The sequence below is a fragment of the Doryrhamphus excisus genome, chromosome 23, assembly GCF_030265055.1.
Source record: "Doryrhamphus excisus isolate RoL2022-K1 chromosome 23, RoL_Dexc_1.0, whole genome shotgun sequence".
Classification (NCBI taxonomy): Eukaryota; Metazoa; Chordata; class Actinopteri; order Syngnathiformes; family Syngnathidae; genus Doryrhamphus; species Doryrhamphus excisus.
This window is the reverse complement of record NC_080488.1, coordinates 11,961,007-12,101,609: the sequence shown is the minus strand read 5'-3', so window position 1 is coordinate 12,101,609 and position 140,603 is coordinate 11,961,007. Positions and strand designations below refer to the sequence as shown.

Genomic DNA, 140,603 nt, shown 5'->3' with positions numbered 1-140,603 from the left:
TTTTGGAATGTGGGAGGAAACCGGAGTACCCGGAGAAAACCCACGCATGCACGGGGAGAACATGCAAACTCCACACAGAGATGGCCGAGGGTGGAATCGAACTCGGGTCTCCTAGCTGTAAGGACTGTGTGCTAACCACTCAACCACCGTGCAGCTTCATTATTTTTTTCATTTAAAAATATAATTTTTTACAAGTCATTAAAAGTCATTTAGAAGTCAAAAACTGACCTATAAATTGAAGCAGCGATTGATTGGTCATAACCAATTCATCAATTATTATACCTGTGTTATAAAAACTGATGATTGAACAGCAAAAGTCAAGATCAAAAATATTTAATATAATATACAATATAAATTGGCAAAATAATCAAGAAAAATGTACTGGTTTCTAGTCAAATTTTCTTGTTCTGTTGGGAGTTTATTTTTATTTTTAAGATATTTTAGTAAACATTACAAGCTAATTGGACTTCTTAGTCAAATACCATAATTTCCGAAATGTAATCTTGCTTTGATACTGTATATTTTTGAAAATGTATTGGTAACAATCAAAACTAGAAAAATTGGTCTGTAAATAAAAACTGTAAAACTGCAAATAGTATTGCAAGTAATGGCTGAGCAGAGCTGACATCAACTGTAATGAATTCAGTAACGAACATATGGATCTCTGCAGGGTGCCATCTTTATCATAAACACGCTGATTATTATAGAAGTCCGACCTTGTGGGGCTCGCTGATTCAGCTTTGGGTTGCTTGGGGAGTCATCAGAGGCACATCCTATGGGACAGATCTTCGTACTCTGACACCCCCCCCCCCATATCTGTCTAGTATATTTGACTCACACCCTGATAGGCAAAGGGGGGGCCAATGATAAAAGTTTGGAGAATTCGGGAGAGGAGCCTCGGCTCTGCTGTGCCTGCCCCAAACAAAAGGCGGAGGAGGTCTTTGACCCTCACATGGAGACCCTGTGATGACCTAGCACAGACAGGAAACAGGAAGTGTGACCCCTGACCTGTTTTGCAGGGGGGAGGGATCCTGTTTCACAGGAACATGTGACCGTGCCCAGTGACAACAAGCCCAGGATGTCAGGAACTGCAGCAGGAAGACTCAGCTGTCCATAAGCCGGTGCGCTGGTGCGCCTCCTGGTCAACTCGTAAAAAGTAAGAAAAGAACAAATAATATCGGACTGACAGCCAAAAGCCAGAAATAAAAACACTGCGGTGACGCTTGAGCAACGGGACGTTTATAACCTCGCCGTGTCATAATTACACCCAGTGCAGTGGGGGGGCTGTGGTGTGAGAGCGGGCACCGAGAGGCGACCCTGACATGAGCCTCCAGGCTTTGGGGGGGGGTGGCGAAGGTAAAAGGAGGAATGGGTGGCAGTGCAAGAAGGGATGGTTGGGCCTCATTAGCAGGCAGACTAATTGGGGGGAAAAGAGCCCTCACATGCTCCGTCTGACCCCCCAGCCAGCAGGGGAGAGGCTGCAGTGGGAGTGTGGATGTGGGGATGTCTGAGTAAGGGGGGGGGGGGGTTATCTGCTCGTTAGATTCCTTAAGTTAAAGAACCATAACTCTGATCTTAAACCTAGCATGAAGCCCCAAGCCGCCCACCTGAAAGGATAACGTGCGTGTGGCGCCCTGACGAGGAAGGCAACTTCGCCCCCCCATCACACACAAACCCCCACGGCTCCTCAGAGGTTTACACCAGGTGTCACACTTCATTTAAAGAACCCTCATGGCTTAGCCCCCCCCCTCACAAATATAGCAGAATAACAAGCCTCCTTCCTCCTCCGATGCAGTTCACCCACATAAAATCCAGGAGGGCAAGAGGATGAAGGCCCTGAGGGGATGTATTAAATAACGCTTGAAAAGCCTCGCTAAATAACATCAAACAAGTCTGCCTCTTTGACTGGAGGGGCTGGAATGGTTTGGTTAGCAAGTTTACTAAACAGCAGGCCCCGTCTCACACCCACGGTGTCCATTAGTCTGATTGGAGCACCCAGTAGGAAAAGGCCTCCGCATGATTACTTCTGGTTGATATCAGCAACGTGCACATTTTTTACATTTTTAAAGGGTATTTCAGGCCCCCGCTTTATGTTGGGGAGGGCGGATCGATGCAAATATGGATGGAGTATAGATCAATATTGGTGTTATCGATGTTTTTCAGTTCTTTTCTGTGTTTACTTACACGTATATCTGTGTTTTTTGTTGTGTGGTATTAGTATATTCCTATATTGTTTAGAAACTTCACTTTTTTTTAAGCTAATTTGCAATATTTACTTATAGCAATCAATATTTGAGATAAAATATTGAAAAAATATGAAATATTTTTCCACTTTGCACTCCCATTTTGCATATTCATGAATAAACCATTGCAATTTTGTGGTTGAATATGTCATATTATTAATTACAATCAGCAAATTCATTCATTTTCTACTGCCTATCCTCACGAGGGTCACGGGGGGTGCTGGAGCCTATCCCAGCTGTCTTCAGGCGAGAGGCGGGGTACACCCTGGACTGGTGGCCAGCCAATCACAGGGCACATATAGACAAACAACCATTCACACTCACATTCATACCTCGCCAATTAACCTAGCATGTTTTTGGAACCGTTTTTGGAACCGGAGTACCTGGAGAAAACCCATGCATGCACGGGGAGAACATGCAAACTCCACACAGAGATGGCCGAGGGTGGAATCGAACTCAGGTCTCCTAGCTGTGTGGCCTGCACGCTAACCACTCAACTATATATCAGCAAATGTTACATATTTGTTGCTTATATTAAACATTTTCAAGCAACAAATGTCTATATGACGTAACACACAAATAAAAGGCATTCGGAAGAGGCATTCAAAGACGCTGGGATATGTAGTATTCAACACTGATTGCTTGGTGAGACGCAGGAATGTGCAGAATGTACAGAAACCGGACATAATAAAATAATAACAAGGAACTGGCAGCAGACGTCTGGACGTGTTTTTACTTGGGATCAGATTGATACCCAAATCGTCAGCATTGGCCACGCCCACTTTATGTTAAAGCCATCGGTATAGAAATCACTAGCAAATCTAATCTGCTGGAATTTCGTGTGTGTATTGATATGAGCTTCCATAAGGTGTCATGCACACGCTGGCCAGGCTCTGGTGCCTCTTGAGGAAGTGAGACTGTGTGATGGAATTTTTGGCACTCGGGATCTGGTTTATTTTCCACCCCTGGATTCCTGTTCTACCTGCAGGATTTTCCCAGGTTCTGGCTTCAATTAGGCTGGGAAGCTGGAAGCAGAGGAGGAGATCTAGAGGGCTTTAGAGGGAAGGACGAGGCGGCGGGGGTGAAGGAGGGAAGGAGCTGGAGTCCGTCACACACAAGTCAGCCCAGCTGGAGCCGTGGAAAGACGACCAAGAAGATAAAACGTGTACAGTACACACAATTTCAAGATGGCTTCTAACGAAGCAATTTGAAGAAAAAGCTAACAGAGACGTCTTTCATACGCGTTGTGTCGTTCGTGTATCTCTCCGGAGGGTCGCATTGCCAAGGTGAGCTTGTCAGATCAAGTCCCAGGAGGTCTGACCCCCTAAATTGCAAATTCATCCGACAAATGAGTAAGGAACGCTCCGTAATCAAAGACCAATCACATAATTGCTCCATTTCGCTACTAGCTCAACCATCTCCTGTGAGATTAGCTGTTGAGAGCAGAAACATGATACTCTGGGAAGTTGAACAGATGTGGAGCAAAACAAGCTCATCTCCACCGAACATGAACACATCATCAAAATAACATGTTCTCATTGAAGTCCCTGAATTCCACACAGGAGCTGTCTGGGCCACGTCTCACCATGGAAACGTCAAAGTGCAGAGAAGCAGGAAGCTATGTACCGGCATCGGCGCAGTCGAGATGTGCTGCGTTCATGGACACTTGACTGTGTCAACGCTGATATAGTCCAAACGGCACAGATAAGACCTCACACGGCGCCGCGGAGGAAGCGTCCACAAAAGTGTCTTTTGTCTTCATCCATTTATAGTCAACAGATTGTGTTAAACTTGGATGGGACTCAGTCGTCATATCAGCTGTGTTCGGCGTGAGAAAACGGATACAATGTTTTTTTTTTCTGTCATGTGTTTTCTTTTGGGCCCCCCCCTCCCAGACAGCCTCTTACGACTGTTGATACTTGAATCAACGCTGACAATGTGAGAAATGGCACATTTCCGTTGTGTCGCTGCATTTGGCAGGGCTTTCGTCATAGAGCACTTTGGGAGGCGCAGAGAAAAGAAGATTCACACTGGAAGAAAGTATAAAGTACGATAGATCTCTTTTTTGATGAAGAAAAAGTGGGAAATATGTGTATTTTTGCTGCTATGTTTAGGCCGGGGGTCGGCAACCTTTAGCATCATCTGGGCCATTTCCACCAAATTAAAACCAACAAAACCTGAAATCTGAGTTCTAAATTGAAGATGACGATAATATATTGAAGCAAATTAGAAAGTATTTTCTCTTTAATTAAAGCAGTTTATTTAGTTCTAATGGCTGTAGAGGGAGCATGAGCCCCCTCCAGTGGACACAGGCTGTCATTGCAACTGAACGAGCTGCTTTGATGGTAAGCAATGCTGAAGAAGTTAATATTGTTTTTTTTTTTTTATTTTATTTCATTCTACACTGATATTGGTACTTGTCTTGTATATTTCCTATCTACCCTTTGTATATTAAGTTGCTGTGTGATGATTTTAGCTTTCTTTTGTAGATGGCACTGAGAGTCGGACTGTTACATTGCGTAATGACCTCCTACGATTTGCAACGGGTCGATAAGTTTGTCATGTCATCAAATGATGGCATTTGCAACTTTAAATTTAGGGGAAAAAAATTGTCAAATTTGTTCCAAAAAGTTTCACCATTTGAACAGTGAAGTTGCAAGGGATGACTTAGAGGCAGGTATAATAAATACTACTATGTGTATATCCATGTGCAAGCATTTATTTAGTCCGTGGGCTAAAGTTGCGCTGTGTGAGCCACATGTGTTACTTGTTGTGTTATTTTTGCTCGCACTTGGAGTGCGGTAGGCGTTTGGGTTGATGACATCCTGTTGGTTTGTGATGTGTGAGTAAGGGACGGACTGCAATTACAGAGCACCTCCTCAAGCAAGTTGAAATTCGCCCGTGACTATGTCACGTGCAACTTTGCCACACTGGTCTGCCTTTAGTACTTACAGTAAGTACTACGCTGGCATTGAGTAATTCATCCCTAAATATTTATAAATGATCACCAAGCTCGGGTAAATGACATGGCTTTTCTAGCAATTAAAGGCCTACTTATGGAGACTCAACAACAATCTAAAAAATGATGTTTCGGGAGTCTAATAGCTTTCAAAGTCTAAAATGTGTCCCGAAGCTGAAAAGGGTGGTCTGTGTTTTAAGTGTTCCACTGCGCACAACCAAAACAAAAACGGCGCACCACAAGGCTGTTGTAATGTTTGTTCTTATAACACATCCACAGCAAAGTATACACGGCCTGCAACTCTTGCAATTATTTACATACGTCAAACCCAAAAGACACACAAAGCAGGTCAAGCGGTTGCAGTGCATGCGTGTCGTGTTCTACACATGTAGTGTTCTACACGTGTAGTGTTCTACACGTGTAGTGCCATCGTCAACTCACGGCTTGGCCAGAAGTGGTTTTTGCATGCCACAAAATGGACACAGTGAAGTCACAAGGTGTGTTCATATTTGAAGTCCAGTACATTTTTAAAAGACACTTGATGATGCATATCTGCCAATATTTACATTTGAAAATGCACGATTAGTCTCGCAGATTGTTGTGGTTCAGGCATTGATCATCACTCTATCGCACTTCTTAAAAAAATAATGAATGATTTGTGGTAGTCACTAGTAGTCACAGTTCTCCCATGCCGTGTGGAAGTGGTACATTTTTCACTTGTTAGAATGTCATAAACAGGTTTTCTATACTACAAAAATATTTGACTATCACGCTATTGCAGTTCTTAAAAAAATGTCTGACATGACATAGTGGAAAACAGTTCTCCCTTGCCGTGTGGAAGTGGTACGTTTTTTGCTGTTCAGGAAGGTCATAAACAGGTTTTCTATCGCAGTTTTAAAAAATGTATTAATGAATAAATAATCCCGGTTTTGTGGGTGATTATGGCCTATTATTTGTCCAAAAAAAATTGAAATACAAGTTATGTGTGGTAGTCACTTGGTGTGAGTAATGTTACATCGATGAGACACTGCCTTTCTTTACATTACCTTAACTTGGAACCACAGATGCAGACTCTGACATGATATAGTGGAAAACACTTCTCCCATGCCATGTGGAAGTGGTAAGTTTTTTCTGTTTAGAATATCATAAACAGGTTTTCTATGCTCTAACCACAAAAATATTCCAGTTATTAATATTGAATATTGAATCCTACTTTGCAGAAATTCATTCTGAGGATTAAATTTTAAATATGGGAAATTTACTGGAAGAAAAATAGAGGAGATTCCCAGGGTCAACTTAATTGTGTCTACTGTAAACATATTGATTGTCTCTTATCGGGTGGCTACTGGAAAGGCTTGACTGATTGGCTGTCTTGTTTTCTCCAATTACATTAGAAAAAAGATGAATAAAAAGATGAATACGAATATGAAGCAAACGTGCCGAAGCATGGTCATGTGGAGTCAGGATGGCGTTCCTCTGGTCCGCTTCCAGGGACGTTTACACATGCTATCTGTGCTGTTGGCAGCTCCTCATACACACGGCATAATCGGGGGCAGATGAAAGTAATTATGTGCGAGTTGTGGCCTCCCTCCCCTGGATCACGGTCTTATTTAGTCCATTTGCTGTGAGCCCGGCATCCAACACCAATTGGCATGGAGGCGGAGACCTTGTAAAAAGTCTTTTAACTAAACAAGGCCACTTTCTCCAGGATGTTTACAACAAGCTGCCTCAGATCACAACTATTCCGTGTACTCAATAAACATTTTGTAGCATTATAAAGCATCCTTTGTTGATCATATTCCTTATTATAATTGAATGTCTGTTGCTGTGGTATAATCCCCTTTATTTCTTCTGGATTATGATACATATCGTATTGAGGAATTATACTTACAAAACAGTAGTTTGGACATGAAGAAGTTATTCCTTGCTGGACTGATGGGTTGGGTTGGATGACTGTGCAAGGCGTTCCTGTTATTTTGTGCAACCCCAGTACTGCGATCATTTGTTGTATAAATATTTGTCCTGACAGCTGGGATGTGAATCTCAATATCACATCCATAGCAAGTTCACGCATCAAATAAATCACGTAGTACTACTATGTGGGTAGGAAGCAACAACTAAGAGCTATACATGATACAGAACTTTAAACTGTTGTTTCCAAATGCCCGCAAGGCATGCTGGGTAGTCCTGCGGCAACAACAATATTCATTCATTTTCTACCGCTTATCCTCACAAGGGTTGCAGTGGTGCTGGAGCCTATCCCAGCTGTCTTAGGGCGAGAGACTGGTGGCCAGCCAATCCCAGGGCACATATAGACAAACAACCATTCACACTCACATTCATACCTATGGACAATTTGGAGTGGCCAATTAACCTAGCATGTTTTTGGAATGTGGGAGGAAACCGGAGTACCCGGAGAAAACCCACACATGCAAACTCCACACAGAGATGGCAGAGGGTGGAATTGAACTTGGGTCTCCTAGCTGTGAGGCCTGCACATTAACCACGCGTCCACTGTGCAGCCCAGCAACAACAATATGAACGATGAATATTAAAACATTGGATACGAAGAGTATTTGGACCTTAACATGTGTTGCAATCAACCACAAGCTACCCAGCATGCCTTGAGGCGGGACTATATGGGCGTTTTGCCTACTTTGTTTACTTAAAGTTGCAGTTTTATAACACAATACAGCATAGCCTGTTTTTTTTTAGCTTACTAAACGACATAAGATAGAATACAGATATATTTTGATATATGACATTTTGAGGAAAAAAAAACTGCTACAATAATAAACTCACTTCCAAAGTGAAGTCATTCATCTCGAGAGGTTAGGGTTGAAGAAAATGTTTTTATAATGATTAAAAAATGACCAAAATGTCACCAACTAAGTCCTACGTTAAAACTAAAGCAACATTGCCCTTTGGACTCTGCATGAAATAGAAAAACAAATCCAGTATGAAGTCAGTCGTGTGTGGGAGTAAGGGAGGAAGACAACGTACGATCCTGATGTTTAAAGTCCAACTCTACTGCAGGACTAAATATGAGGTAACGCAGCAAAAAAAAAGAAAGAAAATTACAGTTGAAAACCACAAGTTTCAGTACTTTTTCTTGGGAGCCGAGAACGGAGGAGTCAGAGGAGGCGAGAAGGTCGGCAGCTGCTGCTTGAATATTTCAGGTTGTTTCAAGCAGAGAGAAGCAGTCATCCACAAGTCAGGCCCACAAACAGTGAAGCAAATGTGTCTGTGTTTGTGGGATGGGGGTGGGGGTGGGGGTGGGGGGTCAACATGCTGACAAGTACAAGTTCTACCACCAGGAACCAGGAATCCTGGCCAGATGGGTTGACTGATACATCTGCCTACGGACTTCAAGCCTACGTGCAAGCATTTTCTGGTTCCTGCCAGGCGCGCTCCAAAAGGTGTTTCCATGGCGATGACAGTTTGAAAAATAGGTCTCCGGCCGTGAAAGCAGCTGGGGCTTATGGTGGATGTTGCAAATAATTTCAGAATGTCAAAACAATCTCCATCACCCCCGCCAGTGTCCAACGCTGGCCATGTTGTTTTGTCTCACAAGAGTGCAGATGAGACCCAAATGTTTTTTTGCAGGTTCTTGCCAACATTTCATACCTTCTCTCGTCCTCCGCTGACCCCTGTGGATGTCTATCTGACGTCTCCACAGCGTAAATACACGACACCAACGCCCACAGAGAATCTCCCACAGCTCACCTGGTTGATATGCTTGAGTTTGTCGATCATCTGACTGATGACGGGCTCCAGAGGCTTGTTGCTTCGGGATTCAGAACCTGAGTGTGACCGCTTCAGGCTGGGCCCGGAGAACCTGACAGGACAAGGAGAGCAATGCTTTATGCAGATGGACAGAAAGGAATGATGGGGCTGATATCATACAGGAGGGTCAACATCCACATCAAGCTCTCAGGAGGGTTTGGAGTTTAAAAAAAATGAAATTTTATGAACGGATCCATTATTTTATGGGGTTATGGGTGGAAAAAGTTACAACAATCCAGACTATGAGTTGACAACAATAAAACACAATTGAATAATTAAAACAAATCAGCTACACAAAATTGGACAAAATCAGTTAATGAAATAAAAACACACAATAGTCACTGAAATCACTTGAAATTTACAAAAGTAATAATAAATAAAAAAAATATTGAAAATTAAACAATCAAAATCAGCTACCACTTTTGAATGGTTGATTTACATAATTGTTAAAAAGAAAATAAACAAATGAAACATATTTGACTAACGGCCCAAATGAACGGACCTGTTATTCCAAAATCAGGTCTTTGGCCCCATCTAGTGGTGATTAACCAGATGACAACCAAGTCAACATAAACTCCAGCTATACACCGTAAGTTCCACACGTGTTTTAATCTTATTAGATATGTTTACAATAATTACAGTAATTAACCTACCGTAGCTTCCGAATGGTCAAATGTCTTATCACAATCTTGTCTCCATTATTATTATGAGAAATGATCATAGTCATGAAAAGATGACCTCGTAAATGACGTCGCCATTTCCATTAATCAGACCAAATGACATTTTCACTAATTATTTATTCTTCTTATTAACTATGATCTCCAGCTGCTAATTATCACATGAATAATGGAAAGGGAAGTGGGATCAATTTAGGACAGGATCAGAGGAAATGGGAGCAAAGGAAAAGAGGAATAGAGGCACTGCTCTACGCCTTTTTAACATGACGTCATCATCAGTGGTTACTACATGACTTGTTGCTTCTCATCACATATTTCATCACATATGGCCGCCAGGTGGGAACTGAGCGCACGAGAACACACTGTGAGGTATAACAATGGAAATCTCTGTCCTGGCTGGTCAGTATAACATGGCGACAGTGTTGATAGTGTTGATAGTTGACTGATTAAATGCACCACCTAGTATTTGACTTTGACTGAACTAAAGCACTGCTATCTCGCTTTCCGCAGCCCGTATATTAAACGTATGACGCATCGCCACATCTGCTACACTGGTTATCAGCGTGACGTTGTTTGATGCACTGAAAAAAAAAAAAAAAGCTTGCTCTTCTGATCTTAGCTCCAACCTGAGATGGTAAACACGTCTGACAAAAAGCACCATATTTACTCCTGAAGTCTTGCAAACATTCCGAGCTTATCCCCTCCTCGGAATTTAACTGCATGAACGATGCAGGAAAAAAAGATGTTATCAGGGATGGTCATGGAAGAAAATCCAGAACAAATCCGGGAGTCTAAACGTTCTTTTGCAGGCACGTGCCCTATGAGGTGACACTGAGACTGGTTTGCCGGAGGTATTGTAATCTCTCCATCATTCCGGCTCCTCTGCAGCCTCCCAACACGCTCCTATCACAACGTTCGGCCCCAACTTGTAATCGGCCCCTGAGGACGGCCCTGCCCCTCACCGGCACCGTGTCACGTCCTCAAATTGTGTCTCTATCTTGGAGCTGCCTTCATGAACCACAGTTAAATATCAACCTGGAGCCAACGTGCCTGTTGAAAGAGTGAACACTACAAATAATTCAAAAAGGCCGGAAAGAAGAAGGTGTATCTATAAAAGCATATGAGATAACTGGAAAATGAGTTATTTATATGTGGGGTCAAAGGTCAGTGGAGCATCCTGATGTATTGGATGAAGGCGAAAATGCTGAAAGCTGCAATTAACTGAGCGAGAAGAAGATGACAACATGCCTCATATTAATAACCTCCATGGAGCGAAGACTTCCTCTCACCCAGCCGGGGAGGAGGTCAGTGGCTCATGTGGAGCTCATCAGCTCAGAGCAAACATCTCCTTCAGCTCACCTCGACAAAGGGACACCAGAGTATTCAAATCCTCCATTAATCAAAGTCTGATTATACTTTCTATTTTATCCGATGGGTGCGTTTACACTTCACTTTAAACGTGATACTTGCTGCTTACTTTAGTCTCATTAGTGTTCACACTCGTTTGTGAGCAAACAAAACAAAGCTTGCTGTTAATCATGTACCTCAAGTCTGACAATGGCCCCCAAAACAACGTCTTTCAGCTCGTATCACTGAGATTAATTGAGTTTTTCAGTTTGGAAAAAGGTTATAAACCCATTTCTAAAGCTTTGGGACCCCAGCAAACCACAGCGAGAGCCATTATCCACAAATGGCAAAAACATGGAAAAGTGGTGAACCTTCCCAGGAGTGGCCGCCGACTAAAATGACCCCAAGAGCACATTGACGACTCACCCGAGAGGTCACAAAAGACCCCACAACAACATTCAAAGAAGTCAGTGATACAATCCACAATTGTAGTTCCAGTTCATTCATTCATTTTCTACCGCTTATTCTCACAAGTGTCACAGTGGGTGCTGGAGCCTATCCCAGCTGTTTTCAAGCGAGAGGCGGGGTCCACCCTGGAATGGTGGCCAGCCAATCACAGGGCACATATAGACAAACAACCATTCACACTCACATTCATACCTATGGACAATTTGGAGTGGCCGAGTGACCGAGCATGTTTTTGGAATGTGGGAGGAAACCGGAGTACCCGGAAAAACATGCAAACATGCAAACTCCACACAGAGATTGCCGAGGGTGGAATTGAACTTGGGTCTCCTTGCTGTGTGGCCTGCGCACTAACCACTCGTTCACCGTGCAGCCCTATATCAGCAAATGTTACATATTTTTGTCTTCATTTTCAAGCAACAAATTGCTATATGAAGTAACACACCAATAAGATAATAAGAGGCATTCAAAGACGCTGGGATATGTAGTATTCAACACTGGTTGTTTGGTGAGACGCAGGAATGTACAGAAACCGGACATAATGAAATAATAACAAGGAATTGGCACCAGACGCGTCTCCTAGCTGTGAGGTCTGCGCGCTAACCACTCGACCAACGTGCAGCCCTAGTTCCAGCTGCACTGTTCAATTTTAGTGCAACCGGTTGAACTCCAGCAACAATCTGGATGTGGCTTAAGTCGCCACTGTTTCGCTACTCCAACACAGAAAGTTCAATAGCTGCAGTAGCTAGGGACGTTGATGCTTACTGCCCCTAGTGTTTTAGCAGAGAACTACAAGTCACACTCTCTTAGAGGACCAATACGGCGCCCTAAGGTCCTTTTGTCCGGACGCAGAGTAAGACCCCGCCCCTGCCATACCTGTCTGTCATTTCCTGCCCGTTCCAGCAGAGGGAGTGGTTTGACGGTGCAGGTTCCCGGCTGCACAGAGCCTCCCCCAGGCCGCTGTAGAAGAGGCTGAATTTCTTCAGACTGGAAACAAACTCCCTGAAAAAGGTAAAACGAGAAAATGTTAATGAAGTAAACGGAAACAGAAAGTAAGTGGATGGAATGTTTCCCTGCGGGAGAGAAGTTAGGAGTGTCTCTTCTCCTAATTGGCGTTAATTTAGGTGCTGTGCTGCCGAGGCCAGTGGGCCTGCTGGGTGTTGTTACATCGCTCATTCAGACCAGTTATTCTATTACTTCATTCATTCATTCATTTTCGACCGCTTTTCCTCACGAGGGTCGCGGGGGTGCTGGAGCCTATCCCAGCTGTCTTCGGGCGAGAGGCAGGGTACACCCTGGACTGGTGGCCAGCCAATCACAGGGCACATATAGACAAACAACCATTCACACTCACATTCATACCTAAGTCGCCAATTAACCTAGCATGTTTTTGGAATGTGGGAGGAAACCGGAGTACCCGGAGAAAACCCACGCAGAGATGCCCGAGGGTGGGATTGAACCCTGGTCTCCTAGCTGTGAGGTCTGCGCGCTAACCCCTAGACCACCGTGCCGCCCTATTCCATTACTTATGTGGAGGAAATAAACTCAAGTGATTTTACATAAAGCAAAATAGAAACCGACCTGCGGAGGCCCCCGAGGGTCTCATCGGGGTCTGATGTTGAGGGATGAGTGTTGCGGGCGGCGGAGGCAGGAGGATGCTGGAGCGAAGGCGATGCAACGGAGCGGGCGGAGCGCTGTGGAGAGTGTCCACACATTCCACTCACCTGCAGAAGAGAGGGTGAAATGGGCGAGCGTCAGCGTGCGTTTCCACCTCCGACATGTTTTTTTTTCCAGCGCCAAAGGAAGCCGTCGGCAGCCGATGTGCTGAGCTCCTGTGCAAATTGTCATCTGTTTGGGTTTGTTTATTTTTAGACGGGAAGAAAGTGAGGATTTGCATGACAAACAAGTGATTGTGTTCAACGCCAGCCGTTCGGGCCTCTTCCCCATTTGTCATCACAACACTCCAAAATGTGAGCAAATCAACTAAATCCTCTGGTTTGCTACACTCCCTAAATAAACGCCATTGTGTTCTCACATGGGATGTACGTAACCATAATAAATAAGGAGTCCCTCTCTGCGTCCCAGAGATAATGGACTTGGTGCTCTCCTTGCAGGTGCTATAAAAATGCAAATTGTTGTTAATGTTTAGCTTGGTTTAAGGATTTGCGGTGGTTTAATTTCCCCTGGGGATAACTGGCACAGGCTTCATTTTGCCATCTAATGTTAACAGCTAATTGTGTCTCACTCCCTTTAAAATACAGACGGCGGTGCTACAGCGGCGTGTTGCTAGCGGAAGCTGACAGATAAGCACCGGACATCTATATTATAACAATATGGCGGCCACCAAGTCACAGGAGCACAATCAGATCTCCCCCGTGTGGATACAAATGGAAATAAAAATGTCCTACATGTGCACATACACATACCCGACCAGAGAACAATATGAGGAAGACACAAACAAACATATTGATGCAGTGGCGGTCCCCTTGGTCCCCTCGGACCTAACAAAATGTAGAATACCTGACATACACAAACACTGTACACACGTACAAACACACACTTAGTCTCCCGAAAAGGAAGAGAATATTCACATTGGTCGATGCGAATTCACCTCATAATTCATAAACACGTGATAATAAATGTAAAAAGTGCAACTTGCATGTACCACAAGCCCATAGTTGTTACATGTTGACAGTTTGTCATTGAGATGAGGGATGCATATTAGGGATGATATCAGCATAAAAATCTGATATCGGTTGATATCGGTATCTGATTTTTTCCCGATCATGAAAACCTGACATATGTCATGTTACATATATTGGTATTGGCTGGTATCAGTATCGTAAATTGAGAATTGGACAATATCGGCATATCGGTTGTTAGTAAAACAGCCAATATCGGACATTCCTAATACTTATATATTGATTTTTTTCGTCAAAATTTCTTTAACATAAAAAAGCACATTGTTCCGTGTTGTTCTAATGGTCAGCATTTCATCTCTTTTGCCTTCTTATGAGTTGAATGTTTAGCATCAATGGTCCTACATTATGCAAATTCTAACAAATTTAATTTCACTACACGTCAAAAATAATGCCAACTTGCCTTGGAGCTATAATAACTTTCATCTGTGTAATGTTAATATTGCAGCTTCATTCATTCACTTATCCTCACAAGGGTCACGGAGGTGCTGGAGCCTATCCCAGCTGTCTTCAAGCAAGAGGCGGGGTCCACCCTGGACTGGTGGCCAGCCAGCACATATAGACAAACAACCATTCACACTCACATTCATACCTATGGACAATTTGCAGTGGCCAATTGTGGGAGGAAACCGGAGTACCCGGAGAAAACCCAAGGTGAGAGCATGCAAACTCCACACAGAGATGCCTGACGGTGGAATCGAACTCGGGTCTCTTAGCTGTATGGCCTGCGCACTAACCACTCTACCGCCATGCAGCCATATACAGCATCATCTACTGTATATATCATCATCTAATGTAGTATATGTATACATATCTAGCACCGCCCCTGCCCTACCTTTCCTGGAATACGTAACCTAAATAATCCCACCAGGGTAGTGATCTCCGTAAGCCACATTCCGAATAAATCATACTAAAGATACACATTTATGCACTTACCATCCTTAAATAAACGGATGTCAAGTTCCCAGAAACCAAATTAGGGCCCTCCAACAATAGGAATTGGGAACATAAATAGCACACCCGGTGCTTCCTCCTCCACGATCTTCTTGTCACGTAATTGTCCCCGCTGTGCTGGGCCTGCAGCGGGTGCCGGCGCTCCCGCAGGCCATGATTAATGTGATTGGAACCTTCCTCTGTTTTGTTGGCGCTTTCCTTCAGAAGCCGCGGGGGGGAACTCGGCTGCACCAGGGAGGGCCTATTCAGCACATACGCCCTTCCATCCACCCATGCCGATTGTTTCTGAAGTCTTAAGAAAAGGGGGTTGGGGGGTATTAATATCACATCGGGATGGACTCACACAACCAACAGGGTAGGCTGCTGATAAGGCCTGCCTCAGCGTGAGTGCTCAGAAATACCTGCACAGTTTTATCTTCACCGAGCAGCCTGCTTCACACGGTGGGACGGGGGCCTGTCCACCAGTAATAAAACACACAAACACATCTTATGGGCTGCGTGAGGGCATACTTGCAAACCTTAGGTCCTCGGTGTCTGGCAGAAGGTAGCATGAGGTAAGGCTCCAATTCTATTCAGACTCGGACTTTTAATCAGAATGAAGATGAAGTTGGTGGAAGGCAGTCTCAGGAGGAGATGGTTGTTCCAGCAAGCATGGGACTTGAGTCATTTATATAGTAAATATATAATATATTTATATAGTACAGTATGTGGAAAATTGAATGGAGGCTTGCAAACTTATTATCTTTAAATGGGCCAATTTCCCTTGAGTCAATTCCACAAAGTAAAATATATTAATGCACAATAAAATTAGCTTTTTTAAATTAAGTATAGTCTCCCACATTAATCTATAAATTAAAATGATTAATTCAAATTATCTTGATCATATAAAGAAAAGTTAATATTTTTTAATCATAATTTCTTTACTCTGAAATGTTTGATTTTTGTTCCTCCTTATGCCAACTATAATTGTGGGTTTATTTTATTGCTTTTTCCAGATTTGCTTATATGGGCATGCCCAGATGCACTGCAGCCCCCCCCCCCCCCCCCCCCCCCCCCCCGCTGAGGACTGGGCCTGCCTGGAGGCGGGGGCGTGGGTGGAATAAATAAAAAAAAAATTTAAAATACCTTTTTGGAAATCCACGGAAATACAGCTGCAATAGGTGCAGATTCTGGAAGATCTAGAAAACTTTCAGTGCGGGTTATTGTGTGTAGCTGCTCTACCGGAACCAAAAAAGTAACTCTGTTTTGCTATTTCTTTGGCTTTTAAAGACACCGAAACATGCAGAGAGGCGCGTTTAAGCTAAATTAACTTCTTGCCAAAGTTCAGTTCAACTCCAAATGGATTACTTCTGAAAAGCAGACCATGTATTTGCCACTTGTACACTTAAACAGTGTGAGCTTCTGCAAAGCACACAAGTCAATGAATGCAAAGAGAAAGGAAACGATGTCACATAAATAAATAACACACAGTACAAGTAAAATCAACAGTAGCAAATAACCGGCAAACTAAAATACCCTGAGGCAAATGTTGCCCATGTGCTACATTATTAGCCTCATTATCTTTATTAGGATTTAGCCGTCAGTCTGACGGCAGCAAGGAAGAACGTGGCGTAAAGAACTTTACATCAGAACACGCTTGGAAACTTTGGCCTCACATAACAAGCCAGAAAAGGTTGAAAGATAATTAATCTGCACTGAAATTAACTTCTAAAGACTCAAAAAATAGATGAGTCGATGATCCAGTTCACAGCTGAGCGGTTCCCAGCTCCATGGCAAGGTTACGAGCGTCCCTGGAAGAAAAATTAATTGCCGTTTTCACCCACAGATTTGTCATTTTGGAACTATTCAGTGTTGCTAAAAGCGTCACTTCCATTTTACAGACACCGCACTACGGCAGATGAAATGGCTAAATTATTAAAAAATGTTGATCACATCCCAATAAGGATGAAATTATGAGGCGATTATGCGCATAAAAAACATTTATGAGTGTGCCTCTGTTTCTGTGGAAGTCATGTGTAATTGAGCTTTGCAACCCGTTTATGGGCCACTCCACAAAACATCAGTGCTTTACGCTTGTTGTTCAAAATAAACTGAAATGGCGTTTTTACACACATTGAACCGACTTGACTTGAGTCATAAAAAAAGTGGCAAAGATGCTTTGGGATGAGAAGGTTAAGAGGACACAGGGGTTTTTTCTCCTGAAAAATGTTCTGATGTCCACAGTGGCCTTTATGTTTGAACACCAATAAATGGTAAAAACGCAGCAAACCAAGCCGTTTCTCAGTGGTAGAAGAATCTGGAGAAGATTGGATGTGTCTGGATAGAAAAGCTCATCACAGACAGAAGAATGTCACTGACGCAGAAAGATGACATTATCCCGATGTGGCTGCTGCTCCAAGTGTAAAACAACACAACACACCATCTCCAACAGTCCCGGCCAGATCCATCATCTTCCTGTCACCGCCGATTTCCTGTCTTCATTTCAGCCGAGGGGCGGCTGGGTGATGAATGTCTCCTCTGCGCTCTTCTGTCCTTGGTCCTCCTGGGTTCAGCCACCTCCCTCACCATTCTTCTATTCTGTCCCCGTCTTTGTCGCTCCTTCTCTCCTCTCTTTCTCCTGAGTAACTGGTAAAAATAGAGCTTCATAAATCATGCATCTTCTCTCACAGCAGAGCATATGAGTAGGAGAAAAAGAGGAATAAAAGAGTGGAACGTTGGAAGTGAGATGTTCAGATCGAGGCGGATGACATCAAACTCCGGGAGAAAGGGTGGGAAGTTGACAGAGGGATAGATTGGAGCTGCGGGGCTCTTGGCCGCCCTCTCCTTTCGCTTTGAGTCATGCTGGAGTCGTGCCCAAAGGATGAAACGAACATTAAAATGGCGGGGAGAAGGCTGGCAGACTTCGGAGTGGTCACCATGTCAGCAGAGTCCGTGTTTAAAGTGTTGAGAGAGGAGATGCATCTCTTCCAGTGTGCTCTGTCAATATGTCTATCACTGTGGGTAACCGCTCTAAGAGCATCCCTGGGGGGGGGGTTAAGTGGCCGGACTACTTGAAATCACATGAAACCACGGCTACAGGCTATAAAGTGAGGATCCATTTGAAAAAGTGTACTTAAAGATGGTTCTTTTTGCATTTCAAGATGACAAGATAACACGTTTTGCTGGACGATAATTTCCCCCAAAATGACTGCGGGTGAAGGATATTATAGTCATTATTTTGAGAACATTTTCCATTCAATTCAAAAGCCATCCGTCATGTTACCGGCTATTTTTCATAATTTTTCAGGGCACATGAAATTGTATGATATCCCCATCAGCAGTGTAGTGCATCAACTGTGACTTACTCCCCACTCGGTCCTTAGGATACACACATTTTGGAGTTTTTAGTTGAGCTAAGATGGGAGGGTTACTAGGTTATTTTTACTTTGTCTTTTTCCCCTTAAGTTAGAAAGTCGTATTTATTTTAGCGTAGTGGTTTTCAAAGTTTCAGAGTCTCCCTTTGGAGGCACCAGAGGACTTCAGGGGAGGCTGCAACTTAAGAAAAAAAAAAAGCAAAACTTCTTGTTTCATTTTTTTTGTCCTTTGTTAAGGACAAAATTAATACATTTTTCACAGCCAAGATTGAGCAGAAACCCAAATAGGATCCTGAGGGAAGGCTCACTGTGCCAAACTTTGAAAACTTTAGAAACTCCTGCTTTATTAACTTCAAGTAAAAGTAAGCAACAGATATATATTTGCTGAAGAAGCCAAGCCAGGAAGTATGTGTTCAACACTACTGGACTACTACATCAGACATATAAGTGTCTGGCAGGGGCTTGCAAGTCTAGACAGAGGTGGAAGGATTTCCTATCCACAGGAGTTCCGTGTGGGCAACGTACGGGTTATGAATGGAGACGTTGGCAAAGCCGTTGGTCACCATGCCACGCCTCTGGTCATTTATGCAGCAGTGAACCGTAGTACTGTATATCCTGGTGGTCGTGGTAACCTTTGCCAGGACATCCATCATCACGACACCGTGTGTGGGTCTCCGAATGACCTTGGTTAGAGGTGAGCGACCATGCTTCCGTGGCTTCGAATGGGTTTTAGTGTCTGGATGGAGCCATGGAGACGACTGCTTTTGACTGAGACATGGCCAAAAGAGTTCAGGGGTCTTGAGAGAAGGTTCTCCAGTTGAATCTAATTGCTCTCTGGTTCTACCATATCTTACTTATTGTGTGGAAATATGGGTTCATAACTATAAAAGCAATCTTCACTCGCTAAATGCACTGCAAAAAAGGTCAGTAAGGATAATTCATAATGCCGCCTACAGAGATAGCCATAGCATGTCAGTATGTGGAATCAAACTATGGAATGGATTGAGTAAGGAAATCAAACAATGCACAATGATGAGCCAATTCAAGAAACAATACAAGCAGTTGATGTTTGCTAAATACAAGGATGAAGAGTCTTGAACCAGTCATGATGTGCTATATATATCTATATAGCTAGATATAGCTATATAGATATATAGCTATATTGACACGCACTATGGTACCCATTATGTGTACCTGACAAAAATAAAATTACAAAAAAAAACTTAAACTATATTAGGAAAGCAGGAAGTGAACAAATGTAACAGTTACTGATTGTAAAAGTACCAGATGGAGGGGTAGAATTAAATAAGCTGTGCTTCTTCCTACTCCTTTTGGACATATGGAACTGGGAACTGATTATGGGATGCACTCAATTGGAATCTGATGCATGTTCAAATGAAATTAAACCATTACCATTACCAATCATTTTATTGAAAATGGTGATCTGAAATTGGACGAGAGTCTAGCTGCAATTACTCACAGATTTTCCACATTGACTCCCGTACTGTAATAATAGTCCCATTTGGAGATGATGGCTGCAGTATGACCCTACTTAAATAGCTAGTAAGTATGTTGTAATCCCCATTTATTTGAGCCAAATGTTTATTGGGGTGAAGACATCAAACTTTATCATTTTTTTCCAGGGCCATTTTGGGTAGTCAAAATTAGCACGAGTAACAGAAACAATTATTTTCCTCAGTGACAACTCTGAGCACGAGGGGGGGGGGGGTGCACAGCAATATTACATAGCAACACTAACCCACCCAGACACACACACACACACACGACCTTGTCACAAAGCTGAGCAAAACACTGACATGGCGGCTCTAATCCTATACAGTGGAACCAGTCCACGGCGTAAACACGGCGTCAAGTGTAAATCTGCGGTGACGGCAACGGCGATGCTATTTAATTTTAAATAAGGATCTTGCACTGAGAGGCTCAGTGATTCGTGGAAGCGGAGTAAGCGAGGTCAACCTGCAAGTTAATAAATGATGGCTTCTGAGTGGAAACCCGGTCACTGTGGGGATTCGGGGTGTGAGAGTGAAAAGTTCACCGGCTGTACAAGCGCAAACACACATCCGCCGATGTAACTGTGGCGGAATTATGCCTTCATATTTCATGAGCGCTTCTCCCTGACTTCACTCGTGGGCCTTGAACAAACCTGACGCTTTTATTGCGGTGGAGACCACACATAACGGGTCAGCGCTGGCGGGGCAACTTTTACCGCTGCAATGAAAGAAAACGCTTGTTAAAATAATCTTGTCAGACACTTTCCTGTTCAGCGTCTTTATGACTGGGAAAAGATTCCTTTAACCAGAGCAGTCATAACATACTGTAAAATACTGTAAAATACGCCACCGTGATGTCACGAGATGAGATACATATATTCATGTTGCTGTGGTTGGGAATTGAAACTATAAATACTCGTTAACTGAGCAAAGGCTGAATTTTTGATGACCAATTCTTGTAACTTGCTGGGTGTTAAGTAGAACTTGACAAATGTAAGAATTGTGTGTCTAAACGGTTTTTTTTCTGTGGAGCTCGAGACCACAATTATGGTCACTTCATGAACATCTGTTTTGTGTACAAAGCGGGCATGACTCTAACACAGAGGTGGGCAAACTACGGCCCGGGGGCCACATGCGGCCCGCCAAGTGTTTGAATACGGCCCAAAGTATTTCATTGAAACTTAACATACAACCTGGCATCATGGTACAACCTTGGTACACCATGGTACAAGTACATATAGCTGATTGCACTACATTTTTACAGATACAATAATTCCAGGTAGACTGTTACGTGTAGAATATATAGTATGCCCCCCCCCCCCGTCAATTTTGTTAAGTCAATGCGGCCCGCGAGTCAAAAAGTTTGCCCACCTCTGCTCTAACGGCACTGAGCGGTGGTGAAAGGTGGGGATGGGTGGCGGGTCTCAACCCTTGACCAATCGTAACAGAGTAGGCGTGGTCGGGGTAAAGAGGCGGCCGAATCTGAGAATATCAGAACGCAGATTTTCCCTGTACACAACCTGAGATTTATATGAAGTTATATACTAGTACCGCAGGGTTTATAGTGTAGCTGCTACTTCATTGCACTACTGTACATATTACTGTTATTATACGTATCTTGTCACATTCATACTGTTTATAATCTGTATAATCTGCAATAGCCATACTATAGTCATTTATATCCTTGTATATATCCACACTGTATCAAAGTCACTTCATTGCACTACTTAATTGCACTACTGTACATATTACTGTTATTATATCTTGTCACATTCATATTATTCATAATGTTCATAATCTGTATAATCTGCAATAGCCATACTATAGTGATTGATATCCCTGTATATATCCACACTGTATCAAAGTCATAGCCTGTTATAGTTTGTACATATATCTGTCCATTTACAGTTCTATTCTATTTCTTCATTTATTGACTAATAAGCTATTTATAAATTTGCACTTCTGGTTGGATGCTAACTGCATTGTTGCCCTGTACCAGTGACATGAGCAATAAAGTTGAATCTAATCTAATCTAATCTAATCTAATCTAATCTAATCTAATCTAATCTAATCTAATCTAATCTAATCTAATCATAGTCCGGATATTACAGTACTCGAGTGCCAAACTCCAGGTATCGAGTGTGTACTTGAATTCCTTGTTTTATCTCCCAATCACTGAGACAGTAAAAGCAGCGTCTCAGTCGTTAAATTCAAAGTTATTAATTCCAGCTTCATTGAACTCAAAGCTGCTATGGTCAGTGTGTTTTCTGGGCTGTTAATGAGTGTGTGTGTGTGTGTGTGTGTGTGTGTATGTGTGTGTGCGTGTGTGTGTGTAGTACTCACCACGCCGCTGAGACGGTTGCGTGCATTCACAGCATGTTTGAGAGATAGTCTGATGATGGCCGGCAGTCTGAGGACAACAGCCTCCATGTCCTGCTCCCCGCTCATGGCCGCCGCCAACTTGGCCAAGCCGTCCACGTAGGTCTTCCAATGAGGCTGAACCTCGGCGGCTCCGCCCAGGCAGCCGTGCATCACAGCTTGACAAAACCCTTTGCAGGCCGGAGGCCCAAGCAAGCCCTGGCAGTGCGGACAGTACCACAGCCTCATAAGGGCTCGCCCACAGTCCCGACTGGGTCGCAGGTGGTCCGTGGTATTGACAACTTCGATGCCCAGATTCAACGCCTGAAGGAAGACACGAGTTGCTAAGAGCGAGCGGGATAGACGGGTCATCATGAGTTTGGGATAAGGCCCAAAAGCTCCCGAGTCCTTCCAGGCTTCTTTAGCGCACTCCTCCGATACAGACCCGCTACCCCCAAGCAGGCGGCGGTATGTCAGGTGAAAGAGGCGGCCATAGAGCACTGCTACCATGTGGTCCACAGCCGAGTCTGAGCCCAAGATGTAGAGGGACATGTCCAGGAAGAGCTGCCCGACCGAGCTTTGGGCGCCACCTCCCAGAGCGGGGAACTCGGACTTCAGCACGGCCAACGTGGAGTTACGGCCGTGACGCAGCACCAAGTCAAACGCCTCTGCAAGAAAACAACAGACAGGAAGTAAACACTGGGGTTCCTGTAGAAGGCATGTACAAGGTACGGGGTACAATACTGTACCTTGGGAAATACTCTGCACTAAAATGCTAAAATGACCCCTTTCAAAGTATTCACCTGGTGTGATTGTTATTTTATACGTATTTACCCTTTTATTATATTTTACCCTTGTTATTATATATGTATTTACCCTTTTATTATATTTTACCCTTGTTATTATATATGTATTTACCCTTTTATTATATTTTACCCTTGTTATTATATACGTATTTACCCTTTTATTATATTTTACCCTTGTTATTATATACGTATTTACCCTTTTATTATATTTTACCCTTGTTATTATATACGTATTTACCCTTTTATTATATTTTACCCTTGTTATTATATACGTATTTACCCTTTTATTATATTTTACCCTTGTTATTATATACGTATTTACCCTTTTATTATATTTTACCCTTGTTATTATATACGTATTTACCCTTTCATTATATTTTACCCTTGTTATTATATACGTATTTACCCTTTTATTATATTTTACCCTTATTATATACGTATTTACCCTTTTATTATATTTTACCCTTGTTATTATATACGTATTTACCCTTTTATTATATTTTACCCTTGTTATTATATACGTATTTACCCTTTTATTATATTTTACCCTTGTTATTATATACGTATTTACCCTTTTATTATATTATACCCTTGTTATTATACACGTATTTACCCTTTTATTATATTTTACCCTTGTTATTATATACGTATTTACCCTTTTATTATATTTTACCCTTGTTATTATATACATATTTACCCTTTGAATCTGCCTTGTTAACATCCAATAAGGTTTAAGAACAAACAACGAAGGTGTGCATTGTGTCAGACTTAGGGCTCTAATTTTGTGGCGCATCCCGCACAGTGGTCATTTGGTCCAGCGCACCACGATGCGCAGCCAATTTGGTCATTTGGTCAACTGGGCGCCGTGAAAATTTTGAGACTAATCAGCATGCAAAATGTGCGCTGAAAGATCGCCAGCTCCGACCTGGTTGATTCTTGGCGCAGGTGAAGCGCACTCTGCGCTCTTGCTCCGAAAGCAAAAAGAGTGACCACGAGGGTGCGTGCAGGTTGGAAAGTAAGGAGCGATTTCAAGCTAAAGTGAGAATAGAAAACAATCAGCAGGATTTTCAGGCTGAAGAAGTCCCCATCTTATCTTACCGAGGTGGCACAGGAGGTGCGGGTTCTATTACTGCAGCCAGCAGCCAAAGTATGAGCCCACAATAACATTGTGGATTATTATTAGAGTATTATCACTGAACTGAGCAGGGGACCTGACAGTCGGTGCAATGAGGCTTTACCCAAGACAGGAGGCAAGTAATGCTTTATAGCCTCGCGAGTGCACTCCATCCCAACACGGAATGATAACAGTCTGAACAAGGAAAACCTCCGTATGGGGGATATTGAGTAGGGCACTTCTATCTTTTGCTCTTTATTCCCCATCAAATGGGCTTCTAACCAGCACTATGAGAAATGTACACAGTGAAATGATATATGTCAAGTACAAAATATGTCTACTGTGTACAATTTCAGCCAGTAAGGACATGATATGAGACAGTACACGTATAATACATGCATACATGTCCACTTTTGTAGTGCACTTCTGCCACCTTGTGGCCATTTTTATGGCTTAAAACTGACTCAACTGATGAACAGTGACCTCTTTTAGTGTGTAGTTACATCATCACCTCTTTTGCCTCGTGCGTTAATTTAATACGGCTGGGGTTTGTCGTCTTTGGTGTTGAATGAGTTAATGAAAGGGATCAATGGATACTATTACCTTCAGTTAATTCTATAGTTTTCATCTTCTTTATCAAAATGCAACTTTCTTTGGCTCCATTTTGGGTTTTTGAGGTGAAAGAATGAATGACGCAAAACAAGGAGTTTGTGTCATTGTAAATTCTCTTCATGATTTCTGGACCTGCCTGGACACTGCCTGCATGAATGTCAGAAAAGTATGTTTAATCTGTGATAAAATGAAACTCTTAAAAAATAAAAAAAATGTTTAAAAAAAATACATTTAAATCAAAAAAATTTAAAATTTAAAAATAAAAAAAATACAATTAAAACATTTTAAAATAATAATTCTAATAAATAACCTTCTTCTAATTGATCGGGGTGGCTGCATTATTACAAAAAGAAGACTCATATCAATGGGGTCACAGGAAGCCGTGGGCAAGTGGTAAAATTGAGGACGTGACCCTGAGTTCAATTCCCTTGACCAATAAAGGTTAGCATACTCCCCCAGGACTGAGGTGGTTTTATGAGTTTTACTGCCTTGTATGATCAGTTAGCTCCTTACCGCCCTTGGATTCTATCAAGCTGGGCCCCGTCTTGAATCTATTTAGTATTTTGTCAGAAGTAACCTAAGAAGTATTTGGTCGCTGCCGCACAGAACGACTCAGTCTTTCATGTGTTTTTCCTCAAACGGACTCTATGAGTATGATTTGGGCAAATTACAACAGGCTTTGCTGGACTGATGCTGTAAGATATGATGTGATATGAGCATTAATTGCTTTTTATTGAGCGGTTAGGTAATGGAGAAATTCAATAGGCTTTCATCCCGCGTGATAATATAATAATACCTCGGGAGAAAAAGTGAGGCGTGCACGGCGTAATCCCTTTCATGTTCAACAAAACAGATTGATTAAGAGGTTTTGGAGCGTTTGGCAAGAGGCTTTTGTGGGCTTCAGCTCCACCCGTGTAACACCTTCCACTCGGCTGAAAGGCTCTCATCCACCTCAAATGTGTCCGCTTCTACTTCATCAGTATCTCTCGCTCCACTCCAAGAGGAGAAGCGCTTGGTAAAGGTTAAGAGAAAGACTAGAGGCCTGCTGATGAATGCGATTCAATGGCTGGAAGCATCATGGGGTCACGGCAGGAAGCACCGCCAGCCCATTTCCTGCGTGTGCTGCTGTCTTTCTTTCATCTGTGAAAGGATCAGGTGTCCTCTAATGGAGGGAGCGGGTCTGGATGTCAGAGACCTGTGACATTCTGGATGCAACCGTCGGCGGGTAAAGAACACACATTAGCCGGAGCAGGAGCCGGCAGATGGATGGAACAGGAACACGGTTCCAATTAGGAGTACATTTACTTTGTCAGTGTCACGAATGGAGGCAGGCTGGCGGACGCTGAGAAGACAGAACTCTTCTGAAGTAACATTGAAATATCGCTGCTTTACAATTTCACAATATTCAGTATTTTACTCAGTATTTTTGACAGAGGCTCAATCAGAGGCAAGTTTACCGGAACACAGAGGACACGATGGGGCGGGAAGGACACAGGCTAGACAGTAGGATGTATCCTAGAGTCCTGATTGGAGCGTATCCGTTCTTTAGTGCATTACAATCCACATATCAAGTCCCTCGATGTCCTGGAGAGGGCACCGACTGTCACCCAGTGTTATATTTCAGACTATTATCATATCAGGGCGCAGATCTTCTTTCCCAGCTTGTCATGATTGAGTAGCGCACATTTCTGATGATCTATTACGGAGACATTTGTTCATTTTGACATCCAAAAGCTCCAAGTGACACGAAACAGGTTTTTCATATAACATCCCTGTCATTGGACATATTCAATGTTCATGAAGCCGTCAGTCTGCTCGTCATATATCAGCTGCGGGGCTCACAGCGGACCGGACTGACCGACCGCCGACTGCGTTGTTGTCTGCAAAGGCAGACACGCTCATCAATCAGTTGGTCGTACTCCCATTATCCCCGTGTGAGGAAAACATCAATAAATTACCACAGCAATGAGACTAATCCATTTGGCGGTGCTGGTGTCACCTCTAGCCGCCACTGAGACAGATGTAGAGGTTGTAAACATCTGGTCCTGGTGACAAAACAGTACCTGCGGAAACTTTGTAGACATGCCATCACAGTGTGACGTCATGAGAAGACCCGGATTGGACGCTTGGATGCAGTGGAACCTCTAAAGTTCCACACCCCGGCAGTCGTAGAATTGAGAGTTTGAACCAAAAAGGTGAAGATAATGTTGACCAAAAGGAGACATTACATAACAAAAGTAGTCCCGGTTATTGACTGTAAACAATATGCCGTTTAACCAGACACACTTGTCTTCGCTGCCCCTGAACAACCCGGTAATCTGAGAGCTGACCACCTGACAAGCTGCTCTCCTGGGATGGATGCTAGAGTCCACGGCTTGATGGCAAAGCCGCGTGGGTTGGGCTGATTCCAGGAACCATGCAGACGGGATGCTGGTAAGACCCAGATAGCATCACCAGTAGACCGTGAGCACCAGCGGGATGGAAATGAGATTTGTATTAGGTTACTCCATCTGTCCTTCACGGGAGATATACACAAACAAAAACACATACGCACTCGAAAGTACACAATGCATCCCCGCGGAGCACAACGGTAGCCAGGTGGCGACGGTGTGGGCCAATATTTGGCCACAGTAAAAGGACCAGGTGTGACTCAGGTGGAAGGGTGGGAGACAGTCACCCACCAACACATCCCTTTCATTCACAAACGTGTGGGGAAAGTTGTACTGAGGAGCCAGGACAGAAGGGGATGGATTTGTCCCACATCAGTAAGTTTCGTTTCCGTATTCAAATCAGACTGCAAATTACTACTTTTGTATTTTAAAAAATGACATTGAACTACAACGTTTTGATAAATATTGAGAAACACGATGACAAAACAGGAAGATGATGTCCATATGCTGTCTTCACTGTCCTTTTGCATCTTTAGGAACGGTCACATCTTCAATGGAGGTAAAGTAACCTTAAAGGGGATCTATTATGCTCATTTTCTGGCCCTTTTTATTGACTTGTGGACTCCTACAGAGCAGCTACACACAATAACCAGCAAAGAAACTTCCTAGATCATCCAGAATCTGCACCTATCACCTATAAATAATAAATAAATAATAAAAACAAAATTATTTATATTAATTTATAATATGTAATGTAACAGTTAGTGATTGTAAAAAGTTAGTGAAAAGTACCAGATGGAGGGGTAGGATTTAATAAGCTTTGCTTCTTCCTACTCCTTTTGGACATGTGGAACTGGGAACTGATTATGGGATGCACTCAATTGGAATCTGATGCATGTTCAAATGAAATAAAACCATTACCATTACCATTACCATTACCAAAATGTCCCCTTTTAACAACAAAACATTGGTTGGAGTCCGAAACCGATCCGGAAGTAGAGACTGGACAGTTTCTCAAGAAAAGAGGTTAATTCTCTGAATGGTAAGTAGCGTTAGCATTTTCTTCAGCATCGCTAATATTACATGTTTTATGCAGGACTACCAGTATTTCACATACGCATTGTGGATGATAAAGGTTCCTTTAAGAACCTTCAAGAACATTGACTTCACACAGTACATCCTGTGTACTGGTTACGTGTTTTCTACTCTAAAAATGTAATTGATTGATTTGAAAGTGATCATAGGTCCAATAAAGCAAACCCCCCACGCCAACAGCCATCAACAACTGACACAGAATATACCAGGCTGCTTTCTCCGCTTCGATATTTCTGACTTTCACTATCGACTCCGTGGCTCTGTGGCGCTGCGGTGATCGCTCGGGTCAGAAAGGCCGACAAGCCGACTCCAGGAGAAGACAGGCTGCCGCAGCGTAGAGGACACAGCGGGGTGGGAATGATGCAAGGACATGAGCAAACCCAGCAGAGGACCAGAGGGTAGAAGAAGGACAATTTCAGATGCTGGTGCCAGAAGGGAAACCTTGAGCGAGACTTTGAAGCGGAATTGAAAGACAGCAAGAGTCAAGCAGTGCCAATGCCGCAAGACACACCAGCACCTCTTGGCAAAAGTCAGGCGCAGCTGACACCCAGCAGACTCTCAGGAACCCTACCAGTCTGGAAAGTGATCCTTAAGTGAAAAACTGATCCAATAATGGAATCATATGAGTGCAGACTGACTGCACACACAAACAACCTCACATAGATGGAGTTGCACTCCAGTTTAAAGACGCCTTTATATTCGCAAAGACACAGTTTTTGCATCGACATCCAACCCACCAACGCAAGAACAATTCTCCGTCCGGTTGGTGGAAGACTGGTTGAATTATTTCCCATATTTACAAATGCAAATATTGACAGTCATTTGCATATGTAGCACATAAAGGAGAGACAATATGAGCGTGAGGAAGGAGGTAACAAAATGAAATGCTACTGCAGTTCTTCAGACAGGTGGGGGCACAGTGTGATACTTCAACAACGACAAACAAGGAGTGTGAAAGATGGAGAGAAACAGCAGGAGTGTTGCAGAAGAGGCTGCTTCCCTTGTAACATCTGCCACGGAGGTTATGTTCTCATCGCTGGTTTGCTCTGACAGTAAGATATCACGTAAAGTACTGCGGCGTTGTACTCCAATTAGAACAACACGGACATATTTCAAGTTATTTGAACAAACTTGGTTTCTTATTTTGAATTTCATCCAAATTATAAGCCGAAATGAAAAACGTGTCTCTCTCGCTGTCATTAATTGCATATCCATTATCGAGATGAGAGAAAAAAAGAAGAAATCACAAGTGAGCAAGTTCTACAACGCTTTTTAATTAATACAAGCAGAATTCAATAAAAGATGAGGTCATTTCCTTGCAGCTTTAATGATTAATGGCGAGCTACATGAGCTATTCTGGCCTCTTATATTCTCAGTACAAGTTGGTGTCATCAGATTAAATGAGAGGGTGCTCATGTTAGTCCAAGGGTGCAAGTCCCGTTGCATGCCAGTCGGATTCAGACATCCAAGATAAACGAGCGAGCTGAGCTAAACCAACCAAAAACTAAAACTAAAGCATCTCCACTTAACTGTTGCACAAAAACCCAAACCAGGATAAGTAGACACGGATTAATCAAGACAGGTGAAACCAATCCCGGATCAGAGACTTCCTTAAATAGACCCTGTTATCCATCACAGAATCACCGATTCACCATGGCAACGAGGAGCAGAAATCCTCATGGCGGCTTATGAAGTGGAAAAAGAGCAAATAAAAAGAAAGGCGATCCCACCACAGTCATAAAGCAAAGGAAAAGTACTTTGTGTATAAGTACTGCACTAGTACTCACTAGTACTAGTACTCAAGTCTATGCTGAAACCATCGTCATTAAAATCCAAACAGTTCATTCATGGGGCTTCTTTAAGAACTCATCGTTAGATGTCATCACTAATTTTATTGGACCAAATCGTCACAAAATGACGATTTGAGTGGTTAGCACACAGGCCTCACAGCTAGGAGACCCGAGTTCAATTCCACCCTCCTCCCCGTGCATGCGTGGCTTTTCTCCGGGTACTCCGGTTTCCTCCCACATTCCAAAAACATGCTAGGTTAATTAGCGACTCCAAATTGTCCATAGGTATGAATGTGAGTGTGAATGGTTGTTTGACTATATGTGCCCTGGGATTGGCTGGCCACCAGTCCAAGGTGTACAGCTGGGGTAGGCTCCAGCATGCCAGGATAAGCGGTAGGAATGTTTGGCGTGTTTCCCTGTTTGCATGTTCACCATTCGGAATACATTTTCATTTAGGAATGCACACATTTGGGATGGGAAAGCCGATTCCTTTTACAATTTTCAAATCTCTAAATACTACAGTTTCTCGATCATATTTCAAATGGGGGGGACACACAATAATTGGGCACCATTGAGTTATTGTAAAGATTATATAATTAGTGCGCCGTTACCTGGTTAATTATTTTTTAATTTCACAGTAGCGGTGGTGAGTAAGTGAACAAACTACCAGATGCAAATGAACATGAGTCCCAACTCAGTAAAAAACGGAATGTCTAGTGGATTCTCTTCCAGCCACGCCCGAGCATAGTCAGGAGAGCTCACACTACAAAAATAAAATAAAATCCCGACTTGAGATGTCAAGTGTACTTGAATAGATCCAGATTGCGGCGTGTGATTGCTCACTAAAACAAGTGGAGAACGGCTCTTGAGCAGCAATCTACAAAGCGCATCTCCAGTCATCAGCACGGCTGCTAGTCGGGCGGGGCCGTTCCAGCAATGTCAGGGGAGGAGGGAAATCATCGTCAGGAGACAACTGGCGAGGAGAAGCTCCACAAGACTATGATGATTGTTTAAAACGAAGTCAAAGTGTCAAAGTTATCAGAGTAAAGCTCCAGCGCGAAGATGTAAGCAGTTTACCAAAGGCGAGGAGGCAGCTGTCTCAGTCACATCCTGTCAAATGGAAACAAGCCAGGCAGTCGGCTCAAAGCGCAGCAACTTCACAGGACGACAAAGGCGGCGTGCAGCACTGAAAGAGTGTTTTAAGTGGAGACTGAAAGAATTCCTGATGCGACTGTCAAGCTCACAGCATGCTGAGAAGAAAAGAACAGACCTAGGCAAAGAAATATTTCACGTTTTCTGAATGAGCTTTGACTGTATCCATACAGAGGTGATCAACGTGGAGACAAAATCAGGTTACACATGAACTGCTCTGTTTGGCGTTTTCACATACGTTTCTATATTTATTTAGCGCTTTTCCAGTCAAACGTTGGTTTTAAAAGGACCCGGTATTCGTATGATTCGGTTTTCGACTACATTTTGTATTCAATGTTATTGTAAATTATTGCAAAGAACAAATCTGTTTTCCCTGTACTGTATCATTCCACTGAATGGAGTTTATTTTTTAATTAGCACAACTGCTAAATAAAACCCGCCTTTCTTGATAAGGAAGACATTTTTTTCATAAGCTGGTAAGTGGTATAAAAAACGATGGATAGCACCCTTTCTGAGGCCAACTTATACCGTATTTTCCGGAATATAAGTCACACTTTTTTTCATAGGTTGGCTGTTCCTGCAACTTATACTCCAGAGCGACTTATAAATGAAAAAACTGTTTGTTACATAAACAGCGGACATCTTTTCTGTTCATGTTTATGTTTCGTATAGCTGAATAACTATTATGTTAGCATATCTTACACCTATTCAGCCTGTTCTCTATTCTTTTATTATTATTATTATTAGAACTTGCCTTCCAAGAGGACGTAATGTCTATTTTGGTCAAGTAGTTTGGAAAATAAATTACCCGCAAAAAATGCGACTTATACTCCAGTGCGACTTATGTATGTGGGCCAGCTAGCAGGCCTCGTGAGGCAAATTGGAAATCTGAATTTTTAAAGAGACAGTCCCATTTCTAAAAGTCTATGCAACACTGACCAGCATTCCTGATTCTGATTGGGAAAAAAAAGCAGATCACTGTTTGTAATAGTGTTTTGGCCTGCAGAGAAGGCTTTGCTGGCCCTGACGACACACCACGTTTATCCGTCTATCAATAATAAAAGGTAAAACAGTTCAAACGTGCAACTGCTGTACAAGTCTCCATACATTACAGTATATTCAAGTGTGACTGACATGAGGATGAAATAGCCTGGAAGCAGGAGCAGAAGGCGTAAGTGTTCTCAAGGCTGGTCCAAGCATCCCACACAGACAGCTTCCAGGCACCAGGAGATGCAAGATGCAAGATGCAAGATCTCTTTTAATGTCTGATCTCACATTCCTCTCTGAGCTGCTAAGCTTCCAACACATGGAAACAACTCTTAGCAGGCATGTTGACATTTCACACGTTTCCTTCACCGTTTAACAAACAGGAACGCAGTGCATGTTTTTTTTCCTTCAATAGTTTGGGGAACCCTGCTTTATTCAGTACAATATGACAATATGAGCACCGGGTTTGGGGTTTGTTTTGTCCATATTTCCACACACTATCATGTGTTACTGCTGGACTAGTAGTAGTTCCTGCTACATTGAACTGCTGAGGAGATCAGGACATGTCTGACTACTCTGCTGTGCTACAATAGAATAGTGTCATATACTCCAAGTGTGGGCCCCACTCAGGGATTTGACAGCAGCTCCTTCAGTCGCACCAGATGTCCTCACACTTGACCGATCCATCAGTTTATGAAACAGTTTCTCAACTAAGAAAGGATGATTTCAATAACTAGCCTCTCCGGCAAAGAAATCCATCCAGGTGATTGACAGCCCTGCAGGAGACTCAAACATCTCATCATATTTGAGGACTCAAGCCTTACTAAGAATAAAAATCATCAAAACACAAGAGTAAAGATCTTAGCGTCATATTTAAAGCCTGAAAATACATTTGGCTCGGTGCCACCGTGCGACAGCAACAAACACCCAAACGTGGTAAAAACCCTTTCATGGGGGAGTCCAACACGCAGTTTACCGCATCACGTTTGTCATTACAGCCTGCAACATAATCTCTCTTTGGAATGGCACACTTTAATGAATTCATATGAAATTTGGAAAAGGCTTCTTTACAAGCGAGTGTGACAGAAAGGATGAGGATTAGCAAACAAAAGCAGGATAAAAATAGAATACAAGAGTTGAAAACTTTCAAACGATCTCACACGGTCAGAATATCTGCTTAAGGGACAATACTGTACAAATCAAGCGTGGATATTCAGTACTTTGTCTAAATACCTGGCAACGCGAGTGGGTACCAAGCATGGCGTGTTCTCTGCCAGATGTACTCACTCGTGCTGCCTATTTAGACAATAATGGCTGTGTGTTGACTACGCAAGCTATACACCAACTACGCAGTACACCCAAGTTTAGTCCATGTTTGCTCAAATTCACTCACTCACTTTTAATAATCTGTTGTTTTGTCGCGGCTAATTGGTCCCAGACTTTTTTATTTATGAATTATAAATGGAATATTTCTGTAGTTCGATCATACAAAAGATGTTTACCACCTTCTAAATACAGTTTAACATTAGTAGAGCCCTCCACACATAAAATAACACCCCTATAATTAAACGTGCACTCGTATTACAAATATAGAAGACATGATAAGAGAAAATGGGACATATAAGACGGGCTGCACGGTGGTCGAGTGGTTAGCCTCACAGCTAGGAGACCTGTGTTCAATTCCACCCTCGACCATCTCTGTGTAAAGTTTGTATGTTCTCCCCGTGTGCCCTGTGATTGGCTGGCCACCGGTCCAGAGTGTACCCCGCCTCTCGCCCGAAGACAGCTGGGATAGGCTCCAGCCCCCTCGCGACCCTCGTGAGGATTAGCGGTAGAAAATGAATGAATGAATGAGACATATAAGGCATCACTAAAGACTAAGACTAAGAATCTGGTGCTTGTGTGTCTCATTGAACATTACTGACACCTAGTGACCAGTTGGATGCATCTTCAGAATGGCTTACATTTGTATTTTACTTCATTTTGCCTTTTTTCTACTTGGAAATATGTTTAGACATGCATTTTAGACGTGCATTAGAAGAGCTGCAAAATGACTATACTGTACTGAAACTGCTAGTATTTTACTTTGCCACCAGAGGAGCTGTCCTTGGTTGTTGTTTTTTTTTATAAAAAGTCAATAATCAATAAACAAGGATTGACTGTATTTCAAATAGATTTCACTCAGCCTTGCCAAAATAAATTTGCTTTGTGGTCAGGAGGAAAATATATTAGAAAATGTTATGTTTTAACACAGCCGTTCAGGTCTATTAAATATGAAGCGGTTATCTCACACGACTCACTCGCCTACCGACTGCATGAACCGTGACTGAAAAAGACGGCTAATGATAGTACCTCAGGGACCGTGAACACTGGAGTGGAAGGATGCATGCTGACTGAGGTTGTAGTATTTTACAATCCTAATACGAGTGCTTTTTCAGGTCCCGAAAGAAAAGTTGAGAGGTTGAGTCAACCTACCAACAGTAATTGGGAAGGTTTGACGGTTCTGCCTTGGACTCCTGCTGAGGAGGGAACCTTTTAACACGAGTCTTCCACCCACAGTGGCCTTCATCTGGACCCCACAAAACACAAGTCAAGTAAATACCTCTTTTCCATTTTGACTGGTTCGCTGCTGGTGCTGAACTGGAGCCGTATTTAGTGGTTCTATACACCAGCACCAACGTTCACCAGGAAGGGATGAAACTTTTACAACAAAGTATCAGAACTTTTCCTGGATATAGTCTTATGAGTGAATTATTCTTGTTTTGCCTTGTTATCCTCTTAATGAGCAACCTGTTTTAACATTAGCTCTGAACCTCACCGCACGTCATCATCTCATGGACCGCTGTTTCATACCACAATGCCCCCACAGGGGTCATATATCATTTTAAAACCCCCTGAAAAGAGCCAGGACTTAAAGGTAAAGAAAATGAGGAGTTTTTCTCTTTCTGAATGACCTTTCCGAAAGCAATGGTATCCATGGAAAGGAATATTCCAATGGCGTGTCTACATGCGGCGCTATAATCAACCAGAATAGTCAATGGGGCATGCCCAGTAAAACGTAAACACCAATAACACCACTAACCCTAACCTAACCCTAATCCCAATATATATTCATTCGGATTGGCACTTTTTTTCGGAATGAGGTGTATACAAAGTTTACATTCTTTCCGTTTGAGCAAATAACCCGAATGGAATCGGAATATTTGGGTCCATGTAAACGTGGATACTGACTTCTCCTTTGCTTTGAAAGGTTCCATAAACTGAAATAATCACCTGCTGCAAACTTGCAGACACACAACAAGTATACTCCATCACGTCCACAAAGCCAAAGAGTTCTCAGCAATTAGAGGGCTACCTTCTTCAGAGTTTCCTTCGCCTAAAGTTGATAGATAAACAAGTTAATTAAGCGATGCTGCACAGCGTGAAAGCGCTCCTCCACCTGCTCTATAAATAGGTCATAGAAGGTGCTGTGTGATGGGAGGGAAAACAACTCTTTGTTGTTTGGATATGAGAGATGAAAGACGAACGTCTGCACCGCCTTGGTGGCGGGTACCCCCCCGCCCCCCCGCCCGCCCCCGACATGGCAAAGCCGTGACGCTCTTGTTTGCAGGCTCACGTACGCACAGACATCAGTTTAGCGGAATGGCTGTTTTCACTCACCACGGCACAAAAGGAGACACACACACCTTGGCAAGTTCTGAGTTTGATCAAAGATGTCATCATTAAGTAGACCTGCCCCCCCCAACCCCCCCACCCCCAACCCCCCACCCCCACCTCATTCCCACTTCCAGCTAACCCATCTGCAGTGAAAAGGAGATTTGCAGTAACAAATGACTGTGACAGTGTTATGCAGGATTGTGTTATTCATCACAAGGTAAAAATACACCCCCCCCCCCCCCTTTGGTACCCCCCACCCCCACCCATCCCCCCCATCCTCTGAGAGTCAGCACAGCAATCCTTACCTTACAATGTGGACCAACACTTTTAATGTTTAATGAGGGTCTCGGTCAGGGGGGACCTGGCTTCCTCCATTCACCTTTATCTCACCTTCACTTCTGCCCCCTCCCTCTCTAACGCACACACCCACGCACCCCCCCCCCCCCCCCCCATTCCTTCCGTGCCTCTTTCCAAAGTCACAGTGATGAATGGGTGAGCGTTGCCATCTCCGTGTGCCCACCAGCGAGAGGCAGAGGCCGGCTAACTCGGCTCAGACGCTGCCTGGATCATCGGCAGGAGGGAGTAATTAATCCTGGGGGGTGGGGGGGGGGGGGCGCTGCTGCAGGATCTACTGGGCGCTTCAGGACATATTGTCTACGGATACGTGTGTGCATGAAACCCTACACGGTTTATTTTAAACCTGAGCACAACTTGGGCTGGTGTGTTTTGGAGCACAAGGTTCCATCGCTGCGTGTTTGTGTGTGGCGTCGGGGTAGATGAGCACCTTTAATAAACACCGCTTGGACGCGGACAGAAGCAGCCAGAGGCAGGACGGACAAGACTGTCCTTGAACTCCGGTGTCAAACACACACACATACACACACACACACACATACACACACATACACAATGAATTGGTGACAATGCTGTGGAAAACTACAACGGGGATGTATTACAAGTGTAAAAGTGACTGTAGGGGTGTTATTTTTTGTCTTGAGGTATCTAATAATGCTAAAATAAAGCATATTTATAAGGTTGTAAACAGGTTTTGTATGCTTTTCCTAAAATTCACGTATCACGGTTGGGTCTGGAAGTGATTCATGGTGATAAACAAAGGAGTGCTGTACATTAAAACTAGTTATTACTATGAAACATCATATGGCTTCCAATGTAAAGCAATGCTCGATTTATATTACTACACATGATAACTAATAAGTCTCATTGTTGTTTCACATTTAAAAACATCAGAAGCCACCATGTGAGTATTTCAGGGAAAACTGATATTTTCAGTCGTTCAACCCGGACAATAAACAGGTAGGTGTTCCCCATCAAAGCTTTATGCTAATTGTGCCAATCCGTTAACCTCCTTGACATGTTTAATGTTTCGGGGGATGAGCGATTAGCGCGGCGAGGACAAGCGTCCGTGACGTCTAACCAGAGGCTACAGCGCTCTGCATCATTAGCCCTGGCCTAGCTGGCATACCAATCACATGTCCCTAAAGCGGAATAGGATAACCATGAGGGAAGGCAAAGGAGTGGCTTCACTGCTGTAGAGATGCTCTCAATGTGCTCACGAACTTAATTTATGAGGGCGGCCTAATTATGGTACAACCAATGCTGAGGAAGAACTAACAAAACCTCGACATTGAATGCAATGTTGCATTTTATTGTACATTTTAAAAGCGTTTTCTCCATTAGAAATGATGGAATACAGGATATTTTCACTATTCACAAGGATGGCACTGAGATTCATTTAAATCTATCAGTCGGAAAAGGTTATAAAGCCATTTCTAAAGCGTTAGGACTCTAGCAAACCACAGTGAGAGTCAATATCCACAACGACGTAAACATGGATGAGTGGTGAACCTTCCCAGGAGTGGCTGGCCAACCAAAATGACCCTAAAGCTCATCATAGACGCACCTAAGAGGTCACAAAAGACCCCACAAAAACATCAAAAGAACTGTAGGCCTCACCTGCCGCAGTTTAGGTCAGTGTTCATGACTCCACCATAAGAGACAAGACACCGATACTGAGTTCCAGGACCAAAAGCACTGGTGAACAAAAACAAAAAACGCAGAAAATCCTCAAGACCTTTGAGAAAATACTATGTGGTCCAATGCAAAAGAAACACACCAATGGTAAAATATGGTGGTGGTAGTGTGATGGTCTAGGGCTGTTTTGCTGCTTCAGGACCTGAAAGAAATGCTGTGATAAATTGAACCATGAATTCTGCTGTCTACCAAAAAAAAATCCAAGTTGGGTTCTGCGGCAGGACAATGATCCAAAAGACACCAACAAGTCTACCTCTGAATGGCTCAAGACTTTGGAGGGACCTAGTCAAAGTTCTCACCTGAATCCTATCGAGAAGCTGTGGCATGACCCTAAAAAGGCGCTTCATGATGGAAAACCCCCCACTGTGGCTGAATGACAACAATTCTGCAAAGACGAGCGGGCCAAAATGTAAGCGACTGCAAGTTGTCCCAAACACTTGATTGCAGTTGTTACAGATAAGGGTGGCCCAAAGTGTTATTAGGTCATCAGTGACGCATGAAGACAAACATGTGGAGAAAAACAAGAGAAAATCCAAACGCTGGACCTGAAGCAGGAATGTTTGCTGTCCTGAATAAGGTACCAGTAGACACGTAGGTGTGGGGCTGCAGCCCACATGCAGTGACCCATTTTCTCCAGAAAGAGGTAGCAATCAGCAGCATAGCCGCGGGGTGCCTGAAGCGGGCGTACGCCATCCCAGCGGACAAAGCGCTATTACAGCACAGGAAATACAATCATGACAAGTCCACAGGCTAAATGTACGATTCCAGCAGCACAAGAGAGGAGTTAGGTCCTTTTTAAGCCCGACCAGCACCCCCCACCCGGGCTTAAACGTGTTTGAGCTGCTTGAAGATCTGATCAAAGACACTCGTACACCTTCTGAGGATGTGTTGATGTGCTGCATGGCATTCCAGAACAAAACCAATGAAAGAAATGCGTTTTTTTTTTTTTCTTCCTTTACCCACGCGTTCACGCGTCACAAGAGACGTTTCTGTGGAGATTAGCAGACATTCATGAAGCAAGGGAGAGCCTGCTGGTTTCCAGTATGCACGATGAGCGGGTAAAACGTAGAGACCGGATGAAAGCAGAGGCGAGGAGGGACGAGATGAGACGAGAGGTCACAGCCGAGGGAGAGAACAGACCGACAGATATGGAAATGAAGTCAAGAGGGAGACAAAGATACCAAGTTTTCCTTCACTTCCTCTTTGTATTTACCCTTCAAAAAGCGAGCGAGAGGGGCCTAATAAAAGATTTATCATTCCAGGAAAGCTCTTTAATGTCTCCGCCATTAAAAGGAAGGAAAAAGACGTCCTGTTTGGTGGTGAAAGGTGGAGCGGTGGCAGGGAACACATTGGAACACAAACATCGGAGAAGAGGATAAATTACACCCGGAGATCCGGAGACGCTCTGACAAATCATTTATCAGAAGACAAAGAACATGTTTTATTACAATTACGCCCATTTGATTTATGAAGGAGGGACGCCGTTAAATCCATCTTGATCAGTGTTGCGCTGCGTTCACACAAAACAATGAGTACAAAATTGCTGCGGTTTGCTGACTCAGCTAATAAAATAGCGGCGTAATAATAAGATCACAATGTGTGTGTGTGGGTTCTTGTTCCTTTAAGGTTTGGCCGTCAAGTCTAACTGTTAACCAGAAACATACAAAACCTTGTGGTTGATGGTGACTCAATAATCCCAATCCTTTTACGTACCAAGGGCATGCCGTCTATGGAACTCGCTGCCAGCTCACACCTTTCCCACCTTACCAAATATGGACATATTCAAGAAAAATATTAATCAGCATTTAGTTGCTACTTTGACTTAAAATAATTAGTATTATTTCGGTCCTTAAATGGAAATTAACTTTAGCTTAGTGGACCGCTTTTCATCAATTCTCTGATGGCAACACCAGGTCCCATAGTTATTGTAAAAAAAATAAATAAAAATAACATTCATATTTAAGCAAATATTTTTGACCGAAATGAAGCATTTTCAAGCATTAAAATGACTAAATGAACATACAGATATGAGGCATTCAAAGACATGTTGTGATATGTAGTATTCCACACTGGTCACCGTGTGTCAGTAATGTGTCAATAATAGTAAATATTATGTTATTTATGTTATATAGATGGCTTATTTCTGTTATGATGTCTACTGTATTGGGTAATATGAGTGTGTTATTTCATGTCTAGGTTTAATCATGTTAAAAGTAGTACTCAGAAGGTGGTTAACTGGTTTTCTATATAATTTTGAAAATAATAATATTTTCTATATTATATATTAATATTTTATAATAATCCTACTTTGTTGAAATGAACAGAAATTAAGACAGGATGACTGTAGGTGTTTTTACCAAGACTGTAAAAACAGAAAGTATCTATCAGTGCATGGTACGTTCAAGGACAGTCAAACAAAACATCCAAAATCAAGGGGATTTCTAACTGTATATTATTTTTTAATCAAATAATGGCGCATATTTCCAAAATACAAAATCCTTTAACATGCAATTTGATGGAGTTATTTTCAAATTATGGAATTTTGTGTGTTTTTTAAGTTTTCATTACACCGGAATGTATCTTTTTCTTCATATTTTTGGAAAAATTCTCTTACTATTGGGTTTTCGTTATATATTAATGACCAAATCCAAAATACACTCAGTTTTTGGAATGACACACCTGAATACGACCTTTTAGGAACCATTTAATGACCGTGCTAGCGATACCATGTCGTGTCCTGTGTACAACGTGTGCTTCAATGTCAATTGTAAAAGAACTCGTCTGTCTCAAAGTAGAAGAGTGACGCCCTCGCCGCTCAGCTTTGATTGCACACGATGGCGGGGCAGTGTCACAGCCAGATCAGGCATCACTTGAGGCTTGAACACGACTTCCTGATCCAGCCGCCAGCCACAAGTCTTCCCCGGGGGGGGACTGCCAGACTCAGCGCAGCCTGGCTGACAGACACGCCGCCTTCTGTGGGAGCCCACAGTAAGACTCAGCAATTGAAGTGGCAGCGAGAGGAGGGTTTTGTTCATGTGGGAATGTGTGTGTGTGTGTGTGTGTGTGTGTAGTTCAAGTTTGCCTGAATCTAAATGAATGTTAAATATTAAGTTAACATGTCTGCCATCTAATGTACATGTAATATAAAATGACTAATACTGGGATGGGGGTTAAAGTAAGCATAAAACGGTCCTGATTGCCGGAGACCCCCCAAAATAGGCAATTATTTTTTGTTAATGATTAAAAAATAAAAAAAGGGGTGTGATATTTTTATGTGCCTATGTGCTTCCCGTCGACACATACGGAACTACACATTTCGAAAATAGACGAGAAAAACGGCAAGCAGCCCATCACTATCCTTGAACATGTTAAAGGATCTGCTTCAATGACAGCAACAGTAATAACTAAGCTGTATTTTTATTACCATTTCATTGAATTGTTGTGTTTAGTGTTTTTATTACCACATTTTCTGTCCTTCTTAAGTTCTGGTTCCAGTGTGAGTGACTTAAGTGTTCATTTAAGTAGGATTTTTCACAAATATTTATTTTGATGTTTGGTATTTTTTATTTACAAATCAATTTCCTGGTGATAGCTGGAAGTCTTTGACGCTGATAATGTTTTAGCTCCAATAACTAAGGCAAGGTTATCAAAGTGGCCTTCAGGCAACTACAATGGACTTGTATAAAATCAAGTTCCTCGTTTGATGAACAAATCAGTGGTGTCGTTCTGTAGATTCAGATCAAATGTGGCTCAGACGTGGTTAGTTAAACTACTTCAAAAAGGCACTTTGAAAGGAGGTCACGGGAATGCCGTAGCAGGCGCTCGCCTTTTAAAATTTGCGCTCGGCTTTCTGGCTGCGTGTTAATGATATAAAGATGAAATATTTAACCCAGTGTAGCCTTACTCTACATAGCTGTTCTATCTATTCCATCTACGTATTCACTCATAAACATGCTCACAGGAACACAACGTTGCACACCAGTTCAGAATGTGTGTGTGTGTGTGTGTGTGTGTGCGTGTGTGTGTGTGTACATGCTCTGCATTTGCAATGAATCCTAGTTTGAAGCGGCAGGAAGTTGGTCTTATCTTGGAGAGGGAAGAGATGGGCTGTGTAATTATTTTGGCTGACTTTGATCCAAAATGTAGCCGCTTCTGGACACCTGTTGGAGTCTGGCTCCATCTGACGCGCCGTAATTAGACCCGCAACCACAAGGACAGGATACACACCAGGCTGCATGCCAACGTTTGCTCGCTGTATGATGATTATTGGCTTTTTTTTTTGTATTTGCTTCCATGCACTGTGACCACAAACTGTGGGCAGTTTTGGAAAAAAGTAAGTGTGGCGTCACCGTGGAAAGAAGACTTACATGACAAGCGACAACGTGACAGCCACGCTCAACACAGCCTGAGCTCAGCGTGGTAGATTTAATTTTTCTGTTCCTCACGTCATTGTCTATCCGAGAGCATCAAAGCAGCTGCTTCTCAACTTGCAATCAAAGTGTTCAGACTTTCAAATGACATTGACAGTCAGCGTGTCTCCTGCATGGCAACAGCGACAAACGTACCTTCCGTTGGTCTACAAAGAGTCGTGCAAAGAGACCCGAAGGGAGACACAAAAGTGAATTCGTTTTGGCAAAATAACTTTGAGTGAAAGTCGTTTTCTGACATTCTGTGTCTTGTTCATCCATTTTGGCTTTTGGTTCGCTCCCAAGGCTTCCTATTATTTTTCAAAGAAGGGAGAAGCTCTGTGTCAAAGCAAATCGAATAGATGGCCACCGTCTACCAAAAGCTTTGTTTCAATCACAGACGAACGCGGGCGTTGCGATGCTGTAGGTTGGAATAAATCAGGAGCATTCCTTGTGACATGAAATTCTTGCACCTTTTAAATTATTGTCTTCCCTCCGCGTCTGCTTGTCTGTTTATGCAGACGTACTTCTTTGTTCTTCGTGTAACTGTTACCATGCTGCTGCTGCGAGGGACAACGTCTGGACTTTATGTTCATAAGCACATCAAAAAATAAAAGATGGGTTTTGTTTTACTTGCATCGCTTTGCACTCACCATGTCTAATCGTTTGTTTTATTTTATTTTTTTATTTAATTTAACCTCAAAACATTGACTGTTTTTTAGACCCACTTGATTAAAATAGTGCATTTTCTTTACAACTTGATAAAACCTTCAACATCAAATGAATTTCTCCCATCCGCGTTGTCCAGATATCACTGTAATGTAAGTCCCATTGGAAATTGCTGGAGGTCATTACTCAATATAAACAGTCTGACTCACGGTTTCACTTTAAAAACAACAGCAAAGTCATCACACAGCAACTTAACACCCAAACGTTATACATCAGAAATATAGAAACCTATATCAATACAAGTTTAATATGAAAAAACACAACATTTAAACGTTTTCCCATGATGCATTGGAGCTCAGACGTCATGGGGGGGACCTTTTGAGTGTTAAGTTGCTGTGTGATGAATTTAGTGCTGTTTGTAAAGTGTTCCTTGAAAGGCACTCCTTGAGTCAGACTGTTATATACTGTATATATATATATATATATATATATACTGTATATAAGTCTGTATAGTCTACTCAAGGACATTCACAGAGTTGTCTCAAAGCCACTTCTTTGATATCTTGGCCGTGTGCTTCGGGTTGTTGTCCTGCTCAAAAATCCCCAGTCTGAAGTTAAGAGCAATCTGGATCAGGTTTTCATGCAGGATGAGTTGAGAGAATAGAGATTAGATGCCGTTTATCTCACTTCGACTCCACGTTTTCCCATCACAGACACTAATTGTGACCCTCTTAACCTCATGAAGGCCTCTGCTCTCCTACTTGAGTGTTGTAAGTAGATCCAGTCCCAACCTCACCCCCTGGGTCTTGTCCCCAGTTTGTTCTGAAATGTTGTGGTGAAACCAAACACCTCTCCTGGGGTTTTAACAGGGTTAGTTGTGTTCTCGCTGAGCGTGTCGTCTTTTTTAAGGGCTGTACCTCTGAAATGATTCTTTATCCTTTTGAAAAATGCATTTACGTACACCATCTAACTCTAATGTATTTGATGTATGTATTTGTACTTCTTAAAGTTCTGAGTGAAACTGCAGAAAGAGGGAGGAAAGACAAGCTTCATTTGAAGCATCGGATTTCATTCATTTGAATAGCAAAGAGTGCCGCCATCTTTAAATGAGTCATGACTACATCATTCTTCTGTTTTATGGATGGAAAGAATCCTCTGCCTTGCAAGCTGAAAAGAAACTTCTAAAAGCAAGATTCCCCAGTCTGGGCTAGCAAACACAATTTGCAAAGTGCAGAACAGGTGAATCCGAATAAGGGACAGGAAACGACGTATGATTTGTAGGCAGGTCACGTGACCAGCCTGGAAACCATCCCTGGTCAATGTCATCATGCGGTCTTGGACTACAAACACCAACTTCCGTTTGTATTATCATTCATAAAAACATTCATAAGCTGCACGGTGGACGAGTGGTTAGCGCGCAGGTCTCACAGCTAGGAGACCCAAGTTTTCATATTCTCCCCGTGCATGCGTGGGTTTTCTCCGGGTACTCTGGTTTCCTCCCACATTCCAAAAACATGCTAGGTTAATTAGCCACTCCAAATTGTCCATAGGTATGAATGTGAGTGTGAATGGTTGTTTGTCTATATGTGCCCTGTGATTGGCTGGCTTAATTCAATTACAGTACAAATTCTAATTGCAAAAATACACATGATGCAACATGTCTGTAAATACTGTGAGTATTTTTCGGGAGAAAGCTACCAGTGATGGAAAAGAGCAAAACTGTGATGAAGACCATAGAACCTGAAATGTAAAAATGCCAATAAGTTGACATAATAGTAAACTTTATTTAGTGTTGGTGTAAAGCCGTGGTCCTCCGTTATTTTCTGTCATGCAGGGTCTCATATCCATTGGTCAAAGAAAAATAATGTCACGATACGATGGTCGTGAATGCACGTCACGTCTGTGCTAATGCCGCCACGAGGTGCGTGCCGTGTTCATCAGTGACTTGGTCAAGCTTGAGCGGGAGAGGAAGGACATCCAGGTTGGACCTAACGCCCGTCCGTGCGGCACACAAGTGGAAATATCAGCTATTATGCTGCTGTAGTTCAACTTGTGCTGGGCGGGGTAAAGATTGTATCCTTGAACATCTTAAAGGATCTGCCTTATGAAATTGACAGCGATAACTTGCATTAATTCTTCATTATTAAGCATAATTGAACCGGAACTCATTCGGAAAGACCTTTAAGGGGATAATTAAGAGACAAAGAACCCTTATTGTATAAAAAGGCATTTTGGACGGGCGTGTTTTTCTGTTCATTCTTAATGGCGGCCCTTTGCTCTGCTGAAGATCTGTGACATGACTCCACAAACACGACGAGTGATGTGGAAACACAAGCGAGGGCTCTCAATTATTAAGACTCCTTGAACTTGTGAACTCTGACTGACTTGGAGCAGCCGTACACACATTTAGAACCAGGACGTGTGAATTATGGTCCCAATGGTCATAAGTCCACTGCTTTCAAAGACGTGTTCACAACACACACTGCATTTGTCTAAGACAACAACTAATGAGAGTCCCTGCAGAGGTTGACGGGCGGTAAAACAGTGGAAGTGGTCTGTGATGAATGGCGGCGGGAGATCCGGCTCTGGGAAAAGGTAAGGTAAGCGACTCGCAGGAAGCGGGTTGGAGGGCAAGTGGTTTGAGTGACAGGGTGACACTGTCAGCTCCTCTGCGTCACACTCTTCAGGGGAGCCCCCGAGCATGTTCTGTTGTAAACCCGCTGCAGTGACGAGAACTCCTCAAATATTACTAGGTCACGATCCCCTCCTGCTGTTTAAATTCCCCAAAGTGGACCCCAGCGGCGCGGCTGACACATCAGAGGCGGGACATTCCACGTGCCATTTGCGACCCCAGAAAATAAAATACATAAATGCACAATATAATTTACTGTAAAATACATGTTTTATGCAGCAATGTGTTCTGCACGATTTATACGGCCCTGTTAGGTTAATAAAAAAATACAAAAATAAAATACACACACATTTTTAGCGGCTCAATTATCAGACGTAGAGCTGAAAAAAGACAAGAATATGAGTTTATTTTGAGAGAGAACAACCGCCAGTGATGAAGTAGATTGGCCCAACGCTGCCAAAGAGAGCCCCTCCCTCAAGGCTAAAAGACAACCCTCTGGTGGCCCATTATCATCCACAACAAAACATTCCAGACTCCTAATGAAAACATACTAAAACGCAGTTCATCTCCACCCACTCCACCCTCCATCTTGGCCATCAGGCCGGGGATGAATTATAAATGAATGGGCGCTCAGTCGGAGAGGATCAATACTAATAAGGTCCGAGTTCGCCATGACACATTCATCCCGTTTTCCAGAGCTTCTGTCCATCGGCTCGTCTCTCTCCACCGAGGAGTGAAGCCGAATGCCAAAGAATGGGGCACCTTTAGCGGAATAACTTTTCCAAGCATAATGAAGGTTCTAAAAAGCACATCTCGCTGATGCGGGCGCGACTACACGCTTTCCATCGACCCACCACTCCCAAACTCCGAGCCCGTCACCTCTCCACTGACAGGCCGACCGGGAATCAGCTGAGGGGGGGTAATGGAGCTTGTCGGCGAGCTCCCTGCTTCACACCACTTAGTCTCTGGTCCATCCAAGTTGCCTGGAGATGTCGGGGTGGGGGAGGGAAGCCATCCCAGAGGTGCTCCTCTGGGACCGTGCGTAGACTCCTCACAACCCAAACATTTCTCCTCACATCAGTCACGCCAGGCAACCAGGGAAGCGTGCAGCCATTCTATTTCCTGGTCTCTAACCCGTTTTGTCTTTGCTTGACCTTGACATCCACTCCCGACGCTGCTGGTGTCTTTCCTCATCGCTCAATATTTGCTAGCATTGCTAACAAGTCGACAAACAACATGCTGGAGGCTCAATGCTGCTTGAATGCTGCAGAGGTGCTGAAGACCACAGGAACTTCAGTCTTTCAGTGGTTGACCTGCCTGGACTGGACTATTTCATTCATGGTTGAAGTCCTGCTTTTGGTTCTCATTTAGTCTGGTCTGGACCGCAAATCAGCTCAATTTAGGAGTGGGGTAAAAATGAAGCAGAACTTTAAATCACACCAACCGCCAGTGGCGTCATTAGGCCTATTTTAGGGGGGGGGTAAATAATTTGATATTTTTTATTGATTTTTTTTTCTTTTTAACAAAAAAAATCTGACAAATTTCACATAATAGGGCAAAAGCAGGATAATAAGCTAGCCAATAAGCAGGCTAATACTAGCCTCCTACTACTTCTACTAACAGTAGTAGTAATAATTAGAAAAATAATGATGATAGTAATAATAATAGGCTAATTAATGGTAATGGTAATGGTTTTATTTCATTTGAACATGCATCAGATTCCAATTGAGTGCATCCCATAATCAGTTCCCAGTTCCACATGTCCAAAAGGAGTAGGAAGAAGCAAAGCTTATTAAATCCTACCCCTCCATCTGGTACTTTTACAATCAATAACTGTTACATTATATTAGGAAAGCAGGAAGTGAACAAATGTAATTTTTTTATTGAATTATTTTTTATTAATTTAATAATATAATAATGATTATTATATAATTGATCACTGTCCAGTGGACAAAATGGTTGCAGAGCTTGTGTAAATTAAATGGCGGCCTAAAACAATTGAGTATGTCTACTAAATCTGTCCAAAAGTGGGAAAGTTATATCCCGGTTCTTGTTCCTTATTTGTTTTTTTTTATATTTTTATTTTTTGGGATTTTTTTGAATGTCTACTACATTAATTCATATCCTGTGCATCTCATCTCCAGGGGGCTAAGCCCCCCCTCCCATCCTCAGAACCTAGTGACGCCCCTGCCGACCGATACAAGAGAACTACATTTTAAACATGGACTGTAAGTCTGAAAAGTTGCAGATGTAGGCCAGGATCCCTTTATGGATTGTATGGCCTTGGTAGAGGTCTGCACACCATTGTGGCTTCCACCCCGCAACACACACACACACACACACACACACCCCGCTGCCCTGGTGCGGGTGTTATGTCTGGCTGACTGAGCTCATGTTGCATAAGGATTTAAATATTTCATGAGCAGAAATCAAAAATGCATCCGTCTGTGTTGGCGGCCGGTCGGAGAAGAAGGCAGAGGGCGAGCAATCAGGTCACAAGGTGAAGACGGAAGCATGGAAATCAAAGTAAATGATTCATAGGATTCTACTCACTGAAGCCCCAATTAGTCTCAAACACGTCAGACATGCAATTGAAGCGACATCAGAGTGCACTTTGTCAAAGCCAAAGATGCTTTGCATAACCAACAAGACGTCCCTAACCACCAACTGTCAAAAAGCGAGTACAAAGGAAGCGGATTTAGAGGGAAACATCTCACCGTGTTGGTGAGGATGAACTCGGAGCTCAAAGAAGTTCAATGAAAAGGCTGTGATGGCTGCCACTTGAAAAGGCTTCACAACCAAATTGTACTGAACCCATCAGGCTCACGACGCAGGCGGGGTACACCCTGGACTGGTGGCCAGCCAATCACAGGGCACATAGAGACAAACAACCATTCACACTCACATTCATACCTATGGACAATTTGGAGTGGCTAATTAACCTAGCATGTTTTTGGAATGTGGGAGGAAACCGGAGTCCAAACCGAGAAAAACACGGGGAGAACATGCCAACTTTACACAGAGATGGCCGAGGGTGGAATTGAACACGGTCTCCTAGCTGTGAGGCCTGCGTGCTAACCACTCGATCGCCGTGCAGCCAGTCTTATACGTCTCATTTTCTCTTATCATGTCTTCTATATTGTGTAATATGAGTGCACATTTGATTATAGGGGTGTTATTTTATGTGTAGAGGGCTCTAATAATGTTAAAAACTGTATTTAGAAGGTGGTAAACATCATTCATACCTATGGACAATTTGGAGTGGCTAATTAACCTAGCATGTTTTTGGAATGTGGGAGGAAAACCCACGCATAAAAAACGGCAAACTCCACAGAGATGGCGGAGGGTGGGATTGAACGCGGGTCTTCTCGCTGTGAGGTCTGCACGCTAACCACTCCACCCTGGAATATTTGCATTATTTCCCATGGAAAAAAATCAAATATGGATGGATTAGCACCAGCTAATAGGTTTCAATGTGTTGAATATGTTAACATTCTTGTACTTTAAATGTTCCTTGTGATGGACCCTGAAGACACATGATAAGCGTTATAGATACGTGGAAAAGTATATCACAAATACAGATATAGCCGTTTAAATTTGGCTTCAATTAAGCCCACAAATCTGGATGCATGTCTGCACGCATTTGAAGGCCAAATACAGGGGAGGGAGGGGGGGGTTGATTTAAAGCAAGTGATCTGCCGGGTGCACACGTGTCAATATGGGGCACTCACTCCCTTGTCTGTTCTCCATCCTGCTCATGAACGTGTCATCAGGCAGCCCAAGAAACAAAGCCTCCTTCTCTCAGCTGGAGATGGGAGGAGCTGTCAGTCCCTTCTGCTCAGTTTGATGACAGCATTTCAAATGACACTTTGATCCTCACTGCACACTGTTTGTTTTTCCTCCATGATGAAATTCAGCTCGAGAGGCGTGCAACAGGGCGCATCATTAAAACGTGGCTCCAACACCAAGTGCTAGACTTGTCCCGAAAAACCACTCGTGACAATTTTGGGTCACATCAACATAAAGAACGCAGCTTGGTAGGTGGCGTAGGATTTGTACAGACGAACACCGATCATGCATTCCCCCCCCCCACCCCTACCCCCACCCTTGAGAACAGTCCGCCATGGTGACACAAAGACAAAAAAAATATTGCTTTTTTTTATGCGAATAAATGAATCTAATGAGGCAGATCTGTCACAGCCTGGTCTGGTCTGGGATTAGAAAAGCACAAATGCATTCATTAAACAGGAGACTTCAATACAGTGAATTCCTGAACACCCACCATTCCGCTGCATCGATTCACACAATTTTGGCCAGAAATGAAAAAAAATTCTAAAAAAAAATAGGCATAATTTATAAATATGACAGTATATGCAAAATGTACAGTACAAATGTACCACTAAGTTTATGTCTTTCTGCTTCACTGGTCAAGTTTCATTTTCTTTGAACTAGAAGTATCTCGACACGATACGATACCGCTTTTTTCTGTGAGAGCGAATGACTCTTTGGCGTCCTGTGGGAGTTTCCCGTGTGATGGCGCTTCACATGCCCGGTGAGAACTTCCCCAGTTCTGTGCCACCACGGGAAATCGGTGCATGACATGATTTGCATTCAGCTGCGACACCTTTGTAATGAGATCACTCCTGTTCCTTGCTACTTTGTTAGCATGTTAGCAAACACACAAGGGCTCTATCTGGACACTGCTGGGGTGTTAAGTAAATGTGCGACACACGAAGAAGAAAGAATGGGAAGGTTTCTGTTCTGGAGGGGAATCTGATTTAATAATTACAGTCAATTTTATTGTAAGTGAGGCTCTTCTATTCGTATTCATAAAGCCAGGATTAAATTCCATGAAAACTTTTTTCATTGTCATTATTTGCAAGGAAAAAACATCAGGGACACACAATAGTATTTATATATAAAAACAAGTTTTGGGGATGTCTTATTTTCCTTCATTTTCAAAGCAAGCAAAGCTGTAAAAAATCCTCCACGCCACAGATGAGCCGAGGATGAATGCAAACATGCTCTTATCTCGGCGGAGAAGACGTCCTTTGTCAAGACCAGACGTAAGACGAGCAGGCCAAAGTGAAAGTAAAAAGAGGCTGATTTCTTTCATAGTTTCCACTTTTGAAGGATCACATGATTCACCCCATGCGGTGCTGACTGGCGCAAATGTTATCACCAGAGAGACAGCCGTCATGTTTGGGTGTGAGAGTAGTCAAATCAAAAGAGGCAGCGTTATTAAAAAGGTAGAAATTATGAGCTTCTTTAAAACGCGTTGCCAGCCGTGTTGTTGCCACGGGAAGCTGAGGCCTCCTGTGGAGACGGCAGAAACTGGCAACCTACATAAAGCCTGTAGGGATAGTGCTGACTTTTTGGGAAGCCAAACAATGAAAAATGAGAGCATTCACAATAAATAAAAACAATGTCATATCTCATATCATAACTTCCTGTCCGCCAATACAATTACGAATAATAATATAAACTGGTTCAAGTCCTATTTTGGGGACAGGAGCTACTTTTTTGGAATTGGTAACTGTGTCTCAGAGCAATTGGCTATGGCCTGTGGTGTTCCCCAGGGATCAACCCTGGGACCCCTGTTGTTTAGTCTGTACATGCTGCATTTAGGCCAGGTAATACATAACAAAACATCTAAAACTGAATCACCTAGAGACTAATCATGAGGTATAAAATCTAAAGATAATAATGGACTCAGATCTGAACTTTAACAGCCACGTTAAATCTACAACATCAGCAGTGGTAACAATCGACTGAGGCCGGGTCTGGATCCCAAAGCAGAGAACAGCATGGGTCGTAAAAGATATAACATATTTTAATACAAAAACAGTCTTCAAGTGAGTAAAAATACAAATACCAAAACAAAACCACTGCTGAAAAAAAGACTATCAGGAAAAAACACAATGTGGGAACATAAAACACCACAGCAGGAAACACGAAACTAGGCCCCAGAAAAGCCGCTGCCAGGACTGCCAACCTCAGGGAGTGGTCCTGCAGGGGTCCTGAGTCAGGACTAAAACATGTTGAGCCTACGTTTCAGTTTTTTGCTGCCAAAATCTGGAACAGTCTTCTTGAAAATGTGCGAATATCATCAACTTTGGAAATGTTGTGTTCAAGTGTACATTTGACAACCGAGAGTATTTTATCTGCCTTCTTAAATTTTACTTGTCAATTGTTGTACCCTAGTTTGGGGAAATATACAATAATTACATCATAAAAACTGCCTTTTAATTTGAATTAACGATGATAGCACAACACATACTTTGCACAGTTAAATGTGCAAAGTGTGTCGCCCTGATCAAGTGACTAAATCTATTCTGCGTCTGCATCTGAGGACATGAGGCAGACAAATGTGCCGATCTGACGCATCGGCGGGTAATGAGAGGAAATGACAGCTAGCGTGGATTCACAGGCGTGTATTCTATGTTTTGTTCCTCATACTCACGAACCCTCAAATGTTCTCAGCGGTAATTCGCTGCACAGAAAGCTCCTCGGTGGCTCCTTTGAGCTACGAGCTCAAATAGTCGGCACGAACACGCCACATAAATACCTTAAGTATTACCCTGTACGACAGTCTGCCAGAAAAAGTACAAGAAAAGGCAAAGGAATACATGATACGCGTGATGATAAAATGCACTCAACGGCAATCAGGTTAAAGCTAAATTGCAAGTTGATGGAAGAAGATGCGGTAATGGTTGGCGTACCGCACTGTGTCTGCTAAATGATGCTCCGAGGAGCCCATTGGACACAGGAAAAGTGCCTCTCCACATCATTAAGTTATTAGATTGGCCCGGGGCAGCAAGTAAACAACTTCTCACGGCATGCATTCAGTACACCTCACCAGTCTTCATTCTTATTGGATCACTGAGGGGGAACTATTCCACCAAATGACTGCATGGTGGAAGTATGGAAGACTGGAGATACTGGAGATGAATGCTGGGCCAGAGGCCTGCAGTATGTGTGGTCAAACGGGTGGCTAACGAGGCAGATTTAGGGAATGGATGCAGAGGGCGCCGAGGTCCGGTTTGGATTATTGGCTGCCATTCACCGTCTCTTAGGTTTCGTGCGGGATGCTGCCGAGGCAAATGTCCATTCAGCAGAATCCAAGACAAATGAGGGCAAACTCCTCCCAAGGTCAACCACCAGCCGGCCACGAGGGGCCTGCCATTCTAATTCCTTTTACACTTACAGTAATTAAAAAGGAAACAAAGTCGATGGAATATATGGGATGGATAATGAGATGCTAATATGCTAGCCGCTAGGAATAAAGTATGAGAAACTCAAGGACACTATTTATTCACACTGCTGCTCAACTATGGATGCTAACGGTGGGATATTCTTTAGCCAACACACTATATAATAATGTTGTTTATGTTGGGGTATAGGTTGCACGGTGGAGGAGTGGTTAGCGAGCAGGCCTCACAGCTAGGAGACCCAAGTTTGAGTCCACTCTGGACTGGATTTTGCATGGTTTTCTCCGGGTACTCCGGTTTCCTCCCACATTCCAAAAACATGCTAGGTTAATTGGCCACTCCAAATTGTCCATAGGTATGAATGTGAGTGTGAATGGTTGTTTGTCTATATGTGCCCTGTGATTGGCTGGCCACCAGTCCAGGGTGTACCCCGCCTCTCGCCCCAAGCCAGCTGGGATAGGCTCCAGCACCCCCGAAACCCTCGTTGGGATAAGCTGTAGAAAATGAATGAATGAGTTGTGATTAATCTAAACTAATTAACAGCAGCTCAGTGATTAATATCATAACAACTTTGATCATTTCAACATTTTTTTGCGAAAAATATTAAATATTACACTGTTTTGTTTCTTGTTTAAACAAATCCAAAATGATTAAAAATCCACTTTTGGAAGACCGGAAGGACAAGCAGATTGTGTGCATGCTGTGGTGCAAATCCGACATGCTAATATTTTAGCAGCTGTTTTTACAACTATGCAAAGCGCCAAAAAAAAAAAAAAACACCATTTTTCCACACATCTAATATCATACCCTAAATCCTCCATACCCCCCCGACCTGTTTGATCCAGTCTGTGAAGAACTGGTTCCAGGAGCACAGGCCTGGCTGCCCCACTTTTCAGATATCACGCTCACACTCTCGGATATCCGCGCATGACATTATAACAATCCGGGCCAATTCTGTCGTCTCATGTTTATTAATTGGCTTTGCTCTTTGGACTGGAGTGTGTCTGCCCTGAGGGTCAGGATGGTTCCCGCGGCTGCAGAGGAGCGTTGGACTGTGATGAAAGTGAGCCGACATTGTGGTCTGTGGGTGTCATTCTCCACATAACAGATACTGCCTCCAGTGGAAAAAAAGCTTGAAAGAGAACCAAAAGAATTTTGGGATATTACAATATTGCTACTGAATATCTTTTTTATTTTGATAATGGATTTTCATCTGGATGGATTTTTTGAATGAACATATGCAGGTTGTTGGGCCGAGAAGTGCAAAACACATGAACAAAAACGCAAAACAAATTCCAATTCCAACACTTGGAAAAGGAATGCACCAAATCCCAGAGTAGGAAGTGATAACGTTTGGAGTTGGTACATTCCTTTTCCGGTTAATGTTTGTAGCCGTCGGGTGCAAAACACTTCAAAGGTGACCAATCATTCGGTTGTGGATTCCTGTAGAGCAGCTATACACACTATAAGCTTTCCGGATCCTCTAGATTCTGCACCTCTACCAAACGCTCTGTTTAATTTGTTCCTCTAGGTACGCCCACTCTGCTGTGATTGGTTACGCTCCCAAGCGCTCCCGAGGACTTCCGGGTATGTAGGTCCGCCTTTACTAAGTGCAGGCAATATATGAAAAGTGTTCAAAGCCACCCAAAACGTCTTTCAGGGCTCGTTATCTAACACTTTGGCATCGTTTAATACAACATTTTAGCAACATTTATAGGTCAGAAAAGTATAAAAAGCACAATAGGTCCCCTTGAACAAAAAGGGCAGCTTTTAGGAGAAATGGCAACAATTACAGGTGCCAATCCAGAAGATTTTGAATTAGCTTTTATTTGACAAAGCTGTTCCACAAATGGACGGAGGTTCGATGGCACGGAGGACGAGGCAGCAACGGGAGGAATGATTGTTTCACAAGCTTTAATCAGGCATCAAAGTCAAGATGCTGTGACGTCAAGTCCTTTTGACAACTGATCCAAGTGTGCAGCACAATTGATAATAGGCTTGGCACGCAGAAAGTAATACATATTTTTATTTTTACATTATAAAATGAAAAAACTCCCTCACGGAGAAACCAAAAAATAACACAATGGGGAACAATCTAACAATGTAACTGCAAACGGCCTGTATGGCTAACAAAGTAAACGCTTACACACTAATATACATGAAAACAATACTCTTGTATGCTCATTTACAACCAGCAATACATGTTGTGTTATGTTTTCTGTATACAATAGCATTGTTTTGCATGTACAGTATATTCATGTGCAAGCTTGTACTTCCATACCTGCATAATCATGTTAGTTTATGATGTGTGAGTGAGGGTGTAAATATGAAGCTGATTCACCGCCTATAAAGAACACCTCCTCAAGCTAGTTGGAGTTGCGCTGATGACTGTCTGTGCAACTCAAGCTATACCGAGAATGGGTTTTCTTCCATTAAAACTGTCTTATTATGGAGATGATATACACAAATGGTGTTTTTTTCCCCCACAAATAAAAAATATGGATCCACTGAAATTCATTGAATCTGTCATTGAAACATTGTTGGATAACTTTTCCCTTGACGCCGACCTCTGCAATGACTTTGTGTACCAAGTTATGTACTGATACACTCTACCTACATATTCATGATTCATTTTGGGAAATGAAATTCTCAGCATGCGCAAGACCGGCTTCTCATCCTAAGCATTAAAGACGAGCACCCGGCACAGGTTTCGCAGATTCTCATTTTGAGCTAAATTGAAAGCATCAGGCCATTACCAGCGAGGCAATCACGGAACGCAGGGGAAGCTGATGTTATGATCTCGCTAATGTGAATCAAAATGAAATTTGAGTCCATCACCAATCAGAGAGGCTGCTGCAACGATTCCATCGCACATTAGCTCCTCGCTATGCCATTGAGATATCTAGCAGGGCTCATTAAATTGTCAAATAGCAAACAATGCATTCACGCCCCATTAGAAAGTCCTTGCGTCTTACCTATTTCCTGCTATTGATCTTATCTTGAAGACGAGCCTGATGTTTAAGCGGCCTGTCAGCTCGCTGCTAAGAGACAAAGACGTAGCGAGACGTTGTTGTTTGGAGAGTTTGACTCCAAGAGCAAAGTGAAAGTTGGAGCAGGTGAGGCTGCAAGGAGGCAGGGATGCAGGGAGATGGGAGATGGAGAGGATGGAGAGGATGGAGAGGATGGAGAGGATGGAGAGGATGGAGAGGATGGAGAAGATGGAGAGGATGGAGAGGATGGAGAAGATGGAGAGGATGGAGAGGATGCAGAGATGGGAGATGGAGAGGATGGAGAGGATGGAGAGGATGGAGAGGATGGAGAGGATGGAGAGGATGGAGAGGATGGAGAAGATGGAGAAGATGGAGAGGATGGAGAGGATGGAGAAGATGGAGAGGATGTAGAGGATGGAGAGGATGCAGAGATGGGAGATGGAGAGGATGGAGAGGATGGAGAGGATGCAGAGATGGGAGATGGAGAGGATGGAGAGGATGGAGAGGATGGAGATGATGGATAGGATGGAGAGGATGGGGGGACCCTTTGATCTGTGCTAGCAGTAAGTGGTGAAGAAAAGAACCAGAAACGTGCAAAGAAGAAGGCATGCACTCAATTCCCAATCCCGGCAGCACGAACACATGAAGGGAGAGCGAGGGAGGAAGTCAAACAGATTGGGAGAGACACAGATGGAGGGAGAGGATGACAGAGTCGGAGAGAAAAGACGAAGATAAAGCGGAGAGAGACGGATAAGACCGGGATGTTAAAAGGATTCCAGTGCGGGGGATGTTTCGGGAGTTCTGTGCTGCCCTTTTGCTAAAGCAATTAGTATTGAACCCCTTCTAGGAAAGTGCAGCGGTCTCTAACGTTGTTAGCTGGAGACAAGCAAGTCAAGCAAACCCCACGGTCGCCATTAAAGTCCACGTTTTAATTGGCGTGTCAGGGCGCGCGTTCGCAGCAAAGTCGGCCCAGCGAGTCCAATTTCATGACGGTAAACAAAGAATCATTGAGAAGCAAGAGTGTGATTTGCCGTGGAGTTTCAGTCATAACTAAATTGTAGAAACCAAAACAAAAAAAGGAAGTAGCTGCCATTTGCTAGCAGTCAAAGCAACCAGTAAAACGAGCTACAGGAAGTGCAAAACAACAGGTGTTGCCCATCAGCCATTTTCAACCCCTAGGTAGAGGATCCCTTCCCCTCCCCCACACCCCACCCTAAACATCTTTTATCAAAGTGTACTCCTGTGAAAAATTCTGTTATTTCACACTGAACAACATAAATCCCAGGAGGCGACAAAATGTCTGTCACCTCCAGCCGGATGACATCTAAAGTCACTTCAAGGACACGTAGTATTTGTTGTTCAGGGCTCCAGCAGTACAACAATAAGATTACAACAACAAGTTTAGAGAAGCCATGTTTCCTTGTGCCTACCTTGGAAAATGGCCGCGTTCTGGATGATGAGACGTTTGAGTTGGGCGCTGACGACCTGCAGGCCGGACTCCATGTTGCTACGAGCAGCGACCTGATAGCGCTCCTCCATCTTTTTGGAACAGCAGGTGGGGCCTTTGGTTTGGCACACCTGCAGATCAGCACCTGGCGGAGACGCAGACGTGAGGATGTGAGAATAGCTAGCCGCTAGCGGCACTCGTCAAACACAGGAAGCTGGTCCAGATCCTACTTTAATTAAAAGTCAGTGTTATTTGGTAATGGTAATGGTGATGGTAATGGTAATGGTAATGGTTTTATTTCATTTGAACATGCATCAGATTCCAATTGAGTGCATCCCATAATCAGTTCCCAGTTCCACATGTCCAAAAGGAGTAGGAAGAAGCAAAGCTTATTAAATCCTACCCCTCCATCTGGTACTTTTACAATCACTAACTGTTACATTTGTTCACTTCCTGCTTTCTTAATATAATTTAAGTTTGTTTTTTAAAATAAATTTTTAATAATTTAATAATACAATAATGATGATATAATTGATCAATGCCCACTGGACAAAATGGTTGCAGAGCTTGAGTAGCGGTTTTGCAGTGTAGATTGTGTGTACTTATATATATGTATAAATTTAATGGTGGCATAAAACTATTGAGTATCTCTACTAAATCTGTTCTTGTTTGTTATTTGTTTTTTGGATATTTTTTTTTAATGTCTACTACATTCATTCATATCCTGTGCATCAGTAACTGTTACATTTGTTCACTTCCTGCTTTTGTAATATAATTTAGTTATTTATTTTTTGTCACATACCGAAGTACAAGGTTGTACGAAGCAGCGCTGAAGTGGGAAAAAAATAAATAGCTTCTAAAAATACGAGTCATTTTGAGCCACAGTCTCGGGCTGTGTTGTTTTCCACTGAGATCAATTTGGTCAAGACAAACTTTGGGACCACTCAAGGCTGCACACAGATCAAAAAAGTATTTTTTTGTTTTTTTGTTGCACAACACGAGGAGCTTAGGGGCATTTCGGGTTTGAAGACAAACAAACCCAGCATGCTCTTCTTATGTAGGACATCACAACACAGCCACTGCTCTTCTTGCAAGTCGTGCCGAAGGTCGTTTCCACATCGATTGATGACAACTAATTGCACTCACACAGATCTTTTCCAAGGTGCACAGCGATGGAATACTGGGAATGTTTCTCCAAAGCGGAATATCTGTTGAAAACTAACACCAGAGAAGAAAGTCTACATGAGCGATTATAGTGATGCTGCGTGCCGCTATGATCTCACTTCAGTATTTTATGATGAATTTTCCCAAAAAACCATCTTGATGAGGAAGGCGGTGCGAGTCTGCATTAAAAGGGGCCATTTGCAACGGTTACGCGGCTGCCTGGAGGGCGCTAACGTTCCAGCGTGCCTCAAGCATTTTATCCCACAGTCTTCCTGCTCCCGGCACATAAACCATGGCCACGTATCGCACACACGTTACATTAGTTATGTTTGCTGTCAGCTGATGATAGTGATTTGGCAAAGTTTAGCTACGAATGTACAGCCTATCATAAGCATGACTTTAAATTATCGGCCGTTTCTCGGAGACTTTTGTTTGTGTGCGTGATCAAAATCTCAAAAATAGCTAGAATTTACCTTTTGTACATTTTAAGTAGAGACAAAAAAAACTTTATTGAAAACAAACTAAAAAGGTGATCAAAAGTTTAAGACCATCGTTCAAAAAAACTACAAAAAATACAAAAATTCTCATCTCGAATGATATCTGAGTAATTAACTATACAGCTTGAGCCTATCCCAGCTGTATTCGGGGGAGAGGCGGGGTACACCCTGGACTGGTGGCCAGCCAATCACAGGGCACATATAGACAAACAACCATTCACACTCACATTCATACCTATGGACAATTTGGAGTCGGCAATAAAACCCACGCATACACGAGGAGAACATGCAAACTCCACACAGATTGTGGAATTGAACTCGGGTCTCCTAGCTGTGAGGCCGTTGTGCTAAACACTTGTCCACCATGCAGCCTTCATCAATGGTTTCCTTCTTGATTCTTACCTCGAAATCACAAAAGTCTTCTAAAAACAGGATGTTTGTTTAGCTTTGCTCCTCCAAACTATTGATGTTCCAAACCAGACAGTAAACAACGAACACGGAGAACAATTTAGCGAGATGCAGCCCAGCGTCAGTCAAACCGATGAACAAGCGAGAGGAAGCAACTCTGGGAACAAACATCAGCTGCCGTCATGTTGGAGGAGCGTCGTCTAATGAGTTAAAAGTGCAATAAAAGTGTCCCGCTGCAGCTTCCGTGTGCATGCTGACATGCTTCCAAGCTTCAATCGATACGGACAACAGTCGCCATGGATAAGATCAACGTTATTTCAGACTGCAGGCACGGAATTAATCAGTAGGATGCTGGAATTCAGCTTTAATATGTGACAGTTTCATCCTCATTTGTCATGTGGCGGATGATAAATGCGTTTCATTAGACAGTTTTATTGTAATGCAAAAAGAACGCATGGAGAATTCCTGTCAACACTTGGGAATCTGCTTCCATCTGCTCCTGATTTCCTTAAGCGCAGGTCTCTTTGCTGTTATTTGTTCAAAGGTCACTGTCGCAGCTATGTTGCATCATTTACTTGGAGGTCAGTGTCGCTTTCAGGTATTGCACATGGACTCGTTGACGTTTTTTTTTTTTGTTTTTTTTAAGAAGAAAACAATTTTCATGTAAATCTCCGCCAGTATGCCAGCTCAGCTTAAGGAGGTGGACTTCAATTATGACATACTTTCGATCAATATACACAAAGCGTGGCTCAGACAATTGAACATGCAGAGCAGCTGTCAAGGTGTTTCAGTGCCCCCCCCCCCACCCCTTCCACCCCTTCCACCCCCATCAAGAGTCGATTGATCGACCTTCTGCTTTTTGCCGACTTAACTGAAAACCCTCACAATGTTTTTTTAATGATAGAATGGATGGAGACGATGACATCGGACGTCAAACAAGCTCTTCTTTGATATCTTAGCTTGGTTATACTCTTCCTGACAAACAACCATTCACACTCACATTCATACCTATGGACAATTTGGAGTGGCTAATTAACCTAGCATGTTTTTGGAATGTGGGAGGAAACCGGAGTACCCGGAGAAAACCCATGCAAAGTCCACAGAGAGATGGCCTAAAGTGGAATCGAACTTGGGTCTCCTAGCTGTGAGGCCTGCTCGCTAACCACTTCTCCACCGCGCAGCCTACACCCCAACATAAACAACATTATTGTGTGTTTAATCGTCAGAAATCAACAGTCCCAAGCCCCAACCGCGTCTCCCAATTAGGCAGCTACCACCATGCAAGTTTAATGATGAGACCAAAGGGGAGCGGGCGCCGTATTAATATATATAGAATATATTAAAAGCTACTCATTATGAGCATAAATTATAGATCAACTACCAGTGTTAAGTCAAGCCATGAGGGATTCGCTGCTTTACTCTGGAGGCTCCATAAAAATAAAAGAAATTCTGCATAAATGAACTAAAAATAGCAGCAATTCCAAATCAACCTGAGGAATAATAATAATGATATCAGCGGCTAATAATTGTTTTAACTGTTGCTGAGCTTTAAGCCGTTTAATGAAGTAATGATCTAAAAACTGCATGTGCTGAAGATCCTAAGCTGTGGTTCAGTGAAGCAGCAAACACGAGTTCACGTCATTAAAGACGGCTTTCCATCGGGGATTTGGAGTCAACAGAAGACAAGTGGATGATGAAGTAGACCGAGAGACCTCCGTCATCCCTTCGGGTTCATCTGCCTTTTGGATGCTTTTTGTCAACAGCATAGACATCATTTGCCATTAGCAAAATATTGCTATGTCAATCCATACTAACATTTTTTATTATTTTATTCACTTAATTATCTTAACTTAATCTACATGAATTCTGCTAATGCCCAACACCGTATGTACTACGGTGCTTCTTCTGCCATTTAGTTACATTATTGAGCAACTTTCATTGAAAATGCTTCATTAAGTACAATTTGCTTTTTTTTTTTACTGTATTCAACCACAAAACAGCAATCAAACTGCATGCTGAGTACAAAAAATGTGTACATGTTGGTAGGTGTGCATTGAAATGAAAGCCCTGACAGTCCACTATGTCCCCCAGGGGCCGGTCTCTTTGCCGCAAATGAATAAATGAATATTCTCACTCGTTGTTATGACCAGAGGCGGGGTATTTGCCTGTGGCCCCGGCTTTTAGGGGCCCCTGAGAGACCAGGTGCCCCAAGTGCTAAAAGATGTACTGCAGAGAAACGACAACAATGGGCATTTATGATGCAATTATGAAACAACAATGTAGCAAACCCCCTCTGGGGGGGGGCTGGGAGGGGCCTGGCGTTCCAGAAATTGTGTGCAATTTTTTTTTTCGCTGTGCATGGATTGGGGTGGAGGCCCCGTGAATTTCTTGCCTTGGGCCCCCAAGGACCCTTACCCCGTCACTGGTTATGGCAAATAAAATCACACTAACTGCGCTGTTTTCAGCGGCTACACGCAGTAAACAAGCTAGTAAGACAATGAAAGAGTCAAACCCACAAAGTAATGCACACTAGCACCACCTACAGGAACGGAGTGGAACATCATCAGCTGTTTCCTTTACTTGCAGCCAAATACTCAATTGGTGGCAACGTGCCAAATGCGGCACATAAAGAACTAAATAAATGAACTTCAGTCTTGTTGTCCCGCGTTGAGGGAATTTTTAAACATTTGCAAAGGATCAGATGAAGCTCTTGACCAGCTGCTGCCTCCGAGTTCCAGCAAGCCATATTTGCCAAGATGTTATTTTGGGTTCAGCCTCATTCATGCAAAAAAACAAAAATGTAGTGAGGATTTAAAGGTGACACGTGTCAGCTCAGCCTCCAACAAGATGCATTTGTGAGAATGTGCCGTTCTTGTTTTTCTTTGTATTATTAGAATTGTTTAAAATATGACAACTCTTGTTTTTATCAGGTTTTGCATTTACTTGCTGGACTTGAGGCGGACATCAACTTCAGTAAAACCACATCAAAGGTAACTGAGATATATTATGGATGAAGCATGACTATATTTTCTACATTTCACACTTTAAGACCACTGGATGAGATATTTCTGTTGAATATTTCATGTAGTTTGATATTGTATTCTTATTTAAGATGTTATCTTTTATCTGAAGGAATTAAGGAAAACTAAAAAATGGTTCCACATGAAACTTTAATGTGCATTTTTAATTTGCTAAACACATCCTATTTGGACACAGGGAAATTGAGCTTTTTTTTTGAATATTATGAGGATATATATGAAGCTACAGAAAGGCAAGGTCGTGTATTGGTGTGAAAATGTGAATAAGGAATGAAGATGATATCACAGAGGAGGATTTGAGGTCATCTCACACAGCAACAAAGGATCAATATGACATTACGCTAGTGTTCCCTAATGTGGAGGTAGTAAAGAGATCCTTATCAGTATAAGGTGTCAGACAGGCGGCTTTTGTAGTAATCATGTCCGAATAAAAAGTTGCACTGAAACCTAATAACAGGCGGGATTAAATCAATTTTATAAAATACAAAGTCCCACGGACCTTTAGTGATGTGTTCAGGCGTTTATGCAATGTAAAACATATTTATTTGTATTCTACTACTCCAAAGTATACTGTAGAGTTTGGATTAGGGTCAAAGGTTAGCGTTAGGAGTATTATTAGAAATTGTTACACCTTTAGATTCAGTCCATTATGCTCTCTTGTCACAGACACTCACATAGCACAATCAGAGTTGCGCAACAGTTCCATACATATGACTAATGGAACGATGCTGGAAGACGCAGACACGTAAAAGATACATTGTTCTCGCTCTCTCACACATCTTTGAAGTGGCGGCAGCTCGCTCTTTGAAGAAAATGAGCTTTGAAGGCACCAAGTGATTGGTCAAAATTTGCATTGGCGTGTGTGTCGACAATAAGCAGAAGCGAGAGGGAGGGCTTACACACACACACACACACAACAGTGGCGTGACATATATGTAATATCATTTTTGCAATGCTGGAATTATGTTGTTTATTTATAATGTAGTACATAGTTCCAAAAACATGCTAGGTTAGTTAGTGACTCCAAATTGTCCATAGGTATGAATGTGAGTGTGAATGGTTGTTTGTCTATATGTGCCCTGTGATTGGCTGGCGACCAGTCCAGCAGGGTGTACCCCGCCTCTTGCCTGAAAACTGCTGGGATAGGCTCCAGCACCCCCCGCGAACCTAGTGAGGATAAGCAGTAGAAAATGAATGAATTTGCTTGTGTTAAACTTCCGTGGTGGTAAACTACATCTGTAGCCACAGCTGCCCTGGGGTAGTCTGACGGAAACATGGCTGCCAATTCGTGCCTACGGCCTCTCCAAATTGTTCATTCACATTCATACACCAGTGTGGGCGGCACCGAAGGACACAGCAACACCGACTAGGTGGAGGCAGCAAGGATCAAACCGCCAACCTTCCGATTTCTGGCTTCTACGTGACCTGCTTTACTTCCTGATCCACTGCCGCTCATGTTGAGTATAAAAATAAAAGCATATTACAAAATAAACATTTATGAGACCCTGCATCTGACCTGAAGTCAACTGGGATAGGCTCCAGCTCACCCGGGACGGTAATGAGGACAAGCGGCATGGAAAATATCTGCTGGTTGAGTTCCTAACTGGAGAGGCTCCAGAAACACCTGAGATGGACTAAATATTTCTGTGAACGTGTTGAATCGTTCCCGTCTTTGGCTGGCAGATGAGACGTTCGCTGGCCCAGGTGGAGGACGTGTGATTAAAAGTGGATGCATGGAGCATCATGCACGCACACGCAGATGGGAGATGAATATGATACGTCGAGGGTATGCCAAGAAAGTACTTCAATACGCATCAAAAGTCTTCTTCTTTGCTGTTTAAATTACACTACCTTTTTATAGATTTGTCATATTTTTTCCATAAAAAGACTAATTAACATTTGTTGATGCCTGTGATGAAGTCAGAATTGCTTACTGAGAATCAATGCAACATTTCATTTTTTTTTTTTTTTTAATGTGTTTGGTAGTTTTGTAGTGGCCAAAATTCTTTATGTTGAAGAGTAAAACTTGCTGTCAAAATCAAAAAGTCAACTTATGGAATTATTTAGTGCTTGCTGATGGATGCAATTGAATTTCCAGCGTTTTTAGACCCAAGCAGGTTGGGATATTTTTTGAGTGTGCGTGTGTGTGGGATGTCTCCCACTCAGGATGCTGATCTCCCGCATCAGCATCAATGTATTATGGAGGTGAAAAGCTTTCAATAGCAACAATATGAGACAGTTATCATGCTGCAGACGAGCAGTGACGCATTCACGGACGTGATGTGCGTAAAAGTGGCAAGCATAAGAGGAAGGCGTGTTACCTGACACGGCGGTTTCTGGGACCCACTTGGACCCCGGGTGCAGAGTGTGGAACACGGCACGAACCTCCTGGCAATTCGGCGCCTGGCCGTCAATCCTGGAGAACACGTGCAGGCATGCGCACAAAAGAAGCCCTAAACTAAACATGGCTACAAAACTGCAAAAACACAAACAACCAAATGAATCTAAAAGCATTCAGAGAGGATCCGGTGATTTAGGACGCGGCTTTCATCGGCATCCTTCCGCAAGTGTGATGCTGCTCGACCAAGTAACTCGGATGCTGACAAGTTCACAAGACTCAAGCTGGTGCGCGCACCATGAACGCGCATACACATGCCTTCCTTCCTGTCTACTCAACAGAGATGTCCTAGGTGTGTGAGTAGCAGGGATGTGACGTCAGAGGACATTTAACGCTGTGGTAAAGATGCTGAGTGGCACCGACAGCACTTTTCAACGTAGCTAGTTTCGTTGTAGCTTATTTGTGCTTTGATATCCATTACAGAGCCAAACATGCATATTTATTTAAAAATGCTAATAAAATGTCAATTATTAAATATACAAAAGAGTTCAAATGCCAAATGAGAAGCTGCAGAGGAGACGCCAAAATCACATTTTGACTTGCAACAGTCTCGCCTCCACTTCCATTCAATCAAGGTAAAATGCTGCCATCTAGCGTCCAATCAGCGTAACAACAGCTGCTGCCAACACATCCAAGACGTTATAAAACTATGTCACATGGAGAAAGGAGACCGGCAACACCTGAAGTGCCCAAACTGAGGTAGGTGAAGTAAAACTACCTGCACTGTGAGCACTTTGGGACAGCCAAGTCAACTTACACAAAGATTGGGAGTACATCTTGTATACTGTATACCAAGTATTGCCCCTTGAGGAGATATACTGTTCTAAAATGGTGGCCGGGATGTGTACTTGTACCAACTAATGTAAGATAATACGACACAAACTAGTCAACTAGTATTTCATACCTGGGCCTTTAGCACCACTATAATGTCACAATTATACCGATAATTGAGGTACCAATAATTATCAGACACCTAGTGTTCATATAATGAACACCGAACACTGAATAACTCTGTGTCGGTCTCCTTTCTTCATGTGGGAACAGAAACCAATCAACTAAGCTCTGTGCTGTTCACACGTCACAGTGTGGCTGTCAGACATCAACCAATCAGAAGAGAGGAAATTGCATGGTGTAAGCCTGCTGGTCAAGTCAAACTTTATTTACTGTACATGGCATATTTCAAACAACCAAAGCCATATAGACAATAAAAAAACAGTAACAATAATACAATTTCAAATTTGATCTAAATTGTTGGAGAAAGTGACTTTTTAAGACTTTTTAAAGCTTATTGGTGACCACCACTGAGGTACGTTTTTCTTGAAAATGGCATCTAAAAAAGTGTTTTTCTGATGTAAGGATTGTGTATTTAAACTAGAGCGAGGCAGCAATGTGAAAAACGTTTTATTCCGAGGATGTTAAAGACCTACCTCACAATCACTGCTCCTTCAGGGACTGTGCTGTTTAGTGAACAAAGCATCATCATTGCATTTTCTTGGGAATATACTGAGGTGAATCGTGAATAATAGTGAGTAATTCCCTCCCATTCCTTGCACTGAGGACTGCGGAAGAGGAAAAAAGCTCTCCAGCCAGAAGGAGCAACTAGGGCAGTAGATACGGAAGTATTTCACTAACTACACTAGATGCACCTTAGCTGGAGGACCTGCAGGTCAGGTTTGTTGGAGATGTCCAATCCATCTGGAATAAAAAAAGAAGAAAAATAGTTAAAAGTACATGCATAATAAGAATTGTTGCTTAAGAATGAGAGGAGCGCTTGATTTGTTGAGATCTGGAACTAGACAAGGCATTTTTTTAAACCATTAAAGAATAATAATAGCCTTGCCATGAGAAGCATATATGCTACCAGGCATATACATAGCATTATGTGTTTAATACAGATTGGGATTGGGAGATATCGCTAGTATCAATTTGATACAGTATCAACCCTGTTATTTTATATACATAGTACCTGCCCACACTAGTGTGTGCTAGTGGTAGGCCATACTAGAAATGTTAGTATCAATCCAATTGGAAGTAAATGCACTGCTACTATGGACTATATTGATACTTTTTTTTAAAGATATACAACAACAATAATAATAGTTTAATCAATGGTAAAAGCAACTATTTTGGCTCTCTTGTACACAAAGCCTTACTCAATGAGACATAAACACACAATAAATTTGAACTACACAACAAGAAATACCACCCTAATCGCACCGGTATCGATCCGATACCACTACTACCCTTAATATCGACATTTGTATTGAAACCGTGTGCTGCATTGGCTAAAGTGGCGCCAACAGCCCCTCGTGATGAGCGGGTCGACTATGAATGAATGGCGATCTCGTCACAGTCGATTCACTTCTAGAAGCAGCACACCTTCATAACTACACCTTTTATCACATATTGTTGCCATTAATGACATTAACTATGCTAACACAAAAAGTTGAGTGTGATTGTTCCGCTGGAATAGCATAACATGCACGCGGTCGTATGCCTTTAAAAATATAGCAATGGAATATACGTTGTAGAGAAACCTTACCTGTGCTTGAACGCATCCTAGTTCACGGTATGGCTTTAAGTTCTACCTTGGCGGCAGATGTTGCAAGCTGCTCAATCCGTCTTTGCCGCAAGCAAAAAGTCTTGTCAAGCATGAAATTGTCATCTTTGAGTTGTTTCACTCGTTGTGGGGGTGGGGGTGGGGTGGGGTCGGCGTGCAGGCGACGCAGTCTTCCCGGATGGAAATCCTTAAAACCAAAACATCGCTTTAAAAATCTACATTAGAGTTTTAAACAACGAAAAACTTCAAACTAAAGCAGCAGGGCGAATTAGTTTGATTCAGTCGATGCAGTGTGTGTGTGTGTGTGTGTGTGTGTGTGTGTGTGTGTGTGTGCTGCAGGAGCCGCCCAGGAGGCTTGTGACCTTTAACCCTTGTAAACCCTGCCCCCACAAAGCCCCTCCACCATCAAGCTTCATTTGCACACAAATATCACCCCAAAACATTTACTACATGAGACCCTCTGCCTCCCTCTTCATCACTGTGGGAACCATCGTTGCTCACCTAACCTTTTTCCCAGCTTGAACTTTGACCTACATTCCTTTCCTGCATTTTCCTGTTTCCTGTATCTGTAGACACAAAATCATCATAAGGCATGAATAATCAAGTGTCATTTTTAGCTGACGTTGGAATCAGTCAATATTCCAATAAAGCATACCATCCCCACACGTGACTTGTAGTGGATCCCTCCTGGTACGATGGTATGTGTCCCAGGGTTCCAAGGAAGAGGGGGGAGGTCCTCCCAAAGTTAATATGCTGGCTAAACAAGTGGCTCAAGATACGAGAGAAGCTCAGAGTACTTTCAGTGTTGGCGCAGGCCTGCCAACATGTACAAGTTAGTTGTACTCACTGAATAGGGTGTCAGTGTTTACAGGTTTTAATGGTGTGTAGCTAAATATCATTTTACAATAAGTTACAGAAAAATAGAGTAGTTACTGAGGAAGTAATGATGAACTAATCACTAAGGCACATACATTTCAAATAGTTATTGAGGACGTAGAGGAGAATTAATGAGGAACTAGTGAGTAGAGTAGTCACTGAGAAACTAAGGCACATACATTTAGAGTAGTGACTGAGGAACTAATCACCAAGGCACATTTACAATAATTTTTGAGGAAATAGTGAGTAGAATAGTCACTGAGAAACTAAGGCACATGTATTTAGAGTAGTTACTGAGGAACTAATCCCTAAGGTTCATACATGTACAATAGTTTTTGAGGAAATAGTGGAGAACTAATGAGGAACTAGCGAGTAGTTACTGAGAAACTAAGGCACATCCATTTAGAGTAGTTATTGAGAAACTAATTAGTAACAAATCACTAAGGCATATTTACACTGAAAGTCAGTTAGGCATGTATGACGTTAGAACTAAATGCACAACACGGCAGTTAAATTGCCACAAAGTTTATTTTCATGAATTGGTTCACACTCTTTATAAATGTATGTACCGTATTTTCCGCACTATACGGCGCACCGTGTTATAAGGCGCACCTTCAATGAATGATATATTTTAAAACTTTTTCCATACATAAGGCGCACCGCATTATAAGGCGCTACAGTAGAGGCTGTAGTTACGTTATGCAACCATTAGATGGTGCCGCGCTAAAGGGAATGTCAACAAAACAGTCAGATAGGTCAGTCAAACTTTATTAATAGAGAACAAACAAGCTTTCCACAACTCCATTCACTCCCAAAATGAATAAACAGCTGTTTTATTATTTTCTCTGAGGTAAAGCCATCTCGCTTTATTGCCACGGAAACTTTGTTTAGTCTTCTTTACTTGGCGCAGCTCATCCTCATGCTTCCTCCACTTCCGCACCATCGATTCATTAATGTTAAACTCTCTTGCTGCTGCTCTATTTCCGTGTTCTACTGCGGGACTGATCGCCTTGAGTTTAAACTCTGCGTTGTAAGCGTGTCTCTTAATAGGAGCCATTTCAGGGTCTTTATACAAACGCACAAATTAAAGTGAATCGTTGTTTAATATTTCCCAGTATGCACAGCGCACTTCTTCTTCTACGGGAAAAATGGAGTCGGTGGCTGCTTACCGTAAGTTGCGAGACCTGTCGCGGCTCAGTATTGATCCATATACGTATAAGGCGCACCGGATTATAAGGCGCATTGTCAGCTTTTTAAAAAAAAATCTAATTTTAGGTGCGCCTTATAGTGCGGAAAATACGGTACATAGAACTCCACCCAAAGTAAATAAATGATTAAATAGGGGGGGAAGGCAACAAATAGAAAACATACTTCAACTGAAGAGTCAAAGTAAGGAAATATACAGTCAAAGCGCTAACTGTAAAACTACGGACTTCAACGTCTCTATTATATTGCCAGTGATGTACTGTCTATGGTCAAGTGGAGGTAGGATTCTATAAACATGTAATGCTAACTTAGCACAATATAAGGTGCCAAATGCTGGAGTGGCTGTATAACTGAGGAATGTACTGTACTGTACTACACTTAGCATCTAAAATGGAGATGAAGCAGACGGCTATATACTGTATGCTGTACTTTTTGGATTTATGGGTGCTAATAATTATGCTTGATGTGCATACACACATCTAATAGAATAGAACTAATAATAAATGTAGAAACTCAAATACCCTTTCGCAGACTTTGGTTTTAAAATGGGTGATTATTGAAATGAAGATGACAGCTATAATCTGTTGAATGTCTTGAAATAAGGCGTAATTCATTATGAGCTCCCACGATGCAATTCATTATGAAGTAACATTCATGTGGCACCACCCAATATGTTTCCGGCCAAGAAAACCCTGTTCAAGTTTGACCATACATAAAAACAACATATGCGTGTATACAAAACCACTGAAACTGAAATGTCAAGGAAAAGCAAGAAAACATAAGTTGTATATCCTTGAGGTATATGCTAGAGGACTGCACACGCACAAAAAGCATCCTAAAATTTGACATTTTAGACCTAAAGAAAAATAATGTGGGAATTGAACAGATGAAATGATGACCGGACGAAATAGCCACAACTCATTATTCTATTCTACCATACTCCCTCTTATGTGTCGCATCACAGGATCAAATACTACTACCACCACATACTTAAATGTTTAAAAAAAACAAACTAAATATCACCAAGACATGTGACAACAAACCCTGTGCATTTTGTTGTGGCATCTCTCCGAATAAAATACTTCAACTAATTATTTTATATTCATTTTTTTTCTAATCTCAATTAGTGTGAATCAAGTAACATAATAAAAAATAGTTTATATAACAAATTAACTGACGACTTAAATTAGATAAGGTACTTTGGTTTGACTAGTATATGTGTCAAAATGACATATTATTTCCTGCTTTTTGCTTTAAAGGGGCCGTGCCTGAGAAGTGCTTTTGGTAACTGTTCGAAGGAGGGTGCATGGCGACAAAGAAACACAAGGGCCACACTGAAATGGAAAACAGTTGTAAAAATCTAAGAAAAAAGTGTAACTATGAGACCCATCCATTTTCTACGGCGATTTGTATGCTGGAGCCTATCACACCCTGGACTGGTCGCCCGCCAATCACAGGGCACATACAGACAAACAACCAATCACACTCACATTCATACCTATGGACAATTTGGAGTGGCCGATTAATCCAACATGTTTTTGGAATGTGGGAGGAAACTGGAATACTCGGCGAAACATGCTAACCACATGCTAACCAGACCCATGTCACATTATAATAGTTCAAGTACACAACTTGTAATGTTAATGTTATGAGATTTAAATTGCGACAATCTGAAATCAGCACTCTCTCTGCCCCTTGTGGTTGATGATGATGGACATAAACGGAATATTATGCCACTTTATTTTCATAACTTAATGGCTTTATACTTGTGGAATACTTATACTTGTGTTTATCAGTGTGACCCTAACAATCCTTTGCCAGTCTATGCTTGGTAAACATGAGGATCAATTGGAATATTGTGCCCGTGTCCCGGTTGCGTAGGGATGGCTGCTACACCCTGCAGCACTATCTGATGCACCGTTTCTATTTCAGACATGTGAGCCTCACCAAGCGCCGGCTAAAAATGCAACACAATCAATGAATTCCTCTGTCGTTTTGATTTTCTCTTCCTATGTCTGCACATGCTCTGGTAAGGTCAACCTCTGTGACGGCAAAAACAGCTGCGTTCGGCACCAGAAATGATGAACGCTAAGGCAATAAATCAGATTTCAGGTTTCGGTTCTGTCCAGATCTCATGCTGCTGCAGACATGGTGAAGTTGTCATTTTCAAAGGTCTCTGCTGGCATCAATGTGAAGAGTAACAGCTAAAGGTCCAACGTTACAAGGATGGACTGTTCAACGCTTAAGAAGCACTACGATTTATAGAAGAGTTCTTGGCCCACTCAGGTTGCTGGATGTAAATCCCATCCAAACTAAAAACAGAAGGAAGTCATATTTACTTTGTTCCTATATTGTGTAACAAAAAACTAAACCTTAGAGAAGATGTCTTCAGATGCTGGCTGCCACCCCCACCACTGCATCTACCACCTTTGGGAGCATCCATCCTACAGGATTCAAGCATCCTCCAGCGCTGTGGGCCTCTTCAAGTCCCGGATCTGCTTGATCAGATAGTTTTTCTCATCACAGAACTGCTCATCCTCTGATCTGTCTGTCTGGAAATGGCTCAGGAAGTCCACCAGCTTGGCCTGGTTCTTAAGAAGAATGTCCAGCACCGGCTGAGTCTTGTTGGGGTTTGCAACAAATACCTGTGAGATCAAAAATAAGTTATGCATCGCAGTGGTGTCCAGCATCAAAGAAAATAAGTAGATAACAGATACACATGCTCCTGATGACAGTATATTCATGCAAATAATAAAGGTCTGGATCTTGCACCATGTTCTCAGATTAGAGCTGTCCTATGTCGTCTGACTGGTGTGTAGTCATTGAGCACGAACTGATGAAACCTGGACGGACAACCTAAACAGCCCAGTTGCGATCGATTCAATGCGCTGAGAATACAATGACCTGGATGAATGAGAATATTCCCCTACCAGTGACGCTGGAACACCGAGGTAGGTTAGATGGCAAAGGTTATAGTGGGCATGAAGCACTTCCACTTCCATATTATGTGTATTATCATTCACAGTAGTGATGCCATAGTTCAGACTGATACATTTTACAAATTAGATGCATGTTAGTGTGACTGGAGATCACAATTTTGGCGTCTGATAGTCACAATTTGCATCATAGTCAATTATGCAAATGTGACATTACACGTTATTACACCATCCCCCTTTGCCGCCACAAATACTGTATATTGCAGTCCTTTGTGAAACACTGCCATTGAAAGTAACAACAACAAACAAAAAGCACACACCTTGAAGACGTGGAAGGCTTCAAACTGAATGTTTCGACTGTTATCCCTCAGCATGTTCATCATCAGCTTCAGGTTCTCCGCTCGACTGATGTACTTTGTCATGACGGTGAAGTTGTGTCTGTCCAGCAGAAGTTCTCCAAGGAGCTGAAAATGGTTTATAACCTTTATTGACGACACCAAGTGTTCATTTAACCGAAGCGGCAATGGTGTTACCTTCAAAGACTGTCTTTTGGTGACATAATTTTCAGAATGCAGGAGCTTCTCATATTCTGTAAACACCTTACAGACATTTTAAAGCAGTGTTAAATATAGTTACCGCATACTCTGAGGTGTATCAAAAATAGTACAGTTCTGTACTTACTCGGTCATAATTGGTCTCTAAGAAATCAGCACACATGAGCTTGTGTCTTGTGAGGAGATCCTGACAAGGCAGGGGGAAAAAACACAGGACATGATGTGTTTGGGAATGCTGGACAGAGAGCATTTTAGCCAAGCGTACCTTGAATGATGCAAAAGCGTCCGAGGCTATGTCGAAGGTGGAGAGTTCCACATATCGGAAGAAACAGTAGAACTCTTCAGAGAAGAGTATCGTCCTCGCCAATGGCTCGTGGCGGAGACACTCCCTCAGCATAATTCCACAGTTCAGCGCCACTTCTGCACTCTCGTAGCTGTACATGTGCACACAGTACCATTCAGTACTAGCTCACCTTTTCATGATCCGTATTTTTGTTCAACGCAGTAGAACCTCTAAAGCCGAATGCCGCTCAGATTGTACGATTTGGAAAACAAGATTTTCAGAATAATGTGCAAAAACCCCATCATGCATGATGCAGTATAAAAGACTTCTCCATATATTCTACCGTAAATTAATTACAACTGAAGGTTTGCAATAAGAACATGGAAATACAGTAAGCAGAGTTACGCATTTCCCGTAGGACAAATTTACTGCAGGACGGCAGTATTGTATTCAATTATTTAATCTAAGTCACATGAAGCCGACAAAGAGGGACAACGTCATTGACTGTCAACAGACAGCAGCTGACTATCACTCAAAACAACTCCAAGCCGGATGCCTGCATTTTAGAGTGCCATAAAAACCAGCTTTTGACAACCCATTTTTCATTTGCATGTCCGACACTTGAGAAATTACAACAAGGTCCTTCTCACTGCTTGATGGGAGCCGCTGAAAGATATTTTGCAGAGCTCGAAATGAGGCTTCCATCAGAAAAATGTTTCAACAAGCAAGTTCTAAATGAATATGTTACAGTGCATTTGTTTCTCCTTGTGTGTGATGAGATGAACATACCCTTTCAGAAGCATGAAGAGGATCTGTTGGTGCGTTGAGATGTATTCCACCGTGGGAGTACGAGTGCCAATCTGTCGTCTCACAATGTTACTGAACAGATTAACCACATCCTTCTTCCCCTGTGTATAAAAAACAAGACAAACTGAATGGTCCTGGTGGCATGAAAAGAAAATTTTGCTTTGGCCCAGTTCAAATCTATACTTTTGCTAATAAGAGTGTGTGGCCTACCTCGAAGTCAATCCTCTGCAGATTTGCAATGAGTGAAATGAGGAGGTTCGTGTTGTACAGCTCCTGTGCGAGCTGAGCCACTGCTTCCGTCTGAGGCTCCTTGTCGCCTGTCCCACAGAGTACCTCCTTCAGGGAAGCTAGATTTTTGGAAGTTTCCTCTGCAACCTGGGAAGTGTTCAGTTCAAAGTAAGACATTGCATTTCCTTGTTACCAAAGTACTGACAATAATCTATCACTGACCTTTTCACACTTTTTACTTTCACCAGCGTCCAGCTTCTCCATGTAGGCAACATTTTCCTTTAAACTCCTCACTATTTCTGCTGGACTCTTCTGAGATTTCCCAAAAGGAAAAGGCATGGCTGGAGGAGAAAAAGAAACAACTCTGATGAACCATGAAATGGCTGCAAAAGGCACACATGAGGAAAGCAAGGCCATAGCTACCGTAGGTTACTGTCTGCTTGAAAGTCGACACTAGGTAATAAACTATTAAGACCAGAGCAACACACGAGCAATGCAACAACATAAACCTTCCAAATGTATTTTCAAGCATAAACGTTAACTTGATCTTTTAACAACTGTCACTTAGTTTTCGTTTAAAAAGACGAATATTTCCAAGCTACAGCAATATGTCCATCGACAAAAGTTTGAGCTAGCTTGTGAACCAGCAGCCATCTCGAGAAACAAGCTATGATCAACGCTGAACCCTTGGGAGAACACCATTATTTAACGTAAAAAAGTGTCAAAACTCACCGATCGAATGAGATGTGAAGTTTTAAAGTTGGAGGAAGCTTGCTGGCTAAATGTTAGCTAGCAGGCTAGCAAGTTGTTGTACTTTCCTGTTTCACGGGTAAGTTGCGTTAAATGTGAGTCTCCTTATCTTGGATCAGTGGCTTTTTAAGTCTAATTCGTAACAAAAACGGTTACAAGTGTGTAAATCGGACGAGCGTCATAACGGTGATGTTGAAACTAAATTTGGTAACTCGTCTTGACCGTCTGTCACCTAACTAGCTAGCTAGCCTGACTGTCAACTTCATTTCCCTGTTGTCTCCTGCTGAAACTCTAGTCCTCTCTTCATCCTGGGGACACTGGGTGGGTATGTTTTGCCTCATAGAATGACTGACGTAGGTGGAAGCCAATGGTGTTTGAAGTAGGCAATATTTTTTTTAATAGAACCGCCCTCTTGTGAAAGTTGCGCTTGTTTTATAGCTTTAAGGGTTTTGTTTGGGTGGACCAATTCAATACTGCTTAACATTAATGTCACAGTGTCGTCCTGAAACAATAATCAAGTGCATCGAAATTCGAGCTGCTGGACCTGAATGTATTGTTTTAATACCTCCAAGGTTGGGCAATACGGTAAATTATCATCAATTATATGGAATGATATATGAATGATATTATGTGAATCAATTATATCAATCATACCAAGTAAATAAAGTATTGCCGATACCAGTACACATTTTTGTAAATACATGTTAAAGTATATAAATATGACAATACAAGACAATGTAACATCAACAAAATATAATTATTCATTTTTATTTCATACAATTGTTTCAACACAATACAATAAAAAGCAATTACTAATACTGACTTTAATTCAAATCCTTCACAGCCCTCTTTTGTCCATTAATTTATACCCTGAGTTTGTTTGTTCATGCTCCTATGGCTAGTGTCATAAAGTCATATTTACACACTGTTCAACTGTCTCCATGGTTTTGGATATTTTGAACTGCAAATTGAAGTATGTCACGCACTGTAGTGTAACTTGTTCAAAATGACCATTACTCCCCAATAGGAGCATCGTTTGGAGTTGCTTTTTTCTCTCCTTGTATATTTTCAGACTATATTGTTTTCGCCGATACATTTATTCAAATTCCAGGGTGTATTTTGTAGGTGTCAGAGATTAAACTATACTTTCACGGATCCAAACAATGCAGTTGGGCGCCAAAACCCTTATTTTGAAACGCATACCCGGAAGTAGCGAGTGTAAGGCCTTGTAGCTAGCAGCTTAACGGCGGTAGAGTGAGAAAAAGCACACGATCACTTGTGAAGGACGGGGGAGAAATTCAGTCGCCGCTCGCCACACTTTCCCCCTCTTTTTTACCTCTGGGCGCCAAAAGATAATAGTTGCCAGGTAAGACTTCTGCGTCGTCGTCTGGAAGGCAGCCGCCGTGTTTCGTGGCCTGTGGTGGTTGGAGGCCGTTGTGCTCGGCGCTGAAGCCGCTCGCTGCTCTCTCTTGTCGGGGCTACATCACGTATGGCGCTCTTTGCAAACACCCGCGCCTGTCAGGACTATAGTCCTCATTTAAAGGGAAATATTCTTCCTTTCGCTGCTTAATAATCACACACAACCACGAAAAAGTCACATTTCCTCACCGGTGGCCTTATGTTCCCCCACACTAAAAAGCGGCCTTGAGGAACATTGGGGGCTGAAATAGTTGAAAATGTGAGCGGTTTGTAGATAGTTTGTGGGAGAAGGAGACACACACCCCCTTTAATTCAAAACTTTGTCAAAGAAACATGGGGGAGTTTCCTCCTTTCTCTTACAACAGCAGCACACATTCGTCATTGTTCGCTCTGTCATACACATTGGTGATGTGGATGATTTTGTTGGGTGGATACAAAATAATAAAGCATATTTAAAGGTTGTTTACTGAGGCTTATTGTGTATTTGCACGCCGCCGCAGTGAGGCGATGGTGGCTCTGCAATCATGGCAGTAATGGCTAGTCCAAGACGCTGCAGCATATTGTTTGTCTATTTATTAAAAAAAAAAACACATAAAAAACATCCACTTTCATTCGCACGTTAATGTTCATCTTGAAATGTTCCTGTGTGCTGCTGCGTTCACGGCCACCATTTTATAAAACACACTGAAGACAACTGCACACATTTATCCCAGGCTCATCTGAGCCATGTTGTCAGAAATGGTTTGATTTTCATAGAAATGTATAATTGATGCATATTGTACATATTTTCATTAAATAACAATAACAATGTATATTTACTAAATTGCAGTGTTAAACAATTTCAAGAATCCTTACATGGTACAAAATAGATATTTTACACAGAATCACATTTTGGTAGATGTGATGGGTAGATAGATGGGTAGATGGATAGATGGGTAGATAGATGGATGCACGTTGGAGCAGCCTCTCTGAGCACAATGAGAAACATTGCATCATTTCACCATCAGCATTTACCGTCATTGTGCAACAAATGGTCAGCTTTTTAGGTTCTTCTGTGTTATTTTCTTGTCCGACGTGATACTTTCAATGACTCCTGATGTTGCGTTCACTGGGTACACCCTTCATTCAGCCTTCATTGTAGTGCTGCACAAAAGAAATCCCAGACGTAAGTTGTCATCTCTTCACACAAACATGTAATGCGGTTGAATTGTTTTGTATTTTACTTAGCCAGCTGCATCACAAACAAACGCTGCCATCCTTTACTCAAGTACTCGTTGGAATTACAACCGACACTTCCTCCTTGCTGTACCCGTCCACCGGGGCGAGTTGGCTTCGCTGCTCTGTTCCTATCACAAAAATGATGGTGTTTATTTGTGAAGCAGATCCTGAATGCAGATATTTCTAAATTCTATCTGTTGCAACAATTAATCGATGGTTAATCTATGACCCAATTAATCGACAACTATTTTGGTAATCGATTAATTGTTTTTACAGCCTCTAAAATGTAATTATTTTTCGTTTCCTTAGTCATCAATTATTTACTCTCATTTGGAATCTTCCATTTCTGAATAAAGAGGCAGAAATTAAAAATGTTTTAAAAATTCATTGATTAATCTAAAAAAAATAATCAACCAATTAATCATTTATGAAGATCATTGTTAGTTGCAGACCTAATTATATTGCATATTAGTATGAATTTAGATTTTTTTGCAGAGGTTCTATTGTCAAAAAAATGATATCACAGATGAGGTCCCCGCTGACAGATGCCATTGTGTGTATCACTCACACTCGTGAAAAACACTCAACCTTGTCTCATCCATCATGTTCGTTCATTTCCATTCTTTTTCTCTTTGCTTTTATTTGTTAGAAAGTCCTCCATCCTTAAAAGGCCGGACCATGTCTGGACAGAGGAAGGGTGCTGCAGCCCGCCTGCCTAAATGTGCCTTCTGCCGAACCAGCCGGGAAAAAGACTGCGGGCAGCTGCTGGTGTCTGACGGCCAGAAGGTGGCAGCCCACCATAAGTGCATGGTGAGCGCAACACGGTGGTCTCTCAACTGTAAAACTATTACATGATGTGTCACTTGGAGACATTGTTACATAGTTTGGTCCAGAATGATGTTTACATTTTATCCTGATTGTTTTCCCTCGTGAAAGGTATGTGTATTTTGTTCCTACTAACCAAAATAGAACACCAAGTGACATTTCCTGTTGTAACTGCTTTGACGTGTAACTATACTATATGTACTGTAGATGTAGCACGTGTGTGTGTGCGTGGCGAGACAATTCAGTTGTTCCCCGTGCCATCTCCATTGTTAACCTGTAAATCGTACCTGATTTTGTGCTGTGTATGAATCACATGGGTTTACTGCCAATTAAATGCCTATTCTAACATTAATTATTTATACTAGTACTACAGAGGGCTTTTATTGTGAAAACTGGAATAGGAAGCTGGTTGCACTTTATGCATAGGCAAAAAAAGCATCTACAAGCAGGTAACATGGATACAAAATGATGCAGGGTCAACATAGTACATACATAGTACATACACAATATCAGGTTTGTGAGGACGATGTTTTAGCAAAAACGACAATTTATTTAATCAAATCATGAAATAATTCAGGCACATTTTGAAATAATTCATAACTACATTTCCCATGATGCTTACAGTAGTGAATTTCCAAACTCGTATCACATTTTGATTTTGAAGTCTTATGCAGCGACCAGGTTTTGTTCTGATAGCTGTTAAGTACGTTTGATGAAATGTACTACAAAAGTACTACAGCTTTTGCTCGAACATTAACACCACGGCAGCTGTTGAACTCTGTACTCTTTTGGGGGGGAAAAAAAGCAGACACATTAACAAGTGACGCAGAGAGCACCGACTATTGATAGGATTGCAAGGTTTATAATGTGCACAAAGCAATTCATGTGCCGTTCCAATCCCATCGCTCACAGTCTGGCTGCCCTGTTCTCATGAGATCATTTTTTGTCAAAAACAAAATACTACAGTTCCACAAAATGTAAAAGCAAACCTATTCCTATGACTAAACTAGTAATGGACAGCAGGTCCAGCATCCTCACTCTTGATGTACTCTTTATTCTAGTGTCATATTTCTGACACTTCAGTGTTGATGTAAGACTGCACAAGTCTTTATTCATTTTTGTTTTATGTTTGCGGCCTGTAGCTTTTTTCCTCCGCCCTGGTCTCATCACACTCGGATAGTGAAAACATTGGAGGCTTTTGCATTGAGGACGTGAAGAAGGAGATCAAAAGGGGAAACAAATTGGTGAGTCCTTTTCTACAATGTGTTGGCCAAAGACAGCATGAGTTTAGTCTACTACTTTTAAAGCCGTTTTTAAAAAAGTGAGTATTAGTTTTGAAGTTGTACACAAAAATACAATCATGTTCGATTTCTTAGTCGATTAATCTGAAGCTTGTTTCTATTCATGGAATAATCTGTAAGGCAATAGATGGAGCAAATGAATATGAAGCAAACACCAACAGTTGGTGCAATAGTCCAAATGAGCCGGTAGGGGGTGCTGTTGTACCATATTTACCCGCAGGCTTTCATTCACATGCCTGCCATCACGTCCATGAAAAGAAATGATTTAAAATAAATCTCCCTGCTTATTTGTGATTAGGAAATTACATTGGCCACAAATGAGTGGATTTTGTGATAATAAAACATAAATACATTACAATACAGCATACGTATATGATGGAAAGACGTGATGTAGGTGGAAGATGGCGGCGACCCCAGAACTGGCTTTAGACAGTCAGCTTTGTTACAATCCTGCCTCAGAAGTTACAACAAAGTTTAGATATGGGTTTGGAGAGGAGTGAGTCATGTAGTGTATGAAACATCAGCATAATCCAGGATATTTCAGTGTTAAAGATAGACGTTTTTATGGGTGCTTCAATTGCTCATGGGGGTTATGTTCCAAGACCACCCGAAAGTGCAGTAGCCGGGGTCTATTGTATTTATCTGCTGACATTTAATCTTGTGTCATCAGGTCCATGCAGGGACTTGATTATTCAGATCTACATTGTAAAAATACATTTTCCATCCCAGCAAATCAAGTGTGTGTCATTTTCTTTTTTGCTGTTTCGAAGGAAACTAACAGAGCTCCGTGTCCCCCAACAGATGTGCTCTTCCTGTCACCGGCCGGGTGCTACTATCGGCTGTGACGTGAATTCATGCCGGAAGACTTACCACTTTTACTGCGCTGTAAAGGACAAGGCCCAGATTAAAGAGAATCCATCACAAGGAATCTACCTGTAAGTTACTTCGCCATTTGACTCTTGTTTTGTCACATTTGTCATTAAAACGATCGCTTGTTTCTAAATGAAGAGTTTACTGCCGCAAACATCGAGATGCTTCAAGAGATGGCATTGAAGGCAAGTGTGCTCTTTCTTTCTACACTTGGTGTTTTTTTCAGATATAATATTGATACTAGAAGTACTGTAAGTCTTCTAGCAACCATGTTTTTTTTTTAATTCTTATTTTAGATGAAGAGGAAGGTGTGGCTAATGACTCGGACTGCTCGCCTCCACAAAGTCGGGGCAGAGGAAGATTTGAGAAGGGTCGAGCCAAGGTTCGTGGCCAATCAGAAGACGCCCGCTCCACCTCCTCCCAGGCAGCAGACGAGGAGACTTCCTCACACGTAAGACAAGTCCCGGTCATTTGGCCTATCCAGGTCCGGGTCTAGGTCTGAGAGGCTTGCTATGTTTTCTAGCGGGAAAGGTCGCCTCTTCGCGTCAGCCCGGGTGACAGCAGCCAGCGCTGCGGCTTTTGCCATGCTGGTGATGAAGAAAATGTAACCAGGGGCGTGCTTCATACCGATAACTCCAAAAAAGTGGCTGCACACTACAAGTGTATGGTAAGTGTGTGTGTGTGTGTGTGTGTGTGTGTGTGTGTGTGTGTGTGTGTGTGTACTGTACATCTAGGTCGTTGCAAGCACTTTGTTGTAAATGTACTATGTGTCGCATTACAGCTGTTTTCATCTGGGACAGTTCAGCTGACGACCACGTCACGGGCAGAATTTGGGAACTTCGATGTGAAAACAGTCATCCAAGAGATTAAGCGAGGGAAAAGAATGGTTATAAGAACTTCTATATTCAGTTTTAATTCCTGTCATTATCCTGGCAGATTTACATCTAAACAGAATCTTTTGTCTTGCTGTTTTTGAAGAAATGCACGCTTTGCACCCAGCTCGGCGCAACCATTGGGTGCGAAATCAAAGCCTGTGTGAAGACCTACCACTATCACTGCGGCCTGCAGGACAAAGCCAAGTACATTGAAAACATGGCGCGCGGAATATACAAGTAAGCCCTGCTATTACTACCAAACCTATTTCCATGACAAAGTTCACAGAGCTCATTTCACTGTTGGGGGGTTAATTATTACTCAACCGTGTTGGTTACTAACCATTTTGTATTTTAGACTTTATTGTAAGAACCACAGTGGCAATGAGGAGCGGGATGAGGAAGATGAAGAACGAGAGAATCGCAGTAGAGAAAGAGCAGCAACCGACCATGGAGGAACACCGTCTACGCAAGTCAATGGCAACTAGGTACAATGTGAGTATTACTCAATAAATATCCCCTGTGGTCTTTAACAAGCTTTATTTAGTTCCCAATGCTACTAGTCATAATTAACAATCTATCTACTAGGGCTTTAAAGCTTATCTTACCATTCAAATTTCCCTTTTCTGTTAGCGCGCTAACTTTGACAGCCTCAGTGTAAACTGACATTACTCACCACTGACCGGGGTTGGCGCCATTCTGTTGTAGCTAATGACTTTTGGACTCCTAGTGGGAAATAAGGAATTATTGTCCACTGTTTATTTCATTAATGTACTAACTGTATAGTGCTGAATATTGTAAACATTGGTTTTAACATCTGCTTTTATTTGTTGTACAGGTTTGATGGGTGGCAAACAGCGGAACCTCAAGCACGAGGGAGAGCGATACATTTTTTATTAATACAAAATATCAGCCTACTCTCAACGTTGTGGTTTATAACTTCCCATAAACTGTCCGCAACACCTCGCCTTTCCAAATAAATGGACGCATCGAGACAAGATGAGCTTTTCACGCACTGGTGATACCGACAGAGCACGGACTCCTACGGGACTGTGAAAAGCCAAAGGTCAACTTTCACAGGGGAGAGTTCTGGACGTATCTTCAGCGATGTGTGTGCTACTGTCGTGAATTAGTGCTGAATGGACTGATGTTTTCATTGTCACTCCACAGATGACTACAACTGATGAAACATTCTTCCTTTTCTGTCACCAGTCTCTACAGAGTTGTGCGTTTTTTCTTTTGTTCATCATATCTTCATGTTAGCCTTTCTTTACTGATATGTAACGTGTAATACTGTTATCGTCGTGTCATTTTGAATAGCTGAATTTCAGACACAAGTCCAAATTTTTCTGGCATGCACTTGCATTTTTCCACGTTGAAAAGTGTTTTCTATTTAGTCGTTAAAGAGCACAGTCAAGCTTGTCACGTCAGTTGACTGGGTTTGATGTGATGTTAATTGTAATCGCTGCAAATGTATCCACTTTTTTTTTGCAAGGTTTTGTATTTTACATGTTTGCTAAAAGTGTGAACAACAAGAAGTACTTTTCATGTAGCTGGTAACTGAGAGGAATGTCACACCAGCCCAAAGTATCATGAAGTTACTGTGGATGTCAGTTGACCTTACTTTTACATTCTTTAATCTGACTGATGCTTGTCATGCTCATCTGGAACATTCATTTTGCCTTTTTAGTTGTTTTTCAATAAATTAATTTGTGCATTTCATTCATGTAAATGCACAGATTTTTTTCATACAATTGTTCACAGTGAATTTGACACTGAAATGTTTTGTAGGGTACATTGGATCTTGGTGAAGATGTGAACGCCATCCTACATTATACGGTCATGTGTTCCCAAAGTGCCCAAACATCTGAAGCAAAAGCAAGATTCCAACTATGACATATATGTTTTACGGAAAAGGAGAAAATCGTCTTTAAGTGGTGGTCTACAGAAATAAAACTGACAGGCAAGTTGAACTTTTCTTGGATTATTTAAGCATTATTTACTGGAATCTGCCTATGTGTTAACACATTAAAACTGTGAATTAAATGGTCTAGATATATATAGATAGATAACATGTATAGCATACATCTCCCACGGTTGAAAAGCCCAGTTTTTACATGTTTAGGTTTTGTTCGGCAGTTATTGAATGCACCATGACCATCTGTTACATTATTATTCATGAGTGCTGAGTATTATATACGTATGTTTTAAATGCGGGTGATAAGTGAGGCACATTTAGGGCTTGAGCCTGTGTTGAGTCGTGAGTGAATAATCCTAAATGAAACAATTATTTAGTACGTTAAATAATTGACACACATTAGGAATAGTGTGTCCATTAATGTAAATACAGTACAATGTCGAGGAACGTGCCCACTAGTTCTACGTATCAGAAAGTGTCCCTTTAAAATGCGGGGCGAACATAAACCCTGCTCGTTTTTGAGTGGTTCGGACTGCTGCCCACGTAAACAACCGCGCTCAATGGGAGAGACGTTGTGTAGGAAGGACGGAAGGGTATTGCAGCGTAGCAGCTAGCCTCTCCATGTGTGAGCTGTCACCTGGGGCTAGAACACCAACTGGGACTGTTATTTGATTTTTTTTCCTCCGCCACATTAAACCGAAGCCCGGCGTAAACAGACATGGCGGCATCCAGCCAGTGTGTTGTGGTAAGGTCTCCCTTCAGAAAGCAGCTAGTAGCTTCAATGTAGCAATGTTAAAGCATTTACAAATGTGCAAATGTGATTAATTCTATCTGATAAAGCATGGATTGAACCTTAATTTGATACATCATTCACGTCTCTATCCCAAATATGAAAGAAGATAGAGCAGATTTTATACCGGAAAATAGTTCCATTGGTCCCCATTGCATTAATATTGAGTAAAGACAAAAGCTGTGATCGACCCACGGACCTTGGCAAGTACAAACGTACTGTAAAATATATAATAACTTGGGCTGTGAAAATCTGTTTTTAAAGTAATCAGAGTATTCAATTGACATGGTTTTGATAATCAAGTATGATATGTTCATGTACTGTATGTGCCTCACGTACTGTATGTGTTCGTTTTCTCCTAGCACTCACCACAATGCGAACGTGACATGTAATTTCCGGGCAAAAAACAAATTTCGCACAATTCAATTTTAATAAAATTAAAAGTATGCAGGTTGATATTTTAAAAAAAAATCAATATCCTACATTCCTTTGATCTCTTAAGGGCTATAACTCCGGTCCATTTGTTTGAAAGACGTTGAACTTACTTTTCAAAGCACTACTATGACAGGATGTGGTCCAACACTCAATATAAGTCCGATACGAAATTGAAGATGAAGAAGTAGGCGACCTAATCGACATGTACGCGAATGATAATACACCCGATATCATTACAGTGTCATTTTTTTCATAGCTGAAATCCAAGTTTTGTAACCTCGCTACTCAACGTGCTCCTGAACCTCCCACGTAGTACGTGGACGTCGCTGCGTTTAATCATATAAATCCGAATAACATCATTAATGGGTGTTTTATTGTACAACTCCCCCTCAACACATGTATAGTTAAGATGTGGTTTCGCCGTTGTCCTCGCATGGCCTGCGGTTATGGCGGCAGGAACTGTGCACCATGCGTTGTGTACGTGACGCAGTAGACATTTTGTTTTTACCGCCACGTGATTAAAAATTATTACATCTTATTAATTATTCAACGTAATTGCAGGATTGTACGCATAGTAGTCAATGCATGGCTGCTGTAACGTTTGAGTCCAATGTACAAAGATGATATTTGTGTTACATGAAGTAGTAGTCAATAATGGACACAATGGATACAGTCACATGACCTATAGTGTACACTTGTAAGCTACTTTTTCTTATGGTGTTTTATTTTAAAACATCAAGCCATATCTGCAGGCTGGAAAATTCTTGCATCTAGCTGCTTATTTAATAATCCAATTCTACTCATGATATTTTTAAAGCGGCTCCTTAAAGCTGCACGGCAAGTCTTCATTCAAAATAATAAAATGGACAAGTGGAACGCAATCACTCCTGAATTAGAGTTTGAGTGCTGATAAGTGTGCGCTTGCCAAACATGGACAAACCACAAACACCCTGGAGTTGACCTTAATATGTTCCTCAAACAGGCAACCTTGACTGGAAAATAGACCTTCAGATCATATGACTTAGAGAGACATGTGTGTGTCACCGTTATTTAGATTTGAAAGTTATACCCCCAAACAGATGGTCATGTTTTTGTTCAATTGGCCTTAATTGTAGTTGAATTTGCATTTCCTTTCGCCGACTTGCAAAACCATTTTGTAGGATTCAAAACAGGCCCTCATATGCCGTTGGCAACGCTAGGTTGCTTGTGGTTACCCGTGTTATTCCCAACGCACCTCGGGCTCTGCAGCAGCTTCTCAGCTTTCACATGACAACACTTATGTCATCTCACAGGAAAACAGTTGGCTGTAGCAGGAGGCTATATGACACAAAACTGGAAACATTGTATGGCGTTGTCAAACACACCTCTGTGTAGGCTGGACGTGATTAGGGGCGGCAAATGGAAAAATTGACTTACCTTTTCACAATGACATCTCTCACGTGAGGGCAGCCACGCATAGTTTTATTAGCAGGAGTACCTAAATACAGTGTTTCCCATGCATTCATTTATTTGCGCCTGCACGCCGCATATAGATTGGGCGGTACCCGTTCATCCTTTTACGTATCCCCCACCCCTTCACCCATCACAACCCATAGCCATAAATAGATTGCAGTCCTGTGTGGAAACACTGAAATAAGACTCAAAGTTGTTGTTTTTTAACTTTATAATGGAGTGTGGCATAAACCAAGAAAAACGCCAGCTACAATTTGGAGCTATGGATGAAGTTTTGCAAGAACAAGACAACTAGGAATCTTATGTTGTGGGGAAAAAAATCTCAATTATAGTCTATTACAGGATATGCAAAATAAACGGGACTCACATTAGTTGCAGCCTTAACTTGGATGGATTATTTCATGAATGTTATTGCCAAAATAGAGACACATGCAGGTGGTTGCTATCTATGTTGCTCATAAGGTTTGGCCTTGGAGGAGGTCCGCCTTATTATGTACCACACAAGTTTGATACTGATACAAACTGAGAGAATTCATGGGAAAGGCATGACCTCATGAGCTTACCTTCTACTGTTCCACGCCTGGATTATTTCTTAACTCTCTTGTCACTTACTTTCTTTCAGATCACTGATGAGGAGCAGGGTTATGATCTGGACCTGTTCTGCATCCCAAAGCACTATGCATGTGACTTAGAGAGAGTCTACATCCCACACGGACTCATTCTGGACAGGTGGGCTGTCATATTCATATTCATATTCAACAGCCTGTAGCAGGTTTGGAAGTTGGAGTTGGCTCAGGCCTTCATGATTTTTTGTTTTACAGTGGAACGTCTAGAGGTTTACAGATAATCTGTTCCTAGGTCAAATATCCCATCATATACTTGTATTAACTGTACAGGCAACATAGCTAGTAAGGACAGTAAACAATAACAAGTTCCAGTAGGTTCACCACTGTAAATTGTAAAAAATGCAGCACTAACTTTGTGGACAAATGCCTTGTTATTGCTGTATTCATAATAATTGTGTGTCATAGTCACATTTATGTAGAACACAGAAGATCTATGTACTCCATATAGAATATTACATGCAGTGGAAAACCTTATATATTCAGAATATTTTATTATGGAGGTACATTGCCCAGTGTTTCCTGCTTCCACTTTTAATTAACTTATTTCAGACATTCATATTATTTTCTTATATACTATATATAATTTGAAAATATTGGTGGCCAGAAGATTGGGAACCTGCCAGCTACTAAGGCCTAGCATATAACCTCTGCACATGAGGCATATGGGTGGGGGGTCAAACTCCAAAGGGCCTTTATTGAAGTCTAGCAAACACAGAAATTAGTATAGCGCCGCGCCGGGGGGTGGGGGGATGGGGGGGGTGGGGACAGAAGTGCCATGGGAATGCTGTTTTATTGTAGTCTATTATAGGGCTGGGCGATATATCAATATCGTTCATATACATTTGTTCAGTATAGACTGGATTTCATGTGGCAGTGTCATGTTTTAAGATGGCGCCGTCCAATTGCAAGCTAGTTACAGCAGCTGCGTGTTTCCTGGGCCCTTTTTAGTGTATAATAGTGCTTTATTTATTACTTTCTTATTTAGTTTTTGGTGCCATACCGATGTTTGTTGTTTACACTCGGGAGCAGCTGTTAGCTTTGAGTACCCCTTCGTTACACCGAGTGATCGGATATCCCCGTGGAGATGTGGAGGAGGAGATGTATTTATTTAAAAAGAGAGAATATACTGAGCCTTTGTGTTTGCACATTTAAACGCCACTGATGCGTCACTTCTGGAAATGACACGTTTGGTGTTACTATAGTCGGGACTCTGGCTGAGCTTTAGCAATGCCACATCTGCTGACACAAACAGAAAATAAGTGGAAAACGACTGCTGACTAAAGCAGAAAGCGAGCCGACCACCCTCTTGACCCTTCTCCCCCCCCGTGTGTGATCCCAGGACAGAAAGACTGGCCAGGGAGATTATGAAGGAAATGGGAGGGCATCACATTGTTGCCCTCTGCGTGCTGAAAGGAGGCTACAAGTTCTTTGCAGACCTGCTCGACTACATTAAGGCCCTGAACAGGAACAGCGACCGCTCCATCCCCATGACGGTGGACTTCATTCGTCTCAAGAGCTACTGTGTAAGCACATTCACGTACGTGCTCACGCTGGACAGCCATGATGGAATTGAATGCAAATGTCTTCTTCTCTGCTCAGAATGACCAGTCGACAGGAGAAATCAAAGTCATCGGAGGAGATGACTTGTCTACTCTGACAGGCAAGGTGAGTGATCACAAATGATCACATGACATAATACATACTCCACTCATGATCATTCACTGGTGCAGTGAATTTCCTGTCTTACCCGTCACTCTTATTCATGTTCAAATGAAACGTTTCTGTTCTTTTTCACAGAATGTCCTAATCGTGGAGGTAAATGCAGTATATATACATCCATTCTCCCTCATTGAAATCATGTTTCTCGTCAAGCAACATTTAATATTAGCTCCTTTTGTGGTGTGCCAAAGGATATTATTGATACAGGGAAGACGATGAAGACATTATTGCAACTCCTCAAGCAGTACAAGCCCAAGATGGTGAAGGTGGCGAGGTAATGTAAAGCTTTCACTCTTCTTCCAAACTACTGCACTTAAACTATGTACATAGCTCATGATCATCAACTTGATTTTCATGTACAGTTTGTTGGTGAAGAGGACGCCGAGAAGTGTTGGCTACCGGCCAGACTGTAAGTTGACCCTTGATCAATTCCATCTGTAGATTATTCAAATAGAACACGGTTTCATTGAAGACTTTGCAAGTGTTCTTATCAACCAAAGTGTTTTGGATCTTCCTCTTTCTGTGTTGCAGTTGTCGGATTTGAGGTCCCTGACAAATTTGTGGTGGGTTATGCCCTAGACTACAACGAGTACTTCAGAGATCTAAATGTAAGTTTTTTTTTGTTGTTGTTTTTCATCCATGCACTCTTATTGTAGAGTTTTATGCTGCCGATACCGATCACAGGCATTATACATTTTTCAATGTATTATGCTATTGGCCAGGTTTGCTCCATAAAGGGCAAAGGTCAGGACAATTCCAAGGTCCCTTGGCTGCCAAAAAATTGATAATTACTAATAAAATTAGTCATACACTAACACATTCGCTACCAAAGACGTATTCATAAGTGTTTTTCAAACCGACTGCTCGCTCCCCTGCGTCTTTTACTTTTTTTGCGCGACAGGCCAAAGTTGTGTCATAGAAAGATAGGCTTGAAAAGTATCTTCAATGATGAGTATGACATTAAATGATGATAATATGACATGATAATAAGCCTGTTACATTTAGCTACAATGAATCATCTGATGATTGTTTGTTTGTTTTTTCAGCATATCTGCGTCATTAGTGAAACGGGCAAGGAGAAGTACAAAGCATGAAGAGCACCTTTTGGTGAATGTACATCAGAATGTACATTTTCTTTTCATGAACTCCACTTTAAATGTAAGTGCATCGTAAAAGAAAGACCGCCTGCTCAGGGTTTCCAGAGACGCACTGGTATGATGCTGATCTTGACGTCCATTTTAGCCTCCCCAATAGTTGCAAGTTTCAGTTTTTGCTGCTCTTTCACTTACTTCCCTAAGATATAACTAAATCTGAGATACACAATGCAACGTGATGCACGTTCATCAACAGTGTGCACAATTATTAGACAGGTGAATAGTTGGCCTTTGTTAATTAGTCAAGGCTGTTTTTTAGTTGATATGAGGTGCACTGGAAAGAAATGCATTTCAAAATACAAAATGTAGATGGGCATTTTTTGTTGTTGTTTTAATACAAGTGTGAGTTGTGGAGACCCAAAACAAAAACAATCATCTTCAATTTGTTAATTAAAAAAAAAAAAGTTAACAATTGATAATGGTGACTATTTCTATTTCTTACAGTTATGTCATTGTTGGTCTAATCATTACACCAGGCATCGTTACGTCCATAAGACGGCTTCCTAGAAGTGGTACAGCTCAAAGTGTGAAGTGGTTATAATGTGAGGCCTCATGCGAGCACAAGCTAGGAAATATACTGTACATTGATCAACCACAGGCATCCTGGCATTGATACATGCAGCTTTCTCAACTACATTAAGATGTCTTGCTTGCTATGTTGCTTGTAAATCCCACAGTCCAGTCGAACAAGAAGCTGTCACTTCTGCTTCACTGAAGGATGCTGAAAGACTGATTGCTGTCCTGCTTGGTCAAACTTTTTGTCTTTTTTACAATCCCCGGCAATAATGGGAACTTTTTTATTTGCCTAATAATTCTGGACACATACAGTATGTATTGAGAATGATATTCCACTCAGCTGTTAGTATAATTAAAAGTAATTTCTGTGCACCAACACTGACTAGTAGTACGGCACAATATCACAAAGCATGTGTGTAACTGTAAGATTTAATTAGATAACAATATATTTGTTTTTATGAGTTACTTGAAACTGTTGCATAATGTTGTATGCCTAAGTTGCAAGGTATGTCCAATATGTATATTGTGGGACGAAATACTTATTTATGCTCTGTCTTGAAAACACAACTATATAGCACTTGTGGATGGGGGGGGGGGCAATTGTGTGGCCAGGTTTTTTTTTTTTTTAATCAAAGTTGTTGTCCACTAAGTTGTGCTGTGCATCAATAGCAGACAATCAGTGTCTAAAAATACAACTACACACAAATGTAACATTTGAAAGATGACAAAACAGACTTGGCCAATGTTTTCATCTTGTCCTAGTTTTGTGTTTCCTGTAAAACGCTCTCAAAAAGTGGTTCCATCATTTTGTGCTCTGCTGCTCAATAAATATTCATACCCTGACTTGTGTGTTGATAAACATTGTTGTGTGTTTGCTTAGTTTTGCACTTTATTACTAATAGTCACACTTGTGTCACTTTTAGTAAATACTGTGGATGCCAGCACGTTGGCAGTACGGCTGCCCTCGGGCCACTTTTTGGACACACTCCTCTTTTACGCCACTGGAAGCACGCCGGTCAAAGGCGCTCTGTGATTGGCCAGTTGGGATGTTCTAAAAGGGGCGTGAAGTTGACTATTAGCAACTGGCTTCTGTGATGCCATACCTCTGGAGAGCCAATGCAGTATTGGCGGCGACCCGCACAAACGGAATAACGCGACTCCACGTCGCATTTTTACGCCATAGATAACTTAGTTTGATTCATTGAGACGTTTTTGATGTCCCTCTGACTGACATCAGTGTATCAAAAGAACAGTGACCCGGCTCTCTGGACCTGGCTAACATAGCTAGCTAGCCTGTTTTGCTAGGCTACTAGCAGTCGTTGAATCGGCTAGGCTAAACCCAACATTAGCAAAGGTTTGTTCCGCGCGCGGTGTCACAACGACTGAATTTAAAACTACATTTGACTCGAAGTTTCATTCTGTATTTGGTCATCAAGTGGAAAACGTAGCCACTGTGAGCTACTTTACCGCGCTAGTTATCTATTATAAAAGTCAGCAGTCACGCTCTCCCAACTATCTGCTTGCGAGTTGGTGGGCTTTGTGCTGTGTTTAGCCATCGCATGCTAGCTATCCCTTACGAAAGTTGATGGTGATCCCACACAAACGTTACGGATAACGTTAAACTGGACTCGTCGTCGATGGCCTGACAAGTGTTGTAAGGAACTGCGGAGACGACGGTGTTTATTTTATTAAGCAACGCTAAGTTCCCTCAACTGCAGAGGTTGCACGTCGGGCGGGCCTCGTTGATTGCGGTGGGTCTGGAGCTAATTTCTTCTTCATTAGCTGCTTAACACGATTAATTCTTTGTCCTCAAATGTGTCAATTTGTCACCTTCACAGAGCAAACATGTAACAGCCTCGGTTGGATTCCAAGAAGAATACCAGCGTCAACTTGGAAGCATGCACAATTCCGGAGTCCTGCAGCAAGAAAAGATGGAGCTGGACCTGGACAGCCCATCTTCCTTAGTTCAGAGCGATGGACAGCTGAGGAGATCCAACAGTGCACCCATGATTAATGGCCTCAGGTTCCAGTGTTTCATATTTACCATTACACTGGAACTTGAATTGACTTTGTCCAGCTGTTGAATGTTTCAGTATTTTACTGTTCTCTGACAAGGAGCGAGTCATGTGCTAAGACAAGTTTGTCATTGCAGTGATAACTCCCAAGTGTTCCAGAGAGAGGTCTTGCGAAGCCGCAGAAATAGCACAACGGTCGTCAACAGGCCCAATATGGTAGAAAACATGATAAAAGCAACTTAGGTTATTCAGTTGTGAATGTTTCCACTCTTACTCTTCCAGGTTCCTTCCTCGCCTATCCGGGTTCCCAGCACCAGACTTCATCAGATCAAACAAGTAAGAACGCTGCGTCCATGTTTGATAAGGCTCAGGGCACAGCAGACCGTTTCATACGCATGCAAAGTAACGTTTTGGAGTTAACAGGGCCGTCGATCTCGCTGTGATGATCGATTGGTAGTATCAGACTCCGACAGACGTGTTAGCAGCAAGGAAGTAACTGAATAAGAATCACCAATATGTTGTGTGTTCTCACAGGAAGAGGGTGTCGATGTGATGAACAGAGAAACTGCACATGAGCGGTAAGCACTGTGAGGATGCCGTGTACTTTGGAAGCTCAAAACTTGAACAGTTTCAATTTTGACTTGAACCCAACAATTTGTGCAAGAGGAAGTAGTCCGGTCCAGGGTCAAACTGGTATCGTCATAAAACCTTTGACAGTCGATAACATGCTTACCTGTTAGATTTGAAGTGAACTACTTCTGATGTTGGATGAACAAAATTCTGTTATTTTCAGGCAAAGTCGCATGGCGCACAGCCTTTTAATCAAGATTGGATGCAAATTTGGTAGAATTTCAACCACAGACTACGAAGCCCATCAGAATCTTTCACGGGTGAAGCCTCATAAATCTTAAGAGGCTTTCCTTCAAATTTTGTTTGAACACTTCTGAGTTTTGGTGCGGCGGTGAAAAGCAACATTAGCGACATCTGGTGGAAGAGTGAAGTAAAAGCAATCTGTCACATTAAGTAGCTTTCAGTTAGTGCCAAATTAACCAGTCAAACCAGTGCCAGCCATCAATCTGTCGTATGAAGCTTTCTGATGTTATTGACTGAACGATACAAGCACATTTTTATTCCCAACTATTCCCAACTGTGGCTTGGCGGGGATGTGGTTTTCATCGATGTGGGTGTATTGAAAAAAAACCTTTTTTTTGTGCGCGCACAGGGAAGTGCAAGCTGCTATGCAAATAAGCCAGTCCTGGGAGGAAAGTCTGAGTCTGGTAAGCTGGAAGCTTTAGTTCATCACATTACTTGTGTTTTGTCAGCCCTGCTGTACTTCCTCACGGCATGTTTTGGCCTCTGAAAATTGCTGCCCCTCTCTTTCTAGAGAGTTGGCGTGAACAAACATGCTAGAAAAATGTGTTAGTTTGGAGTTAACAGGGCCACCAGTCTTTCAAGTTCAGACTGAGTTGGTAGTATAATACTCCTACATTTGTTGTTGGTACTATTGTTACCGCATTAGTGTGTACGATGACCAGTTTGTTCAGTCCTTTATTGTTTTTCTTTTGTTTAGAGCGACAATGATTTGGAAAAATCTGCGTCATCATCCCCTAAGCGCATCGACTTTGTGCCCGTGTCCCCAGCACCATCCCCAACCAGAGGAATAGGGAAAAAGGTACATGTGAACCTGGACTCTATATCGGTATTTAAAAATGATCACCCAACCCTAGCTTACAATCTATTGAATAAAGATGTAATGTATATATTGAACAGCACAGCAGAAGACATTGAAGTCAGTTGTTGTGTTAAATCTCGGAGGCTTTAATGCACCATGGACCAGAGTGTAGAAACACAGCCTTGTAGAGTGGGAGCAAACACACGACTGTCGTTTTATTGTAAACATGTCTTCTCATCTTCTCTTTTCCTCTCTGGGAGCAGCAGTGTTTCTCTCCGTCTCTACAAATCCTCGTGAGCAGCAATGGCCTCACTCCCAGTCCTATACCGAGTCCAACGCGGCGCTTTGGGTGAGTCTTGGACTGATTACACTTGCAGGGGTGTCAAACTTGTGCCATCGCTCATTTTAGTACATAGAGCCAACAGCACTAGCCCGACCCCGACGGAGATCAATCCATCCAACTATTTTCTATGCTGCTTATCCTCACTAGGGTCACCGTTATGCTGGAGCCTATCCCAGCCGTCTCTGGGCGAGAGGCATTGTACACCCTGGTCTGGTCACCAGCCAATAGCAGGGCACTTCTGTTCCAATGCACAATTTCAAAGCACATTTTTTCCCCACGATTACTCGAAAATGTTTCAGTAGAATACGCAATTACTAAAATTCAGTTGTTGCACCCCTAGTTTTAATGAACCTGGTTTGAGGGAAGGAGCTCAACTAAATTGCCTACTGACACTCATAACTTTGTTATTGAGATGCATTCTGGCATATTGTGTTTGTCATATAAATAAAGAAAAACCTGAAGTGGATATTGTCACCTATTACACACAAAAACCTCACTTTTTGTTCTGTAAAACACAATCATTAAACACATTTGTTATAGAACGTAAACAAATGAACAGCATTCACATGGTGCGTTCTGTGTAATTCTTAATGCGAAAGTACAAGTTGCTGCATTTCAGTATGCTTGGAAATCCCAGAAAACACACACTGCAAGCATGTGACTTCAACTTTAAATCACATGGTGTCTTTGAATGCAAAACGTGTTATGCAAATATAATTTTAGGTATGTGTGGCATCTTTTAAACTTGAGTTACATTTTCTGGTCATTTGGAGCCATTTGACATTGTACTGTGAAATGAATAATACATTTTTTACATTTTTCCCCCTTAGCCGTCGGAGCCAGAGTCCTATCAACTGCATCCGAGCTAGCATACTTGGACCTATAAAGCGCAAAGGTGAGCTCCTTCATTCAGATTACATAATTGGCCATGAGTGGTGATTTTCAAAAAAAAAAATTCAGTCTGGACGGGTGAAACCGAACGTGTCATAAGAAATGTCACCTTATTTAACACCAGAACATGAAGTTATTGACTTGGGTTTTGGTTTTTTGGTCGGCACAAATGAGACACGGTAATAAATATGCTAAACGTCTTTGAGAGACAAGATTCTGATATGTCTTTGACTTTGCAGGTGAGATGGAGATAGAGAGTCAGCCAAAAAGGCTCTTTCAGGGCACCACCACCATGTTGTCCTCAGATGTCTCCAACCTGTCTGATCTGGGCTCCTGGTAAGTCCTTTCCATAAAGTCAGAACCTGCAAAACAACATTAAAAGGTCTCACTAGTAGGCATGGGCCTGTGCCCGGGTTCAGGGTATACCACGGTATGGAAAATAGTAGTATACTTGTGTTCAGGAACTATTCACTGCAGTACTTTTCACCTGGTTGACCCGCCAGCATCTCCACGGAAGCAAATGTGTGCACTTTTACTGAAATGAACGCTTTCATGCAGTCACTCTCCAGATGGATTGCTGGACGGCAGCCTGAGCAGCGTCTGCTCCTCCACAGACTCCCCGGGCAAAATGGAGGGAGTGTCCCCCTCGTCGTCCAGCAACTCTCCCTTCGCCTCCCTCCAGGATTTGTCTCCAAAGTGAGACCGCTATGGCAACACAATCTTTTTCTTTTTCACCCCGTACTTTTTTTAGAGCCGCCACATCAGCGCTGCCTAGAAGAATCCATGTGTGCTTTATAATGCCTGGTGGCTTGATCTTGCGGTCATGCAGTTTGTCAGGAAGTCAAAGCCATGACTGAATTGTTGTGTGGAGGTAAATCTAGTGAGTAGAGTTGTGTAGGCGCGGGGGTAAGTCGAATGAACCTGGGAAAGACGGAGGATGCTGAGCACAAGCTGCTAGTCTTTGGATGGTGCTTGGCTTCACACTGGCATTTATTCTCCAACTAGCTGTCATCCACGCGTCCTCTCAGATGAGACATGAAGCACTGGATGAAAAAAAGTATCTGGATAGGTGTATGTGTCCCCTTCTTTGTGCTGGAACCTTTTTGTCCATTATGTTTTATATGTACAGTCTGCAGATTTTGTAAGAAAAGATTTAACTTATTGTTTCTCCAATTTTTGCTTTTATGTACATAATTCCTCTTGTGTGTAGAAGTTTGAGTGCTGAGGTGAATGAGGCCAGGGATACATGGGAAATCTTACTGTCCTACTCAGATTTTTCCCATCATAGGGTTGAAACTGTGGTGTTTTTGTTTTAAGTGGCTTGTGTTTGCCTCCCATGTCATATTTCCTGTAGGAGCAGTGGATTTCATAGTTTTTAGTGTTTAACGCTAAAGACGTCTGGATTGTTGTACAGTTTTCCTGCCCTTTTTTTTGTCTTGAAGAAAAATTATTTATGGTTTAAAAAATCTATAAATATATATACACATATATTTCATATATATATGAAATACAATGGAGGTAAGGTTCTATCTCCAGTAGACGTGAACGTATGTGTTGTCATTGTAATCAGACTGCAGTCATATGCAGCTAAAATCCAAATGACACCATTTCTGTTATGAAAGGCTGCTGTTCCTGCTGTGGTTGTTGTTGCACAGGGTACCCGTTTCTTGTTTTGTTTTCTTGTTCAGCCTGTGTTAAGTCTTAAGTGGGGAAGTTTATTAAAACAAGAAAAGGTCAAAACAGTATGTCGAGGTTAAGCCTGTACTGTGATTTTTGCACCTGCATTTGTTCAACTGTCCTTGTAGCCTCCGTGGACAAACAAGGATGTGATTGTAATCCTTTTTAAGGGGTTGTGCCCCTTTTTACTATGAAGAAAAGCTTGTTTGCAGTTATATAACTGAATGTTTTTATCCCCCCCCCCCCTTCCCCTAAATTAGAACACAGAAAAACTGCGTGCTTGTCAATGCAAGACATTTTTCCAGGGCATGATGATTTAGTGACTTTCAGTGTCAACCTGAGCTTTTGCTTTTTCGCTCATATCAAACAAAGACTAAATAAATTATTTCTTTATGAATGTTGTTTGCGCAAACCTCACTGACAGGCTTCAAGTTGTTGAAATTTAACAAATCGTGGATCCTCGCAGATACGTGGGGTTGTGAACGCTTTTTCATCCAAATATTTTTGTGGGAAACCTACCATGTGGTAGTCTTCTCCATAAATTAGGTCGTTCATTGGTAGAAAAGCCATTTCATTTACCTTGCATGACATAGCTTGGTTTGCATTGACTCGGCTTGATGTACTCCTACCCGCATATCACAAACCAACAGGAGTCCAAATACTTCACTCACGGTGCAACACAAGGGGAGCTGTACCACACAGACTCTAGGGCGCAGGTGGGCAAACTACGGCCCGGGGACCACATACGGCCTGCCCGTTCTTTCCAAAGTATTTCATTTACACTCAAGACGTGAGTCAAAGTTTGCCCACCCCTGCTCTAGGAGCATCAAAATAAACTGTCATGCATGCAAAACAATATTTTACTCATAACACACACTTAGTTCCCCAGCATGCCTGTGGGTTGTACCTAGTATAAAATAGTAAAATATATTTGGCATGTATGTGGGAATGTGTTTTTCATACCCGCATAGTCCTTGTGTTTTGTCACATCAGTAGTTTTAATGACCTATTGGTTCCTGCTCTAGCTTCAAAAGATATTTTTCCAAGTGTCTTAAATACTCAAGTGAAGGAAATCTACTGTATACCATGATGTGCTGACTCTTTATTACATGTTTGAAGTATAACAGTACAACAATTTTTGACCAAAAGGTCTTTTTACATCACTGCTGAAAAAAGGCATTCAAACAGGTACCGATACATGCAGATAACTGCATTTAGTCTTTAATCTACACTAACATCATTCAAAACATTAATGTGGTGTTTACGCGCGATTGCAAGAAGAAAATTGGTATGGCTTTATTTACACGTAGGGTGCATGTTCCTTCACTCATGCAGACTTCAGTTTCATAGCAACAGTAAGCAATGAGGCCATTGGCAGCCATCATGCTTCACAGGTCCTTGCAGTCACTCCACTGGAGACACTGGTTGCATCAATGTGTCAGACAAACGTGGTTGTGGGGGTGGTGGGGAGAAACACTTGTGTTTCAGGAGTGAAGGCATATTGGGAGTTCGACTCCCTCCTGTGGCCCGTAGATACGAAGAAACAGCGGTGGTTTGTGACCTTGTCTGATTTTCTTTCCCTTCATGTGCGTAGAATGACCATCGTGAGAAGTCCTAAAATGCAAGATATACACAAGATGTCATTCTCCCACCTTTGCATAGGAGTCCAAACCAATCTGTCCCAAAAAAAAGTGTTGAACACACCAAGAACATAAGCAGCTACAAGTTTCTTGTTAACACTTAAGTGGAGGTAGACAGGCACAGTAGATTCTTGCTCTCCCAGGGTTGGGAGCATCAGGGCGGCCACACACACCAGCCCCAGCAGCACCGTCAACAGACTGGGTCCTCCTGCCACCGGGCGGCTCTCTGCAGCACACACACCCATCAGCATATAACACACATACCCTAAATTCTATGACCCATTAAGGATTGTATGGATGGCGATTCATACAAGATAATAGTTTGATTCAATTTAAGGCCGGGCTCTTTGGACACCGACAACTGCATTATAAAGGCAGATTTGTGTAATATGTAAACCCTTGTGAGGATAAGCGGTTGAAAATTTATGAAAATGTCTTGACAACATAGGGATAGGGCGAACTGTCCCGTAAGCCAGCATTTGTCTCCATCTAGTGGCATACGACAAGTAGCATCCAGTCGTCCTACCTGTTTGAAAAACGGTCTGTTCAAAGAACTCGCTGTCTGCCAGCTGCTCTTTGACCCTGCGTTCATCATCTTGTGAGCGTGGGCTGCTCGGCTCCTGCGAGGCCGAGGGACGGAGCGTGGCCATGACCTCTTTGCGACCCAAAGCTTTCCGCTGACTCTGCTCCGACACCTGCAGGCGGAACTTGTCGTACACGCCATAATGGCACGGCCGCACGTCTCTGTGTCGGATTACTCTGCAACACGGCAGATAGACAGTGTAAACCACACATTGCTTTTTTTATTATTAATGTCAGACGTATTCATTTAGGAATGTTTAATATTGTACAATGGAACCCGTTTATGTCGACGCCCCTCGAACTGGCTGACATCAACATAAACAGGTTCCACTGTAGTTCTGTAGGAGCAGTTTGCAGTGGTGTGTATAGATAATCTGAAAATGACGAGGAGCAGTTCTCAGTTGTACCACAAGTCCATAAATATTCCACCAATGTCAGTTCAGCACTCACATGTCCACGCAACACTGTGGTTTGACAGCTCCGGTGGCGTCCACCACAGTGTACTTGTTTGGCGCTGTACACAGCACTTGAAGAAAAGGAAAGACAACTTAATAGAGAGGATTTGTTTACAAGTTCCGTCCACGTGCGGTTTTGCCCACTGACCTTTGAACTTGAGGGCGAACTCATAGGGGTTGTAGAGGGTGAGCACCTGCTTGTGAGACGTCTGCTCATCGGCGTAGAAGACGAGCTCAGTGGGGAACACAAACACGGGAAGGTTTCCTTCCACCAGCTCAGGCTGTCGATGCTGCTGCTGCATTGGCCCCCGCTGAGCTCTCCTCCTCCCCCCGTCCAATATCTGCCTCCCCCCTCCCCCCCTTCCTTCCTGCGCTCCACACGCTCTCAGCACCGTCAACGTCCCTTTAGACGACAGCACCTGTGGCTTCTATGGCATGGTACTGTCAAGACACAAGTGGACAGATCACATTTTCTGTTTATGTTGTGTACATAGCCTACTCCTGTACTGTACACTTCTTATTTTCTCAATATCTCATGCTATACGTAGCCTATTTTTGTTATACTTACAATAAAATGTATGGCAAGACCACAAAATCAGGTATTTATGTGCACTGAACAAATACCAAGGAGGTAGATGATTATAATAGGACTAAATTTACTTTAAAATAACCTGCGCCCCACCAGTTGAGAACAATTGGTCATGTGTTTACATATTCTGAAGCAGTGGACTATAGTGATGTTGCAACACTATGTTCTCCATTAACACACACACACACATTTTATTAACCATGTTAATGTTAACCAAACTACTGCAAAGCCGAGTTACACTGTATTCTATGATCATTTAATACCGTGCTGTTAGCTTGCTAAAGTGCATAGTAATGATATGCTAGTGTCAACATAGACAAGAAGCCTTTATGCTAATGTGGTAGCTGTGAATTTAAACAGGTTCTTTTACGAACACCATGTTTACAGACACCCACAATCAATCGCTTATCATGCCCAACTGCTTTTCAATCCACTGACATTATAGTTCAAGTGTGTTATATTGTCATTATATCGTAGCTAACTGGCTAGCATGCTTGGTTAACCAAAATGCTAGCAGAGAGCTTGTGTAAATTGTCCACGCGCTGTGTCATACCATACCACAAAATACTTTCTATTCGTTTTGTTGTCTAAAAACAAAACACAACACGACATAGATACTTCACCTTTCGCTGTCAATGTCACCAGTCGGGCTACTGCTGTCCCGATCCCACCCTGTTGTTGTTGCTGTTTCTCTTGCCTTTTTTTCCCCCTTTGTCAATAAGAGGCTGCAGCAGACTGCGCGGTGCATGCTGGGACGACTGCTGACTCAAGAACGTGGACGACGTCAGCTACACGACTTTATATCAATCGCGATCAATCATGTCATTATGATCATGTTTACAAGTACATTCCGAACAAGTATTCGCAGTTGGGACGAATATGATGTGCAACAATTAAGATTGTTGAGTGCTTTTGGTCACTGTTTTAATGCAGATGTAGATGTGCAGAGCATGACAGGCTAGCATTCATTTTGTATTTGTTTCTTACTTATGTTTGCATAGTGTCATTAAAAAGCAACATACGGTGTACTGTATATATACAGAGACACTTTTCTGAGACCCTTATTTTTATCAGTGGAAGAAGATGTAACGCCCAGAGCTTTTATTGTGAAGCCCAGAAGTATGTTTGACGGATGTAATGTGGACCGGTGAGCCCAGGCTGGCTCTCTGAATCGGAGCAAGCCCACCACTGCCACCAATGTAACCGAGGGTATTTTGACGTTGAGAAAGCTCAACGTGGAGGAAGGGCGACAACCATACACTCGGGACCCACTTCCTTGTCATCCAGTTTCACCGTTCCACATTTACTTCAGTCAAGATGAGAACACACTTCCTGCTTTCAAAATAAAAGCACCTTGAGTTGCTCTGTTATGAACGAAATAAAGGTCTCAGAAAGTCATCATAGTACCATAGTCATGAAGTAATCTTAACACGACAGCATACAGGAAACAACTACATTGTGTATTTTGTAAATATTTTTGTTATGATGTTCAAATCTATTGTATATATTTATACACATATATACAATCCATGAGGGCTTTGAAGAAATTAAATGAGAGCCAATAGTTGTTTTGTAATAGTGGTAATAGTTTCATAACAGTAGGATGTAATAAAAGGGGAAAAACTGAAAACTACATTTCATGTACAAAGTATATGTTTCAGCATTCTTGCCCTATACTTACGAATTACTGGCTCGATAGACGTCATCAACATGCACGTTCACACGAACCACAACGTCGACCTCGTTGCTGCTTGTTTATATAGATTCTACATTGAAAGGGCGTGTCCATTGCACGCCCATGGAGCCAATGGCGTTACAGAGGAGGGAAGGGGCGTTCCCTTTGCTCGGGAGCAGAAGTTGAAGAGCGCGAGCCGAGACAGAGCACTGGAAAGGCGGATAGAGGGAGGGCAGAGGCAACGGCCCTCTTCTGGAGGGGGGGGGCTTATTCTAACAAATATATACACACATGTGTGAACTGCTTGGCCGTACTATAGGTCATATGTGGCTAACAGTTAATTTAGAAAAGCATACAAGAGCGGCTTTCCATTTAAAATGCCTATTTTAGTTTTCCTGTTAGACACGTCCGCCTCTATGAATCAGCGCACTTATTTGGGTACGACGTATCTGGACATTGCTAAAGGCGCGGTTGAGGTCTTTATGAAGGTAACGAATGCTTTTACCCCGACTTTTTTCCAGCAAGTGTTCACCTTTGGTGCTCTTAGGGTTCCTTGGGCGAAATCGGTCGAAATTAATATATGTTGTTTTGGTTTTCCTTTTTTGACAGCTGCGTGCCCGAGACCCGGCTAGTAGAGGCGACAGGTACATGCTAGTTACATTCGATGAGCCACCATACGGAGTGAAGGTAATTAGCAACTGATACAATTGTTACATTTGCCAGCCCAACTTGTTTTTCTGTAAGTGGGGCTTTATTGTCCGTCTGCTGTGTTGCCAGCTGTCGTTGGCTTCCCCGCAGCAAAAGAGCGGCAATTTATTTGTTGGCGCTATCCGCAGAAGCAGGGCAGCACTGCCTCCTCACATCCAGCGGACATTTTGCTTTTGTGTAGAGAAAACTCTCGGGCGTTGAGATGGAGGCGTAGAAATATATTAGCTACCGTGACGTCATCTTTTCCTCGCTGTTCACTGTGCCGATTGGTCGATGAGCCTGCCTGTCATATTTAGCCCCGCCCATTACCATATTCGCGCATTACCATTGGCCAAACCTGAGCTGAAAGTTGATAAACCTCCTTCATGAGATGTGTGAGTGCGATGGAACAAAATATGATGATTATTTTTCATGCCTATCCTGCGAGCATTGTGTTTGAACACATAATCACAATCACCCCCTCCCTAACGCTATCTCTCTCACACGCCCACGCATCCTTATGTTATATTTATGTGTATATTTTTAGGGACTCATCTTTGTTGACATTGTATTAAAATGAACATCCGGTTGTCTCCCTATCCATTTACCCTTAGCTCACAGTTGAATTAAATATAAGGTTTGAATAAATATAGCAATAAATGCCTCCATACACACTGGCATTACACTGACATTGATGCAACCCGTGACACACTACAATAATTCCACAGCCCTCATGTCATCTGTTGACTTGTTTTATAACCTGCCACCTGACTCAATGCCAGGTGAATTTTCATCCTATTTGTATCGCACCAGTCCAAAGGAGGATTGACGTTAAACATGTTAAAATTCAAATAACACAAAAATATTGGATCACAACTTATCACTTATCAGTGCTGTCTTATATTACAGCACCCTGTAATATATACATTATTATGACTTGTGACTACTGAGTTGATGTGCAGGTTCAATAAATTCAACCAAGTGCGTATGAAGTGGTTATTACATATTTGTAATAGCTACTCGATTGTGTTTACTTGTGATGCTTGAAAGCAAGACTTTGGCTGCACCTTTACAATAGATTCAGCTTTCTTGCCGCTACACAAGCCACAAGGTCACTTCCTTATGGCTTGAATGAATACAAAAAGCCTTTATGGAAACATTTACTGTGTGAAGCTAAGCTGCAGTGCCTGACTGTGGACGTACTCCACAGTCTCCACTTTGCTGCAGTCGCCCAGTTTGTTATTGTGTCTCATTCTGAATGTGTTCAATGCGTTGTGGTTTTCGGAGGGAGAGCTGAGCTGAGATGTTAAGTACATAAAAAAAGCCGCTGTAAGTGCTTTGACCTTCCAGCAATGCCATAACATCGAGCGCAGGGGTGTCAGACTCAACCCGTGGAGGACACTACCGGTTCTCTTTCCAGCCGGTCACTCAAGCAGGTGATTTTAATGATTAACCCTCCTTTGGTTTGAGGGAAGGAGCTCGTCAATTAGATCACCTGCTGGAGAAACTGGTTGGAAAGAAAACCTGCAGTGCTTCGGCCCTCTGTCGACACATGTGGGTGTCATTGTTTACTACAACATCAGCACTAAAAGAATTGCATTAGATGAGATGATTATTAGAGCTGTCCATCATAATGTATTTTCATTCATAACAAATTAGACACCCCTTTTATATAAGGTGATATAGGTCACAATAGCGCAACACTGTTATGATTAAAGCAGACATTTTATCTTTTTTTTCTACAGCAAAGCATTTCTATGAAGTGGTGCTTTTTGTAACATACCTCGATATTACTGCATCCCTGTGCTATCTTCTCATCTTGTTCTCTCATTTTTAGGTCGTATACGTGTCAGCTGTTGAGTTAAGACTTAAGAAATGTCTACTATTTCTGCATTCACTTTCTTGCTTTTAAGTGCATAGTTACAAATAGCTGCAAATAGCTGCAGCCAAACAACTTTGCATCTCACAACACACAACCGTGGTGCATTCAAAGACCATAACATTATCAGACAAAAACATTGGAAAATGTTGCAGCTTTATTAAACAGTGGAACTGTACATGTATGCTGTACATTTTGCCTGTATTATCACGTATGTATAAACTATAACCGGCTTGTGGTGAGTGTATATTTACTGCGGGAAAAATGGCCTATTTTTGGAGGAGAAATGACCAAAATGTTTGAAATTAGTTTTAAACGAGGTGGAATTAAGACCCGTTAATGCTGTTGATATGATTGACATTTGGCTCCTTGTTGTGATCAGTTATTTTGAGCATTTTTATCTGATCAGCATTGCAGGTCATCTTAGTATAAGATGTGCTTGATATTTACTCATTACATTCATCAATAGTGTAAATACAGTCTTACATTTCTTAATAATCCAAGATTCAACATTTGTTTTTCCTCCTGTCTGTGTGTTGTGTGTGTTGTGTGTGTTGTGTGTGTGTGTGTGTGTGTGTGTGTGTGTGTGTGCTTGCTTTGTGTATGAAGGATTATGCTGGAAGGACAAGGTTTTACTGCATGGGATGCTCTGATTGTGCAGTTACACCGGCAATAAATTGTTGATGGAGAAGGATAGAGTGGTGGGTGGGTAAATGGGTTGGATGGTTAAAAAAAAGGAAAATAATCTGTAGTCTGAATTATTGAGTGCAATCTAGGCTTTATACTTATGCCTATGACAAAGCATGTATATACTGGAGTGTACTGCGTGTCTGGGTTAGTTCTCTGTTTGGCTCAGCAGCCGAGCGCTGTGGCTTGAGTGACCTAATATTATATGTGCAACAGCAATGAGATTCCACCCACATTCTGGTTTTGGCCTGCTAATCCATAATTCTAGCCTGTCACAATGTTCTAAGAAAACGCATTGATACAGACGCTTGAAGCGCTCTTCTGCCCCTCCCTTTGGACACGGCTAGCGGTAAGCTTGCAGGTCATCCTTAGATTAAGCATGAAGCTGCAGCACTAAAGTACTTGACCTCAGTGGAGGAAAGTCTAAGAGCAGTTCCACACCCACATCCTCTCCTGTGGGACTCCTCACAGAGAACAGGCAGCAGTGGGAGGTGTATTTTTGGACACTCTTATAGAAAATGAGAGTCTTCTGCATGGATCGAGCTGTTTTCTATTACAGTCATTCTTCACGAAGATGCAGAATGTCATTTTATTTGACCAAGGTGTTGTTTTTGCCCTTGAGTCATTCTGCCGTTAAGGCTTTGTTCACTTTTTTCTCGTGTTTGGGATGAAATGATATATATATATTCTCCTGTAGCTCTTGTGCTCTGCTGCTGTGTTCAACCTGACACGGTGTATCTTTCAGGCAGGCTGGAAGGAGAACCACGCCACCTTCATGTGTGAGCTGAAGAACCTGCAAGCGTCCGGACTGACGACATTAGGCCACGCTCTTCGCACAGCCTTTGACCTGCTTAACCTCAACCGCCTCGTCTCGGGCATTGACAATTATGGACAGGTACAGTAGGTGGCGCCACTGTCGTTTTCAGCTGCTTTGTTACTTTCTGAGAAAAATGTACCTTTTTCCAAGTCATTGTATTCTCAAGGCACTGAGTCAATGATAAGAGAGTGGATAGGACTACTGTAGTTACAGTAGATAGACTCCATAGGACTCATATCTAGTCTTTGAGCATGAACTAATAAAGCCTGCTCAGATGAGAGGCAAAACATCTTCAAAGACCGGATTAATTCAATGCCCCGAAAGTGCGGTTACTTATAACTTATTTCTTATATTTGCATTTTTTATTAACATTTTTAATTATTTCTTACAAATATTTTATTCATTGTTAATTCTGATTTTATTTATATTATTAGATATTATATTATTATTACAATCCATCAATGTATTTTCTATACTTCTTATTCTCACTCAGGTAGCGGGTATGCTGGAGCCTATCCTAGCAGACTAGTTGAGTCTTTTGTCTCTAATTGTTCATGATTGCTGTTTTCTCTGCAGGGGCGTAACCCTTTCTTCCTTGAGCCATCAGTGATCATCACAATCACGGATGGCAACAAACTAACGCACAGCTCGGGGGTCCCAGATGAGGTGAGAGATCAAACATGTTTGCATTGGTCTCCATAAAGCCAGCTGCTGATATAACATCCACGTTTATTGCAGCTGCACCTGCCTCTAAACTCCCCTCTGGCTGGCAGCGAGCTGACCAAAGAACCCTTCCGCTGGGACCAGAGGTTGTTTGCGCTGGTGCTTCGGCTCCCGGGAGCGGCCACGGCAGACAACGAACAGCTCGGTAGCGTCCCCACCGATGAGTCTGCCATCACCCAAATGTGTGAAGTCACAGGAGGTTTGCCAATCTCGCCGAAATACGCTGCTGTAGTATTTACAGTAGATGCTTCCAGTCTGGACTTTTTCTGTGTTTTATTCTTTATTCTTGTTTTATTTTCAGGGCGCTCATACTGCGTGAGAACTCAGAGAATGCTCAACCAGTGTCTGGAGTCTCTAGTTCAAAAAGTTCAAAGTGGTGTCGTCATTAATTTTGAGAAAACGGGCCCAGATCCTCCTCTTGTCGGGGAAGGTGAGTTACCACGTGCAGTAGAACCCTGCTTCTCGCGGCCAGCGAATGGCGAACAAATGCCACTAATTGATATTCTCATAGATATGTCTATTTTGCACACACAGCTTTCAACGTTCCTGTAAAATACTGCTTGTTTGACATTTCTGTCACCTTTTATTTAGTGAAAGATTCATCAATGATATGGCCCCATTTTGGTACATTTCTGAATATAAAATTATTTTTTAAGAGCTAAGCTAAGGTTTTGATGAAAACTGAGATGATCAATTTTGTGATTTTGTGTGTTAAAAATACTCCTGAGCAGTCCATGAACAAGTACTCCAAGAAGCAGGGTTAGTATCGCCTGACCACTTGATCAAAACGGATTGGTCTAGAGTTGCTCCTAAATGTAGTTAAGAAGTGACATCATCATGCCAAAAAGTAAATCCATGGATAAAAGATGGTCACTCCATTTCTAAGCTTTTCACCGTCTCTAGAACTGCATCATTACCAGCACACAGAAACCAATTCTGTCAAAAATATGCTGGGGTGTGGTGAAAAGAAACCCCAAGAACTGTTAAAAAAAAATGGAGGGGGGGGGGGCTCTTGATTGTGGTGGACTTCATGGCCATGGTCCAAGAAAAACCCATTGCTCTCACAGAGGGACATAAAGCTTGAATGAAGTTTGCCAGAGAGAATCTTAAATCCGGGGAAGAGTTGAGTTTTCCCAGCTGACCCTGGGAGACGGGCTGCTGGCCAACCAATGGCAGGGCACGTACAGACAAACAGCCATTCACGTGGACTATTTAGTCATTGATCTAACGTCAATGTTTTTGGAAGGTTGGACCAAACTGGACGGAGATGCCCAGGTCTTCCCGATCTCCGGACTGTGTGGCCAACATGCTAACCACTCGACCACTGTGCTGCCCACAATAACATTAAAAAGTCTACTGTTGTTCCTGGGTCTTCTAACATGACAATGACCAACAATCAGAGTTGGACCAGACGGTTTTGAAGGAAAACAAAATGAAGGTTCTCCGTGCTCAGAGGCTAAGCAATTTGGATGATCTTGAAAAATGTGCCAGTCCTCAGGAGATATGTAAAAAAAAAAAGCTGTGGGAACTTTGTATTTTCTTGTTATATGAAATGAGGAATGTTCCACAAGCCTCCATTTTTATTGACATGAACAACTGATTAGTATGCCATCTTTTCAGTCAATAATGTCCCGTCCTGTTTTGTAGAAAACTCCGAGTCAAGTCGATCCATGTCATCCTTCAACCCGCAGTTGTGGCACAGCTGCCACAAACTCATCTACGTGCGGCCCAACCCAAAAACAGGGGTACCAGTCGGGCATTGGCCCATACCAGAGTCCTTCTGGCCGGACCAGAACTCTCCTACGCTGGTAAGCAGAGAAATTAGGCTGCTTTTTGTTTCTTATTCCGGAATTTGTCTGCTGATCTCCCATCTGCCAAGAACTAATTGCTAATTGATTTACAGCTCATTTAATTAAATGTGCAACTCTGGTATCTCTCTGTTGAGCAGGGGCCCGTATGGAAGAGTTATAGTTTCAAAACCACTAAAATTGTCCGTCATATTGTGACTCCGATGTGCACGGCCACTATGTGGAAATATGTCCTGTGTTATTCCTTGCTGGTAGAACTGGGCTTCAATGTTAATTATTAATCTAAACTGATTGCCGATTTGTTTATACAGCCCCTATATTGGATTGCGTTGTGTGCAGGAGTAACTGTAAATTATTATTGTACCTGAACTCAACACAAAAACATCTACTTTTGTTAATGTGTCCCCCTCCCAGCCCCCTCGGACTGCCCATCCGGTGGTACGATTCTCCTGTGTGGACTGCGAGCCCATGGTGATAGACAAGCTTCCATTCGACAAATACGAACTGGAGCCTTCTCCTCTCACCCAGTACATTCTGGAAAGGAAGTCTCCACACATGTGCTGGCAGGTAAATATTCACAACACATACCGATCATACCCGCTTGGTTGTGCGTGATTGGACACATAAATACCTGCTGACTCAATGATGCTCCACTTGATATGAAACAAAACGTAGCGTTCTTCATTCTTCAGGTGTTTGTCAGCAGCAGCGGGAAGCAAAATGACCTGGGACAGCCTTTTGGTTACCTGAAAGCCAGCACGACTCTCACGTGTGTCAACCTCTTTGTCATGCCTTACAACTACCCCGTGCTCCTCCCACTCCTCGGTGAGACACCTTTTCATGTTAAATGGGTTTGAATGATGTCTGCAGTGGACTAGTCACGGTGTGAAGCCATGATGTGGCTGTAAGTGATGCTGCTCGTCACACACGTTCACCGCTCTTGTTTCAGATGACTTGTTCAAAGTGCACAAACTAAAACCAAACCTCAAGTGGCGACAAGCCTTTGAGATGTACCTGAAGACCATGCCTCCGTACTACCTCTTAGTAAGTCACTGTCACTTCTCCTACGGCCTTTTGTCAACAATTCATGCATGCAGGTGCACTGAAAATCTTCTTCTCGCTATCTTTTGACAGCCTTTAAAAAAGGCCCTGAGGATGATGGGGGCACCTAATTTAATCGGTGACAGCATGGACTGTGGTCTGAGTTACAGCGTCATCTCCTATTTGAAGAAGCTCAGCCAGCAGGTAAACACACGACTCATTCATTCATTCATTCAATTTCTACCGCTTATCCTCACAAGGGTTAACCTATTTACTGTAAATAAATGTTCATCTACTCAGCTAACAAATGAATTCAAACAGTATTTATCACATCACATGTTTGAGAAAAAGCATCCCACATTAGAACGTGTTAAAAATGACCTATGTAGTGTGTAGCACATGCGACCTAAAATGAGTTTGTACCCTCGAGAACGTTCTTGGTAAATACTAAGCAGCAAAGAGAGTAGTAGGGTTATAAAATGGTGTCTTTTCTCTCATTCATCGAGGCAAAGATAGAGTCTGAGCGATTAATAGTTTCTGTGGGGAAGAAGGCCCCCCAGGAAACCGGCATAAGGGTGAAGAACCACTCCAGCTCGCTGTCACTGGCCCACCGGCGAGACTTCAAACAGCTTCTACAGGGAATCACTGGAGAGGTTCCACTTCGCATGGTGGACATCAACGTCAAGGAGTTTGCAGGTTTCCAGATCGCCCTCCTCAACAAGGTGGGTGGAGGACAGTCAGGACATTTCCTAAGACGTGCCAGACTCGTGCTGAATAACCGGAGACGTTCCGTTGACAGGATGTGAAGCCTCAAGGTTATCGAAATGCATACGACATCCCAAGACGGAACCTTTTGGATCAGCTCACTCGAATGCGCTCCAACTTACTGAGGACGTCACAAAAACTAATCAGAGGGCAAGATGAAGGTATTTATTTGTCACCTCCTGGTGTGGAAATAATCCACTTTGTAAATGACAGCCCACGTTTAAGTTCAGTGGTTTAATTCCAGTGTGTCGCTGCTGACACTATGTCCTTTGCTTGTTAGATTACCTGCACAGTATCCCCGTGGCTCAGATGGGAAACTACCAGGAGTACCTGAAGATGATGCCATCTCCTCTGAGAGAGATCGACCCGGATCAACCTAAGCGTCTGCACACATTTGGGAATCCTTTCAAGCAGGATAAGAAGGTAGTAATAGAATGTAGCAGCTCTTTGATACAGCCTAGCGAGGACGTTTTCATCTGTGTCAGTTTGTCTGCAACTTCCTGTATACGCTTTTTCATATAGCAACCTAGGTTGTGTTTCCTTCCAAAGCATGCTTCCAGTACATTTATGACAGTCCACGCAAGTTAATGATAACAAGGAAGTGTGGACCAAGTGGACCAAACTGCACATTCATCAGGAATTCTAACCTGGAAGATCATGTTACAGTAATCTTTCTTTTATTGCGGTTCATTTTAAATGCGGTTAAGTGACTCTCCATCATGGTAATGGTAATGGTAATGGTAATGGTAATGGTAATGGTAATGGTAATGGTAATGGTAATGGTTTTATTTCATTTGAACATGCATCAGATTCCAATTGAGTGCATCCCATAATCAGTTCCCAGTTCCACATGTCCAAAAGGAGTAGGAAGAAGCAAAGCTTAGTAAATCCTACCCCTCCATCTGGTCAGTCACTGTTACATTTGTTCACTTCCTGCCTTTCTAATATAATTAAAGTTTTGGGGTTTATTTTATTTTATTTATTGTCACATACTGAAGTACGAGGTGAAAATGTTTTTCTAGTGAACGCAAACAAAAACGTTTTTTTCTAGGATTATTAGAGCCCTCTAGACATGAAATAGCACCCCTATAGTCACCTATACACTTATATTACCTAAAATTGTGAACAAAATAACAGAAAATAAGCCATTTAAATCATAAATAAGACTCATGTTGATGTGTGTTGCTGTAAATATGTTCTGATGGTGTGCACAGGAAATGACATCGGCGGTGTAGAGTCGAGTATTAGCTCGGTGTGGGATCCGGTTGACAGTAGCCCGTGGCCCTACTTTTACTTTGAAATGTTTCTGTTCCCCAGGGAATGATGATCGATGAGGCCGATGAGTTCGTCGTGGGCCCTCAAAACAAGAAAAGGGGAAACTCGGGCGATTCCAATGCCGGTGCCACTCTGAAGAGAAGGCGGAGCATGTCACCGTTACTACGGCGACCCCAGACTCCACCTGTCAGTACCAACCACATTCTTATTGGAAAGAGTCCTGCTGCGGTTCAAGGGCAACAGAACCCCCCAAAGGTGATACCAGCACAGCACAAAGGTAAGGTGCTTGGTTTCTAAATGACCTCCTGCTGAGATGATGACTCTTTTTTTATCCGTGCAGGAACGGACGGCAATGTGGCGGTCATCGAGAGTAATGGTGATGGCGTTCCTGGGCTGGAAACAGGAGACAAATGGCCCGGTGAGATGGACTTGATAGCAGGGTGCCAATCATCCCTCAACCTGGAGGCCAAGGCCACCCCGGGAGCAATGGATCGCGAGGAGGACACCAAAATGAACGAGGAGAAAGCGCTAGTCGAAGATGGTCAAGAGGAGCAGCCACTCGAGGAGAGATACAACTGTGAAGGTTTGAGTCCACAGAGCCAGACAGAGAGCACGGACGCTGACCCCGCTGTGCTGGAGACCATCTTCATACCACCGTTAGACGGCACTCAAGCAGAGCTGAGGACGCGAGTCATCAAGGAGGTCCGCAAACCTGGAAGAAGTGAGTAAGAACTAGCCAATCTTGCATTGCAAAAAACAACCTAAACGCTAAATCACGTGGACGCCCACTTTGACAGGATGGCATCTTTACATAAAATAGATTGACTTTGCTTACTTCCTGTTTCACTTTGCTTTCTTGTCTTGTTCAGACATAGAGGCAATACTGGGACTCCTGCAGCAGGTGAAAGGACCGGTAAACGTCCAGCGTTACTTCATCCAACACGCCATCAAAGAGGCCTCCAGGTAAGAAACAGTGACGATTAAAGCAGGCGTTTGCAACCGCCCATCGTGACTTGTGTACCACTGAGGAGCATCCGTGTCGATCTCTTGCAGGTTCAAGAAGCGGGTCCTGATCCAGCAGTTAGAGCTCACCCTTGCCCAGTTGGACGAGAAGCACGGCGCACCGTCGCAACTTCACAATGATCCCGGCAGTTAGTTTCACCACGTCCAAGCTACGAAACGGGGGGACGTCGTTTGAGCTGTGTGCCAAGAAAAAAAGACAAAAGGTACTTCTACCACAGCGGTCCACGCGCTGTTACATCACATCCTGTTGGAGGCTTATCTGCAGAACACATCCATTGGGGACGAGTAGATGGACTTTATACATAATCCTCTTCACACCGACAGATGACATTCACAATCCGCACTCCGCCAGTCAGACAATAAGCCATAAAACATCTTTAAACGGCAGCACAGATCTTTCTTCAGCGGGTCTGGGAGGTGTTTGTAAAGGCTCAAACCGTAACTGCCATGACTCGAGCACTGTCTTTTCACAATAAGTGTCCATATTGTGGAAGCAATATACACGGTAGCTAGCGTCGTGGTCAGGATTGTTGGCGCCCTTGAATTTCAAGCACATTTTATGCTCATGAGTTGCTCTTGACGTGCAAATAGAAAAGACGTGAAGAAGTCAACCCATAAAACCTGCATGATGGTGGTGTCATTCAGGCTATTTCCACATCTGCTGCCACACTTTATTTTAGCTCACTATGGAACTGTCAGTGAGATTTGGGTCAGGCTTGTTTAAACTTGTTAAAGGTCTTCATAGTGGAACAACACCAGCACTACTACTACTGTACACCCCCAGATAAGCTGCTATCTTTAGGTGATGCTTTCACTGTTCGTCATGGGACAACCTCCACCATTTCATCCAAAAAACAAAGTATTCATTGTTTTAATAGTTTCATTTTATTACAAACTAAGTCAACAGTGCGGCCATGTTGTTTCCTTCATGATCACACTGCAGATTTGATCTTGTGAGAGATACTTTCTAGGCCGTAGTTATAAATTATTTAATTACAGACAATTATTTTAGATATATAATATTTATGGGAGATATTCATTCATTTTCTACCGCTTATCCTCATGAGGGTCGCGGGGGTGCTGGAGCCTATCCCAGCTGTCTTCGGGCCAGCCAATCACAGGGCACATATAGACAAACAACTATTCACACTCATTCATACCTATGGACAATTTGGAGTGGCTAATTAACCTAGCATGTTTTTGGAATCGAACCCGGGTCTCCTAGCTGTGAGGCCTGCACGCTAACCACTTGAATACCGTGCAGCCTATATATAGGAGACATGAAAAGCAAAATACAAATCTTTCGGTCACGTTGGATTTTTTTTTAATGTCATGCAGCAGGACCTGCTCCTTGTAGAGGAGAGCAATACATCCATTCATGTTCGAATCCCCCCCAAAACGCTTTGAATAAATTCAAAGGCACCAACCGTTCTGACATGACTGTAATAAAACATTTCTTAAGAATACCTTCAAAATTCATCTTTAGGTGATTAGAAAAGGCGTGATGTGAATCCGATATATCCCGAATGTCACAGTTGTGTTGACATGCTGCAAACAAATCCCATGCAATGGTGGTAATGTGTTGGTGACAGGATGAGACACACACGGGTGGCCATCTTTACAGCAATAGAAGACTTTCTTACTGTGGTGCAGCTGCAAGTGTCCATGGTCAACACATTTTACACTTGGACTCTTTTAAGGGGAGTTTAAGCAGATGTGCGGTCATTTCCAGCAACTTGACCGTAACCAGAACCACTGAGCTGAGAATCACGTCTCCCAGTTGAGTAAAAAAAATCCCGAAAAGTATGCCAAGGCACACACACACACACACACACACACACACACACAATGTGTCCATTGACTGGTAGTGTCACCGGTTGATTGGAAGGAATCTGCTGCATTGACGCCTTTGTTTTCATGACCAATGTACACTACTGTTTCATGTTCATAAGGAAGACTGATTATTTTTCTCTATTTGTTCATTTCAGAGCAAGACAAATATTTTGAAAGTCAATTTTGTAAACTTAGAATTTTATTGAATTTTTGTAACAAAACAAATAAACCACCTGTAAAAGGGTAAATCTACTGTTTCCTATACGTGTGAGCATAAAACTGTCCCTCTGTGATGTCACATAGGGGCGGACTTTCTTATATGGTTCATGGTTAGGCAGCGGAGTGGGCATGCCCAGTGACAGGCCGTTGGTGGAATCAATTAAAACAGGCACCTGTAATAGGTGTGGATTCTGCAAAATCTAAAGTTTTCTGTGCGGGTTATTGTGTGTAGCAGCTCTTTAGGAGACCACAACTCAATACAAAGGGTGAAAAATTAGCACAATAGGGCCCCTTTAAGTTTCTCTGCTGACACCTGGTGGCCAACGGTCGCAACACAGTTCATTTACATGACATAATTTAACAGCCTTGAAGTCTGTCACGTCTTTTCATCACATTTGATTATTATAGTAGTAATTTATTTTAATAACTAAATGAAATGTAAACATCGGGGTAAAATCAGGTTGCTTTTAAATCAATTATAAATAAATTAAATCATATACTGTATTTTCCGGACTATAAGTAGCACTTTTTTTCGTAGGTTGGCTGTTCCTGCGGCTTATAGTCCAGAAAATGCGGTATAAAAATGTCAACAAAAAGAAGTGTACCATTATTTGGCTTCCAAGTCAGTAGTAGATTTATAGTAATGACCCGATAGATTTATAGTGATGACCCGATATTTCCTGTCACAGATATCAAACCTCTTTATTGCAAACAAGACAACAAACCTAAACGCTGCCCTACTATCTTCTGGAGACTGACGAGTAGATGATACTAAAGAAGCGTTTTAAAAACCCTTCATACAGAGCATATTCAGTGCAAAGAAGACAAATATCCCAAGTCGTGTGAGAAGGGACAACAATGGCGAGAGGTCTCAGAATTTAAGACTCCAAATCATTTCCATACAAACACACCTGCTTGAAAAACACAAGGGTTGGCACACAGGCGGGAGGTGGACATGATGGCGCAATCATGTGAACAGAGGTGCATGTTTGTACAGCATGATACATCCTTTATGTACATGAAAACAAAAAATAGGGGGTGTTGCGTTGGGCCTCCACCACCTTTGGTCTAACCACAACCAAAATCCTAAGTGACATTAGTAATCTTACAGGCAGGGGGGGAAAAAAAAGGCCAGTCTCAGTGCAAATGCTCCAGTTTGCGGAGCCGTAACGGGATGGGAAGAGCTTGCTGCTGGCGCAGTGAGGACACCTCCTCCTCTGAGGAGCGGAACAGCACTCGTCCTCGGTGGTTGAAAAGGTAAAAAGACGGATGATTCCTCAGTGTATCAAAGGTTCTGGGGAAGGAAAAAATAAGACTAAGCAAATCCTGCAAGATTTAAGCTCAATGAGTACTCAAAGGATTAACACAAAATGGAATGCTATGTAGGACGTATAGCTGTGTCTCAATTTGTTCAATTCCTACTAACATTTAAGCACATTGGTGAGGACATAAGCAAACTTCTGATGTGATACGTACTTGTTCTTGAGCTCTGAGGAAGCATCCATGTCCTTGAACTCTCCAGCAATGTGGACAATACCATAACACGTCATTACAAAAGACAATAGGGTTTGTAATACAATCTGCAACACAACAAAGGAGACCGTGGTGGATATCACAAAGCGCCCTAAAAACGCAATAATCATTTAACACATGGCATAAATAAAGACTCACGTCAACTGGCAGGGTTTCGTTTTCTTTCTCCGTGAGTCTCATGTAAGATCGATCTGATGGGATAAAACATGTAAAAATATATCATTTGATGTAATGGGAATTGCCAAATAAACCACAGCTGAAGCTTTAAGGATGTCGTCCGTGCAAGGTGCACAGTACTTCATGCAGCTGAGCTTAGTTAGCATCATGCTAGCTAGCTGTCGTCCCACAAGGCCGAGGGAGGCAGGTTAAATCAGTCTCCCTGTGAGCCCGTCTCCTGGCAGACAAACTAACCGACACCAGGTCACCCACTTCAGTCAAGGAAACTTACGCTGTGCTGCTGAGAAAGCTGCATGTGCTAAGGCAAAAAGTCCAATTCCGACGACACCTTTCCAAAACGACGACGCCATTTTCAGCAGGACAGTGATGAACTCTGTGGTGTCATAAACCGTTGTCGTAAAATGTCGCAACGTGACCCAATAACACCAGATGAATTGAATGTGGTTGTACTTTATTGCGTTATTGATAAAAATGAAGATTTGTCTTTAATTGGTTGATTATTTATGTTTGATTCGGTTCTCAAAATTAACTAAATGTGTGTTTGTCTTTCGGTTTTCCCCCGCTAGGAGTCGCCACAAATATGCATACAAAATGTAATTCCTCTTATTTCGAAGGTCTGAACCGACATCCGCATCACACAAACTACCCTTTTCGATTAGCTACCTTCCCGAGCCCCCTTTGGCTACTTCTTTGTCTTTTCATAAACTATATTATCAAACTTACTATTGTATTTGTACAAGTAAATACAAGCACGACGGTGACCATTCAAAAATGTGCTCAGATACGAAACCTAATGACTCTTATTTTGAAGGTCTAAAACTAACATCCGCAGCACACACATGCATACACACCACCCTTTCCGGTTAGCTTCCAGAGGCTTCATGTTCCACATTTAGCTAGCTGCCTGTCTTTTTATATACTACATTGTGAAACTTACTGTTGTGTTTATATAAGTAAATACAAACATGGCAGAGGCCATTCAAAAGAAACTGAAAGCTGAGTTAGAAAAATATACACAGATGCAAAAAGGTATGTGCTTCATTTCTAGCTATGCTAGCATGCGAATGCCATATGAGGGCAGTCGCTTTTATACCAAATGAGTTTAGTGTATTGATTCGGTACATTGTAAGTGTTGTTTATGATTACAAATGTGCCTTAAAGGGCTTGAATTAGCATGTGTTCCTTACCACCTGCTTTCTATCCGCTGTTTAGATGTCAGCAAGAGCATGTCAGCTCGACAGAAGCTGGAGACGCAGCTGACAGAAAACAACATCGTCAAAGAGGTATTTTAAGTCAGTGCTTTGCTTCTGCATACTTTTAAATCTACATTACTGAACGCATAGTTTTGCATTTCAAGGAGCTAGATCTACTAGACAGTGCAAACACAGTCTACAAACTCATTGGTCCTGTTTTGGTGAAACAAGACTTGGATGAGGCCAAAGCTACTGTGACGAAAAGGCTGGAATACATCAACGGAGAGATGTGAGTAATAGTTATTATAATACTAATAATAATGCCCTATCCATGGTCCTATCATGCAGCTTGTCCTCTGTATGTTTAGGCTGTTAGGATGTTTAGAAAGATAAGGTTCTGGGTCCTCATTTGTCCAAAAGTAGCCATTGGCCGAGGCTCATGGCTGTGTTTTCCCTTTTGCTTGTAAAATTTTTGTTCTCTCTTAATATTCTGAATCTATGCTAATATTTTTGTAAAAGCTTGGACACCCCTAATCAAAAGTCATGAAAATGTGGAGTTTGCTTTTTAATCCACCAGAGGGCGCCCTTGAATTGCTGCTCTAAGTTCTTGTGTTTGCTTTTTGTCCCACAAAGCTGACAGAAAAAATGAAATGAACCTTATGACCTGTGTTGTTTCATATTTTACCAATCAATGTTTAAATGTTTCGGTGAGTTATTTCATTAAGTATTGTTAAATAATAGCTATCTAGCCTAAAATAGTTTTAGCATTCTAAATTCTGATGTATTTAAACGTGATTCCAGCCCGATGGAGACTAAACATTAAAATTATGAATATTTAGTCATTTTTTAAAAACATTCATTACACCCTCCCTCCCCCTCTAAATTGCAGCCAGCGGTACGAGACACTTCTGAAAGACATGGAGAAGAAATCAGAACAGCACCGAGAGCTTTTGTCCAGTTTACAGCAGGAGTTTCAGAAAGCTCAAGGCCTCGCTGTGGGGAAAGTCTGAGTGAAGAACTTCAGCGCGCGCACACACACACACACACACACCACAAAGTTCACTTGTAGGAGTCCATGCCAATTAAATGTGCTTATACATGCATTTGCAACTTTACATCTGTTGTTTTTTTATCTTTTATAGAATATTTTGCTTTTTGACTACCACAGTATCATTAAAAGACTTGGTCATGGTTAATTATGTTCATTGGACACAACCCATAGTCATAGATAGATTGTAGTCCTGTGAGAAGCACTGGCTAAACCGTATAAAGTAATGCATGGCGACACATGGTCACTAAACTACAGCAGTTGTGTTCAAAGTGCAGCTCCTTATTGGCCATTATATATTGTAAAATACATTATTAATGAACGATATTGTAATGGCGACTGAATAACTGGACGTCAGGTAGATTTAGCTTAATCTAAAAACATTTCCTCTTCTTAATCTAGGCACTTCACCCGAAATGCTTGCTCTAATTTCTATGTTGGACATGACTGCCCTCTATAGGCCAATCACAGTATAGCATCTTGGAACAACACTGCATTCCCTTATTATACTCAGTTATTTACAAAGCTAAGATGTGGATGTTTTACCCGGAAGTTAGCATCTATTGACCCACATTAGCTTCCATTTAGCATCCTCCCATGTTTATGTACTCAGCCCTACCATTTAATGGTTTCGCTGTTGCACAGCTGATACAACAACACGGGTGGGAGCAGCATAGTTTTGGTATAAAAACACATAGTTTTGGTATAAAAACACAGTTTTGGTCTAAAAACACACGTTGTGTTGTCTTATTGCGGTGACGACCCCGGACGTGTTAGCTTGCCACACTTCAGCTGTTGCTGCACACGAGCCTGCATGTGTCTGGCACGTGGGTGTCAACCATCCCACGCTCCTTATTTCGGGGGGGGGGGGGGGGCGATACTGATCCATTTGGGTCTTGATCCGATACCAAGTAAATTGACTATGCAATATCAGTGAATGATTTGATGATAATTATAACCCTGGCTGGAGACATACTGTCATGGTGCTAATCTGGTGTCAAGTGACATTATAGCATGATTGTAATGTGGCTAGCCGTATAATAGTGTTAGTTTAGTCGTCTGACGCCAAAAGGTGTTAGTTAGATGTGACCAAACGGCGGTGGGGGGCGACCTATGGTGGCCCGGTGGACACAAACAGTCAAGAAGAACTTCTTCCCATGATCTGTGCTCCCCGCGAACGAGTGCCCTCAAAAGTGAAACTCCAACGAACAGACATCCTTTGAACGCCCCAATGGAGGCAGATGCTCGTCAGTAATGAAAGACTAATCTCATCCCTTGCATTCATTGGCCTTTTCCTGCGGGAGCTTTAATCCCTCCAATGTACAAAAGCAACCCGGACACGGAGCAGCACTGCGGGACTAACACCTCTATTCTTGCAAGGGAATTGTGCTTTTCTGCTATTTAGGGAGCCTGCTTTTCCTTGTATTATCACATTCAGCACTCCTTTTAAAACCCTAACTTAATGACGTCAGTTAATTGCAACACATTCTTGCATACTAAATATTTGTGCCTTTTTTAAAAATCCAATACTACTAGTAAATAATACTTGATTGCCTTCCTTGCTCTATGGTATTTTGATTTGCAACAAATTGGTGACAAAGTGCACAAACAAGCTCTGGAGGGCATTTGAGGATGGAAGAGCCATTAGAGTTGCTTTGTAATGTTGATAAGTCATCCCAGCTTGGAAAAGCACACAGTAGTGACCATTAACGCATCTTCCACTTTGAAATGTCCTCAAAAAACACAATTCAACCTCAACCCCTCATCGCTTTGTGTGTGTCGGAACACTTTATGGCACAATTTGGTGAGAATGCTCAGTATATCATAATATATAGATAATAGTAGCCATGTATAACAGGTGGAAAGCCATAATTTTGTGACAACCTATAACACATGAAAAATAGTTGAAATTATAGACCATTATAACATAATATATAGTGAATAAAATATTTTTAGAAAAAATGCAGATTTCATATTATATAGTGGAAAATAATGCAAATTAAGAGAGAGATTTGATTTTTACTCTGTGGAACTCCCAGATATGTGATATAATATATATAGGGATGTCCAATATTGTTTTTTTTGGGGGGGGGGGTTGACAAAAACTGATACGCCGGTATATATATTTTCATGATGGGGAAATATTGCATTTTTTTGCTGATATCGTGCTGATAATCACAAATTTTGGTGGAGAAAATATTCACAAAAGTACCTTTTTTGACTAACTTCATAACCTTAAGATTAAACAAGATTAAGCAAGATTAAAACATGATATAATTTTAAATTGTGGAATATAATGCAAATGTACACATGCAGTCCAGTGAAGTGAAATGAAATGTACACACTGTTTTGAGTTTCAGAACAGGGAAACCAAGCCACTTTATTTGATTTACACTATCAACATGTTTACAGTTTTTGCAACAGCATCATTGGCCGTAAGGTTGAAAAAAAACATGCATTTGTAGATTGGATGGTGGTGTCTAGGATGGTGGACAATGTGTGAATGGTCCCTCTTCTACATCCATGACAAAAAGACTACAAAAACATCCATCAGCATCTCAATGGGCATATCCAATGTGGATCAAGTATGTGTGAATCATCACATTGGAAGACCAGTTCAACTGGAAATGTACCAGTTCTATACACAATAAAAATAAAAAGGTTTCCAAAAAAGGCCATAAAACAGAGAATAAGGTACGGAAACGTATCCATGCTGTACAGTGAATATATATTTACACATGATGATGGTGTGTGGTATCAAAAATAGAATCTAGATGGGGGTGGCTCTCACTGGGGCCAGGGTCTCCAAACAGGGCCCGGACTCTGGACACAGGCTGAAGGAGAGGAGAGGAGTTTCCTGGTATCGCAGTCCTGGTAAGAACCCCCTTGGCTCAAGTACGGATGAGATAAGATCCCATCCTGCCTCGGATGTTGGGGGTACAGTTTGTGGGGGACGTATCCTGGGGTTGGTGGACTCTTCTGAGGCTCAGAAAGTCCAATGGAAGCACGTCCGGCGGAGTTCTGGTTCTCACCGGCTATGAAGTGTCTGATCTTCAGGAGACAGGACCTCATCCCGGCCTGGTAGTCGTGCTGCTGGGGGTTGGTGGTCCTGGTTGTTTGGTCCCTGTGCGGGACTGATGTCATTGCACGGTCATCCTTCTCCACCAGCTCCTTGTCCGACTTCAAGAACTTGACCACGCTCTCCAGAATCTCTGCTTTCTCTACTTTGGGGTTCCTTAACTTCTAAAAGGATGAGAAGTTAAGAATATGAAGTCATGTCATCATCTTATACTGTATAATATGTTTAACATGTACCTCATTATGTGTGTTTTCCAGCATCAACAGGCGCAAGGTCTCCAAACTGTGGTTGATCCTCTCCCGTCTGCGTTTTTCGATCACAGGTTTCGACACCTTTGGAAATATCAAATTTAATTTCTACAATGATCATTTTGTGTCGTTTCAGTCCATCTTACCCTCCTCATCCTCTCCCTGTGAGGCTCTGTTGAAGTTAACGCCTTCATGTTTGTCCTTCTCCAGTCTCCATGCAGTAGACATGAATACCTGCATTGCACATTTATTGGCTTCCCCGCAGGTAGCCACGCCCACCACTGGACCCGCCTATCATTGAAGGTAAAATAGTATTGAATCCATCTGGACTTCATGTAAAATCACTTCACATTATGATTGTATGTACTGTTATAATACACACCAAGCTTTGTTTATATGTTTTTTTTAGCATAATGCATTTTTTTAGCAAATTGTGGTTCACAAGATAAGACGAAACAAAGATTATGAAATTCTTCCTAACGAAAAAAATGTAATATAGGCTACGTAAGAGTATAAAACGAGCAATAAAAACTATTTACACACCCCCACACACGTACTTTTGCTGGCCAAATTGCTCACTTGACACCTGAGCGCCGCCATGTTTTGGTTTCACTGGGTGCTACACAACAGCACGAGCAGATCGCGTGCCACTTGTGTGTGTAAGTGCACGTGTATATGTGTGTATGTGTGTACGTGTGTGTGCAGATATACTATATTTAATGTCGGTGCGTGGAGGTGGGGGTGCGGGGAGGGGGGTGTCTGTGTGTGCACACCGCGTATAGAGCCACCCTGATCCCCATAATAGGCTCAAGAGTGGAGATAACAGTGGGATGATCGGATCATGGAGATCCTGCAGAGATGAAGAGACCTTTAAGACCCACTGATACTTCCGTTTACAATCAAAAGACGACGATTAGTGGAGGCCTACCGGCTATGTTGGAAACCAAGGCGACGGCAGTCACATGACCCCATTTATACATTAGAGTGGAGTGTTACCCAAAAATGACTTTACTTATATGTCAAATAAATGTAATAGTAACATAATACATTAAAAATATTTACCCGGCCTACCTAGGTAGTAAATCAAATGCTTCCTTCCTTCCGGTTTTTGCTAGTGAAGTCAATTGTTACGTTAAATAAAAGTTGTTTATCTTACCAGGAAGAAGAAAATGAAACTGACTCAATTTTCTGTCAGATTTGACACAATTGTATTTTGTTTTTTTTGTCAAGCATACGCTTGGTTTCTCCTTTATGAGACACAAATTTCGTGATTCTGTCAATGTCTGGCCAAAAGCTACAGTATTATATATTGACACAAAAACCTCACGAGGAACCCGGAAGACTTTGCAGTTGTAGAATGGGCGGATTACACTTTTCCCAGCATGCTTTGTTGTTGTTAAAATGAATAGTTTTGACTGTCATATGCCTCTTTAATGTGTTATTTTGTACAGTCACGATGTAATAGTTAAAGTACTGTCATTTTAGTCTCTTACAGTTAAATTATTTTGCCTGGTAGTCTGAATCTGGCACCTTAACTATAAATGGTTGTCAGTAATGTAGTAAATATAATATTGTAACTGCTTCCAGTTAGTGAATCAAACTATTCCACGTAAGTTCATTTTCCAAATTTGATTCCTGGGCTGAGCTTGACATATTAGGGATACAGTAAAAGCATACCAATTATATTTTATAAAATTAGGATGCCTGGGCCTTTTTCAATCACCCCAACCCCCAATATTTAATTAATTCACACTCATTGAGATCTAAAGTAAAAATAAAAGAACAAATACAAACCTATATAGATAATAGAATGTATACATTTAATTAAAATTTGAATACGAATGAAAGACTTGAAATGTATTGTGTGTTTCAGCATTTAAAAAAGCGATGTACTGGGAAAAGACCAATAATATGCTTACCTGAGCTTGTAATGAAAGCTAATCGTTTGTCTAAAGTGTCTTTGTGTGCACCACGTGGACCGTTGACTTCCAATATCGTGAGCTGTGGGGCGTGTCCGAAGTGTGTGTGTCTGTGTGTGTGTGTGTGTGTGTGTGCGTGTGAGTGTGGGAACGTGTAGTGAAGCCAACAAGTGTCGTACTTGCTGGTGTGAAGTCCAAACACAAGGTACGAAGTTGACCCCTGGCAGCACACTTGACACACCGGTGTAACCATCATCATCCTCACACTTCATCCCACCAGCACTGCAAACGTGTGGCCTCGTGTCCTCTGTTCCCATGGGAACGAGATGCCATCCTCCACGCATCGCACCCTATGCCATACATTGATAACCCCAAAGCATACAATCACGTGATGCCAAACAATGAAATAATGTCCCCACGTGTGTCTTATCACCCCGAACCCACGTGTGATTGTATTATGACCAAACTGTGAGTGCCTCATTTGGCCACTTAATGCAAAGTGCTGATGTCTCGCACGTCATAAAAAGCTGAGCACTTTCTCACTTGGTTTCTGTTCCCACGAGAAAAAGTACGTTCCCAGCCTCGCACTTAAAAAAACACCTAAAAATCACTGAAACCTGAATTAATTTGATATAATTATTCGGCCATTATTAACTGTATTTGTTAGTATTCAGCTATATGGTGAATATTTATATAGTTTTATGTAGGTACCCGTTTAAAGCACATTTTAAAAATCTGTTTATTTATAAAAATAGATGTCTGTAAATAAAATAAATACAATACAATAATAATAATACAACACAAGCATTGATTTTAAGGCAGAATAGCTTTTTAATGTTGTTATTAAGGCAGAACATCCTAATCATAATGGTAAAAATATGCTATTTTGCTCTGACACTTTATTTTTTTCAGGTTCATATATGATTCATTTTATTGTATTATATTAATGTTATTTCTTGTATTCCATTTTATTTTTTAAATATTGCCTTTTTGTTAGTTTCCGTGGGGTTAATATAAGTGAAGGTGTGTAATTTTTATTTCTGAGAAACTTATTCTGACCTTATTTCCATTTGAAACAGATTCCATTTCATGACAACAAAAACTCACGCGGAGGAAGGCGTGGTCAGTGTGTCAGCAGCCAGCCAATCAGAGGCGAGAAGAGGCCTACATATGGAGCCATCACACCAACACGTCACGATGATCGCTGCTACTCCTCTCACACTCGCACAGGAAAGTTTGGCTCCAACATGACCAGGAACTTTGAAAGAAAAGTCCAGGATGATACCAAGAGCAGAAAAAGGGTAAGGATTTTCAACACTAATTAGCTACAATACATCGATTTTTGTGTTGCTGGATTGCTAACTATATTAATTGGGTTGCCAGGTTGGCAAAAACACCCGCTTTTACTCTAGTTTTGTTGTATTATTACCATCATTTTATAGTAGCACACTTTAATAAACATGTAAACGTTTTATGCAATGATATAGTGACTTTGTATTCAATATGACATAATGCAGTACAATCGTTAGTATTATTGTAAATAGTACATTTGGTATGAGAGTCAAATAGTTTTAGTATGATGCTGTGCATGAAACATATTGCTTGATATAGAATATTTGAGGCAGACTCTGCTATAAGATGACATAATGGCAACAATACACTAAGATAACATATAGAAAATGATACTTTCTGATGTTATCAAGCATTTTGTTCAGGTTATTCCAAAAAATGTTGTTTTTTTGCAACGTTTGGATAGATAATGCTCATAAATTGCCGTTGATTCCCCTCTGTAGATTCTCAAACCAGCTGTGGAAAAGAAGAGAAGAGACCGAATAAATAAGAGTCTTGCAGAACTAAGAAGCTTATTGTTGACTAATACAGCAGATCCAGTGAGTTTCCCCTGAAAACAATAGCATGCGCTTGTACTGGAAACTGTATTGAACATGTTCACATCCATGCCGCCAACAGCGTCTGCAGAATCCTAAAATTGAGAAGGCAGAGATTCTGGACTTGACTGTGGAGTATCTTCACAGGTGGACAGATGGCAAGAACCCGAGCAATGGTTAGTCTTGCGTGTGTGTGTGTGTTTTAACATCTCCTGATGTTCATGTCAACTTGTAATGACAAGCACCCCCGTTGTATGCACCAGCAGATGTTAGCCGCGGCGTGGTAAGTCCTCCTCACTTCACCATTGAGGGTGCAGGTTTTCAGCAGTGTGTGGCTCAAATAGCCTCCTACATGCACAAGATGCCACCCGCGCACAGAGCCAACCTCATGGAGGGGCTGAAGAACCACATGGAGCAGCAGCAGCAGCAGCAGCAGCAGCAGACCTACAAGGCGAAACATCCCACGCCATCTTTGCAGTGTATAATAAGACTCCCGGATGCGGCGTCAGCGGAGGGCATTTGCACATCTGAGAGTAAAGACAGCTCCCTGCTCCTCATACATTCCCCGCCTCAGCCTCACGCTTGCTCCACGCCGCTACACTCGCCTCCCACCTCCCCCTGGTTCTCCCCCTCTTTCTCCACTTCCTCTCCTCCTTTCCCCACCTTAGCCTGTCACTTCTCCTTCCCCCCGAGTCTGTCACCTCTGTCGTCCAACACCTCTTTCTCCGCGCTCCCGCACTCCCTGCACACGCTGACTTCCTCCTCGCCCGGCGTGGCTCCCACGGTCTTCCACTACCCACCTGTCACCTCGCTGAGGTCACCGCCGCACCCCACGCAGAGGTCACCCTCACTCATGTGGAGACCCTGGTTTTGATACCCTCTAGTGGCGGGTGACTTTAAAGACATTCCAAAAGATGGCGCCCCATCATGCCTGCAATGTACAAAGGTGTATATATTAAATGGCATATTATTTGTAAATAAAACTCATACATCTCTTTGGAATGCTTTTCATTTCAGTGTTAAGAAATCATGTCATACATACATCCGGCTCAGTTAGAATTAAAGCTTGATCATCGTTAAACTAATAATCCACGACTCATGGCCTGTGTCCCTCGCCAAGACGTTGTACTTGATGGCGGCCATGTTTTTCAACCAATCTTGCTCAAATTTGACACACAGGTGCTTGTCAGTCCCTGAAGATGTTGAAGACCATTTCACAGTGACTCAGCAAAAAGTTACAGCAAAGTTACAGATGGGGTTTTGGGAGAGAATTTGAGTCGTGTATAACCCAATTTCCTGGGTTGAACAACAGCGCCACCGTGTGGTTCATATGGCAGGACACTGCAAATAAGCCATTCCACGAACACCGTGTTCAACACACCTGTAACTGATTAAAACACCTGAAGCAGGAGTGTCAGGATGGCCGAGCGGTCTAAGGCGCCAGACTCAAGGACAAACCTTCCAGATGAATGGGAATTCTGGTCTCCCAATGGAGGCGTGGGTTCAAATCCCACTCCTGACAAGGTATTTTCAATGTTTGGACGAATAACTCCTCACTCTGTCATAAAATAGTTTTCTTTCAAAACGACCCGAAGGAAAAGAGATTAAACGATGACATTTGCCACTTATTTTGGTATTAACGTTAAACTATTTAAATAGTGTCATGTGCTTACACATTATTTAGGTGAAATACACACTAAATCCACACACTATGGGATGCAAACAGGGCACACGTCTGGGCAGCACCGTTGCTAACCTTTCAGTAAGAAAAACAGCCATTGGCTGTCCCTTCATGACGCCATCGTCTAATTTACATCATTAGCATATCATGTATCACGTGCTGTAGGAAAAAAATCGTAGGAGAGACAAAAAAGTGAATAAAAAAAGACTAATAAAGTTTACGGAGTATTTCAGCGCTCTTTTTAAACATTAGCATTTGATATTAAACATTACAAATATACAACAAATGCAGCCGAAGTCAAGGAAACATATCAAACATGTTTCAGCAATGGTCACATTTTTCAATGAATCATGAAATAATAGTTTAACACACCAAAGTGTAGAAAAAACGCATTTCTATAGTGTAGTCAGGTCAAGCAAAGCCATCAAACTGCCTTTTTTAGTCGGCATCTTACTGCTTGGTTAATTTATTTATAGAAAGTTGCATCTCTGTGTGTAAATTGAGTGTTCATGTTTTGTTCATATTTGCTTTTTGGCCAGCAGAGGGCAGCACTGACACACTCTATTTGCATAGTAGCACTGTACCTCTTTGCTCATCACTCAATATATTATAAGTTAAAATAAATACATTAATTGTTACAGCTACAACAAATATTCAATATATATAATAATAAATATAACAATAATAATTAAAAAAATGGATTGACCTTGGCTAAGCTTCACCAGTCATCGTTCTTCTGTACTTCTATTGCTCTTCCTGACCCGAACATGTACCTAACACGCTTCATCTGATGATGATGAGGCTGAGTGTTTTCACCAAGGAGTTCCCGCACTTTGGGTCTGGCTAGGGAAAAGAGAATTAATCACATGATAGAACATGTACATTGGATAATGGTTATTTTCCCCCTTCCTTGCTCCAAAGAAGCTCCGTTTGTGTGAGTCCCATCAGTTATGAGGAGGCCATTGTTCTTTGTCAGCCAAATGAGAGGGCATGCACATCACTGAGCAGCTTGATTCTTCTCCACTGCGCCTCATCGCATGTTGTCAGCGTATGAAAGCCGAGAAGCTTGCCCACACTGTGGAGGATGCTTTCTGCGGCACGGCACATAATTAATAGGGGAAAAAAAGGGGAAAAGAGATCACCCTTTGGAGTGACCTGACAATAATGGAAAACTCCCTGGTATTTTTCCGCTGACACGCTGATTAGAGCTGATCCTGTTACCGCCTTTAATCCACGTTTTTGTTTGTGCCGTGAATGTGCATTCCTGATTGGGAGAAAACTTGAGATGCGACGACCTGCTGGGTAGTGAGTTGTCAGAATACACGTTACATGACACAAGGCTTTAAAAACAGGCCAACTCGACAGAAGAAAGTATTTTGTCCCACCGCTGAGCAATGCAAATGTCAATAAGACGTTACAAGTTGCTGTTTGCATGGAAGAACACAAGTGATGCTCCCTTTCCTCGTTCCACAGTAACCACTTGGAAGCTCAGGATTATTTTACACACAGGACACTTTTTTTTTAAAAACAAAAGTGCACAATTCCCAGAACTTGTCAGACTTAAGTACTTTACCTGAGCTGTCTGCTTTCCTTTCCTGCCAAGTAAATTCAGCATTAAAGCTCCTCGGGATTCATACAAATACTTTAAAGTTGGGAATCAGAGTGTCTATATTTACTACATTTCTTCCAAGGAGTTCATCAAAGTATGGATAGGAGGGTTATGATTGGTTTGGGCAATACTGATACCAAGTAAATACAAAGTTTATCATTATTACACCTTTTAGATTCAATTCAACATTAAAGTCCACAAAATAGAAATAAACAGCAATAATGATAATAATGATGATAATGAAATGAATAAATAAAGAAGTGTCAATCCCACGGAGCTCAGGCTCGTATAACGAAATGACCAACATGATCATATCTTAAAATGTGTCAACTATGACCAGACGTATGAAAAATAGCGACCAATAAAAGGAACATTTCATGCTCTAATGTCTGTTTGAGCAGGCAAGACTTCACATTCTTTAGCAGCCGAGTCATTTAGCTTAACCCAGCTCCATTTTGGAAGACACACACTTTTTTTTTTTCAATATTTTTTTATCAGTCAGTCAGATTTAAGGTCGGCTGCAGACTCCGTCAGCATCAGCGCACCACGCAGAGGAGGGCTGCGCTCTCCACAAGAATGTAGATCTGTCAATAAGCATCATTTTTCCTCCCTTTCATTTCTCTTTGCCAGGCCACTTTGAAGGAAGGAGTGAAAGGATCCCGACTGTAGCAAATTACCTGCACACTGAAACATTTTTGACATAAGTCCTGAGAAGAGGGGCGAGCCACTTTTCCTTTGCGGCCTCTTTTGGCCTTTTTCATCTGGGGCCGAGGGAGACAGCGGTGCTGACAGAATGATGGGACAGCTGGACGCTTCCAGGCCGGTCCAAACGGGCCAGAGAGAAACCAGTAGAGGGGCCAATGCCGACGTCTCAGCACCGAGCCAACGAGTCGTCTTGGATTATATAAATATAATATACAAATATGTCATATTAATAGTAATCAAGGCACATTTTAGGCCAGAAAAAAGACCTTTGACCTGACAGACAGAGGAGCTAAGTACATATGAGGTTACATCCCCGGGACACCCACGACTTTGATATACCTTTATGGAATAATTCATCATCATGATGATACAACTATAATTTGTTTCCATACTCATCATACTCAAATACTTTTTCTGTGTTTCTTGTCCCGTGAGAGTGTTTGGGTTTAATTTTGGGAACCTACTTCCTCCTCAGCCTCTTCGACCGCCCCCCCCCCCCCACCCCCCAATGGGTGGGCTGTGACCCCGCTAGCCTGCAGCCACTGCAGGTTGCCAACCCTCACCCCGGAACGTCTGCAATCCTCGCCATGTACCTCAGCACACTTTGTGCTCTTTGCCCTGCGCCAAAACTCAGCGAGATGCTAACAGGCCACAGGTCAGCCGACCAAACGGAGGCCGCTGATAAAAATAGCCAGTGATTGACAGGTCAGCTAAAAATACCCAATAGTGTCTGACTTAATTTTGAGGGCAGCCTTATGGGAACCGGTGCCCGGATGTCACCAGAAAGGAGCGTGTTTGCAGAAAAAGGAGACTTAGTGATGCGGACGTCCCTTTCCTCTCATGTAACCTCATACTGCTGAGAAAATGTCAGAGTGCAAGAGAAAAAAAGAACGTGCGGCCATCAGATTCTCCGGGGCCTTAAGGGGCCCCATGCCCGGACAAATAGAGCACTCTGTTCTTATCTCTGCCGTGGAAGAATTCCACCCTGACTGCGACGGAGATGTGCTTTTTGAATAATACAGCTCACACCTACTCTAAAATTAGTCTCATTTAAAATGTCTTTTTCGTCTTGTGTTACACGAGCGGGACTATATTTAACAGTGCAGAGGAACTTGATCAAAGATGGCAGGTACTTTGGTGGCCGATGCTCCAAAATATACCACTCCGCTCACAATGACAAGCCAGCAATTGAAGCTATTTGTGGAATCCAAGTGTGGGCATTACAAGCATGGAAAAATAGATACATTTTTATTGCTGTGTCAAAAGCGGACACCTGTCATCGCCGCCGCAGATGAGCTACAGTCTTGGCGAGCCGGGGTTTCCCGTCGCAACACCTGCATCCACGCAGGAACAAGCGCTGAGTTACGGTAAAGGAGGAAATTACATGCTGTCACTGCCAAATACCTGCAACCTTTATGGAGCTTTACATAAACTGTTGTGTTAGTACCTCCCCTGCTTTGGTACGGCGGCCGTACGGAATATTATTCTTAGTCTGGTTAAGGATTTATTTGTTTCAGTTTGCATAACAAGTTCCATTTTTACACAACTCAACATGAATGAATGCACTGGAGGGGTGCCTTTAGGAACACAGGCATGCCCATAACCTGTCACAGAGCATCCTGGTTGGACCATCCATTTTCTATACCACCTATCCTCATTAGGGTTGCGGCGTCCTGATTGGTGTTTGCCAGGAAAACGGGAGAATTGACCCACCTTTTATTAGGCTGATGTGTTTCATCACTTCCTGGAGGATGATATTAACTTCTTTACTTGTGACAAATGGTAATGGTAATGGTAATGATAATGGTTTTATTTCATTTGAACATGCATCAGATTCCAATTGAGTGCATCCCATAATCAGTTCCCAGTTCCACATGTCCAAAAGGAGTAGGAAGAAGCAAAGCTTATTAAATCCTACCCCTCCATCTGGTACTTTTACAATCACTAACTGTTACATTTGTTCACTTCCTGCTTTCCATAATACAGTTTAAGTTTTTTTTTTGTTTAATAATGTACCTTGTACCAAAGTACGAGGTGATATGACCATACAATGACATAATTCAACTCAATTTTTGCCTCATTTTAAAGTGTTTAGTTGATATTATTTCAGAAAAATAATTCAAATTTGTGCCATCTGTCTAATGCAAATGATGATGTTGGTTGTTAGAACTATTTTAATTATTAGTGATGTCCGATATTTATAGTTACTGATAATTATCGGCGTGATATCAGCATAAAAATGCAACATCTGTATTGGATTTTTCTCCCCGATCATGAGAACCAATATAAAAAAAAAAACGCTGTATACAACAAATATGTGTTCATTATAGGATTACTATTAGTAATCCTATTACTCATATTGGTATCAGAAATTGAGAGTTTGACAATAGTGGCATATCAGCCAATATGGGACATTCCTAATAATTATATTAATACAACAATACCCACTTAGTTGGTCCCACTCATGTTGACAACCCGTCTAAGTCGACAAACTCAAGTCCCATCATGTTGTTATTACTAAAAAGTCACGGCTTAAGTCAGCGTCGACCACTTTTGTCGATTTGAGACGCAAAGTGGTTATTTTTATGAAAAATAGGTCCGCTTATTGATCATGTCAGCATTACTGCAGCATTACAACGACTTCCTGTTCAGTGCAAAGTTTAGTTTCCTTCTTTGCTTCTGTTCCCGTTTCCATGCCCTTATTTTGGTAACCACTTCCTTTGTTGTTCCCTTCCGTTTTCCTTGCTCCTGCTCGTTTCACGCACCTGCTTCTAGTTTGATTATCCATATTTAGTTCAGGTGCTCTTTCTGTTGTGGCTTCGTTGGGAATTGGCTTTGGTTTGAGTTTGTCTCGCTAGGGCGCCATCAAATATATTTTGACCTGCATTTGGGTCATCATCTCTGCATCCTGGGGTCGAACCATAAAGCAAGTGTTTGTCACCAATTCAGTGTATTTTAAGCAACGGCGTTTCGGTCACGTCAGCCATCAAAAAGCGACCATGGAGCCATTTTTGGTAAAGACTGTTTAATTTATTTAACAATAATAAATGTAGTGATTCTAAATTAATTCAGAAAGCAATCAGGACTTTCAGGTTTTCATGTGTCGTCTTCATTCATGTTGCCTCCACGCTGATGTTTGTCTATCTCCTCTTGCCAAGTGTTGCGTGAGACGATGTGTGTGTAGTTTATCAGAGCTTTCCTCTCTCTTCTCCTTTCTCCTCCTCATCCTCTACCATATTTGTGAATCCTTCTCCATTTATCTGTCGTTCAACAGAGTAGACCACCAAGCTCTCATCTGCCCCGAGATATGATGAAACAGATCTGCTTAAAGCTACGGGACCTGGTGGTACTCTGTCTGCCACATGGAGATGCTTCTGATAGGCCGTCACGATAAGTAACATGAAAGTACCTTGTCATCAGCTTTTTTCTTCTCGCTCGTTCGCCCCGCAACAACACAGCAGCATCAATAGACACCATGTTTGCATGCGTGATGAGCCTGTTGACGAGTCATATTCGTTCCTTTTAGCAGCCTTTACACTCTTTATGTGATAGCGTGATGACTAAGTCAACACAATCACATTATTATTATTATTATTATTATTATTATTCACCTGGAGAGCTATCACTATCAGAGGAGTGTTTATATCAATATTTGTTGAGTTTATTACATTTATTCCCATATTTTCTGCTTTGGGAGCAGCCGCCATTTATTTCTACTTTAAGTACAAATTAGTTTTTGTTAGACTATTGTTACAGGTGTGTTCAATGTCCTCTGTTACACGTAGTTTTTCTGTTTCCTGGTCTCCTTTGCATGCGTGTACTTGTTTCCACCTCCCTTCTGTGTAAGCCTGAACTGCACCACGTAGCCTTGTAAGTTTGGAACTTTGCATTTTTAGCCATCTTGGCACCGTATCGCGGTAATACTACATTGGAAAACATAATATTTTTTAATTGATAAGGTAAGGAGGGTTTGCTAGCGTTAGCTCGTACCTTCCTTGCATGTGTTTACATTCAACACTTGTGGCTTCGCTGTTTGTATGTACCATCGTCTTACGTGAGTATCGGTCTTCTGTTAAAGACACATTTTTATTTCTTCAATAACGTACTTCACTGATGTACTGTAAGCCAACGTGTAAACATCAATACCTTTTAAAGTACACGTCAGAATTACTCTCGAGTCCAGGTATGCAAAACGAGCTGTAGGAAAAATAAGCGTCAAACCGCACTTCCCTGAGACTCGGCGTGTGAATGGTGAAAAAAGTTCCTTACAATAGATTGCAACATTTCCGACGCCTCCTCACACGACCGTGGTTGCTTATTTAAGGGAAATAAATACAATAATACCACTCCCTGTCCTGGGGAACTTGGCACCGCAGTTTTCTGTTGGCTGAACCTTCTGATCCTGAGACTTCATAGCACCGATCCGGCTACTAGTTGATAGCCCAGCGTGTGTGTGTGTGTGTGTGTGTGTGTGTGTGTGGTTGCTTGCACATAATGCAGACTTTTCACGGGATGACAGCGAGCTTGTCGACACAGCACACGCTGAACGGATCTGTAACGTCTGCCGCCGTGCAGACATTTAAACGCGTCCCTATCGATGTTGTTATGATTATGACGCATCTCTCCGGGTCGCACCAAAGGAATGAGGTGGTCCTTGTGAAAATAAACACTGAGCCACGGCGCGTATTAGACCCGATTGTAAAACATCACACCAATGACAACATAAACCCTCACCTATCTCCCTCCGGGGCCTGGGATTGCAGCGACTATTGTGATTGGTCACCGCCGATGAGGCATGTTGTGGAAGGTGCGTGCCTTTGGGCTCCCAGAAAAGCATCTTTGTTTGCCTCTGACAGGGGGAATGTGTGGCTAAGCATCCGTGTGCCACTCGGAGCAAACTCGGAGAGCAAATGTGTCGTCCTAATGTGCACACAGAAGCACTTTGATCCTCCCAGCAGGTAGGCGTCAGCTGTCTGAAAGAATGGACCATTATTGCCTTTAAAGGAAGCTTCCAAAAATTTGTCATCTTTGCCACATTGTGCAACATACCTGTTAGCTACTTTTACCCCCCCCACCCCCCATTTAACTGTAAACTATTCTTTCTGGTTTCATAACACGGAGAAGCCGACCTGCCTTGTTGGCAGCAGGTCTCTGATCATCTCACTGATAAGTTGGGCTCCAATAAAAACATACCAGGGCTAGCGAGGCACCACAGCCAAGTAGACATTGCTGAGGAATACAAACTCCAGGAACCCTGAAATAAAACATGCGATGCCGGCGCACATTGGCACAAAACACACAATGACTGACGTGGGAAAAATAGCAAAGATGAAACATCCATGAAGCTTTAGGAGGCATCTCCAACGCAAGCAGGTATGATTCTCTGAACTTCGGATACTAACTAAAATGACCAATACTGATGGGACTCCGCTACTTGAAGTAATACACCTAATGGGTATCACAGGGGGCCGACGCTCAAAGCCGACTTGAGGACCAGGCTCAAAAAAAAGTATTTAGTATGTTGAGATTCTGAGAAAAAGTCACATCAGAGTTGACAAATACATAAGTTGAAATACATAAGTAAGCAGCTTACATACATTTTGGAGTCCAGTTGGCCTGGAGTTTGTTTTCCAGAGGCAAGATAGTAACATTGTTATTACATATGTGGCAGTTAGACTTTCACTTCTTCTAAGAGTTCACAGCTATGGTGCATTCAAGGATGGCTGGGAATAAATGCCGGGCAAAAAAAAAAAAAAACTTCCATAAACATGCAAAAAATATGAGCTATTTTTCCAAAAAAATAATAGCCCTTATTTCCAGAATCGGTGCATTGATGCAAAACATTCGATTTTTAAAAAGTTGCTTCTGAAAGTTTTCCACAGCTCTGTTTGGCCCCGCCCATCGATCATTCATTGGATCATCAGTATTGAGGTGGGAAAGAAAATTAGTTTTTTTATGTTTGTGTTTGGCTCTTTCAAATACTCGCTCACTTTGCTCATTATTAATATTCACGCACAGGGAGCTATGGCATTTGGCTTTGTGATGATCTTTTTACTACCTTGCTTTGCTCCTCACGCTTTGCGTATTCAAGTACTTATCCTGTGCTCTCGGAGTCCAGGCTTCATACGTACTACTACGGGCCATTTGGGCCAGCATGAGTGGGTTTCCTCCAGTTTCCTCCCACAGTCCAACTTGCACGTCAGGTTAACTGGAGACTATAAATCATGGGTGTCCAAAGTGCGGCTCGGTGCTATTTCCAGCTGTAGTTTGTAAAGCTGTCCTATCTAGTCTCAACCATGACCTGATGAAGTCTGCTAGGATGAGTGGACAATACCTGCAATCAACAACATTTTTCACTTTTGGATAAATATCTCTATTTGGGGGCATGGTAGAAATATGGTTTTACTGCATTATTATTATTATTATTATTATTATTATTATTATTGTTATTATTATATATACCAGAATGATTCATGTCCAGCTTTAATGTTTATTCATTTTACTAACAAATCCTCATCATCAAGTTTGAAGAAAGTCTTTTTTTTTATGTTGATGTTATGCTGGCCTGGCTGAGCCATCCAACATTTGATCCCCCCCCCCCCGTCAGGGTGGTGTCTGGTGAAAGCTAATTGTGTCTAATGAAGCAGACAACATGGAGATCCTCCTGATCACGACATGGGAAATGAACTTGGGAGGTTCAGGTGAAACCAGAGAAAAGCCAACAATGATATTTCCTGTTAACATTGACTCTATTCTTTACCGGAGATGTGCTGGGATGTCAAAGGATGGAGGACGAATTTTTTTTTACTCTTTTACTAAAGATTTGACCTAAAATAAATGCTCTGTTTGTACAAAAATAATAATGCAATAATGCATTAATTCAGACATTCTAAAAAGATAAATCTCTGTTTATCATCAACTCCGATGAAGATGACTTTGTACAAACCGGAAGTCCTTCTAAGCAGAACAGTTTTGGAAATCCAAGGAAATACAGCTGGAATAGGTGCAGATTCTGGAAGATATTGAAAGCTTTCTGTGTGTAGCTGCTCTATAGGAGTCCATAACTCAATTCAAAGGGCCAAAAAAGTAGCATATTAGGTCCCCTTTAATGTACCGCAGCACAGTGGTTGGGAATCGCTGCTTTAGAAAATGTCGTATTTCATCCTCACATTTACACTCAACGAAAACTCAAAGATTTAAAACTCGCTTTCAAATATTGTTCACCAATCATCTGTTTTTGCGAGCACTTTGCCAAGATAATCCATCCACCTTACTGGTGTGGAATATGGGGAAGTATTGCACGGATGTGCCTTAGGCTGGCCACACTAAAAGGCCATCCTGAGTGTGGAGTATTAAGCTTCGCACTTCACTGGAAATCCTTTTTTTTTTTAAGTTGTGCTTCTTGTAGCTTCTATGAAGCCCAGTGAATGAGCGATGAAGGGAAGGTGATCAACATGCAGATGTTGGCGTGCTGGAGCGCCGTGACGTTGTTGTTATTTCAAGGAGGTGTCTGGCCGGGGGATTTCCTTCTTCCAGAAGCTGCCAAAGTTCTGATTGCGAAGAAGCATCGCAACTTTGCGAAGAGCCAAAGAACGCTGACGACGCCTGCGAATCAATCCTGATGAAATGAAAACATGGGTTTTTAAGCACCCTTGAATCTACATCACTCATGCTACGTGTGCAAACGCTGTAATGAGATATTGACTGTTGCAACGAGTGACAAAAACTCATCTACAAGTCTATTGACTCACATTGATTCCGCTGAAGTGGTTGTGGGCGTCGTCTCGGGCTCCTTCCCCCGCCATAAAGGACAAACGGATCACTTCCTACTCGCTGGGACTTGTCCGTGTTTAGTCCCGTGATTTGGGCTGCGTCCCAACGTGAGAGCAGCAGATTAATGTACTTTATGACAAAGCCCTGTTTAAACTTTATCACATACACTGAAATGGTGGAGAGCAAAACCATTTTGGTGTGTTAGTCTAAGGATTAACTGACACGTTTGACAAAGACATGCAACGAAAGGGGAATAAATACTCCCTAAGTCACTCAGAACACATGAAGGACATCGAACACGGGCATACAAAGAATGACATGAGTAATAAAATTTGATCATAAGCTGACCCTTAGTAACACCCTAGCAACAGAGACGTTATCTAGTCCACGTTGACTCATCCAGCCCACTTGAACGATGCGTTGTGGAGATGGTGGGAACCCCTAAACACGACAAATACCACACAGCGCCAACGCCAACCTGCCTCGCTCGCTCAGGCGGAGAATTTCATCTCAGCAAAGATGTCCGATGAAGTCCACAGTCTTGCTAGCAGTCAAAATTCAACCACAATTTTACCTCTGGCTGCACGGTGGTCGAGTGGTTAGCGCGCAGACCTCACAGCTAGGAGACCCGAGTTCGATTGCATGTTCTCCCTGTGCAGGCATGGCTTTTCCAGTTTCCTCCCCCATTCTAAAAACATGCTAGGTTAATTAGCCGCTCCAAATTGTCCATAGGTATGAATGTGAGTGTGAATGGTTGTTTGTCTATATGTGCCCTGGGATTGGCTGGCCACCAGTCCAGGGTGTAAGACAGCTGGGATAGGCTCCAGCACCCATGCGACTGAATGAATGGCCCGTACAATAGTGTGCCAAAGTCTTATACCAGCATTAGATGAGTTTGTTATACTTTATATACTTAAAATATACTTAAGTATAATAGTATAATAAGTAAAATAGTATACTTATATACTTAATAAAGCTATAATTTAATGATGAGGGAGTCAGTGGACTGCAGACCTCCACCACGGTTGAATTGTAACAGAATAAAACTCGAATAAATGAGCTGAATATCTTGAGTTGAATTCAAGTCAAGTCAAGTCGAGTCAAGTCAAAATCTTGTAAAGCCAATCGTGTTTATTTTTCGGTGTTTTTTTCCGTGATTTATGAAAAAAAAAAACCCTTGACATGACTTGAGCTGCTGAAAGCTTCACCGTGTGCCATAAAAGCTCCTCACATCTGCTGACCAAAGCTGAGCGAATCCCTGCGGAGAAGCCGTGTCACCCTTTCTCTGGCCCATGTGTGTCCGCATTACGCAGTCACAAATTAGAGCTTGACATTTGGGCGCCATAATTGCCTGCTGAAAAGCATGCGGCATCAATTAGGCTCTCGGCGCCGTGACATGACAAGCCACCCCTACAGGGATGACCCCGACACCGTTTGTCAGCACTTCACGTCATCATGATGTCTTATATTTATCATTATTGATTATTGAAATATAAAAACCCGTGTGTTGATCATGTGACCGTGCAGGAGTCGTGTCAGCGTTAAGAGCCGAGTTCTCCCCCTTTGACTCTGCTGGCGCCTGACGGTTTGTCCTCCTCCCGCAGGGCGTAGAGATCTTTGGGGTCAGTCAAAAGGTCAATTGGTTCATTTCCATAGCTTCCACATGAAACATTCCTCTCCGCTTTGGAAGCAATTCAATCAGCAGTGAAAACACCGCTTAGCTGGAATTAGCAGCCCAAAGATGGATGGATCCCTCCGAGAAACATCGTGCCGATCTAACGGATCTGACATCAGACTTTCTCGACATCGCTTTGAAATATTCACCAATCTTAAAAATAATGACAGCCACACTAAACGTTGACATTTGGGGAACAATTTGGACTTTTTCACCTTTACATTAGTTCAATCAATATAATATATAATAATATATATATATATATATATAATATCAATATGAAGAGTTCAGCTTCACCCATGCTTTTATACTTCTTGGCCATGGGAGTTGAACGCATGACTGGATCTCAACTCGCTCATGTTTGCTAACAAATGATGCTACTTTAAAAAAGAAGTGGAAAGGTTATTGTAGCTGGAACTAATTGATTAATTTATACTGTCAATTTTATTGCAAATGTTGATCCAAAATCGTAGGAGAAGGCGTTCTAGCGCCAGGAAATAATGTACTACTGACCAATCACGGCCTTTATGGTCCGTGCACGTGAACTGAACTCCAAATGAAAACCTGTGAAATGCAACAAAATGCGTACCTGGCGAGCAGAGACGCATCCAAGCGTATTCGAGGGTCAAAATGTGTACCGTATATGAAAAATATAATAATAATATACATGATAGCAGGTGTGCATTTGTGGGAACAATGTGGAAGATGCTGAATGTTTAAATAAGTAGAACTTGTCCGTGGTCAAAGGGTAAATGAGTAGCTGTTTTTGGCGCCCAGCTAATGATTGACAGGTCGTCATGGGACGACATGAAAGGCACAGAAAGGATGTGATTGCTGTACACAATGCCTTGAGTATCGCCGTATTCCAAAGAATATTCCCGCTGAGCACAGATGAAAAAGCCATTAAAGGGTCTATGGTTTCTTGCACATATAACAGCTGTCTGTCTGGTTTCCCTGCAGTCATGTGGATGTTGCTTTTCCAGAAGGAAAAAAACCCAAATTTAAGGGGAGTCAAACCATGAATTAAAAGATAAAACATGCACGTGCTGTACACAACACTGCCAAAGCAAACAGGGCAACAACTGCCATCACGACAGGAAGACACGTAGTATTCACACTCAATGTGTTGTTGCAAATACGCCTCTAAGGAAGTTGTATTTTGGGGGCACAGCGCTACAGTAGCAGCTTAAGGAGGCTGGAAGGGGGGGGGGGGGCGTACTCACTGACTGAACTGCACGCTGGAAGTTGGAAGTGTGCTTTGTTGCCCCTCAGTCAGGTGGAAAATTGCAGCACCATTTGTCATTGTGCGCCAAGATGCAGAGGTCGCTCGGTGGATTCCTTCATGACAAGCTTATGGAATCGAATGTTTTTCCACAGCCTCGCCCTTTTCACACCTGCACCTCCAGGTAAAATAACAAACCAGGGGGGGACCAGAGAAAAGAGGGCTTAGAGGGAGCCAGTTAAAGACAGGTCAGAGAAAAACGATATGTGGGAAGAATTTAGCGTGTAATCCTGCACGTCCATCGGCTGGCTTGTGGATGAACGCTTGCGCTGCAGCGCACGGTGGCCGATGAACTGCTGGGATTGGGCTGGCATCCC

The 140,603-nt window shown here is 42.3% G+C and overlaps 11 protein-coding genes and 2 non-coding genes across 23 annotated transcripts in view; 8 read left to right on the top strand and 5 right to left on the bottom strand.

The window, feature by feature from the left end:
- The window catches only part of gpc3 (glypican 3), an 89,522-nt gene extending 24,388 nt beyond the window's left edge, over positions 1–65,134 (bottom strand). For both annotated transcript variants that reach the window (XR_009120899.1, XM_058063678.1), the window contains exons 1-6: positions 64,791–65,134; positions 57,346–57,507; positions 22,338–23,020; positions 13,059–13,201; positions 12,354–12,479; positions 8,929–9,040 (exon numbers count right to left, since the gene is read on the bottom strand). Coding sequence is in view for 1 of the 2 variants with exons in the window: in XM_058063678.1 (XP_057919661.1) it covers positions 8,929–9,040; positions 12,354–12,479; positions 13,059–13,201; positions 22,338–23,020; positions 57,346–57,507; positions 64,791–64,983 (1,419 nt within the window). In the remaining variant the exon portion in view is untranslated. The remainder of the gene's footprint in view (positions 1–8,928; positions 9,041–12,353; positions 12,480–13,058; positions 13,202–22,337; positions 23,021–57,345; positions 57,508–64,790) is intronic.
- A 4,499-nt stretch (positions 65,135–69,633) lies between these two features.
- cab39l1 (calcium binding protein 39, like 1) lies at positions 69,634–76,558 on the bottom strand. Of its 2 annotated transcripts, none has more exons than XM_058062847.1 (9): positions 76,404–76,558; positions 74,540–74,658; positions 74,300–74,464; positions 74,072–74,190; positions 73,265–73,433; positions 73,127–73,186; positions 72,979–73,044; positions 72,766–72,909; positions 69,634–72,154 (listed from the first exon to the last, which is right to left on the bottom strand). In XM_058062847.1, exons 2-9 carry the CDS (start codon positions 74,654–74,656, stop codon positions 71,963–71,965), a joined length of 1,032 nt encoding a protein of 343 aa, XP_057918830.1. In that variant the 5' UTR covers positions 74,657–74,658; positions 76,404–76,558; the 3' UTR covers positions 69,634–71,962. The 2 variants fall into 2 exon arrangements, with proteins under 2 accessions (XP_057918830.1, XP_057918829.1); XM_058062846.1 differs by lacking the exon at positions 76,404–76,558 and adding an exon at positions 75,050–75,401.
- On the top strand, positions 76,276–83,526 carry phf6 (PHD finger protein 6). Of its 3 annotated transcripts, none has more exons than XM_058062844.1 (11): positions 76,276–76,433; positions 78,354–78,514; positions 79,672–79,773; positions 80,632–80,765; positions 80,839–80,885; positions 80,997–81,151; positions 81,224–81,367; positions 81,482–81,586; positions 81,679–81,812; positions 81,931–82,060; positions 82,411–83,526. In XM_058062844.1, exons 2-10 carry the CDS (start codon positions 78,383–78,385, stop codon positions 82,058–82,060), a joined length of 1,083 nt encoding a protein of 360 aa, XP_057918827.1. In that variant the 5' UTR covers positions 76,276–76,433; positions 78,354–78,382; the 3' UTR covers positions 82,411–83,526. The 3 variants fall into 3 exon arrangements, with proteins under 3 accessions (XP_057918827.1, XP_057918825.1, XP_057918826.1); XM_058062842.1 differs by having other exon boundaries at positions 81,931–82,067; positions 82,411–83,524; XM_058062843.1 differs by having other exon boundaries at positions 76,281–76,433; positions 78,358–78,514; positions 81,931–82,067; positions 82,411–83,525.
- Positions 83,527–84,032: 506 nt separating this feature from the next.
- On the top strand, positions 84,033–91,025 carry hprt1 (hypoxanthine phosphoribosyltransferase 1). Its single transcript, XM_058062849.1, has 9 exons — positions 84,033–84,235; positions 86,790–86,896; positions 88,133–88,316; positions 88,393–88,458; positions 88,591–88,608; positions 88,704–88,786; positions 88,875–88,921; positions 89,044–89,120; positions 89,559–91,025. The coding sequence occupies exons 1-9, from the start codon at positions 84,209–84,211 to the stop codon at positions 89,604–89,606; spliced, it is 657 nt and encodes a 218-aa protein (XP_057918832.1). The 5' UTR covers positions 84,033–84,208; the 3' UTR covers positions 89,607–91,025.
- Positions 91,026–91,215: 190 nt separating this feature from the next.
- Positions 91,216–97,177, top strand: pabir2 (PABIR family member 2). Its single transcript, XM_058062848.1, has 11 exons — positions 91,216–91,933; positions 92,021–92,205; positions 92,335–92,413; positions 92,480–92,533; positions 92,732–92,775; positions 93,420–93,474; positions 93,768–93,869; positions 94,133–94,218; positions 95,043–95,107; positions 95,343–95,439; positions 95,662–97,177. The coding sequence occupies exons 2-11, from the start codon at positions 92,081–92,083 to the stop codon at positions 95,801–95,803; spliced, it is 849 nt and encodes a 282-aa protein (XP_057918831.1). The 5' UTR covers positions 91,216–91,933; positions 92,021–92,080; the 3' UTR covers positions 95,804–97,177.
- Positions 93,587–93,688, top strand: LOC131110778 (small nucleolar RNA U109). The gene has a single exon (XR_009121037.1). It is a non-coding gene; the product is annotated as a small nucleolar RNA U109 (small nucleolar RNA).
- A 685-nt stretch (positions 97,178–97,862) lies between the features above and the next one.
- On the bottom strand, positions 97,863–101,748 carry mospd1 (motile sperm domain containing 1). Its single transcript, XM_058062850.1, has 7 exons — positions 101,728–101,748; positions 100,670–100,807; positions 99,606–99,898; positions 99,453–99,528; positions 98,947–99,179; positions 98,485–98,646; positions 97,863–98,394 (listed from the first exon to the last, which is right to left on the bottom strand). The coding sequence occupies exons 3-7, from the start codon at positions 99,757–99,759 to the stop codon at positions 98,363–98,365; spliced, it is 657 nt and encodes a 218-aa protein (XP_057918833.1). The 5' UTR covers positions 99,760–99,898; positions 100,670–100,807; positions 101,728–101,748; the 3' UTR covers positions 97,863–98,362.
- Positions 101,749–101,769: 21 nt separating this feature from the next.
- ints6l (integrator complex subunit 6 like) lies at positions 101,770–114,507 on the top strand. 2 transcript variants are annotated; one of them, XM_058062840.1, is made up of 18 exons: positions 101,770–102,209; positions 102,331–102,408; positions 105,720–105,869; positions 106,368–106,457; positions 106,530–106,713; positions 106,816–106,944; positions 108,162–108,322; positions 108,737–108,889; positions 109,015–109,147; positions 109,272–109,366; positions 109,457–109,567; positions 109,870–110,085; positions 110,163–110,289; positions 110,409–110,551; positions 111,446–111,680; positions 111,744–112,124; positions 112,273–112,366; positions 112,457–114,507. In XM_058062840.1, the coding sequence occupies exons 1-18, from the start codon at positions 102,099–102,101 to the stop codon at positions 112,557–112,559; spliced, it is 2,694 nt and encodes an 897-aa protein (XP_057918823.1). In that variant the 5' UTR covers positions 101,770–102,098; the 3' UTR covers positions 112,560–114,507. The 2 variants fall into 2 exon arrangements, with proteins under 2 accessions (XP_057918823.1, XP_057918824.1); XM_058062841.1 differs by having other exon boundaries at positions 102,160–102,209; positions 105,724–105,869.
- Positions 114,508–115,154: 647 nt separating this feature from the next.
- mmgt1 (membrane magnesium transporter 1) lies at positions 115,155–116,614 on the bottom strand. Its single transcript, XM_058062851.1, has 4 exons — positions 116,460–116,614; positions 116,150–116,202; positions 115,955–116,058; positions 115,155–115,772 (listed from the first exon to the last, which is right to left on the bottom strand). Exons 1-4 carry the CDS (start codon positions 116,536–116,538, stop codon positions 115,616–115,618), a joined length of 393 nt encoding a protein of 130 aa, XP_057918834.1. The 5' UTR covers positions 116,539–116,614; the 3' UTR covers positions 115,155–115,615.
- A 407-nt stretch (positions 116,615–117,021) lies between these two features.
- Positions 117,022–118,747, top strand: pfdn6 (prefoldin subunit 6). The gene is made up of 4 exons (XM_058062852.1): positions 117,022–117,217; positions 117,401–117,471; positions 117,546–117,670; positions 118,271–118,747. The coding sequence occupies exons 1-4, from the start codon at positions 117,154–117,156 to the stop codon at positions 118,389–118,391; spliced, it is 381 nt and encodes a 126-aa protein (XP_057918835.1). The 5' UTR covers positions 117,022–117,153; the 3' UTR covers positions 118,392–118,747.
- A 2,045-nt stretch (positions 118,748–120,792) lies between these two features.
- her5 (hairy-related 5) lies at positions 120,793–123,099 on the bottom strand. Of its 3 annotated transcripts, XM_058063547.1 has the most exons (5): positions 122,685–123,099; positions 122,530–122,606; positions 121,903–122,047; positions 121,745–121,840; positions 120,793–121,672 (listed from the first exon to the last, which is right to left on the bottom strand). In XM_058063547.1, exons 3-5 carry the CDS (start codon positions 121,948–121,950, stop codon positions 121,217–121,219), a joined length of 600 nt encoding a protein of 199 aa, XP_057919530.1. In that variant the 5' UTR covers positions 121,951–122,047; positions 122,530–122,606; positions 122,685–123,099; the 3' UTR covers positions 120,793–121,216. The 3 variants fall into 3 exon arrangements, with proteins under 3 accessions (XP_057919530.1, XP_057919532.1, XP_057919533.1); XM_058063549.1 differs by lacking the exon at positions 122,530–122,606 and having other exon boundaries at positions 122,819–123,099; XM_058063550.1 differs by lacking the exon at positions 122,530–122,606 and having other exon boundaries at positions 122,828–123,099.
- A 1,738-nt stretch (positions 123,100–124,837) lies between these two features.
- LOC131110483 (transcription factor HES-7-like) lies at positions 124,838–126,539 on the top strand. 4 transcript variants are annotated; one of them, XM_058063655.1, is made up of 5 exons: positions 124,838–124,976; positions 125,469–125,564; positions 125,644–125,737; positions 125,828–125,844; positions 125,923–126,539. In XM_058063655.1, exons 1-5 carry the CDS (start codon positions 124,923–124,925, stop codon positions 126,433–126,435), a joined length of 774 nt encoding a protein of 257 aa, XP_057919638.1. In that variant the 5' UTR covers positions 124,838–124,922; the 3' UTR covers positions 126,436–126,539. The 4 variants fall into 4 exon arrangements, with proteins under 4 accessions (XP_057919638.1, XP_057919637.1, XP_057919636.1 ...); XM_058063654.1 differs by having other exon boundaries at positions 125,825–125,844; XM_058063653.1 differs by having other exon boundaries at positions 125,828–126,539.
- Positions 126,540–126,974: 435 nt separating this feature from the next.
- trnal-caa (transfer RNA leucine (anticodon CAA)) lies at positions 126,975–127,083 on the top strand. Its single transcript has 2 exons — positions 126,975–127,012; positions 127,038–127,083. It is a non-coding gene; the product is annotated as a tRNA-Leu (tRNA).
- The last annotated feature ends 13,520 nt before the right edge of the window (positions 127,084–140,603 follow it).

What these genes read in the sequence shown, in the direction of transcription:
- cab39l1 (XM_058062847.1), bottom strand. Translation starts at nt 74,656, where the DNA reads ATGCCTTTTCCTTTTGGGAAATCTCAGAAGAGTCCAGCAGAAATAGTG. An exon ending in CCAAAAGACAGTCTTTGAAG is followed by an intron (nt 72,910 to 72,978) that starts GTAACACCATTG and finishes AACCATTTTCAG; the next exon opens with CTCCTTGGAGAACTTCTGCT. An exon ending in AAGCCTTCCACGTCTTCAAG is followed by an intron (nt 72,155 to 72,765) that starts GTGTGTGCTTTT and finishes TTGATCTCACAG; the next exon opens with GTATTTGTTGCAAACCCCAA.
- phf6 (XM_058062844.1), top strand. Translation starts at nt 78,383, where the DNA reads ATGTCTGGACAGAGGAAGGGTGCTGCAGCCCGCCTGCCTAAATGTGCC. An exon ending in TTAAGCGAGGGAAAAGAATG is followed by an intron (nt 81,587 to 81,678) that starts GTTATAAGAACT and finishes CTGTTTTTGAAG; the next exon opens with AAATGCACGCTTTGCACCCA. An exon ending in ATGGCGCGCGGAATATACAA is followed by an intron (nt 81,813 to 81,930) that starts GTAAGCCCTGCT and finishes TTTGTATTTTAG; the next exon opens with ACTTTATTGTAAGAACCACA.
- hprt1 (XM_058062849.1), top strand. Translation starts at nt 84,209, where the DNA reads ATGGCGGCATCCAGCCAGTGTGTTGTG. An exon ending in CATCCAGCCAGTGTGTTGTG is followed by an intron (nt 84,236 to 86,789) that starts GTAAGGTCTCCC and finishes ACTTTCTTTCAG; the next exon opens with ATCACTGATGAGGAGCAGGG. An exon ending in AAGATGGTGAAGGTGGCGAG is followed by an intron (nt 88,787 to 88,874) that starts GTAATGTAAAGC and finishes TTTCATGTACAG; the next exon opens with TTTGTTGGTGAAGAGGACGC.
- pabir2 (XM_058062848.1), top strand. Translation starts at nt 92,081, where the DNA reads ATGCACAATTCCGGAGTCCTGCAGCAAGAAAAGATGGAGCTGGACCTG. An exon ending in AGAGAAACTGCACATGAGCG is followed by an intron (nt 92,776 to 93,419) that starts GTAAGCACTGTG and finishes GTGCGCGCACAG; the next exon opens with GGAAGTGCAAGCTGCTATGC. An exon ending in TGGACCTATAAAGCGCAAAG is followed by an intron (nt 95,108 to 95,342) that starts GTGAGCTCCTTC and finishes TTGACTTTGCAG; the next exon opens with GTGAGATGGAGATAGAGAGT.
- mospd1 (XM_058062850.1), bottom strand. Translation starts at nt 99,759, where the DNA reads ATGCAGCAGCAGCATCGACAGCCTGAGCTGGTGGAAGGAAACCTTCCC. An exon ending in CCACAGTGTTGCGTGGACAT is followed by an intron (nt 99,180 to 99,452) that starts GTGAGTGCTGAA and finishes GCCGTGTTGCAG; the next exon opens with AGTAATCCGACACAGAGACG. An exon ending in TGTAGCTGCTTATGTTCTTG is followed by an intron (nt 98,395 to 98,484) that starts GTGTGTTCAACA and finishes CTTGCATTTTAG; the next exon opens with GACTTCTCACGATGGTCATT.
- ints6l (XM_058062840.1), top strand. Translation starts at nt 102,099, where the DNA reads ATGCCTATTTTAGTTTTCCTGTTAGACACGTCCGCCTCTATGAATCAG. An exon ending in CGTGCTCCTCCCACTCCTCG is followed by an intron (nt 109,148 to 109,271) that starts GTGAGACACCTT and finishes CTCTTGTTTCAG; the next exon opens with ATGACTTGTTCAAAGTGCAC. An exon ending in CTTTCAAGCAGGATAAGAAG is followed by an intron (nt 110,552 to 111,445) that starts GTAGTAATAGAA and finishes TCTGTTCCCCAG; the next exon opens with GGAATGATGATCGATGAGGC.
- mmgt1 (XM_058062851.1), bottom strand. Translation starts at nt 116,538, where the DNA reads ATGGCGTCGTCGTTTTGGAAAGGTGTCGTCGGAATTGGACTTTTTGCC. An exon ending in AGCTTTCTCAGCAGCACAGC is followed by an intron (nt 116,203 to 116,459) that starts GTAAGTTTCCTT and finishes TTATCCCATCAG; the next exon opens with ATCGATCTTACATGAGACTC. An exon ending in TCCTCAGAGCTCAAGAACAA is followed by an intron (nt 115,773 to 115,954) that starts GTACGTATCACA and finishes TTCCTTCCCCAG; the next exon opens with AACCTTTGATACACTGAGGA.
- pfdn6 (XM_058062852.1), top strand. Translation starts at nt 117,154, where the DNA reads ATGGCAGAGGCCATTCAAAAGAAACTGAAAGCTGAGTTAGAAAAATAT. An exon ending in ATATACACAGATGCAAAAAG is followed by an intron (nt 117,218 to 117,400) that starts GTATGTGCTTCA and finishes TCCGCTGTTTAG; the next exon opens with ATGTCAGCAAGAGCATGTCA. An exon ending in AAAACAACATCGTCAAAGAG is followed by an intron (nt 117,472 to 117,545) that starts GTATTTTAAGTC and finishes TTGCATTTCAAG; the next exon opens with GAGCTAGATCTACTAGACAG.
- her5 (XM_058063547.1), bottom strand. Translation starts at nt 121,950, where the DNA reads ATGAAGGCGTTAACTTCAACAGAGCCTCACAGGGAGAGGATGAGGAGG. An exon ending in ACAGGGAGAGGATGAGGAGG is followed by an intron (nt 121,841 to 121,902) that starts GTAAGATGGACT and finishes ATATTTCCAAAG; the next exon opens with GTGTCGAAACCTGTGATCGA. An exon ending in TGGAAAACACACATAATGAG is followed by an intron (nt 121,673 to 121,744) that starts GTACATGTTAAA and finishes TCATCCTTTTAG; the next exon opens with AAGTTAAGGAACCCCAAAGT.
- LOC131110483 (XM_058063652.1), top strand. Translation starts at nt 124,923, where the DNA reads ATGACCAGGAACTTTGAAAGAAAAGTCCAGGATGATACCAAGAGCAGA. An exon ending in ATACCAAGAGCAGAAAAAGG is followed by an intron (nt 124,977 to 125,468) that starts GTAAGGATTTTC and finishes TCCCCTCTGTAG; the next exon opens with ATTCTCAAACCAGCTGTGGA. An exon ending in TGACTAATACAGCAGATCCA is followed by an intron (nt 125,565 to 125,643) that starts GTGAGTTTCCCC and finishes TGCCGCCAACAG; the next exon opens with CGTCTGCAGAATCCTAAAAT.